The sequence below is a fragment of the Coffea arabica genome, chromosome 9e (genome assembly GCF_036785885.1).
Source record: "Coffea arabica cultivar ET-39 chromosome 9e, Coffea Arabica ET-39 HiFi, whole genome shotgun sequence".
NCBI classification, from domain to species: Eukaryota; Viridiplantae; Streptophyta; class Magnoliopsida; order Gentianales; family Rubiaceae; genus Coffea; species Coffea arabica.
The window spans coordinates 40,626,240-40,738,465 of record NC_092327.1 but is presented as its reverse complement, the minus strand read 5'-3'; the positions used below and the strand labels follow the sequence as shown (position 1 = coordinate 40,738,465).

General features: G+C 37.4%; 11 protein-coding genes across 19 annotated transcripts; 6 read left to right on the top strand and 5 right to left on the bottom strand.

Moving 5' to 3' along the window:
• The first annotated feature begins 4,874 nt into the window (after positions 1 to 4,874).
• LOC113710393 (24-methylenesterol C-methyltransferase 2-like) lies at positions 4,875 to 6,412 on the top strand. The gene has a single exon (XM_027233364.2). It carries the CDS (start codon positions 4,973 to 4,975, stop codon positions 6,056 to 6,058), a length of 1,086 nt encoding a protein of 361 aa, XP_027089165.1. The 5' UTR covers positions 4,875 to 4,972; the 3' UTR covers positions 6,059 to 6,412.
• A 21,011-nt stretch (positions 6,413 to 27,423) lies between these two features.
• Positions 27,424 to 29,601, top strand: LOC113709641 (serine/threonine protein phosphatase 2A 57 kDa regulatory subunit B' beta isoform). Its single transcript, XM_027232449.2, has 2 exons — positions 27,424 to 28,841; positions 29,118 to 29,601. Exons 1-2 carry the CDS (start codon positions 27,780 to 27,782, stop codon positions 29,457 to 29,459), a joined length of 1,404 nt encoding a protein of 467 aa, XP_027088250.1. The 5' UTR covers positions 27,424 to 27,779; the 3' UTR covers positions 29,460 to 29,601.
• Positions 29,602 to 31,166: 1,565 nt separating this feature from the next.
• LOC113710619 (uncharacterized) lies at positions 31,167 to 34,701 on the top strand. Of its 4 annotated transcripts, none has more exons than XM_027233733.2 (6): positions 31,167 to 31,306; positions 31,472 to 31,535; positions 31,634 to 31,746; positions 31,871 to 32,010; positions 32,210 to 32,291; positions 34,341 to 34,701. In XM_027233733.2, exons 2-6 carry the CDS (start codon positions 31,499 to 31,501, stop codon positions 34,452 to 34,454), a joined length of 486 nt encoding a protein of 161 aa, XP_027089534.1. In that variant the 5' UTR covers positions 31,167 to 31,306; positions 31,472 to 31,498; the 3' UTR covers positions 34,455 to 34,701. The 4 variants fall into 4 exon arrangements, with proteins under 4 accessions (XP_027089534.1, XP_071922328.1, XP_071922326.1 ...); XM_072066227.1 differs by having other exon boundaries at positions 31,257 to 31,306; positions 31,672 to 31,746; XM_072066225.1 differs by lacking the exon at positions 31,167 to 31,306 and having other exon boundaries at positions 31,316 to 31,535; positions 31,672 to 31,746.
• Positions 34,702 to 34,983: 282 nt separating this feature from the next.
• On the bottom strand, positions 34,984 to 50,844 carry LOC113710618 (transportin-1). Of its 2 annotated transcripts, XR_003452931.2 has the most exons (30): positions 50,354 to 50,844; positions 49,415 to 49,702; positions 49,137 to 49,226; positions 48,910 to 48,987; positions 48,723 to 48,803; positions 48,240 to 48,290; positions 47,967 to 48,052; positions 46,792 to 46,858; positions 46,639 to 46,695; positions 46,523 to 46,552; positions 46,371 to 46,430; positions 45,781 to 45,894; positions 44,963 to 45,076; positions 43,571 to 43,669; positions 42,813 to 42,938; positions 42,657 to 42,731; positions 42,431 to 42,502; positions 42,189 to 42,299; positions 40,424 to 40,507; positions 39,582 to 39,689; positions 38,710 to 38,811; positions 38,542 to 38,604; positions 38,385 to 38,459; positions 37,446 to 37,517; positions 37,168 to 37,292; positions 36,592 to 36,643; positions 36,435 to 36,503; positions 36,287 to 36,346; positions 35,568 to 35,754; positions 34,984 to 35,442 (listed from the first exon to the last, which is right to left on the bottom strand). XR_003452931.2 is itself a non-coding variant. In XM_027233732.2 (29 exons), the coding sequence occupies exons 1-29, from the start codon at positions 50,543 to 50,545 to the stop codon at positions 35,671 to 35,673; spliced, it is 2,685 nt and encodes an 894-aa protein (XP_027089533.1). In that variant the 5' UTR covers positions 50,546 to 50,844; the 3' UTR covers positions 34,984 to 35,670. The 2 variants fall into 2 exon arrangements, 1 of the variants encoding a protein (XP_027089533.1); XM_027233732.2 differs by having other exon boundaries at positions 34,984 to 35,754.
• Positions 50,845 to 52,004: 1,160 nt separating this feature from the next.
• LOC113709267 (uncharacterized) lies at positions 52,005 to 55,479 on the bottom strand. Its single transcript, XM_027231991.2, has 4 exons — positions 55,262 to 55,479; positions 54,199 to 54,894; positions 53,932 to 54,123; positions 52,005 to 52,652 (listed from the first exon to the last, which is right to left on the bottom strand). The coding sequence occupies exons 2-4, from the start codon at positions 54,868 to 54,870 to the stop codon at positions 52,632 to 52,634; spliced, it is 885 nt and encodes a 294-aa protein (XP_027087792.1). The 5' UTR covers positions 54,871 to 54,894; positions 55,262 to 55,479; the 3' UTR covers positions 52,005 to 52,631.
• Positions 55,480 to 57,005: 1,526 nt separating this feature from the next.
• Positions 57,006 to 60,538, top strand: LOC113709335 (probable hexosyltransferase MUCI70). Of its 2 annotated transcripts, none has more exons than XM_027232083.2 (8): positions 57,006 to 57,142; positions 57,509 to 57,660; positions 57,797 to 57,958; positions 58,461 to 58,529; positions 58,622 to 58,821; positions 58,961 to 59,376; positions 59,759 to 59,943; positions 60,145 to 60,538. In XM_027232083.2, exons 2-8 carry the CDS (start codon positions 57,582 to 57,584, stop codon positions 60,513 to 60,515), a joined length of 1,482 nt encoding a protein of 493 aa, XP_027087884.1. In that variant the 5' UTR covers positions 57,006 to 57,142; positions 57,509 to 57,581; the 3' UTR covers positions 60,516 to 60,538. The 2 variants fall into 2 exon arrangements, with proteins under 2 accessions (XP_027087884.1, XP_071922411.1); XM_072066310.1 differs by having other exon boundaries at positions 57,797 to 57,961.
• A 1,030-nt stretch (positions 60,539 to 61,568) lies between these two features.
• Positions 61,569 to 69,743, bottom strand: LOC113709672 (V-type proton ATPase subunit B2). Of its 2 annotated transcripts, none has more exons than XM_072066311.1 (15): positions 69,602 to 69,743; positions 69,174 to 69,232; positions 68,261 to 68,316; positions 68,050 to 68,148; positions 66,954 to 67,013; positions 65,604 to 65,719; positions 65,320 to 65,524; positions 64,892 to 65,020; positions 63,546 to 63,683; positions 63,279 to 63,429; positions 63,087 to 63,169; positions 62,561 to 62,608; positions 62,403 to 62,456; positions 62,152 to 62,235; positions 61,569 to 62,063 (listed from the first exon to the last, which is right to left on the bottom strand). In XM_072066311.1, exons 2-15 carry the CDS (start codon positions 69,229 to 69,231, stop codon positions 61,878 to 61,880), a joined length of 1,467 nt encoding a protein of 488 aa, XP_071922412.1. In that variant the 5' UTR covers position 69,232; positions 69,602 to 69,743; the 3' UTR covers positions 61,569 to 61,877. The 2 variants fall into 2 exon arrangements, with proteins under 2 accessions (XP_071922412.1, XP_071922413.1); XM_072066312.1 differs by having other exon boundaries at positions 69,531 to 69,609.
• Positions 69,744 to 74,253: 4,510 nt separating this feature from the next.
• Positions 74,254 to 79,270, bottom strand: LOC113709571 (uncharacterized). Of its 3 annotated transcripts, XM_027232370.2 has the most exons (14): positions 78,812 to 79,270; positions 78,649 to 78,733; positions 78,257 to 78,363; positions 77,917 to 77,985; positions 77,789 to 77,843; positions 77,639 to 77,686; positions 77,371 to 77,546; positions 76,641 to 76,879; positions 76,249 to 76,339; positions 75,713 to 75,841; positions 75,409 to 75,562; positions 75,211 to 75,259; positions 74,887 to 74,981; positions 74,699 to 74,789 (listed from the first exon to the last, which is right to left on the bottom strand). In XM_027232370.2, exons 1-14 carry the CDS (start codon positions 79,064 to 79,066, stop codon positions 74,755 to 74,757), a joined length of 1,587 nt encoding a protein of 528 aa, XP_027088171.2. In that variant the 5' UTR covers positions 79,067 to 79,270; the 3' UTR covers positions 74,699 to 74,754. The 3 variants fall into 3 exon arrangements, with proteins under 3 accessions (XP_027088169.2, XP_027088170.2, XP_027088171.2); XM_027232368.2 differs by lacking the exon at positions 75,211 to 75,259 and having other exon boundaries at positions 74,254 to 74,789; positions 78,812 to 79,220; XM_027232369.2 differs by lacking the exon at positions 75,211 to 75,259 and having other exon boundaries at positions 74,254 to 74,789; positions 77,371 to 77,528; positions 78,812 to 79,217.
• A 244-nt stretch (positions 79,271 to 79,514) lies between these two features.
• Positions 79,515 to 83,293, top strand: LOC113709214 (protein CHAPERONE-LIKE PROTEIN OF POR1, chloroplastic). Its single transcript, XM_027231917.2, has 3 exons — positions 79,515 to 80,158; positions 81,807 to 82,149; positions 82,950 to 83,293. The coding sequence occupies exons 1-3, from the start codon at positions 79,820 to 79,822 to the stop codon at positions 83,123 to 83,125; spliced, it is 858 nt and encodes a 285-aa protein (XP_027087718.2). The 5' UTR covers positions 79,515 to 79,819; the 3' UTR covers positions 83,126 to 83,293.
• An 8,131-nt stretch (positions 83,294 to 91,424) lies between these two features.
• LOC140014726 (uncharacterized) lies at positions 91,425 to 92,753 on the top strand. Its single transcript, XM_072065834.1, has 3 exons — positions 91,425 to 91,618; positions 91,717 to 91,882; positions 92,013 to 92,753. Exons 1-3 carry the CDS (start codon positions 91,425 to 91,427, stop codon positions 92,751 to 92,753), a joined length of 1,101 nt encoding a protein of 366 aa, XP_071921935.1.
• Positions 92,754 to 98,907: 6,154 nt separating this feature from the next.
• LOC113709662 (protein ALTERED PHOSPHATE STARVATION RESPONSE 1) lies at positions 98,908 to 103,227 on the bottom strand. The gene is made up of 4 exons (XM_027232484.2): positions 101,618 to 103,227; positions 100,590 to 100,810; positions 100,279 to 100,502; positions 98,908 to 100,183 (listed from the first exon to the last, which is right to left on the bottom strand). Exons 1-4 carry the CDS (start codon positions 102,492 to 102,494, stop codon positions 99,346 to 99,348), a joined length of 2,160 nt encoding a protein of 719 aa, XP_027088285.1. The 5' UTR covers positions 102,495 to 103,227; the 3' UTR covers positions 98,908 to 99,345.
• Between the last annotated feature and the right edge of the window lie 8,999 nt (positions 103,228 to 112,226).

Genomic DNA, 112,226 nt, shown 5'->3' with positions numbered 1-112,226 from the left:
TGTATTAATTATGACAAAAATTACTAGTAGTTTTGATTGACTAAGGGTGCGTTTGATAAAATTAAAATATGAAAATTGAAGTCTGAAATTTAAAATATGAATCGATTAAGTTATTGAATTGTTAAGTATTAAATATAATACATTTGAGTGTATATCACATTCAGTGATAAGTGAATGATAAGTGAATAACTTATCACTTAATTTTGGGAGCAATTTTTACCCAAAAAATTCAATGCTACTTAATTAATTCAGATGTTTGATTTTTGGTTATCAAATGCATTTGAATATGTTAAGATCTGAATTCATTAAATTTAAAGTTCGTTTCAGAAGTTCGTTTCTTAGTTATTTAATCAAAATTATTCACAATATTCTTTTAAGACACAGGAGTCAGCAGTCTGTCTGTAACAACAAAACCAGTAATTGCTCCAATGCTTCTACACTAATCAACTCACAAAACAGCAAGGAAACATTTTGTATTTCTCAAATAAAATAGAGGATCAGAAATCTTTTGTTGCCGTGTTTATATTCATCTTATTCGAGTATCCACGTAAAGTGTTATGGATTATATATCACCTTCGCCAGCAAAACATAATCTAATTATTAATTAATAATTAGTAACATACTTTATCTATAATTGACAGGTTATGGGTTCTAGTCATTCAGGGAATAAGTGATTCCAATTACATGTTTGAAACATTCAAGAGAATAAGTGGAAACCACTTTGATCCTCTTTCATAAATAGGGATAATTTCATAAAGCTCCCCTGAGGTTTTATGAAATATCACCTAGCTCTCTTGAGGTTCTCAAAATCTCACTTAACACTTCTTGAATTGACATTTTGGTAACATTGGAAGCCCTTCTAACCAAAAGTAATATTAAAAAATTCATGTTTGAGGAGAGAGATTATTTTAGTGCCTTTAATACTCTTAGGCTATAAAAAAAAATGAACATTTTATAAACCAAGAAAAAAAAAAGTACTAAATTGGAACCATCTTAAAAGTGAGGAGATGAAAATTGGTAAGATTTTATGTTACAGCCAATAGTCACTTCTACAGTAGGAAGAGATAGTAAAAGCAAATACTATTTTTTAAACTATTTCTATAAATAGAACCCTTCATAGTGTTGAAGGTAATTAGCATGTAAAACCATACATTTGAGCAAAAAAAACTTAGTAATAGATGAAATTCAACTTCAATATCATACAAAAAATTTACTTAAAATAGACAGACTTTTTTTTATGGGTGTGAAATATGAAAATTTTATTATAGAAAAAGTCATAATTTGAAAAACTATTCGGAGTTTCAATTACTTTATTTCTCTTGCGCTCTACATGAATAGGAATAAATAAATAAATAAAGTTGTGAAACACCAAAAAAGGAAAAAAATAAAAAGAACCTGCAGCTATTCTTCTTTAAATGCATTGAATATTTCATTGACATTTGCAATTCAATTATACATACATATATATATATATATATATATATATATATATATATATATATATATATATATATATGAATATTTTCATATGTTTGTATAGACATTATTAAAGAAAAGTAGGAAATTTAGAAAAAGAAAAACAAGTTTAGAAAATTTAAATATGAGAGTATTATTGACAATTCATCACCTTTTATATTAATATATGGCCCTGCTATCATTTCAAGGGTGCTAAGTGAGATTTTAAAAAGTTTAGCGGAGCTAGGTGATATTTCATGAAACCCCAAGGGAGGTTTCTGAAATTATCCCTAATAAATATGGAAGGTACTTAGCTGCACATATTTGCTTTCAAAGAAGGAAAGCTCAAAAGAGTAGGAGACAATTATCAGAAAATCAGCTTCAAATCTTGAAGAGTTTCAAAGAAAGAACACACCTCGAATCCAAACAATATATATAATTGTCTAGAAGAAGAAAAAAAACCTAAATTCCTTCTAGAAGAAGAAAAAAAAAACCTAAATTCATACTCTTATCTTGTAAATGTGGACATTTGATCCCTTGATGAATTTAAAAAGTAAAAAAGGAAGATGTGAAATGTAGAGTCTAGAGGTACGGATTTAGCTTCTTGTCCTTCTCACCCTGACATGAACGTCATGATAAGAAAAATGAAAGTAAAACAGTGGTGTCATCCATCTTAACGGTAGGATAAACCAACAACTACCTCACAAGCTTTGAACAGCGGAACCAAAATTTCTTAGGGATAATTTCAGAAACCTCAAGAGAGTTTTCTAACAATTTCACTGCCCACTTTCAAAGTTTTAAAAAATATCACTTACCTCTCTTGCAAGATATTTGGGATCCAATGCTTACCTCATGGTTGGTCAAATGACTTTACTATCTTTACAACTTAGGAAATATTACGTATCTATATGGAGAGAAACAATTGAGTCACTTGTACTAAATTAACCATGATTTGGAATATATAAAAATTTTGAAAATCTTGAATATTAAATTTTATAACAATGATTGTTAACATTTTAAAATCCTTTTTCTGTATTTTAATAGTTCTTGTAATTTATTTCTCTTAAAAGAAGATTAAAATTCCTGTTGAAATGTTATTATTTCATAAATTTTTCATAAGAATAACAAGATGAATATGAAAATACACAAAAAAGAGAATAAAGTATTAAAATGTGTTTACAATTAGATTTTATTAAGTTATGAATAAAATGTAATTGTACATAATTTATTCTTTTCTTCCTTTTCCAAAATATTTGGTGTTTCTTTTCTTTTCGTTTTATACGTAATCCAAACAAGATGCTTAGAAAAAAAAATTCTACTCTGATTTTTTTTGCTTTTCCATTAAAATCATATCCTTTTGATTAATCTAAATGTTGCTTGAGAGTTGCTTTATTTTTTTTAAAATTGCAAATGATGGAAATTTCTTGTTACTCATGTGAAATAATGGACCCCGTGAGTTGAATAAATAATTCAAAAAAATATTGTATATTTTACATCATTAGCCATATATTGTGATTTTTTTTTTCTTGAAATGGCCATACATTGTCTTGTTCGATTTTTGTTCAACATCTTTCGAATTCTGATACAAAGAGTTTAGAAATTTTACGTGTAAATCTTGATTCCAAATTAACAAGTTTTCCTCTTTAGTACTTTGATTTTGCTATTTTATACAGTTTTATGAAAAACAATCATTGTTACTAAATTCTATTATACTCGTGCTAGAGTTTAGTCTTTATTCTTTATTTTTAATTAATATTTTCTTTTGATTCCAAGTCAACCAACTAGTAATAAGTTTACTTTTGGTATTACATATTTTTCTCACTTTTGAAATCATATTTTTATTATTAATTTTTTAAAATTGACTTAATTTGTTACAAGAACATTAGTTTAAGAGAGGTTACTGATATTTTTAAAACCTCAAGAGAAGACAGTGAATTTGTTGTGAGGTTTCCAAAATTATGCCAATTTCTTATCCTCGTCATCATAATATATTAGTTGCTGTCAACATATATTAATATTATATATACAATAATAAAGCATTCAAGCATACTTTTAACTTTCCTCTTGACGATTGATTCCGCAGATTGTTTGTCTATTTTGATGGGTGGACCTCAATCATTACATATCTTGGAGGAGAATTGGAGTTAACCTAGTATTAACTTTATCCATTAATCATTAATTACCAATATAACTATCAATTCATTAAACAAAATATCAAAAAAATTAATTCCCTGTTTGGATTGTCATTTTCTGCCAGAAAATTACGTCGTTTTTCGTGATCACATTTTTCTATTACCTTTTTCTCTCACATATATCAAATCGCTACAGTAATTTTTTCATGAAAAATCATAAAAAATGCAATTCAAACGGTCCGTGACGATGATATTGCCCTTAGCTCTAGTTATTATTATTATTATTGATGATGATATTGCATTTGATTATCTTCTCTATTTTTCGTTCTACCCTTTTGGTTACGTATATAGTACGGTCCCTGTGACTGGAAAAGTGGGACAATGACTTGATTACTTTTTTTTTTTTTTTTTTTTTGTTTTGTCGAAACGATAGGAAGACTTGATTACTGATACTAGTGGAAAGTTATGACAAGGTGTCATAGTCCATCCTCCCCCTCCATTGGCATTTTTCAAATCTCTCTCGGTTCTGAACAAAATACTAATTTTTTTTTAAAAAAAAGCAAGGAAAAAGGGCAAATAAATAACAAAAAGGAGAAAAAAATCAAAGTCACCCACCCCCGCTATAATTAAACCGCTGACACTTTGACAATGACGTGTCCAAACGCCATTGACCCACATAGACACCACACGCCACAAGGTTAGAAGGGTACTCTCGCAAAAATCCAACCTCTTCCATTCCAAACTCCAAACAAAGTGGTGGCTATTTTTCTTCAAGGTGCTTGACTCCATAACACTGATAAATTCTGCTCAATTTCTCGTATAAATATAACACACCAATATAATTTAATTGCTCTCCATCATATGTATACATTTTTTAAAAAAAAATTAATGTTAATTTTTTAAAAGTATTTTAACGAGTGCATCAAATGACAGTTAAATGCAAATAAATTCTGCTCGATTTCTCGTATAAATATACACACCAACAATAATTGCTCCTCATTATATTGAAAAAATTAATGTTAATTTTTTAAAAAGTATTTTAACGAGTGCATCAATGAGAGTTAAATGCAAATAAATTCTGCTCGATTTCTCGTATAAATATACACTCCAACAACAATTGCTCCTCATTATATTTACTTATTTTTTAAAATTAATGTTGATCTTTTTTTAATGAGTGCGTCAAACCCTATAATAAATAATAATACCCTTTTCTCTCTGTTTTTTTCCCTTAAAAGAACAAAGAAAATTTAAAAACAAAAACCGGAAACAATTAATGCCCCAAGTCTCTCAAACCTAATCATACAAAACCCCCCCTTCCAAACACAGCCCCAACTCTCTCTCCCCTACTGGCTCAACTCCTCACTCTTTCTTCTGCTCTGACACCGATGGATTCTCTCACCCTCTTCTGCACCACTTTCCTCCTCGCCGGCGGCCTCTACTGGTTCGTCTGCGTTCTGGGCTCCGCCGAACAGAAAGGGAAGCACGCCGCCCAACTGTCCGGCGGCTCCATCGACAAAGAGAAAGTCCAAGACAACTACAAACAGTACTGGTCCTTCTTCGGCCGCCCCAAGGAGATCGAGACCGCCGAGAAAGTCCCCGCTTTCGTCGACACCTTCTACAACCTTGTCACTGACATTTACGAGTGGGGTTGGGGTCAATCCTTCCATTTCTCTCCCTCCATCCCCGGCAAGTCCTACCGGGACGCCACCAGAATCCACGAGGAAATGGCCGTCGATCTCTTGGGTGTCAAGAAGGGTGCCCGCATTCTTGATGCCGGCTGTGGTGTCGGCGGCCCGATGCGTGCCATCGCCGCTCATTCCAGTGCCAACGTCGTCGGCATCACCATTAACGAGTACCAGGTAAACCGAGCCCGGATGCACAATGAGAAAGCCGGCCTCGATTCCCTGTGCGAAGTTGTCTGTGGCAACTTCCTGCAAATGCCCTTCCCCGACAGCAGCTTCGACGGGGTTTACTCCATCGAAGCCACCTGCCATGCACCCAATCTGGAGGAAGTCTACAGCGAGATCTACCGAGTTTTGAAGCCCGGATCCCTGTACGTCTCCTACGAATGGGTCACCACCGAATTCTACAACCCGGAAAATCCGGAGCACGTCGAGATAATCCATGGGATTGAGAGGGGCGATGCTCTTCCGGGGTTGAGGAGTTACAGGGACATTGCCCAGATAGCCAAGAAGGTGGGATTCGAGGTGGTCAAGGAGAAAGATTTAGCGAAGCCCCCCGCCAAGCCCTGGTGGACCCGGCTCAAGATGGGCAGGATTGCTTATTGGAGGAACCACATTTTGGTGACGGTTCTTACCTGGCTTGGGATTGCCCCCAAAGGCGTGGTTGACGTCCACGAGATGTTGTTTGTCACCGCCGATTATCTCACCAGAGGTGGTGAGACCGGGATTTTCACTCCTATGCATATGGTTCTCTGCAGAAAGCCTGAACATAGCAATTCTTCTGATTAGAACGACTACCAAGAAGAAGAAGATGCTGCTGCCGTTGCCGGTGCCTGTTCCATGTAATGCTATCAGATTAATCATGGAGGTCAATTCCGGTGCACCTCGTTGTCTTTTGTTTCTTTTTTTTTTCCCCTTCTTTTCCTAATTATCCATGTTTAATTTTGCTGTTTCAGGTTTAATTTAACGTCATTTTTCTTTATTATTAACTTAGTCTTGGATAGCAAAAGATCGGAACCATCTCTCTGTCTCTCGTTGTGTTGTTGTTGTTTTTTTTGGTCCTTTCGTTTATTGGAACCATCTTTTTAGTTGTAGTAGTATAAGAGAAATTTAATCTGGAAATCGATTAATATTTTTCCTTTTTTTTTCTTATTTTAACATATGATACGAGTGGTGATCATCTACTTTGTCTGTCATGATCTATTTTCCTTATTTAGCAGAATCAGTCAAATGTTTTGTGTGTGTTGTTGACCAAGTGCCAAATGGAGGGGAATTTCCTCCTCGATTCATTATTATTATTAGTATTATTAGGCTTTTTTTTTTTTTTTAATTGGCAATGGTAGTTGTTTTGATGGCCGCATAGTCGTGGAAATTTTTGGCTTCAGTTTGAGATGCCAAACAGATGCTGCTGACTACTGCTTGTCTTGTGGTAGCATATTAGTATTATTATTTAGCTGGCTAGTGAAAGGCACGTGATTGCATTAGCTGGATCACATACTCTTTGGCATTGCACGAGTGGATCATTCGTGTTAGCTTTCAATCTCAAATCTAAGACACCCTTGTCAAGATCATCATCCTCATTCATCCTGGACGGATAATATATTTTGTGAAACTGAAAATATGCGCCTCAATTGCACTACTAGTTAATCACCCACCAGAAAGGGATTAAGTCCCTCTTTGGGCTATAGGTCGGGGTTCGAACCTCACCTGTTTCGGAAAAAATTCAAAGGAGGTCTCAGAACAACACTCCTTTGATCTAATTAGGTCTGTATATCTGCAAATCGCTTATACAGCCTCTTTAGACTTCTCTCCCTGTAGAATAGGATAGAAGATTATGTTATAAAAATGTTATCTTTGGGACAAAGAAAAAGAAAGTTGCACTGCTAGTTTTGATCATTTGGCGTTATACATATGCTTAGGTGTTCCGTCAGCCAACCTTTTTTAAGAGCACATTTATTACTGCCATCACTTAAGTTGAATAGGAATAGATTCCCCGTGCCTGCCTGCCTGCTTTTGGACTGAGAATATATTATTACTGAAAATAGTTTGATACGTGCTGGTGAATGAGAATAAGGTTGTTGATTTGAGAACCGAGCGTGTGATTTGAGAGGAAATATACGTCTCAATACATTAATGTTAGTAACATATTATGAGCCATGTAGTAGTAGTTTGAACAGGAAAACATCTGGATGGAATCTGGTTGGCTTTGTGCAACTAATGGAAAATTGAGATTGTTCCACATTTTGTCAGAACGATGCAAAAGTCATGGTGGGCAAAAATTGGATCTTGTCCTTTCTTCTTGAGTTTGAGAAACCATTTAGATTTAAAAGGCTGCCCGGATTGGTCACGCTCAAATGCAGGGCATCTTTAAGGAAAAGGCCATCTTTTCTCTCCGCACTTGTTCCGTTCATATGTCGGCTCAATATCCTACACACACAAAAGAAGGCATAATAAACAACTTTCCAGTGTGGACTTGTATTGGTTGTAGCAGCAGCACGCCTTGCTTTCTTTCTTTCTTTCTTTCTTTCTTTCTTTTAATAAATAAAAAACTGAGTTGCCTATGCCACTTTTATTCTGTGTGTGACCACTACTGCGCTTACTTGGAGAAGACTGAAAAAGAAAAAAAAAAAAGGTGTTCATGTTATCAGTAACACGTGCACTGCTTTTGGGTTTTGGCATAATTTACTTATTTTTTGCAGATCTCTATGTTGTTGTTTATTGGAAGGGTGCGCTGTATCATTCCACTTGGGTTGGCATATCATCTTATCATATTATGTGGTGTGTGTTTAGTAGCAATTTCACTGCTGTACTGTGGTTTCCTCACTCGGGCTGTTGTGCCTATATTGGATCGCTGTTGGCACTTGTATTGAAATGAAACACACTTCCCCCACCACCCCAACCCAAATTTCTTCCCCCTTTTCATCATCATCATCATCATAAATTTAAGCCCAGCCGGATTTGCTTCTGGCACGTAGACATATATTTAATAGGCGTTACTGGGAAGGCAATCTGGATGTGTTTCTCCATGTTTATTGGATTTTAAAGTCATGGAATGAGGCCCAAAGATCAAAGGGGAAAACTCTCTGGGTGCTTACAGTCGTCAGTCTGTGAGTACAAGGTATCTTTACTTCTGTGATGGTGGGGGAATAATGGGGGGTGGCAATTTCTGATGCGAAACTAAAACGAAATTAGTGAGTTTGGGTTGAGACTTTGCAGGTTTGGTTCAGAATTGATAAATTCGAAAAGAAAACAGGTTGAATTTAGGTCGGTACCGTTTATGAATTAAAATAATTTAATAAATATAAAAAAAAATATTTTATCTAACTAAACTAAGTTATTCTTTTCTTCCCAAAGGCATTAACCATTTAATCCTAATTGAACTTGTTTAACTTGTGTGAGGTTGGAGTTGTTATGTTTGGATAGAGGATGTATTACATTATTTTCTACTTCTATAGTGTTTTAATTTATTTCATATTCGGTTTAGGATAAAACACTTACGGTATTTTAATTTATTTCAGATCTGATTTGGGATTATTTTATCGAGATTTTTATTACTTTATTATGTAATTAGTCTTGAGTGGAATTGATTCTACTAGAAACTATTATGGTAAATTAGTAAACTGGAGTTATATTTCAGGTTATATAGGTCATTCGGCTGACTCGCCAATCTGAAAATTTCGTGCTCAGGTCGGGTATCCTGATTTGTCACGGATTGATGGGTTGTGTTCGGGACAGCAGGTTTTTTGTTGTACCTGGGTCTTAACTGGACCTGCCAACCCATTACTGACTTGATTTCCACCCATAGGGAATAATGGCAATGCTTGTTTTAATTGCCAGTATACTCAGGTTGTTGACTTCTTGTGTGTAGCAGCAACAGTGAGAGCTGCTTTGCACATGGGGCAAAAATCTCGGCGCCGCTAAATTATTATTCGCGTCAAAAGTATCAGTACACTCGTGTCCATTTTGTCAAATACAAAATAATCTAAATGTCAAAATGCATGCAAGGGCGTGGTTTTTTTTTTTTTTTTTTTTATCAAAATATGGTTCTGATTATTTTTGTAAATTAAGAGTAATAATTCATGAAATGGGCATGAGTCTGCTAATTACTTGGTTTAGTGATTAATCTGTGACGAAGATTTGTTTGATGATTAAAAGTTGATGGGGGTATACTTTAAGAGTAAATATTTCTTACATTGACGGTGTATATACTATTATCGTTCGATTCATGACATGTGTGTAAAAGTTGAATTTCAAATTTAAATTTTGCATAATTATCATTCATCCAATGCTGATAGTGAATCAGCGTGTATACACTGTAAGTCTAGAAAAAATTAATCTATGGCCACCGAAATTCTTTTGCCCTTGTCGTACTCACAACTTGCGTCGCGTATGCATAGTTGAATACGTTTAGGCGGTTGCTGTAAAGTTACCGTGTAGTAGTACGCTGGTTGGAAGGAGCTTGGAATGCGGATCTCTGTTTTTTTTTTACTTGGTGGTAACAGTAAAGGAAAGTTCATTAATATTAAACTAGTACTAAATTACAAAGCGTGGGGCAGTCATGCCCCTAACGTCTCCATCCAGAATAGACATGATTTCTTTGGTTGGGCTGTGTGTTGTGGTGGCTGGGTGCGTGTGTTGGGTTGGGGGAGGGGGGGTGGGGGCCTTAATCGAATTCGAAACAAAAGAAACATTTTGATCACATTCTAATAACTGTCCTAAGAGCATCAGCCGCTTAGTTTCCTTCTCTGTGTAGACATGATTGAGGTCAATCCCTTCTACGGATGAAATCAGGCACCTGCACTCCACTTTCACACAGGCATCAACTGTGTTGTGTTTGCCTTAATTGCATTATAATCTTCCCTTTGCTTCCACTTTTAATGTTTTTTTTTTTCTGGGATATATTCCTTTTTGGTTTTCAAAAAAAAAAAAAGAAATAAATAAATAAAAAGGAAGATAGAATTATAGGTAGCAAACAAATCCATTTAACTAAATTTATCCATATTCGTCCATGAATAGATTGGTATGGGTATCTTAAATTTTTGCATATGAGTATAAATGGGTTACTCAATAATTAAATGGGTATTATTAAATGGATATTATTGGATAATTCATTCAACCGAATTAACCCATTTAGAATTGTTTTCCCCAGGTCTCCTCTCTTCTCCCACCCTCTTTTTTTTTCAAAATTTTTATTTTGTCATGATGTTAACTACATTTGTTTCATTATTATTATTATTATTATTATTTATTAGTTTTATCTTATCATTTTATTTTCTCTTAGTTTGTTAACTTGCTCAATTTATGACAAGTTTTAGTCTCTTTTCTTACCTTTTCAAAATGAAATTTTAAATTTACACAAAAAAAAAATGCTAGGGGTTAAAAATTTTTGAATTAAGTTTTTATGTTAAATTTTATAGTACTTAGTTCAAATTTTTATATTTTTATTGTTCAATTACTAAATAGTATATAGTTTTGCGACATAAAGTACGGATGGAAAAAAAATCAGTAATTAGACTTATTGAACATTATAAGTAAATATTTAAAACTAATGATGGGTGCAAATGGTGGTATAAATTGATAACTTAGTTTGCAAAAATGAATTTAAATGAGTTTATAAAAAGTTAAAATAAATGGATTATAAATGGGTAATTGGGTTATCCAGTTCATTTTTTGACTTACCCATTTATACTTATATAATTAAATGAATATAAATGGGTTGACTCATTTATACTCATTATTCATTTTAACCAACCCTAATCCGTCCAAGTCACTCATTTTAACAGTTCTAGATTGAATGTAGGAGGAAAGAAAGAAGAGGGACATACCCTAGTGAGTGAGAAAGCCTATGATCTACTATTGTGAGAAATTCTGGTCTCAACGTTCTGCGTCATGTGTTCCCTTTGTCTGCTTTCTAACGTCCCCATCTCTAAACTTCAATAAAGATTTAGCATCAGCACAGCATTTTAATTGATCAACGATTTCCTCAAGCATTAAAAAGGTACCATATCATATCTTCTCCTATACAATGAATTTAGACATCTTATTTTCAATCAACTTGTAAACCACTGTGGGATTGCGATGGGTTATTTGGAAATCCCTGCATTTTTGGGAAAGCGCTACTTAATTACGTTTGTGTTCATTGATATTTGGTTCCACTTTATTACTCCATAAAAGCACTTGTGTCTTTTTTCGACTAGGTACTTAATGAGCGCCGTTTACACCCTAATTTATATCTAACTTATAAATTGACACATATTTATTATACCCGTTGTATATAAATAAATACTTTTTCAAATTAACTAAATCCTTGTTTGGAAAGGGATTTTTTACCAAAAAAAAAATTTCTTTGTTTTTCGTAAACATATTTTTCAATCACTTTCTTATCTCACATATATCAAATCGTTACAGTACATTTTCTATAAAAACTACAAAAAATTACAAATCCAAAAACATGATAATATATGGTGTTTGGATTGCAAATTTCTTTAAGTGTGTCATAGACACTCCGAATATCCATTAGCCAAATTCAACTTTAAAACTAGTGGTATGATACTCAAATATTATGGCCCCGTTTGGCACTTGAGTTTTTTGGAAGTTTATCTAAAACTTTATTGTAGTACACTGTAGAAGTTTTTGAAAAATTTTTTTAAGATGAATTTTTTTTTTTCCTTTTCCTTTTTTTTCTTTCTTTTTCTCTTTCTTTCTCTTTTTCTTTCTTTTGTTTTTCTTTTCTTTCCTCTCTTCTTCCTTCCCCCTCTCACTTCCCTCCCCCGCCACCTCTGCCTCGAACGTTGAAGAACCAGCAGCCATGGTCCAAATTTTTTTTTGCTTTTTCTCTTCCCCTCTTTTCCCTTTCCCTCTCCCTCTCTGCTCCCCTCTCCCCCTCTACTCCCCTTCACCCTCCCCCTCTCCCTTCCGATGCCAGACAACTCGACTAAACCCCATTAATAATGTGGCCCAACTTCAGAGACATGTGCAATGGGATCCGAAACGATTAACGCTCAGTAGGAGCACGAAGCTGATCATAGGCGAATGGGTGGACTTATGAAAGAATGCAAATGAAGCTTCTCCCTTGGATCACCAAGAACTTGCAGCCCTGGTTTTTTGTTTTTTTTTGCTTTTTCTCTCCTCCTCTCCTCCCCTTTCCTACTCTCCTCTCCTTCCCCCTTCCCTTTTGCCTAATCTGGTCGCGCGACCAGATTGCAGCTAGGGGAAGGGGGAGGGTGGCGGGGAAGGGGAGGGAAGGAGAGAGGGAGGGAGAGAAAAAAAAAAGAAAAAAGAAAAGAGAGGGGAGCACCAACATCGGTCAAAGGAGGAGGGGGAGGGTAGGAGAGGGAGAGGGAGAAACAAAAAAATAAAAGGAAAATCGGCGTCAGAAGCAGTGGCGGAGGTGGTGGCCGACGATGAAGGTGTGGTGGATGGGGTGGGGGAGATAAAAGAAGAAAAGAGGAAGTTTTTTGTGTGTAGATCAAAAACTTTGATAAGTTTTTTTGGGTTATTGTAACCAAAGTTATTAAAAAATTAGTAGCAAACAAATTTGACAAAAAATTTAATTTCCAAACTGACCCTATATTACTAGTACGTAATAGGCATGGAACACCAATTCTTGGCTTGCCCTAACAGTGCTCTTGACATATCACTGTAAATTGGAAGAGGGGCAGGAACGGTTGTAGGCAGTTCCTTGCAGTTCATAATCAAGATTTAGCCAAAAAAAAATATAAGATTCAAATTTCATCTTGTATCTCATTTTTCACACTATATGTGAGGCTTACAAAATTTTATTCTATAATTACACGTTATTGAAAGTGAATTACATCGTATGCAGACAGACAAAATTACGCTATGTGTATTTTACACAAAACTGCCTCGAACGATTTTTGTGATAACGGTTCGGCCCCTTGTCCCTGAAAATTTTTCGAGTCCCAAGGTGGGGCTTCACTGGCGGATAAGGGGCAGGGACGGTTATCAGAAGGACCATCCCTGCACAGTTCATGGTCAGGATTTGGCCACAAAAAATTGTATGGTCCAGATTACGTCTTGTATCTCGATTTTCACGACGTGTGTGAGGTCCATAAAATTTTGTTCTAAAATTACACGTTGTGCAAACAAAATTACGTTATGTGCAAACAAAGTTACGTGATGTGCAACATGCACAAAACCGCCAGGAACGGCTGGCGGAACGGTTGCAGCCGTTCCTGCCCGTGGTCCTTCACTGGCTGACCGACTGCTCCAAAAAGCTCGATAGAGTAGGAATCATAGGTAGGGCAGGTGGAGGAGTCTTCTTTCTTTCTTTCTGTCTTTCTCCAACTCTGGTAGTCGTTCTCATCTTTTCTTTTTTATCGCATCCCCAACTTCGAGCTTATCTCTTTGGTATACAAAATATCTCACAATCCTCCTGGCTTCTTTCTTTTACTGAATTTTTTTTTTTTGTTTTTGCAAATAGACATAGTAATCCTTTGTACCATCTTCGATTCGTGTTTGAGTAATGGCTATGGGATATTAGTGTACTAGTTACTGTAGTAGTATGCATCCTAATTAATACGGAAAATTACTCAAAATTGTACATCAAGAAACAATTTCAAAATAATTCTTGTTGAGCTCTCAAACAATATGTTAGCATATTACGAATTGCAAGGATTAAGGTCATTTGTGTCGCAATTAATCTGTAAAGTTACCGTCCAATTTGCCACTTGTGCTGCTGCTGCTTCTGGTTAACGTGTTATAGGTTTGAATATACTATCGTTTACGTCTAGTAGTTTTACGTACGTTGTACTCCTTTTTAAGTGTTTCGTGTTTAAACGCAAAAAGAACAGAAAACGTTTTGTACCTTTATGTACGTGGCCCACTCCTGAAGTATTGACTATCTTCCAATTGGGAATGAAGCAGGTACGGTCATGTTGTATGAAGTTGATATTTATTGGGGCAAAAGATCTGGAGGAGCTAAACTATTTTTTTTTTTTTTTTTTTTTTTTGTTGACGAAGTGGGTGTCCGGGTCAATTCCGTAAAGGCGCCCGACTAATCCCACTCCGGCCCGGCCCGACGCCCCAATCAGACCTAGCACGTTAAATGCACGGCGGAACTGATGTTGCTGCGGAGGTTCGACCCCAGGACCTGACGGTCCCGAGGAGGAGGCGCCAACCACCAGCCCATTCACGTGGGGGCTGGAAGAGCTAAACTATTGCCGTTGTCTATTTTTGGTCTCTCCTCTAAATTTTATTTTTAATTAGCCCTTGAATAATTAGATTTTTCTTAAGCACAAGATTTGTGAAGAAAAATCTAATGATATGGTTAAAAAATTAAAGGATTACCTCTTTTGAGAGTTTTGATACTGGCCTCAAAAGTTCAATTATGAATGGACAAAAATGTCCTTTAAATTCGACCAAATTTATGTCTAAAATCACCCGGAAGTCCTTAAAGTGTGTAGTTTTAATTGTTCAAGAGCCAATCGAAAACAAAATTTAGATGAGGGGCCAAAAGTAGACAACGGCAATAGTTTAAAGGATCTCCCGAATTTTTACTCATATATATTTTTGTTACATATATACATACATACATATACATATATATATATATATATATATATATTGGTATACTCATATAAATTTGTTACACGTATCAACTTTGTTTGTATGCATCAACTTAACGTATGAATGGAATAGCTTATACATGAAAATGTATACCTAATCTTTTGACAGTGCATCAACCGTCACTATTGTTGTCAAGCACTGCATGTGTTTGAGAATATGCTGATGACTAGACCAAGCACCTTTTTTTTTTTTGTTTTTTTTTCAGGAATATGTTAACAAGGGGATGATGAGAAGCCATAGATCTGTACTCCAGAATGGGAATGGTTATGAGCGGTTTTAGACAACTATACTATCCTTTCGTAATGCTAAAACCTATTATACCATCCTTCAATATTAATTCGTAAAAGGGTCTTCAATATTCATCCATCAAAGGGTCTACCGCCCATCTACCCACAAAAGTAAGGTTGAAATATTTTTCTCTGAATCAAGATTTTGTTTCCGCCTGAATCTGTGACATTATTATAACTTAGTAGTATAAGAGAGGTCTCTAACTATTTTGTTGGACTTTGAGGCCTGTAGTGGTTAGCGAACTCCTAAATCCTAATGCGTGGAATCTATGCAAAAACAGCAAGTTGAAGGATCATCCACAGGGAAGAAAAAAGGACAATCGAGAGTTGGTTGTTCTTTTTTGAAAGGTTAATTTGCTAATCTTCAATTGTTCACACTTTATTTTTCTTCTTTAACTGTTTTTTTCTTCTTTGGGTAAAAAATAAAAAAGCCCCATATGATAAACCTAATACACAGAAAATCCCCTCGTGGTTTTAAAATATACGACACGACACCCCGTACTTTGAACTAAATTGTAAAGGTGACGGAATCCGTTAAACTTAACGGAAATGGATGAAATGACAAAAATGCCCTGATATAATTAAGCAAAAGATAATTCAAAAAAATCATTTGTTTTATTCTCTAGATAGAGAGAATTGAGGGTTAAGGGGTAGAACAGGTATATTTATTAAAAATTAGGTATAAAAAATTTTTTTTAGGCTCCAATAAGTCATATTCGTTAAGTTTAACGGATTCTGTCACCTTTACAATTTAGTTTAAAGTACGGGGTGTCGTGTTGTATATTTTGAAACCACGGGGGACTTTTCTGTGTATCAGGTTTACCACAAAGGGCTTTTTTATATTTTACCCTATTTCTTTTTATACTCCCTTTGTCCCATTTTGATAGTTCTAGTTTTTTTTTTCACACAGTTTAAGAAAAAGTAGTTAACTTTGTTAGAAAAATAAATTTAGATTGCTATTTTCCTAAAATACCCTTACATTAAATAAAGTTGCCTTTTCATATATCAATATATTTTGGAAAATCTAAATGCATTAAATGGGTTAGGTTATATTCAATACTAACAATCTATATTAAATAAGATAGTTTATAATAATAACAACTTACATTGAATAAAGATATTTTAGAAAAATTAAAATACAACTACATTTTTCAATTAGAAAGTGGACTACAATTTGGGACAGATGAAAAAGGACTATTAAAGTGAGACGGAGGGAGTATTGAACAGGGGCCTCTCTTTTGTTGATGATTAGTGTAAGGTTTAATGCTAAATTCGTACCTTTATTACCAATCTTGTTTATTGTGGTTTTCCAAGGTGGGTTTTCGATTCTGAGAACCAAATAAATGCAGTGTGTCAAATAGTTTGAGGATAGAAAAGTTTCATGTGCCATAGACACAGGATTGTTTTTGTCTTCGGGATCTTGGAATTATCATTTGTCTGTTTGTGCCCCGTATAAGTTTGGACGTTAATTTACTTCCAAAATAATAAACTTTAGTTTGCGACAAATTTCTATCAAGAATGCACGATAGAAAATGTCAAAAATTATTTAGTTAATATAATGACAATTTTGGCTTAATACATCTTTTCATGTTATGTGGTAGCTCATTACACTTACCCATTCTAATAAGGATTTTACACACATATATTTATCTGCAAGAGTTCTTTTTTATATGCACAAAATTCTAGACTAGGTAAACATGATTGGGATGGATCCAACAAGTCAACTTGTCAAAAAGTAAAATATAGGAGTTTATTGGGATGATTTATTTGAAATAATTATTATAACACTTTTTGTGATGTGATGTATGTGAGATCAAAAGGTGATTGGAAAAATAAAAATTGATTGAAACTTGTGAAACAAATTATTTTATCTGAAATCATCTCAATCCAAACAATCCCACTTGTGTATGTATGCAATAAGAAAACATGATATCCTTAGATTTACTCAAGCACATCAACCTATCTTCTATTCATCTTTGTAGCTAGATTGCATCTTCAAGTTCAAAAATTTTGGCAATCAAGATTTTATACTACATGTACTCTTATTCCTACTTTATTCTACACTAGGAGAAGAGGGGATTCAGGGTGAATGCGGAAGACTGAACTGCCACCAATCCCGACAGATACCTACTAGCGAAATTCCAAAAAATCTTGAATTGATTGTAAGCAGCCAAGAGATTTGATCTCTAAACCTACACCTAAGTAGAACCTTAAGGATCACTAGAGTTGTTGGTTGCATCTTGTTAACTCATATGTCATTGAGGTATCCTAATCAGGCCGAGTACATGTTTGTTTATGCGAGTGGTGGGCTGGCATCCTACCAACCATGTAAGACAGCAATCGTGTATGTGGACAAGCAGTTGCAGTACCAAACAGCCAAACTGGAGCAGATACTAGCAGTTTGACTTTGAACGGCAGGTTAAGTAAAACGGCGAGCACCTGTGAATTAATTCCAAGTAGATTTTGAATCCCTCTGAAGTGGGATGGTTACTGTAATAAAAATCGTCATTGTGGCTCTATTATGCCTTGCGACATTAAACTAGCAGACAGGAATAGTGACAAATCATGTAATTGCCTCGAAGAAGCTATCCATCCAGAAGATACTCACTCCATTTAGCATTCAACGCGAATATGTAGATTTTTTTCTCACGTCAAACGATAAAGACAGTTGCAGATTTGACAAGAATATTGACGTAGCATATTATTATTATCTTCACGCACCTTTAAGAGGGGGAAAAATAAAAAATAAAAAAAAGGCAGCAACTTTTTACAGAAATACGAACCAGACAAAAAATTTTCCACAACATCTACACACAATCAAGGAGAAAATTATATATTAATACTCAATAAATTTTGTCGCAAGCACTACTGTTTTTCGCATGTACATATCACCCACGAAAAAGAAAGCCAAAGGTCTCTGTACAAAATTTCCAAGAGTATTGGTGGGAGCAGCACGTAGCAGAACTAAGAAAAGCAGGAGTGGTCTACTACTAGGGAGTATATCGACCAGTCAGAGCAAAGCTTCAAAAAAGCAGCCTTTTTTTTTTTTTTTTTTTGTAGGGGGACAGGTGTTACGTTTGTAGATGGTAAGTCGTTAATGGACGCCGGCCAGTCGAGTTGTCGCCGTCGTCTTCTTCGATGATGCATCACCACCTGCGGGGGCGGCAGCATTCTCCTGATCCTCTTCTTGCTTCTCTTGGTCATCATCATCAGGGCCTCCTCTTCTTCTTCTTCTTCTTGTTCTGATGCTGTCGTTGGCGGGGAACCAGGAGTTGAGAAGCACGAGGAGGACGTCGTTAAAGCAGCCGAAAACGCCAGAGCAGTGGTGCTTGAGGTTCTGGAGGAAGCTGCAGGCGTGGGCCCGGCGATCGTGCGGCGTCATGGCGGGCTGAAGATAAGCCCAGGCGGCGTGTTGCAGGAGCGGGTCCTTGAGATTGATCGGTATGTCCCTCAAGCTGTCTTTCCTGCAGGCGGTGGCGGGGGACGCGATCGCCGGCGCATTGGGAGAACGAGGGGACGGGGGCATCAAGTCCTTGAGGCTAGTATAAGCAGCAGCCGCTTGCAAAGTAATCATCTCGATGTCGGCAGTGATATTGCTGCAGCACCAGCAGCAGCAGCTGTTGTTGTTGTTGTTGTTGTCAATGCCGCCGTTGGGGACCAAATCTTTGGTATTGGAATTGGGAGAATTTAGCCGAAAACCACCAATTTTATAGGCATGATGATGAGGCTTAATTGACGCTGCCGTTTCCATATTGGATCAGAATCATGCGTCTGCCTAATTCTAGTTTGATAAGAAGTCTTTTCTTTCTCGATTTTGGTTCGTTCGTTCCTCAAGTAACCAGGCGCCTTAATCCCTCCTCATCCTCATCATCACCGTCATGTTACGTGTGGGAATTGGGAATGGAGTGGACTGGACTGAGTAGAGTTAGTTGTCTTGGAGGAGAGGGAAGTCGAATCGGAACAGGAGGACAGAAAGAGAAAGGAAAAGAAAGAACCAGATAGAAAACGGAACGGGAAGAAGAACAAGCGAGTGAGGGAGAGTGAGGTATCAGAGATTCGGGTGGATATAGAGTTTGAGAGGATTTGGGAGAGTGAGGGTCCACGCGCATTGGTATACAGGAGACACGTAAGTGAACCTGGGATAACTCCCTAACTCTTAAAATTTTTTTTTTTTTTTTTACAGAGATAAAATAGAGGATTGTGCCATGTGGAGATTATGGTGTCACCAAACACTATGACCAGACAATTGTTGCTCTTCGTACATTCTTACCAATTTAGTGCAAATATGTACATGTTAGGAGGAGGATTTGCATTTCTTCAACTTTGGGCATCCATGCTTGAGTAATTCAGTCCACACAAACCTCCTACTCCACTTAACACTTTTTATCTTGTACAATCACCAATGGAGAGTGTTACTTTTGTCTAGAGCCATGTATTTCATGTTTTTTGTAAGACAATTATGCATTAACTCATGACTCATATTTGGATAGATCTGATTTTTAAAAGTTTAATAGCCTAAATTGTATTACATCATCTCATAAAGTCGTGCGACACAATTTGGATTATTGAATCTTTAAAAATTGGATCTAATCAAGTTCTGGCCTTCAAACGAAACTTGTTGAATAAATAATATCCGGTGACTATAGTGTGAATTAAATTTTTTTGTAAAAAAAAAAAAAAAAAGACCTCAGCTAAAGTATCTAGCTCTAAATGAAATGAAGTGCTACTTCATTTAATTTTCCACATAGAAAATGGCAAAAAGAGTTATTAAACTATTTAGAATATGGTGATTTGATCGCTAAACTATTTATTTAACTACAATTGCCATTCATTCAAATAACCAATAGTGCAATTTTTTTGTGACTGAACTAATAAAAATTTATACTTTTTTAATCACTCAAATAATAAAATATGCTTTTTTTTAATATCACGAGAAGTATGTTTTAATTAATTGAATGATCATTTTAGCTAAATAAAAGTCTAGTAGCTAAAACAGAAAAATATAAATAGTATAGTAACAATTTGTGTCATTTGCTCTTTTCCATAACATTATATTGACTTAATGCTTGATTGCGCTCCAACAATATACGCACTATCATCGTTAAATTATCTTTTTACTCTCCTTGCTTTGAATGCCTAAGCTCTGCCGACAAAGCTGGATAAGGCTTCTAATTGAGCACCCAACAGATTTACAAACAAGTTTGACTCAAACATTCTGAATTATAATCATCGTGAAGACTGACTAGCATAGTAGTATAGTAGCTTAATTTTATTTATTTTTTCATAATTTAACTGAGCAAGAAAGTGCCTGTAAATTGTCAACTTACATTTGGAATCATCAGGGACGACCACTTACAGCCAGTATTATTGTTAAGCAAAATAGCTTGGATGAGTTTTTAAACAGAAGCATGCCACAGTATTCCAACTCCATCTGATTATTTTCCCCTGTTTTGGCTTTTTGGTTGAGTGAGAGTAAGTAGGAACGCTCGAGCTCGAGCTCGAACTCAATTAGTTTTAATTATATTTTTTTTAATTCAGAGAAAGAAATTTAAAGGGCCTCCAAAATGAAGCGCGGGTACGAGCTGGCGAACCGCGGCGGGCGGGATTTTTGTCTAACGGAGTTGCCAAGCGGTCCAATTCCATTGGGCACCGGGGAGCAAATGATTATTAATGCTGAAACGCAGGGTCTTACCTAAATCGAAGGGACTCGGACTACCAATAAATTGGGGACAGTCAAGCCGACCACAACCTTAAATAGACTTTTCTTAACGATAAAACAATAATAATTACTATAATACTCCTTCCGTCCGACTTTGATAGTCCTGTATTCCTTTTTCGTCTGTCCCAAATTGTAGTCCACTTTCCAATTGAAGAATGTAGTTATATTTTAATTTTTCTAAAATACCCTTATTCAATGTAAGTAATTGTTACTATAAATCTACCCCATTTAATGAGAGTTGATTCCTTTTTTACCATCAATTCAAGTTTCCATAAAGTTGTACCATATTTAATGTGAGGGTATTTTAGAAAAATAGCAATCTAAATTTACTTTTCCAACAAAGTTAACTATTTTTTCTTAAACTGTGTGAAAAAAGAAACAGAACTATCAAAGTGAAACGGAGGGAGTATCCTCTTCCCCCAACCCCCCAAATCACACCAAAACAAAACAAAACAAAACCGCAAAATTAACAGTTTAACCGAAACAAAACCAAAATGGGCAAGTCATCAATTGTTTGATAACAACCCATTTAACGGGGGAAAATGAAGAATTTTTTTCCACACTGACTGGCAGTTTCGTCCTCCTTTCCTTTTTTTTTAAATTTAAATTGGTAAATGTTATCTTCCGCCTACAAGAACCCCAATTTCTAATCAGCTCTGCTTTTTATAAAAACACGCTAGCCACACGGGACAATTTTTTTTCTTTTTATTTTTTCTTTATTTGATTAGCAGATGCTAATGACGCGTGTCATTACCAAGCCATTGCAACACTGTTCCCTCCTCCACGTATTCATTGAACGGTTGGTACCCAGTTGGTACATGGTAGCACTCTGCTTTTCTACTTTCGTCCCTCATTCCACTTTTTCTTCTTCTTCCATCATTTTCTCCCCGTTAGTTATCAATTAAAGGTTGAAATACCCAGCAGAACAATTCCCAAGGCTCTCAATGATTAATTATGTATGCGCTCAATCCTTGTTGTTCTTGGTGTACATTTTTCCTCTACTTCTTATTTTCCAACTTTTTTAGGTTATTTTTTATGCTAGAATAATTTCATTAGTAGCCAATGAAGTCTTGTTCTTAGGGTATTTGTTAGCCAAAAATCATGTTAATTCGTTAATAAATATTTTAACTAAGATTTCCTAAGTGGAGGATTATGTTATCAAGTAGTTTTGTTGAGATTTTTTAAAGAATTGTCAATTGAAATTGTATTAGTTTGTTCTTTTGTAAATACTATAGATACTAGTGGGAATACCCGTGCTATGCACGGTGCTGACATTATTGGAAAAAAAATAAAATGGTGAACAAATAAAGGTGAAAAAATTTTACCAATAAAATTAAAATATAATATTTGTTTAACAATAGTTTGAAATATAATAGAATGTATATATCATTCAAAAACCGTCTTTTTTCGGTTGTATGAGAATTTTTTTTATCATTGTATGAGAATTGTTAACAAAAAAATACAATAGTTAATATAGAATAGCATCAATAGAATTTAATACAATTGTGTTGTAATCAAATGAAAAATACGCACCAATTGAATTGTTATTAGCACCCATAGTTAATGAAGCAATCCTTATATAAAAATATTTTGGTACATGTAGTAATTGGTAATCTATAAAATAAAATAAATTGCTAATCTATAAAATTGCTAAGTTGTCTATAAATAGCATCAATAGAATGTAATACAATTGTATTGTAATCGAACAATTGTAATACAATTGTATTGTATTGTATCTATAGTTGATTTAGCAAGATAGTGCAGCTAAAAAGTGTGTATGTAAGATGAGTATGACGATATAAGAAACTGTATATTTACCATGATCACGCAAAATCATTGGTGATGTGGATGCCTGGCGATCTTGAGGACAGTTAGATTTTTCATTTATTTGATCTAGAAATAGAATATATATTAAATTAAAAATCAATAGTTTATGTATTTATTTTATGTGTAAATAGTGATACATTGTATGAGAACTGTTAACAAAAAAAATACAATAATTAATATAGAAATAACATCAATAGAATTTAATAGAATTGCATTGTAATCAAATGAAAACAATTACAGAGAAGTGGTTACCTGAACTAGGGAATGCAGTTTTAAATGCTCAAAAGTGCCTTGACGATTGCACATATGTCAGGGGCTTGGTGAGTTTTTTGCTCCTCTTGAATCATTTTCTTTTTTCTAATTGTAATATATTACTTGCAAGTGTTAAGTATGACTTGACTCAAACCTTTCGTTTAAGTACTTTAAGCAATGAACTATTTATTCCATGAGTTGAATTGTGTTGTTGCTAGATAGATGAATCACGTAGTTGTAATTGTCATTGTTGATAAAGAAAAGAAAGGCTAGAATGCAATTTTGCCAAAAGGATTTCTGACGAAATTAAAAATTAATCCAATTTTAATAATGGACGTATAGTGCCTTAGTTATTAGTAGTATCTGAATTGTTTTTCTCCAATTATAAACCATTTTTAATTATTTTTTTTAATTATCAAAAAATCTTTTTTTTATTTCATGCACGATCATTTTTGGAATAAAATTATGAAAATAACTATCGTAACACCTATTTTATGTGATAAATGTGCAATAAAAAATAATTAAAAAAATTTCAGTAATACAAACAAATAAATTTTTATAATATACAATTTATATTAGAAATAGTAGAACCCTCAATCATGAACCTATACCATCCGCAATTATATAAGCAAGCAATACCTTTTTATCTTTGTTTTACAGTGTAACAATAAGCAAACAACCGTTCATAAGATTTTGTAAAAAATTTTCAGAAATAATGGATGATCAGAAAATCAATGCAATATCATTCATGACAAAAAACAAAGCAAAAGCAAAACATACTTAAAAGGCAGAGGGGACTGACCTGGAAAATTAAGCCGGCCGCAAGAAGGTTGATTTCTACTGGAGTCTCTGCACATAATATCTTCCACTACTGCTCACAAAAGAAACAAAATCAATACATTTACAAAATCAATAGAGAACTCAAAACAAATAAGAAACTGAGAGAGAGGGTGAGGGAATTAACTCGATAAGTTAATTAAGTCGATCAGTAAAAGAAGAATTTGTAGGAGTAATTGTAGGATGGGTTAAGATAGTGGGATAGTGGGAATGTTGATTGGTGATAAGGTGATAGTGGGATAGTGGGAATATTGATTGGTGATAAGGTGGGTTATAACCCACTACTTTTTTACGTATTAAAATAAATACAAAAATATGAGTTAAGATAGTGGGATGGTGGGAGCGAGATAGTGGGAATATTGATTGGTGATAAGGTGATAGTGGGATAGTGGGAATATTTATTGGTGATAAGGTGGGTTATAACCCATTACTTTTTTATGTATTAAAATAAATACAAAAATCTAGAAAAAAGTATGACAAATTTAGAAGGCATTGAGAGGGTTTCTGCTAAAAATCCCTTCCTGAATACATATAGATATAGATATTGTTAATGAATGAAGAATTTAAGCTCATTTTTTAGCCTTCAATACAATTTGATATCCTTGTTAGTCTAAGGCCTTGTTTGATGACCTAGTTCAACACTTAAATTTAATGGATTTAGATCTTAACATATTTAGACTATTTGATAACCAAAAATTGAACATCTGAATTAATTAAGCAACACTGAATTTTCTAAGCAAAACTTGGATCCAAAATTAAGTGATAAGGATATTCACTTATTACTGAATGTGATATGCAGTCAAATGTATTAGATTTACTATTTAACAATTCAATAATTTAATAAATGCAAACTTTAATTTTATCAAATGTACCCTAAGTCTTAAGGGCCTGTGTCTTCCCTCCCCCCCTCGAGAGTAAGTGAACCTAATGAGGATTCCTTTTCAGTATAAAATTATACACTCAAGCCTTCAACAAGAAAATGCCTAGAAGCAACTTCTTGTCCAACCATCCAAGTTTTACTGGAGCTAATTACCAAATTTGGGCTATCAAAATGAGGTCCTATTTGATGGCTAGCGATCTTTGGGATATGCTCGAGACAGACAGACGCTATTCCTGTAGTGTCTAAAGATCCAATGATTGCAGAGATAAGAGCCCATAGAGATACAATCAAAAGGAGATAAAAAACATGAGGTGCATCTACTCAGCAATTTCCGATGCAGTATTCACAAAAATTATGACTTGTGAAACTGCAAAAGAAGTTTGGGATGCTTTGAAAGTAGGTTCCGAGCTAATGACAGAACAAGATAGATGTAAATTTTGAACCTTAGGAGAGAATTTGAACTCCTTAGGATGAAAAACACATAAAATATTAAAGAGTACTCTGATAAACTCTTAGATATTGTGAATAAAATTAGATTGTTTGGAGAACAACCATCAAGTAACAGAGTCATATAGAAAGTCTTGGTGAGTTTACCTGAAATGTTTGAACCCAAATTTCCTCCCTTGAAGATTCAAGGGATCTCTCTGAAATCACGTTGTCCGACCTGATCAATGCTCCATAAGCACAAGAGCATAGGAGATCCATGATCCATCCAGAAGGAAGAAGTAGTAGAAGATGCTTTTTAGGCGAAAGACAAAAACCAAATTAGCAAGGTGGCAAGGGGAAGAAACAGCAGTGGAACAATAAGAACAAGAAAGAGGGTGAGCCTAGCAGAGATGAAGGAAGAAGAGGAAAATTTCCTCAATGTCCACATTGCAGGAAGACTTCACACTTACAACAATGAATGACGACACGAGGAGCATTTCTGGATATTTATTCAACTTGGATTCTGGATACTTTTTCGTGGAATTCAAAGAAGCAAGATATGGTGACTTAATCTAACATTGAGACAAAATATGTTGCTGCTACTAGTGCTGTTAACCAAGCCTTGTAGTTTAGCCAATTGTTGGTTGATTTGAAGCATATTTAACAAGGAGCTACTAATATCTTTGTTGATAATGAGGGTGCCATAGCAATTTCCAACAATCCAGTGTTTCATGGAAGCACTAAGCACTTCAAGACTAAGTATTATTTCTTTCGAGAAGTTCAAAAGAGTGAAAATATTATTCTAGTTCATTGCAAGATTGCTGACCAACTTATGGACATTTTTACTAAGGTCTCGTTCAAAATAAGGTTTGAATACTTAAGAAAACAGTTGGAAATCTGCAGTAAAAGTGACAAGGAAGAATGTTGGGATATGTCAATTTTTTTCTATAGATTTTTTAGATTATTTTTGATACTAGAATAATTTAATTAGTAGCTCAATAATTTTTGATAATAAAGATAATGTTAGTTTGTTGGTAAATATTTTAGTTTATATTTGCTAAATAGATGATTATGTTGTCAAGTAATTCTGTTAAGATTTTTTTAGAAGATCGTTAGTTGAAATTGTGTTAGTTTGTTCTGATGCATGAAGAATTTAAACTTATTTTCCGGCCCTCAGCACAGCCTTGACTCTTGATATCATTGTTTACAGTAACTCTATTTTTCAATAAGTTGAGAATAAAGTATTCTGCAGCATCTTCTCCTTTATAAGATACCCCTAGTCACTGCTCCGGATCTATTTTGATGTGCATCCCTCCAACCCAATTTATTTTTTGAGATTTAGCTCTATCTTTTCTGAAAGTCATGGTTCTCGGCCTTCTGGTTCTTCTGGTTCTTCTGGTTGGGCTTTTGATACAGCCTTGCCCAATGTATAGCAAGCAAAAGCATTGGTTTCCAAATTTTCGTCCCTGTGTACCACATGATAAATTTGTATGCATAAAATAATGGACTCGGTTTCCATTATTGCGGTGCTAATTACTGCATTTATGGGATGGTTCTCAGTTGGCTAATATCATGGAACAAAGCCTTACATTATTTGAGAAGTTCTTTAAATAATCAAATATGACTTTAGTGGCAGACTTGGTGCACGATTATATGCTTATATATACTCTTCATCCTGAAGCCTTGATTGTTATCTGATATTGTGATGAAACCTGCTTCATATCTTCAGTTGTAAGTTAATGGCGCGCCATTAGATATGTGTTTCTAGTTGAAAGCATGATTCAAAGTCGCGTTCGTGGTTTGAACCGTTTTACATCGATCTCGACATATTGATCGTGGTCTCGACGAGACCCAAAATTTTGAAACATTTAATATTCAAAAAATTGTAAAAAAAAATTGATAAACAAATATAAATAAAATTAGCAGAAATAATAAATATTCGAGTTGAGTCGGGACGACTTGACCGTTTCTATCCGTCTCGGAGACGACTCGGCCAAGTATTCGGTGATCCATTATTTCGAAATCATTTTGTCCCGGTATCAGAACGGAAAATCCTGTTCCGGTGACGACTTGGTCGAATTGTCTTGGTTTCGGCCGAGTCTTTGAACCAGTTGAAAGAGTCCAATGATACCTACTAATGAGTAGATTGCAGGCGGTCAATTTGATTTGTTTGCCATACTAAAAAATTTAAGATTAAGGGTGAAATCAATCCACATGCAGTTTGCACTAAATTGGTTCTCAGGTCCTAATTTCTGTCTGTTTGACAGTTAATATTACACTACGAATATTCCAATCATTGGATTTAGCTACGAGAGTACTTTCTTTCGCATACAGATAGCCAAGTGGCGTTCACCGGACAGGAAACAAGAAAACAAAGAAGCCCTGCAGCTCATATTAGCTGTCTTAGTTCGAAGATTAGCTGCGAAATGCTTGATTTTCTTTGCGGATATTCCAATACGTCCTCCTACCTACGAAGTACCGTTTGTTATCTGGCCGAGTATCGTTTCATCACTTGGGTGAATCGACAAGCGAGTTAAGACAAATAGAATACATCAGACATTGCTGTTCCCTCTGTCAGTATCTTTCTAGTTTTGGCACCTCGTAGGACGGTAGGAGCCTTGAGGGCGTTTTGTACTTTTCTGGACAATTACGGATGGATCCAGTGTAGCCTGAAGGTCGGAAGGAGGGAAGAATATGGGTCTGAGGAGGGACAGCCTGAAAGCTTGTCCGAGGGAGAAGAAGTCTATGACCTTGCAGAAACTTTTTGATCTTGATTCTCCCAGAAATGGTGCAAGTAAGCTTGCCAGGAGCAGGAACGGTTCTCCCAGGAAAGAATGCCAGGATTCTGAAAATGAGGAAATCTTCTCTTTGATCCCACATTGTTCCGTCATTTATACCTTCAATAATCCTCAGGAATCTCCTTCACAGCAAGATCTCAAGAGGCTTAAGCTCATACAGCTGCTTTCCATTATAAAATGCTCGAAAACCGCATTCAGTCGTGAGGTTCTGTCCTCTATTTGCTCGATGTTTTCGGCCAATCTTTTCCGCCCGCTCCCCCCCAGTAAGACTTCTCTCATCTGTATCCTGCCTGATGATGACGAGCTTGTTGCCACCCCTTCAGCTGCCTGGTCACATCTGCAGATTGTTTTCGACATCCTCCACCGTCTGCTCATGAAGACTGACCCCAAAGAGCTTCGTGAATACATAGATCATTCTTTCCTTGTCAATCTGCTTTCCCTGTTCCAGTCTGAAGATCCAAAGGAACGCGAAAGCCTCAAGAACGTGTACCATCAGATATACTCCAAATTCACATTCTACAGATCATTCATGCGAAAAGCAATGAATGATGTTTTCTTGCACTACATCTTCGAGGCGGATCAGCACCACTGCGGAATCGGAGACCTTCTGGAGATATGGGGAAGCATCATCAACGGTTTCACAGTTCCGCTCAAGCAAGAACACAAGCTTTTCTTGACGAGAGTCCTAATTCCCCTGCACAAGCCAAAAGGGATGCAGGCTTACCACAGACAGTTGGCTTATTGCGTCTCTCAGTTCGTGCACAAGGACGCAGCTCTTGGTGGGACTGTCGTTAGAGGAATTCTAAGATATTGGCCGGTGACAAACTGTCAGAAGGAAGTTCTGCTCATCGGGGAGTTAGAGGATGTGGTGGAAAACATAGATCCTGAACACTACCGGACTATTGCACTGCCCTTGTGTACCCAAATTACCAAGTGTTTGAACAGTTGGAACTCACAGGTAAAGTACTTTGTTGTCAGATTTCCTATTTGTTCGTCTCCAACACCAGAAGAAACATCTGATCTTGCGAGGCCCTGCCTGATCCAAGTCAATAGCAGCATTTCCTTCTAATTCAGTAAACAGATTATCCAGATGGAAATTCCTCGGGAACATCCTAAGGACAAACTTCCCTTGCTCTCTTTCACGGGCGTTTTCTCAAATCCGTTGTTTAATTTTCTACTCCTCTTTGATCGTATTCGTATGCACCAAAATTGAAACTGAATGGTTTGGAAACAGGTTGCGGAGCGGGGGCTGTACGTGTGGAACAACGAGCAGTTTGTGAACATGGCGTCGCAGGCAATGGAAGATGTGCTTCCGGTGGTGGTTCGAGGCATGGAAAAGAATCTGAAATATCACTGGAGCAACAGCGTGAAGCAGTTGACGCAGAACGTCAAGGAGATGCTGCAAGGATTGGAACCAAGTTTGTACATCAGGTGCCTCTCGCGGCTTGAACTTGAAGAATCTGCGGCTCAACACAGAGAGATGACAAGAAAAGAGATGTGGGAGAGGGTAGAAATGGCTGCTGCAACTAGGAACCAATGCGTCCACCAATTACGTTGTATATGTGTTTCCAGTTGAACTGGAGACGACAAAAAACAGAAAAGAAAATCATCCCTCCCTGCCGCCTGCTGGCACTTGCTTACTGCCAATCATCATGTGTATAAATTCTTCCATCCCAAGCCATAAATGTAGCCTTTGATGTTCCACGTACATTTCATCATCTTACGCATCAAGCATGAAGTTTCCTAATTACCGTTTCCTAAATACGTGTGCCTAATCACAAGATACTAGTTGGTACTGCTACATTTCATCATCTTAAACATCAAAGCATGAAATTTCCTAATACGTGCACCAGTATGTTGAACCTTGGTTTGACTAGTTGGCGAACCAAATTTGAACGAACTTTTACCAAGTTGAATTCAATTTGAGTATCGCATAAGTTGGTTCATCTTTCAACGCTAAGATGTGCCTAATCACAACATACTAATATGGATGCGTTTGGACATACATTACTTGCAAATAATTAATCGTTTGTATTATAAATATGCTTTTCAATCAACATATTGTTACCTCGCATACTATATCAATATCTACGGTAATTATTTTAAATAATATTTTGAATAATCTCCTATCTAAATAGACTTTTTAATGTACTCGGCATCAAAAGAAGGGGGAAAAGATGAAAATGAGAAACAACTGAAATGACATCAGGACAAAAGCCCAAACACGAGAAACTTCACCCTGCTTGGGCCTTATTACTTTTTTTTTTTTTTTGGGAGAAAACCCTAGGGTCTTGGTTAATAGACTAATGTCTCCTTTTGGTGAAAATTTTGTTGTCACTTTGAATACACTAATTTTCACTTCATAACAAAAATCTAATACTAAAAAATACATAAAAATAAAATACAGGATCACTTTAAATAACAATTAAAATGGTTGGGGGAAACATAAAAGGGACAAAATACGAAAAGAAATCGAGGGATATAGTTTTGAATTAGAATAATAAATAGGATCTTTTAATGCCTTTTCATTGATAGCAATTTTTTCTGACTTGGGCTAACTTGAAATATGTAATGGAGTGTGGTTGTTAAGATTCTCGAACTCCATTTGTTCCCTTTTTCTTCTTTAATTTTTCTTTTTTTATTCTACTTCTTTTGTTTCAATTATATTTTATTGTTATATATTTTTAATTAGACTTTCATTATGCAGTGAAAATTAGTCTATTTAAAGTAGCAAATTTTTTCCACCAAAAGCATTAATTACCACTTAAACTTTTCTGAATTAATTTTTTATACACTGATAATGTAGTGATTTTTTTTTACACTAACAGCTATGAATATATGCCAAATGTACATTATTTGAATTTTAACGTTGAATTCATGTTATGTAGCAATGATTTAAACCTGTTAGTGTGAAAATAAAAAGTATACATTGATAGTTTGTGAAAAGGTTATCCGACTTTTAATGGAGGATAGGTTGGTCGTTTCGTCAATTACTTAGATAAAATTAATTTTTTAAATTTTTTTTAATTGATCAAGGATACAAAGTGCCTTTTAAAATATTTTAAGAGGATAAAGTGCAATTACTATAATAGTGGGTGGAGGTTTTCTGCATTGAACCCTACTTGATGTACTAGATTGTTTTTAAACCCTCAACAATAAAAATAAAAGCAAAAAAAAAAGAAAAGAAAGAATCTGTGTTCGTCGAGGAGAAATGCTAAACAGCTTGATGACAGACCCGTGATGTGTAGACCAAATGCTGTAAATGTGTCAAACCACCTTTATTCTGCATACATAGTTTTGAGTTTTTGACCCACCAAATGTTCGACTGTATGTCACTGCCAAGATGCTATCCTAAAAGAAGCCACCTCTGCTTATTCACTCTTAGTTTTCTTTTGATGGCCTTCCTCTTCTTATTTTCCCAGTGTGAGTCTCCTTACTGATTACGTCCTGTCCGTGGTTTTTAACTACTGTTAAGCCTTTCTCCTATGTTCTTATCTGCACCCGACAGCTGTTTCTTTTCTTTCTTTCTTTCTTTTTTTTTTTCTCCCTTTTCTAGTTTTTGTTCTTGATGTGGATACTCTGTGACAGAATTGGGTCTAGTTTTTTTTGCATTAGATGGCGCTCTGTTCCAGATGGATGCCAAACTATCAAGGTTCCTCCCTTAATTTTACGTATGTTTGGTTTGTATATATATATACATATATATATATTGATATGCCTGATTTGAGTTGTTTTTTCTTCTCACTGGAGGCGTCATTTGCCCAACGCTTGGTGTAATTCGTCCTCAGCTACCTTCCCGTATTCATTGTCGCAGTTGGAGCACGTTCAGAAATCATCAAAGCATGCCAGTGCCATCCGGCAAGGTAACTATCCTTGGCCCTCATATTGGTTGTATATCTCCAACAATTCTAGTCGTCCATAATTGGCGTCTATCTTTTTGGGTGAATGATACAAGTTAGCTGAAATTATTTATTACGTTATTTGTAGATGGGCAATGGAAGGACTCCGTGTTTCGTGCGGAATAAATATGCTTTATCTGTAGTAGGTAGAAATCATCAGCTGCCAAGCATTGATGATGATTTTGATCAGGAGCCCTTCTGGTCAAATGTGTTAAAGAAATCTTTCTGGTAATGCAGTTACAAATCGTATTCCCAAAATGTATATCTTTTCTCACCAAGAAAAAGAAAATTGTCTTCTTTTATGTCCATGGGAATTTAGTCCAAGCCTTTTCCTATTGCGATTGGATTCTATTCTTGAATTTTCCAACAGTTACATTAATGGGAAATTCATTGCTCTGGTGGTGAAATTTTTTTTTTTTTTCTCCAGGGCTCTGAAGTCTCTAAGTATATTTCTTGTTGAGCAGCCAAGTCAGTTAAAGTACATAGAATGGCCAAGCTTTCAGAGCACGGTAAGTCTAAATCAATGCCTTACCTTCAGTAACGACTTAAGCTGACTGGTTGCCCTGATTGATAAGGATAACAATGGTTATTGACCTTTTTTGTATGCCACTTTGTGGACTAGACTTTTGCTTAATCTATTTAATCATAAAATCACTAAAGAATTATGAACTAAAATTTAACAAGTTCTCCATATTCCTGATACTACAATAAGAAAAAACATTTTCTTGCCTGCTGCATCAGTGAAGATGATCCTTGATATGTTCACTCACTTTTCTTTCTTGTTTGGAAATATATAATCATCGTGCCTGCCTGATGTGAACGAAAAACTGGATTTGTAAATTCTTGAATTAGGTGCCCCTTTAAATCTAAGCATAAGAACCTTAGGATGGCAATGGGGAGAAGAAAGGGCGTAGTCTGAAGCAATGTCCTCAACTCAATTTCATCACCGTGACTTGTACTTATCCATCTTATAGTTGGAAGTTGCTCTGTTGCAAATATCACGTCACGAGAATGCCCTAGATCCTCAGATTTTTAAATTGTCCAATACACAAAGTTGAAGAAAACTTCTGAGTTTTTGCAGCAATTAGATATGTTTATAATGTTATATTCTAGACCTATGTTTGCTTGCTATGAAATTCTGATTTATGAACGTCTCTAGACTTCCATGTTTTCATAGTTTCACTCTGTTCAATTCATGCACGTAGTTTATTTGTAATAACTCTCATTTAAGCATTGATGAATCCGGAAACTTCTCTGATTTTTCAGCCCTAGAAACTTTTTCAGCCTTAAAAATTTTTATGTGGAGCTGGATGTAGGAGACTTTTCCTCCACCTTCTTCATAATTATACCCAATCATCAATGATCCATATTAGTAAATTGTGGCCACTCTCAATCATGAAAGTTGGGTGTCTTGGTGGTGCCATATGGGCTTTCCTAAGTATACTAATGAGCTTTCCTAAATTCTGTTTTCTCAAGATATCCTTTTTAAACATTTTTATCATTATTTCTTTGTTCTTTTTTTTTTTTTTGGCAAAACAACAATATTATTAGCCAAAATGGGAAAATTTTGTCTACAGCCAATTAGAAAGGTGGTTTTGCTAGAGAGTCCTAAACCAATCATTGTCAACCATCTTTTATACTCTAGGTGATTGTACTTTTCCTGTGGTTAATTACAAAAGTTCCCCCTAGGTTATAGTAGTTCATCAATACGTTTAAAATGCCCCTGTTTTAAGCCCGTTGAAATTTGAGAAAAGTATACCTCTCAGCATAGCATTTTGAGAAACAACCCTAGGAGTTTTTTAGGGGAAAAAAAGAGCACCCATATGCACATCATTGATGATTTAAAATCCTGAAAGAGAGACTGTCTGTCTCTAGTCGTTTTTAGACTTTAGTAATATTTTAGACTAGTTTCATTTACTTTTTGCCTTCTCACATGAAATGAGTGGGACATCTCCCTCTATCTCGAACGTGTAATTTTGGGATAAATTTAACTAGACCCAGTTATATGGCTATATTGGTTTTTTAATTATTACAATGGTATCAATGTTTTTTACACATTATTTGTTTGTCTTGGCCATTATAGAAGAATATAGTTGACTAACAGTCTTAGGATTGAGAAAAAAATGACGTTTGGGGATATAGTGCAAAACAAACTATACCAGGGGCTAAATATGATAGCTAACCTTCAGGGGTTTGAATGTCTTTTAGACATAATCACCATTATAAAATTTTAGAGTTAGACTAAGGGTTTTGGGGGTGAAATGAGGAAAAAAAAAATTAATCTTAGGGGGGCAAAGTGAAAAACTCTCTATACTTTAGAGGAATTATTGTAGTTAATCTTTTTTTTTGGTCGAAAATTTATTGATTACAAAATATTGATCTTTGGGAGTTGGCTGCATATGCAAGTCTTACAACCCTCAGAAATTGCGGTACCTTGGATCTGACGAAGTCCTAACATCAAATGAAAGAGCAATCTTGCTATTCAAGCGATGGCTACTGCACTTTTTCAAGTACAATAGTGAAATGATTAGATGATTGAATTCTCTCTTTTTCTGCAGCTAAAGACTGCGACTCTCACTCTTCTTCTTGTTGGGCTGCTCATAATTGCGTTGTCCTCCGTAGATTCTGCTCTCTATTATATACTTGCTTTGCTGTCAAGGAGGCGTGCTTGATTCAGGTCTCTCTGGTAAGAAGAGAGAGTCGCCGGCATCCTGTTATAATTTAACAGAACGTCTCAGGGTCTCACGGGCATAAAAAATCAGATTGGCTGCGAAGCTTGCTCTTTGTAAAAGCATGGCAATTACACCGTGATGGGTAGGTGATAAGAGGCATACATAAACCAGAAGATTGTTTTATGGCTGAAACGATTCCGTGTACAATTTATGCTTTGAGAAAGGATTTGATGACCATTTTCCTTCATTTTGATCCCATGTATGGTCTTTAAGACATCAATGGGTTCCTTTATCTCCAATCCAATTAGCAATGGGTTCCTTTTGCCTTGGGGAAGGCACAAATTCTGAAACCTTTTGGCAACAAATGTATTACGCAATCTTAGTAGTAAAACCTTTTTGTGAAACTAAATCAACAGGTCAATTTTAAGTTGATTGTGCGTCGCCGCATCTTCCAAGCATTAAAATACTCTCCTTCCCTGAAACATATAACTCGAGAATTCTACCTTTTTTATTTTTTTTGGATACAACAGACTGCTAACAGGAGGAATACATTCAATTTGACCACCAAAAGCATCCAACTCGAAACTTTGGAATCCAGAGAGAGACATCAATGCTTATTTTTCCACTCTCCTAATCCAGGAAGCAGCAACAGCATAAGCTTCAGCTTCAAAATGAACAAATATTACAGTTCTACAATTCCAAGTATGACAAATGAATATGATACCGCTCCTAACAAAATCTTGTGGAACTCGGCACACTGACCCTATTGACCAGAACATTTAGTCAACCATCACTCTTCAATCCAACAAGGAAAAATAAAATGTTTTTGACTTCTAAAAATAACTTATCCCCTGCTCTGTTCACAATGATCAAGTGAATCTAAAACCTTGAAAAGCACATCCCTGTACACCAACCCTACCTCTCCAACCTCTGCTTCTCCCTTTTACCTCCGATCGCAAATTGCTTGACAAAGAAAATCCTTCAGAAGCTGTGAAGAGTATAAAATATCTTCATGCTTCAATAGTATGCGTGAAAACAAGACCCAGACTCGGGTCTTTAGACAGAAACGCATGTATGACAATCCTCCACAATCAGATAATACTCAGAACTCACAATATTGCAACTGCAGGTTGATGTCCAACCCTGAAGCATCATCATGCAATGGAGATGAGCCCAAACAAACAAGATATACCCTGTTAGATTTTTCGGAAGATTATTATACTCCATACTTTGCTAACTTCTCCTTCACGTGGGGCTCTAAATTAGACATGCATTGCTCCCATGCACCATTGTTGAGCATCTGGGGGACAAAAATTGCAGATTTAAGAACAGAAAATATCAGAAATTTCAAATTGAACAACAATTCAAAGGCAAGAATATACAAGACCAGTCTCGTGATAATTCAAGCTTAGACATGTAATCCCCTTTTTGTATAGTTCTATATTTTCTCAAACAAGTGAAAAGGGGAGTAGCAGCCTAGAAGAGAGGGAAGGATAGGCAATTCCTATAGATGATCAAGAAGGCAAAGCATAAGCTGCCAACCACAGAAAAAGGGAAAGACAAGTGAATGACTTAAACCACTTTATTGAATTCCAATAAGGTCATCATCCCATAATGTAGAGAGAATCATGCACAAATAATGCAAAACCATGTTCACCAAAAAATGGGATAGAGAGAGAGAGAGAGTCAATCAGCCAGAGTTTCTGCAATCCAGATCTCATTACTAAGTTTATTGCGTGTCAGCTGTAAAATAAATGAAAATCAAGAAAAGATTTCTTTTTCCATTTTCACTTAATTTTTTTAGGGACTAAATACTACAATTAGTGACTTACTTGTTTATATCCCTGCAAAACCTGGCACACTTCGTTGTGCAAGTCCTCACTCCTAATTTCCTGCACATAGAACTTAGGTAAGACAGAGAAACTTTTTTGCTCCTAATATAACTTATAGATGAAATTGAGCGAGCAAGATATAACTTACATGCCAACTTGCAATGGCTTGGCAAATATAAACAAGTGAACTTAAAGCCCCTGATGGATTTGTCTTAACCTGTTAGCAAAGGAAAACAAGTTAAATATTATGTATATCATCTCCAACTATCTCCCTGGGAAAAAGAAAAGAAAAAGGAAATGCATACCATTGCGCATAAACCATGGAAGGCATCCTCCTTCTCCACGTCATCTCGTATCCTGTCAAGTGTTTTTAGCAGTTAAAAGGGTATTTTGCTTGCATAGCGAACACTGGAATCACTATGTAACATTCCTTGATTGATAAACAACTTGGATAGTAGACAACAATCTCAAGGAAAGGATACAAGGTTGTACAAAGGCAACTGGTTATCTCTTCAACATATGAAGATCTAATTCTACGTGTTAATTCTGACTCTATTAAGTCAACTAGTTCTTGCAAAAAATCAAGTGAGCTAAAACTTCGATGCATTACTGACAGATTAATCTTATGTAAATCAAACACTCATCTCTACATAATGAAATAATAAAGAATATACAATGTATCTGAAGCTATTAAAACTTCCCAAGGAACCAGCAACCTTAAGATCAAAGAGTAAATAAATTACTGCTTTATTTGCTAATAATTTGGTTCCTTTTTCAGTGTTTCGCCTTTTATGCAAACATGTATCATATTCACACGTCTGATGTTCTGAAAAACTGATACAGAAGAGCATCAATCTTTGTGGTAAAGCCAAGTAACTTACACAGACAAAGCAATGCACCAATGCTGCATGAAATGCCCCATATGTGGTGAAACAAGCTCCGGACAGACCCAAGCTAGACGACCAAGGGTGATTGCACTGTTTTCGATGAGTGATTTGTTCAGGCCCTTTGAAGCATCAAAAGTTTCAATCAAAATGTTCCATAATAAATGTGCATCAGCTTTATAAAACCGAAGTACCCAAAGAAGAAAAGGACAAGACAAATAGAATCAAAAGGCACAGAATTAACATTATGCAACAAACACAGGAAACATAATCACCTCTACATGCTGAAGTATTGGGACTAGGCATGTTATAACTGTCATCACTATGGAGGCCATATCCTTTTGAACCTGAAACACAATTTTCAACATATAACAAACACAGCTGCCCACCAAATTAAATCAGTACCTTATTTTCCATTTTACTTGTACATTTAGAGAAAACATGCAACGAGAGAGTCCAAAATGAATAAAAGTTCTCCACATAATGCAGAGTCAAGATGACCACCTAAATGATACCACCAAAAGTTGCATAACTGAGAAAAACTTCAAACTTGAATTAAGAAAAATGGTGTGCCTACACACACACGTGTGTGCGCGAGTCAAATGTCCCATTCAACAAAATATACCGAGAGCAAAGCACCATGAGACTTGACTAAGAAGATAATGCATATAGTGAATTCACATTTCCCCAATTGAAATTCCTCCTATCATTGGATTGTCCAAAGACACACACGTGTGTGTATCGCATTTTCCTATTCAACAAAATATACAGAGAGCAAAAGCTCCATAAGACTTAGTCTAAGAAGATAATACACACAGTGAATTCACATTTCCTCTACCATTGGATCGTCCAAAGATATTGTTGCCTTTCTTACCGTGAAATACTCTAAACAAGAAGAGCATAGCTCTTACCTTAATTCCTTAAATTCAAATAAATGCCATCCTAAAGATAAATACAGACCCATCAGCCCCTTCAGTGTTAGTAACTAAATGCTATCGTCAGCAATACATTGGGTAGACTTAAAGCGCAGCAAACTTTTAGAATTACTTAGACGGCGCAATCCCAGAATTTGAGAGAAAAAAAGGCCCCCAACTAAAGGCTACAGATTTACAAATTCAAGCAACAAATAATGCATTTGCCTTCCTTCGAAAATCTAACTCATAGAATTTAAGCCATAAACCCGTTTCTAAGGCTTTAAAAGGACATCAATCTACCTTGATGGCTAATTCTCCAATTGCCCAACATGCATTGTTGGCTACTGACACATTTTCCTTCAGATTAGGGGTGCTCTGCATATCAAAACTTGCAAGTGAGAAGAGATTGAAATAATCGAAAATGATGACAAGGATAGGCAGATGATTACCCACTTACCAGTTGCTTAGCTGCAATATCAAGATATTCGGACAGCCGGGAATGCAAATGAATAGGACAAACCTAGTAGAAATGACATAAATGTATCAGACTGTATATGAACTCAGGAACTAAAAGTAAGTTTGATCATAATAGGTTTAAGCTACAAAGTCATAATTCTCAACCCACCCGTGCTAGATCACCAAGCAATGCAAAAGCACTCTGTCGAACATCAGCAGCATCATCCATGCAGCATTGCAGAAGTAAGTCCCTCAAATTACTTTGTGAGACCTACAAGTAAAAGTTCCAATGCAGGGTACAAACTGAGAAATTATACAACATTTTGTCCCGAGATTTCCCTTATCATGCTAAACAGTGGATTGGCAAAGAATTTTATCATTAAATGCATGTAGAAAAGAGACACACACAAACAGCCTGGCGGCTGGAAGGGAAACGCTAGACCAATATATTTATGTGTGTATAAAACCAATTATCAGTGAGGACAACAAAATGCTGGGAGGTTTAGTCCAATGTACCATAGAAGTTAGCAACTTGAAATGCTTCCTTAGCCCATAAAAATGCAAAATAGTCTATTGAAACCATACATCAACTCACACCTTATTAAATAATTGAGCTTCGATAGAATCCATAAATATCTATAACCAAGAGAAAAACCTGGACTACAAAAGTCAATGTTCCTGAAGATGAGTGTAGTAATTTTGATGATTGGTGAGTATCCCATGCACAAATTCAACATTCTAAAAGCTGCCATCATATCTGAGGCCTCTCTATTTCATTGATCTTTCTTTTTCCCAACAAACAAGATCCATATCAAGAAGAAGAAGATTAAAAAATTTTTTGGACAATTTCAGATTTAAACATAAAAAATGGCTTTGTATTATACAAATATTTTCATTCATTGACCCAACACCACAGGAGGTCAGCAAAAATTTCAGAAAAGTACAAACATAATATTTTGTCAACCAGGATAACATCCTAACAGAATGCATTTGAAGTAGGTGAATTAACAGACGCATATAATGCCTGGAGAATTGACGCACCAAACTTTCTATTCCACTGCCAAGACCTTCTGCAAGTCCAGAGAGAAGATCCAAAGAACAGACGATAAACTCTTTATCATACTGGACCCCAGCTGAAACAGGATCAACCTGCAATTCAATGTCTCAGATATAAGTGTGCCAAAGAAGTGTGGCTGGATAATTAAGAATTCAACTTTCAATGGTACAAATTGCTCTATATGCAACAAGCTAATGCAACATAAAAGCACAAAATTGTGGTTTAAAGTAGATAGAGATCAACAGTGTGACATACCACATGATAATAATATGATACATTCAAGAATTTCTTTTTAATTTGCAAACCCAGTCATCTTTTTCGATAAACGGAATTACAGAAAGCATGAATACAGTAAGCAGGGGAGAAAAAAAAAACCAAGTAAACACACAGACTAGGAAACCATTTGAATTAATTGGAAAAGTTATCCCACAGAAGAGTGAAAAGCCCAAAAGACAAAACCATATAGAAAAGAACCTAAAGAATGAATTAAGATGGAACATTAGTTTATTATTCCAAATCACATAATGGTAAAAAATCGTGAGAAAGCTACAAAGATAGCATAGCACAAAATGTGTGTCACTTTTTAAAATTGCAAATCTTCTCACACGTGTTAGAATCCCTCTCGTTACAAATAAAACAAAAAGTAATCTGACAAAATGTAAAAGTAACATGATAAAGACCATATAAAACGTAAAAGTGACAAAACGTAAAAGGTAGAAAAAACACATGATAAAGACCAGAAAATGCAACATGTAGAAGCATCATAAACCACTTGATTCTGAATACAGTTATGTCAAGAAAACAAGGACATCATATTTAGTAAAACCTTTGCCAACTGTTGAGTCTGGATGATGTTTATGCACCTCTGAAATACAGGATGAGCAAATTGCGAAAATCCAGAGCCCAGTGCCTGAAAACAGAGAAAGCAGTTGTTTCAAAACAAAGGAGGAACTCAATGCTTCTTTACATCTTCATTACTTAAATATGTAGCTCTGATGTGCATATTGCATTATTTATTCAGCTCAAAATGGGTTTCACTGCAACCCGTAAAGTAGGCTGGGGAAAGAGAATTCTTAAAAGGTTGCATTCAGCCTTCCACATATGAAGTCTACAAGGACCAGAGTTAGTCATACAGCGGCTTTGCTAAAGTCACATTCATTGTATTCGGAGACTCTCCAACATTATACTGCAAACAACATTCCTGAAACAATAACTCCTGTACAGATAGTAGAAGGATTAATCATGAAAAGAACCTTCCAAGTAACAACTATGCCTCATTTGCACCTCACCCAAGCATTCTTTCAATAACCCCTCCATCTTCAAATTTCTCAATTTAATGCATTATTGCCAAGAAATCAATATATTTCATTCAGAAAAAGCATCTTTGCCATTTGACAACCAGTAAAAAATACTATAATCCCTTGTGACACTCAGGACTCGTCCAAAAGGTACATTTGCCCCAAAAAAAGTCTCTTACTTTCCAATTTTTCTCAATCCTTCTATTCTCCTTTCATTTTCTACTACTTCCAAAGAAGAACAAAAGGAAGCAACAGCAGTTGCAGCCATGGCCAAAAAGCAATGCAGCAGCAGCAGACGGTGCCACTTATTGTAATTCCCCACTCCTTCCCAAATGTGGTGGATTTTACCAAGAAAAACGCCTATACACCCAAACTTTTACTCAAATATTTCAGCCTCAACATTGTGCTTAAAAACACTACCACCAATGAGCAAAACCCTACCTTCAACAACCGCAAATCATCACAAATCAATGAAAATTCACTCCAAACTAAATGCTTTAAAATGTCAATACGAACCATCAAGTGATCCATTCCAAAATTTATCTCAAGGAAACGAAATTGCAATCAACAAACTAAAATATTGCAAATATTTTCCCCACCGGCAAAGTTTGACCATATCATCAACCTCCATCTCTGGACTGTAGCCTGGTATGGTGGAGGTGAATTATGGCAGAGACAACAAAAAACTTGGAGAGAGCAGGGCTTACTCAGAATTGATGGTGACAAGGAGAACAGGTGATCTTGGGGCAAATCAAGAGTCGCTTTCACTTTCACTTTTGACAGCAAGTCATAGCAGCAAAATTAAAATTCAGTTTACTCAAATAGGTAATGGGTTAAGTGCACATTTGTTAGAGGATTATGCATCTTGACTCTTGACCCTAACCCACAAAGGGGTTTAGGGGATTTTACCATTTAAAAATAAAGGTAAAGCAATTTTCCTAGAATGCCACTATTAAAAAGTAAAACTATCTGCCATGTTTCTCCTCCTCACTTTAGACACAAAACACACCAACTTCAAAACACACTTCACACTGAACACTAGAGCAAATACAGTTGATGTGCAAATGGGCCATAAGAGCAAGAGATAATCTTGTAATCAACAGCAGACAAAATTAACATTCGAAAGCATGCATAAGTTACCTTAACATGGTTCTTGCACCTCAAGATATTTAGCATGTATAGATATATAGGATCCAACTTCTCAAAGGTTTTCAGTTTCATGACCCATAAAATATCCTCTCAGATATGGATATGAAAAAGCACTCAGGTAGTGAAAAAGTAACTATTGAATACCTGTGCAATTGATGTGAAGCACTCAAGCAGGGGGAAAATATCTTTGTCTGAATTTGAAAGTTGCTGCCACTTAGCAATTAATGGAGGCATCAAAATTTCAAGATACTTGGGCTGCAGAAGTCACAATAAAGTGCAATTAGATGCGGATTACTTCAATAAATGCTGTTCAATTACAAACATGCGAAGTCTGCCAAGGTAAGAATTCAGACATGCTAATAACCATCATGCTCCATCCAACCTACCTGATTTAATTCCCGTCCAACAGCATCTGCCAATGTTCCAATTGCGTCGTATACTATTCTAAGATTTCGCCTCTGAATAAAAGACAAGGCACACATTAGACAGAGGTCAGAGAAGCATAAACAGATCCAACTCCAATATTGACTTGTAAAACACCAAAAATACGAAAATGTAACATAACAAATTAAAGAAAATTAGTATGTATGCCATTATAACATAACATAAAACCTGATATTTTGCAAAAGCACACATCAAATGCTGCAAAATGATATCCAAAAGTGGTGGTAACTCTTCTGCAGCCTCCTGAAAAAAACGAAAGCTCTCAGCTAGATCAATCTTAAGGACAATGACAATCAAAGAAAAGACATTTTTCATCAAGGAAACCTCTTCCAATGTGGCAAAGGCTGAACAAGCAGCTTCCTGCACCCGCTTGTTGTCGTCCAGTATTCTTCGTAAAAGACCCATAAGAACTTTGCTGAATTTCTCACGGCCTTCTTGCTGACTAGTACCCTGAAATTTTAGAAGATCTCCTTCAAGATCAAACCATTCCATCAAATTGAGTATGGTTGTATGTGCAACAGCATTCAGGAGATTAACAGATAGTTTCCCTAGTGTGTCAAGAAAGCTTTTGGAGCACAGATAGTTTCCCAAGTGCCACAAAGAAGGGTTACCCAAAATCCAATACGGAGTAACTACAGATGATAGAAACAGTTACACCAATTACTAGGACTTTTCAAATGGCTAATCATAAGCAGCCTTACATATCGATGGCATGAGAGACCTTCATGGTAAGGCAACTCCTTGTATGCCCATGATTTATATAAATTAAAAGCCCCAAATACTGTCCCAATTGGGTTTAAATTGCATGGAAGTTGAACCCTATACTAGTGATCCTTAATCTGCTTTTCCTAGGGCCCAATCTCTGCTTCTGCCAGTCCCTTCTATCTCCTTGTATGCATTACTGTGTTGCTTAGAGACATTGAACGTTTTGAGAACAAGATTAGAAGTCAACCTTAAAATATCACCACCTCTTAAAAAATGCTCAATCACGATCCTCTAGCACCTCTTACTACAACATGAGGACAAAATGTAAAAAAAAATACAAGTCAAACCAGCATATGCCAATGCTAAAGATCACTTACATGCACAATATATTTGCTGAAACGGGAAAGTGTCCAGCAGGAAATACTTCGTATCAAAGGGAACTTGTCATCTAAAAGAGGAATAAGAAATGCAACAATCTGCAAAGGGGGGCCAAAAAAAATTACATGTTATTTTCAGGGAAAAATACTTTTTCCCCACAAGAATTAAAAAACAAAGAATTTGGTTCATATTCCTTCCTTTAGTGAGGGAAACTACAAGATGGTAAAATAACATATTGCATTGTTTATACAAAGCACTGAAACAAAGGTAACCAATACTGCAGTTTTACTGCACAGTATAATAAAGCTTAAGCTCAATGAGCCACTTGATAGCAGGTCAGCCATTATTAAGACAACTATCGGCTGCAGTAAACATCCAACTCACTTGTATTCATCTCAACAGAATAGCAAAAAGTGGATCCAATACTAAGTTGCACAGGAGGGTAATGTGTCTAATGCACCCAGAAACTATGAGAAATTTTAGAACAATTCAATAGCAGACTAAGGCTCAGAACTTCATGGCTCTTAACATTTTTATAGATTTTTTAAATGGGTTAATCAAATCGAAACAGCTTCCATTTTCTTCAGAATTTCAGTTTAAGTTTTTTAATAAACGAAATGGAACCTCAGTTTCTCATGCTTTCTACCTCAAGGATTGGATGGGAAGAAAAAAATGATGGTACTCCATTCTAGGAGATAATCATTAAAAGGTCCCTCTGTTTTTGATAACCAGCACAAAAATGTAGTCCAAATGTTTTTCGGAGAGGGGATAGATGAAAAGAGAGAGAAGACAGCAAGGAGACAAGTGAAAAAGGTAAGGAGAGGAAAGAAGAAAGATGGGGTGAGACAGAAGGAGATGGGAGGCTGACTAACTAAGGAGAAGTAAGATAAGAGGGAAGAACGGTTTAAAATTATGTGTTGGTTCATGCATGTCAGGATTGAACCGTCAGTGGTTTCAAAATACTATTCATCCATGACTTTGAAGTGCCTGGGAAATGCATTTTTCTAATCAATAACTATGTCCTTATTTCATAAACGATTTTATCAGAAAAGCAAAGTAAACAGTTTGGTCAACCTACGCTTCTTTACATTATAAACAGAAGAAGACGTGACATCAAACCAGACCTTAATTACTTCAACTGAAATTGGACAACCATCAATTAAGGTTTTTAAAGTTTCAACTTCACGCAGACTAAATTGAGTTCTTCCAGAAGGTTCTAGATGATTAATACAATGTAAAGCAACAACCAAGGACAACTCCTGGGAATACCCATGCATTAAGAAGGGCGCACGAAAGCAACACATACAGGAAAGTGATGTAGAAAATTTATAACTAGCTTTTTGCACAAGACTTTAAGCCATAGATGGCAAGTAAATGAAGGCACTGTACACCTCTGACAGATGAGGGTAGAGCCCAGTAATGCAACCCTCAGCTATGGCACCAATAGCCAAAACCGCAGCTTCCCTTTCTTTCCATGCTCCATCATCTGTATTGCCCAAATTTGACTGCAAAGAATCAACAAAAAAAAAATTCATCTGAAGCACAATCAAGAGTATCATGTCTCTAGCACACAGAGAGAGAGAGAGAGAGAGAGCATGTGCGAGGACTCGTGCTTCTGTCTTTGTTAAGGCTCAAAGTGTCAATCCACCAAAGTACAACATCAAATAGTATGAATGAAGGATCTCCATCAGATCCCATTTTTAGGCAAAGCCATAAGAAATAAATGCTGCCTCCATCCCAATAATAGTGTCATAATTTCCTTTATGGTCTGTAGCAAAATGTTTGTCACTAACTAAATTTGTAAAGGAATCTTTTTTTTTTCCATAATCTTCTTCTTTGCTACTTGTTTAGTGCATGTAAGGGCCCCGCTGTACATATCTACAGCAGCTGCCTGCATGAAATGCATGAGCAGTCCTTTTAATAAGCAGTGTTAACATGCACACATGGAACTTCATAAAACAAAGTTGTCCCGCATGTCAAACCCATCATTTAGTTCAACCTTAAATATTATGAATGAAGGATAAAACACGAATTAGCACCCAATTCCTTTTCTAACCAACCATGTTTACTAATAATATGGAAAGCCAATGAGTGACAACTAATAGAGGACAAAGGGAGTAACAAGCTGCAAAATGGAAGTATAAAACTACACTACAACCCAGAGAGATGCAAAAAACACAGGCAGGCTGGGTATGTATGGGCAAGTTACCTGAATAATAGGCATCAAAGTGGGGAGAATCTCATCGCCAAAAACATTAGAGAGAATATCCAGAGCAGCTGCACTGCATTTTCGCAAATTCCAACTGTTCACAGTGTCATCATCCTGAGATGAGAAAAACCACAAGTATCATGCTTTGACAGTTTAGTCAAATCTATTTGAAACCCTTCGATGGAGTCCATTACCACCCCAAAAACATTACTCTCAAATACAGGACTACAAGGCAAAAACAAAAGGCGCATGATGGTAGAGGCAACGCAACAGTACAAGAAATACAAAATCATATCTCATTCAAGCCTTTTCCCCGATAGCCCTTCTCCACCAGGAAAATGCCACCCAAAAGATCAAAAGCATGCAAGTCAGACTGCCAGAAAATTCACATGCAAAGGTTTCCCAGCGTCAGCCCAAAATTTGATCTTCAAACACCAAAAGAAATAGTTGGCAAGACCAAGAGATGGCCTGGTAATGTTTTGTCCTTCATGCATAAATGGTACTATTCTAAATTCATTTATGCTCATTTTTATCCTAGAGAAACCCCTTCAAAGAATGTGAAAAAGACAGAAAATCAACAAGATGCTTACATCATCTTCTCCATCCTCCGATCCATGAAAGCGTGATGCATGAAAACGAGGCTTCAGATCCTGCAGGTCACATTTTTCTAATAAGAAACATTCTGTAAAGGTGTTGTAGCAGCATGTCTTTGCATTGGTTGTGAAATGAAATGACAGAGTACCTGCTCTCGATCTGGAAGAGATCCATCTTCCTGCATATATCTTATGAAATTAGGAAAAGAGCATGACAACAAAATGGACAAAAATATCAGTGACAAGATAAATACAACAATATAACCTCAGCATCCACTAGCGATTCATCATCATCAGCATAGGCCATATTCGATAGCAAAACCTACAAACACAATATCGGTGTGCCACAAACATGATTGCCTCTCCATACAACACAATGAGTTAGATTCAACTCAGAAACAAATAAAGAGGACCATACAGGAAGAAGCCGAGGCAAGAAATCCCTCAAGTTGTCAGGCGGCAACTGGGTATCACAATATGCTGACCTGTCAATCACCAGCAAAGCTATTATATTTTGCAAATAAACACAAGACCTAAGAAAGTTGCATGTGATTGAATCATATCAGCATGTCTGTCCCCTGGTATGCATGATGAACGTAGGAGTTAAGGAAAAATGTAAACCAATAATCAATCTTCTTTTGTTAAACCCAGCACAAGACAGCAACTTAAACTCTTGTTATAACCTACAACTAAGTAATTATTAGAACATTGCAATGAATAGAAATATGAGCCAGGCCCTAGTTTAGGACCTTTTAAATTTATGCATAGCATTGTACATGAATGCGACAATTATATGTTAAGTCAAAAGCTCCATGAGATTTTCGCATGAATGAGACAATTATATGTAAATTTAAAAGTTCCGTGGGCATGCACTACACAGCAAAGATGAAGTTATAATCTTAAATTCGAAAAGGATGCAGTTTAATCCCCAAGAGAACAAAAATTTTGTTTGAAGCATTTAACTTTTCAGGTAATTACTGTGAAAAAAATATCTGCATAATTCTTCTCAGTGGAAAAAGCTACTATTTTCATACTTTCTATTACCCAACAAAAGGGTCAGCACGGTACTTAGCCTAAAGAAGCATATTTATGTGAGTACAAGCAACATAGGAACTCAAAGCTAAACATGGAATAAGACTCATGGTCCCTGAAACCTTTATTCAATAAAAAATCCTCCAAATCCCAGATCAAGAACAGTTAGATTGATGTCATGTCAGGGAACCAAAACAAGTGCACATCCTTAATCCCATTATCAATGTAGCTACATTCAGCAAGAAAGCCTGCCAGAGTTTCACTCTCTAAATTATATGATCTAAAGCATACTCTCTTTTCCACTAATCCACCATGTAGTTAGCTTAATAGTGATATCCAATCACTAAATAGTCATGGCAACACCGCTCAACCAAATTTGAAATTGGCCAAAAGGGCTTGTATACCACTCATATAGTCAAACGCAAAAATGCACACATTTGAACTGTTAGGAGCTCAATGACACAGAAAAATCCAGCATAGTCTTCCAGCAACCTCAGCTATAATAAACAAACAACATAAACTTGTCAACATTTGAAGGGGAGGACGAGAGCTCAAACTTACCAAAATTCACAAGCTTCAAGAGCCACTTCATCATCACGGTCCTTGTTGACTTGTAACATATACTCAATTACATTCCTCAAATGTGGCTGCAGCACATCATTAATTAATATCGATGCAGCATGATAGAAATGGCAGAAATTCATTAAGGGATTAACAAAATAGATCCAACAATAGAACATTTAAAATAAGCAAAAATTAACATGACTTCAAATGAAACAGTAAAAACATGGACATCAACTAAAGATTACGATATTGAGTAGAAAGAAATATAACCTCCAAAAAATCTGGACGAACATCAATCAGCTGAACAAATGCAGAACAAACCTGTCCAATCCAACAGCAGAAAGCAAACAGAACAAAGGAAAAGTAAGTACTTGAAGTGAAAAAAAAAAATGATGTTACAAGGTCCCTAAGTGGTCAGGTCAATCAGTAAAACAGTAAATTGTCATTTAATCAAGAGTTCAAGGATAAAAATGCTCATGTCCAACTGAAACTTGTTCACAATTGTTCATAATCTCCATTAACACAAAAAATGACACAATAGCAAAATCAGAAAAATGATAACTACTAAAAATCAACACAGGAGGGTTTGAGGAAACAAGATAACATAGTACATGTACATGAACGGTTTCTTAGCCAATGGAAAAGAAAAATAAAAAAGTGAGGCCAGTGAAGTCATCATAATTGCATAAAAGCCCAGCATATATTATATTTCAACAGCATCAAACACAGAACCAATTCACCAAAAGTGCTTACCAACTTCCGAACCTCCGGAGCAGGATCATTAGCAAGAACAAACAAACCTTGCAAGTATTTATCCATGGATACATACAAAACCTGCAAAGTTGAGGCGAGTAACAATTGAAAATCAACTAAGATGTAGATGGCTGAGGAATGAAGAATGAGAAGATTAAAAATTCAAAGCTGTTTGCCTTGTACTCACAGTTGGCATTAGCATGATGTATTGATTTACAGAGTTTAATGAAAGCTTTCTTAGAGAAGCACTGGAAGACTGGAAAAGCTGACAAAGCACAAGAAGAAACATCTTGTGAGTTCAGTGTGCAAAGACAAAGGCAAAGAAAGCACATAATTTGTTGCTAGCCAACCCTTCTAAAGAGCTGGGGGAAGGATGGTGGGAGAAAAGAGTAAAGGGCGAAAACAGAAGGCTACCTGGAGAAACCTTGGAAGGAAAACATTAATGGGCCGTTCAGATAATCCAGCAATATCAGAATCCAGTACTTGGGGTATATCCTCACAAATCTGAGTAAAGCCCATATGTTACACCATAATTTATAGAAAAGACAACTTATGTTTTCAAGGCACACATATCACCATAACCATCAGAAAAAGAAATCCAGAACTAGATGCATAAGACTCAATAGAAAAAGAATGCATACTCCTGTGTTTAACAGCTTTGTAAACAGGGTGCACGAGAAGGGTAGAGTTACCTTGGACAAAGCATCCATGGCACCATCCATGTGATTCAGATCATTACTATCCAAACACTTTACCAGGGCATGAAGCAACTCAGGCCAGCCAGCAACTCCACCAATCTGAACTAGTACACTAATGATTGTTCCGGCTGTAGACCTGATGTGCCTATCAGCAGCCCCTAAACAAGGTAGCAATTCTGTTTTGATGTACTGCTGATTTGCTGATGGCATGGTATTAAATGTAGTCCTGAGGTTATTCTTTAGAAGCAACCCAGCAGCTTGCCTGACATCCACTGATTTTCCCTGTGACAAACACCCATCTAGCTTTTTATAGTGATGGACTAACCAAGATTTACAATTCCAAGCAGTAATTGAAGACTTCAAAATGCATCCGAAGGACTACTCTTCCGACTCTTTGCTGTAATGTTAGCCTCTTTAGATAACAAATCTAAAGTAGCAAAAGCATTTATCACTGCCAGTCTACACAAACAAACATGACACTAACTTTCAAATGAAACGTTAACTATAAATGTCGAACTCTTGGCTAATATCGAATTAATCCTGCATTTCACTGACTAGGACTCGCAATAAATTCAGTCAGACAGTACCGGTTAGAAAATCTGTGAACTTTCCTCAAATACTACTTGCTACTAACAGAAACGAATTGGAAACAACTGACTCAAATAAATCCCACATACAAGGATCAGCAGGCCGTAAGCCATCTTCCAAATCAAACACAGGTAGCCAACAAGTGACGTAATAACAGACTGATCGAAAGCTCAAGGAATTAATTTAAAACTCTTAAAAGTAACTACTACCAGTAGTCCAGGACCCAACAGAAAAAGGGCTATGGAGCCACCACAAGAAGGATAAGGAGTGTTGCTTGAGTGCTCAAAATAAATAGATACTATAAGGAAAGCAAGAGAGGCAGAAAGAGGAGAGAAAAAAGAAGACCTGAGCACGAGCGAAAATGAAAGCGAGGTAATTATTGAAATCAGGAAACTGAGAATAGTGCTGGAGTTGCTGCCAAATCTTAGACTTATCGGAAGTCGGAGAAATTTGCTGCTCCAGCAATCCGCAGATCTCCGTGAAACCTTCCTCCTGCGCCTGCCAACTTCCATTCGCATTGCTATTAATATTCGCCATCTTCTTTTCTTCTACCTCTGCTTTTCCAGAAGAGGAATAAATAAATTCTCTTCCTTTCTTGTTTATCTATGTATCAGTTCAGATATGTTAAACTAACGAAGAAAAATCTTAAATGGGGAGAAAAGAAGGAAAGGGAAGGGGGCGGGGGAGCGATGCAGAGCCGACGACGACGAAGACGGCGAGGAGGCTCTGTTTGGGAGAGAGAGAGAGAGAGAGAGAGGGAATTGGGTTTTGTAGGCCTTTTTCTGCTTTATCAGAGGGTTAGAATCAGACAGGTACGGGCGAAGAGAAACTGGTTTATCAGCCGAATTGGAACTGACTTTTAGCTCTCATGGTTTTCAAGGACAGTCCTCTAAAAATTTTAGGCTTAGTTTGGGAGTTTATAGGATAGAAAAAGAGCAGAAGGGAATACTTAATTAAGCTACGAGAGAAGAAAAGATATATTGTTATATTGTTTGGAAGTTATAAATTAGTAGAATGATTTTGAATATGAAAATCGCTAAATATTTATTCAAGACCCTTCTAAGTAGGCTTTTAAAAAAAAAAAATTGACAAGCTTCCTCAAACTTCCTTCCCATTTCCTTTTAATTTGGAAGGTAAAGTTTTGGTTACTATTTATCCTCTTAAAATCCCTCCATTTTCTTTCTTTTCTTTCTTACTAAAAACTAACAAATGAAGGAAAACTAAAAAATGAAGGAAAACTTAACTTTCTCTTCTTTTCCTTTCTTTTCTGTCCAAATCCTCCACTCCCAAACGAAGCCTAGGGTGCCTTTGATAAAATATAAATCTGAAAAATTGAAGTTTGAAATCTGAAATCTGAATCCATTAATATTGAATTGTTAAATATTAAACCTAATGCATTTGAATGCATATCATATTCAATGATAAATAAATAGCTTATTATTTAATTTTACGAGCAAATTTTGTCTAGAAAATTCAGTACCATTTAATTAATTCAAATGTTCAATTTCTGATTATATATGCTAAGATCTAAATTTATTAAATTAAAATGCTGAACTGAATTATCGAACAAAACCTTAACCACTTCTTAAACTTTGTCCCCTGATTATAAGCGTCATAGAGCAACAGCTCTATCTTTCGTTTGAAGATAAATAAACCAAAAAGAAGAAGAAGAAGAAGAAGAAAAAGAAAAAACTTCTTAATTCACCAACTGTGGCAAAAATTAGGAGGGCTAGTAATCATCGGTTTCCTCACAACAAACAAAAAGGCAATGATTGGTTTGTCGTGGCAACAGTGTGAAACAAAGATGACTAAAGGGCATTTATCAAAAGACAGAAAGCTTTTAGATTATTTCATAAAAATGCGACTCAAATTTACATTACAATCAGAAAATGTCAGTTTTCCATTTCTTTTTCAGAACTTCGACGCGACTGAGATCATTCTAAGCAATCGGAGGAGGGCAAAATTCATATTCATTTTTCTGATAGTGTATCTAAAATTTAATGACAACGAGAATTAGATTGACAGATTGATTTACATTCGAACAATATCAATCATTTATACACATCTACTCTATAACTGTGAAAGTTACATGTCTCTAATCTGGACAATCTTGATATTTTCCATGACAAATTGCTCAAGAAGCTTTCATAGAATGCCTGTTCTGTAGAAAAGGAAGAAAGAGTTCCCACCCATTCTTTCTTTTTCCACAGGTCCGTCCGGTCCCAAAAATGTGTCAATTAGGCTCATTCATCGCCGGCGCACAAACTTGTGAGCTTATAGCCCTGAAAACATAGCGAGCGCAACCGAAACTTGAGAAGAATACAAACTCCAAAGCTGTGATTGGTATGTGAAATGCCTACCCATCCGTATGAACAATGCAAACAGAATATATGTCCAAGTACTAAAAATTACATGGATCTTATAGTCATGTCCTATGAACGTGTATCTACCACGGCCGAACATAATTTTGCTCCTTTCTTTCTGTTACAGAGTCCGCAAGCTGGTTAGGGAGTGAAATTAGAGCTCACGATCTCAACAATTATGAGAAGCAGTCACTGGATGTTGACCACTCGAAGAACATAAACCATGATGGCTTTGAAACTCCAATTCTTCTTCTTACCAGTTACTTCTGCTTCTGAGCAGCCTGTCCTCCGTGGAACATCATCAGAAATCATCCAAACATCAAAAACACCAATTATCAAGTCATCCAACTATCTTTCTTATCCCAATTTGATAAGGAAATTCAGCATTCTAACGTTCAAAGAACAAATTGATGAAAATGACCAGTACAGACGCAAGAACCTTTTCCTATTGCTATTCTACTCTTGTTCATTTTTATTATACTTTCTTGAATTTGTTTAACAGCGGTCGCTTGCAGAACACAAAACAGATATAAGCATACATGACACAACACCATAAAACGGTACATCAAGAAAGAAGAAGATAAAGCAATTCACACTAATGAAAAATAAAGGAAAATAATAATTGCATTTTTATGTCATTCATTCCTGTGAAAGCCTATGAAGTTAATTACCCAAATATCAGCCAACTTCACATCCCTGACAGCCAAGAATTTCCTTAAGGTCATAAGTTTCCCTAACATATAAGTACTCTAAACCATAAAAGCACCCAACTTTTCGATCTAATTCTTAAGAAACCTTCCCCTTTTTAAGAAAAAGTTTGGGTGGGTTCGGTTTCGGTCAACACCACGGGTCAGGACGTACTTCTGAGACCATAGATCGCTTACAGAGGTTCTTACAGATCTCTCATCAACACAAGCCTCACATTAGCAGTGGGATTCGAACGCACAACCTTTTGAAAGGAAGTGGCCCGTCCTTGTTAACTGAGCCAACTTGTTGGCTCTTAAGAAACCTTCTTAGAAGTAGCTTGTCAACATCAAAAGTTAGAATCCTATGTTCCTACAGTGTTATCTACTGAAGATGAAGTCATTTCCTCAATTAATCGATAAAATTAAACACGACAACACTAGCAAACAAAAAATTAGATGAGCTCCCATTCCTAGTTGCACGACTTCACATAGACAACATACTAACCGGTAACAAACATACACAATTAATTAGCAGCTAGAGAATTTTTACTGTTATGGAACTGCCAAGAACAATTACTCCTTTCAAAGACTATTCGAAGGTGAACAAAGAAGCATCATGCTCAGGACCAAAATCCATGACACTAACACCCAAAAGCTATTTAAATAAGTGATAGCCATCTCCCTTCACTAGGCAAGTTTCATGTTATAGCCTTTCATAGCAAAATTCTGTGAGGTTACAAATTTCCTAAATTCAAATTATAGGGCTAACAAGTAGAAAAGAAAGGGGAAGAAAAACAGTATCAAAAGAAATATAAGATCATAACAATTTATTTATACCAAATATGATCAATAATATTATAAAAAATTATCAAACCTTTCTCAATTTGTCTAGCACTGAATCTTCAAAGGCCTGATATCCAGCACCCACTAAATTATTGAGTTTCGGTTCATCAGGTTCCACACCATCCTGGGCACAAGAGAATATAGGAGTAGTTTGAGCTGGTTTAAGCGGCAAAACTAGTAACGGATTGGATAAACTGCCTAAGACATTTCCTACAGCAGCAACCTGCAAAATGGAAATTGGTTAGAACAAAAGAACGACTATCCTTAACTTTCATTTAAAAAGCTTTTAAATACTCACAGCTGCATCGTTGGAAGCCATCACAACAAGGGCTGAACCTTTCTTCTTAGAACTCTTAATGACCACATCTTCAACCTCACCAAACCCTTGAAAAATTTCCCTCAATCTATGAGCACTATAATCTTCACCGACCTTTTCCCATGACACCTTAAGCACCTTCCCTTTATCTACAGTTTTCCCTCCATCACCAGTATTTCTCTGTGGCGATTTAGATGTATCCTTTTGAGGGGTAGGGGTAGCAGAAGATGCCTTGTTAGTGAACATTGAACGAATTCTGGCAATCTCATCTTTCAACTTCCTAGCAATTCTATCCTCCTCTTCTCGAGCTCTCAACTCAGGGTCAACAGCAAAGGCAGCTCGTTCCCTTTCTTCGAGATCGGACATCATTTTCCGTCGCTTAGTATCCTGTTGGGATTGGCGTTGAATCTTCTCTTTCCTTATACGAACCAAATCATCGAATAATTTCCTTGCTTTTTCATCCTTGAGAATCTCATATGACGTCTTCAGCTTTTGGAAATTAGCATGGGCATTTGGATCATCGGGTCTCTTATCAGGATGTAACTCCAACGCCTTCAATCGATATGCCTTTGAAATTTCTTTCTCACTGAGTCTTGCCCCTTCTTCCTCCGATGGCAGGCCCAATACGACATAGTGATCTATTTCAATATCCATTTCTTTTCTTTTAATAGTGATATGCTGCGCATCAAGAAGACAGACAATTCAGTATTTTGTAAGATAAAAAGAAGTAATTACTGTCCTGTTATGAAAGAAATTATCATCAATACCCCAATCTTTAAACCCTCGCACTCTTTAGAAATCCAATCCTAGTTCCTATACTACAAAACGAAATAATAAAAATCTTCATTCAATTTTTACCAGCTGCAGAATTCGACGAAGTAATTGGCTTAAACACGACAAAGTAATTCGCATAATAGACAACAGCGGATTATAACATAACCTACCTCACGACAAAGTAATTCGCATAATAGACAACAGCGGATTATAACAGTGAAAAACCAAAAATTATAAATTAGGTTGAACATAACGTAATAGCATAACCTACCTCCTCTTCTTGTCAAACCGCCGTGAAACAAGTCGATGGAAGCTACCGGTATAGACCAATAATGCCAGAAGAGACCAGCACAGATTTTGCCAAATGTCAAGACAGATAGCTGAAGAGGAAACTGAAGCACTTATTCGATTATTCGCAGACGCGATGTCGGTTATTACTGGCAGGAGAAAACAGAGGTTGGGTGTGGAAACGTCTCCTGTTGGGATTTGGGGGTTTAGACTGCAAAACTTATTTATTTTTTTTTCCTCCTTTTATGCTTCGAGTATAATTTTTTGTTTTAGAGATACAAAGGCCTCGAACTTTTAGGTTTGCATACGTTTATTATTATTATTTTTACTCTCTCAGGTTTTAAAATTGTACATGTATATCCTCTCATTCATTTGAGTTTATTGATTTTTGCACAAGTCTTTTTTTTAAAGAAAAAAGTATAAATAGAAAGTTTTGAATTTAAAACCCCTTACTTATACTCTTTTCTCTTCTTCTAGTACCACTTAATCCAACCACTAGCTCTTGGGCTTGGTGGGGAACCTTACCTCCCACCAAAATGCCACTCTTGTGGCTCTTCTTCAAATCCAGACGGGTGCGCAACGCACCCGTCTGGTCCAGTGATGGTTCTGTCCTCATCGATCCCCCGTAGGCATTGTGTACCATTTGGTCCGGTGGTGGTTCTGTCCCCATCTGTCCCTCGTAGGCTCAGTTGAGCCTCCCCCTAATTAGAGTAGGAGTAGAAGTAGAGATGACAATTGACAAAAAAAAAAGTACCACTTAATCCATCCCATTCTCCGAAGGGTAGTCGGATAAAAATGTAAAATGTACACAATCACATTAAGAGTTTTTTATTCAATACAAATTAGGTATCCATGACGTGAGAATTTTATTGGTATAAAACTATGGGAGAATTTGATGTGAATTGTGCATTGAAGTAGTTGGAAACTATAGTAAAAAAGTGAATAATTGTGTTACAGTAGCATATTAGAGAATTTCGTGCCAAAACTTTCATTAACATAATAGAGTATTTTTTTTTTCTAAAATAATATAGTACAATATTTGTCAATCTTTGATTCTTAATATGATCGTATTTTGCGAGATTCATAGAAAATCAAGTCCAAAGTTTGATACTTACATTAAAAGCAAAGTCCACATGTATAACTTCGTTAAAATTTGACTCCAATCAAATATTAATCAATCTTTAATCAACAGCAATTAATAGTTATTGATTAGGCACGAATAGTCATCAACAATAGTTGGTGGAAAAATATGTCAAAAGTATGCTGCTTGAGATAGGTTTCATTAGAATGTTCTTCTTTTGTTAGATTTTGTTTAAGTTTTTTCTCCAATTAAAATTTATGGAAGGGTCAAACTTTTTAAAATGTTAGAAACTAAAAAATACAATTAATAATTGAAGGGTTAAAAGTACACAAAATTAAATGTTAGATGGTCATCATGTTAAGAAAAGTTGAAAAAACAGAAAAGTACTATAAAAAATTCTTTATTTACTTCACTTTCCAAAATAGTTATCGTATTTTTCCCCTTCCAAATAGGATCATATAAGAAGCAAAAAGATTTTTTATTTTTTTTTGGTTTTTATGGAATGTTTTCAGTCTAAACTCGAAAGTTATTTTTTTTTCTTAAAAAAAAAAAAGGGAACGTTTTCCCGTCCAAAGTCCCACCGTTTAACATCTTCCCCAGTTAGTGGAAGGTTTCAAGCCTTGTCGGTGTCGGGGTTAGGCTGTTTGCGACGTTCATAAAACGGCGCCGTACCGTCAAACTGAAAAGCGGAAGAGACGTATAAATAGGCTACTGTAGGGAGAAACGACGATCCGGAGGCGCCCTCTTTGGGATTCAAGGTTCACTTTCTTCTTCAATACAAAGGTATTACTGCCGGGAAATTTCTGCATCCTCCCCACAACTCTCCCGGGCTACCATTCAAACCAAGCAATTCATTGCCAAGAATTGAACTTTGGCACAATATATCAATCTCTAATTCATTTTTTAGTTTTCATTTTTTTGTTATTTTTTTTTGGTGAATATCACAGAATCTCTCTCCTTTCCTTTTTTATGTTTTTTGGGTTGTAATTGTTAGCTTTCTAGTACGTATATCACTACAAATTGTCCAAAGTAGATCCAAGGGGTACATTGAGCTTTGTATCTTCAGTTGAGCTTTCTTCCTGTCAATTCTTGCTGAAACTTTCCGCTAGTTGAATAAAAATCACAGCTCCTTTGGATCCCTCCTCTCAGGAAACTTCATTCTGCTATTTGTCTAATCAGTATTTGGGATACCCCGAATTCCCTGAATCCTTTATGCATTGAAATGGACAATGATTTTCAACGTTCCGTTTCATTACGGGCCAGTCGTAGGCCGGACCGAATTAATTTATCCTACCAGAAAGGTAACAACTTTTTTTTTTCTTAAACATAATCCGTTGTACTACTATTTTGTTGTATTTCTCTGACAATTTGAGTATTATTATCATGATTGTTATTTTTTAACTTTGTGGATTTGTATACTTTGTGTATGTTTCTTAGGTGGTGGTGGGAACTCAGCGCCAGATTTCTCAATGAAGATTATATGGAAGAAGGGTTTCATTAGATTGGTGTTGGTGGCTGGGATTATTTGGATGCTACTTATCCTTTCTGCTGTGCTGTTTCATATTTGGTCTTGTCAATCTTCTCTTGCTTTCTTTTCAGGTAGTCGTATTTTTTAAACTCATTACTTACTTTTTGGTTTTATATTTCTCGATTCTTTCTTGTTATGCACACTGCACGCTATTATACGGGAAGCATTAGGTTTTCTTTGTTATTTTTTCCCCTAAAAATCCAAAGAGGGAAGAGAGGAGAGATGCTTTATTGTAGCTGATACCGTCAATGCTCTGAAAGTCGAGAAAATCGTTGAAGTGCATAATGTCAACTTTATTTACCATAATAGGGGAGTAGCAGTGTTTCGCCATGAGTTTAAATGAATTTTGAAGTTCGTGTAACAAGTAGCTAACTTTTCACCATAAGGTAAATAATGAAAATCCCTCATTAGGCAAGGATAATAATGCCTTTAGGGTAGACATAAAAGAAATATCTTAAAATGCCGTCAGGAAATTGTCAGCACATTTGCCCACACTCCAGTTTAGTGTGGAATAGAGTGGTGGATAATGTATAGAAACTAGTGTGCTTTCTGATGTTATTTTTTGGTCTGCAGCTTTTTGTAACAAAGATAGCAAGGTATTCGGCAAGCTACACACAATGGGTCTTGTTAGACCACCACACCGTAAGATCGCTGCTGCTTATCATTGCTGCTACACACGAATCTCTGTTTCCTGATGTCCATAACTAGTATTTTTGTTCTTAATGTTTCACTAGGCTGTCCAATTCCTGTCGCTGATGACCCTAATACTGTAGTAATTCCAAAAAGAGGATCCCCTGAGAGATTTGTTCAAAGTTTATCCTATATAATGGAAGATGACATGGCTAGTAATAGATCTGAATCGCCTCCTCTCTTTGGAGGACATCAGACCTGGAAACAAAGAGATAAAAGCTTCAAAGTAAAGCCTACGATGAAGGTAAATAACACTGGTCCTTGCACATTTTCCCATTTAAATCTGACATATTTTGCTTGAATCATGTTTAGTAGGTCAAAGGACTATTACAGTTTGGCATGTAGCTCCTGTGATTGCTTTGAGACATGTATTCTTTCTTCAGGTGCATTGTGGTTTTATGAAAAATGGTGGTGCAGAAATGGACCCAAAGGATATCGAATATTCCAAGAAGTGTCGATTTGTTGTTGCATCTGGTATATTTGATGGATATGACCTACCTTATCAACCATCCAATATAAGCCAGCGCTCGAGGAAGCTATTTTGTTTTCTGATGGTGGTGGATGAAGAATCTTATAACTTTATCAAGGGAAATGTTACAGTTAGAGAGGATGAGGCTGGTGGGCAGTGGGTGGGTATCTGGCGTCTAGTTCTGCTGAAGCATCCGCCTTATGATGAGCCCAGGAGGAATGGAAAGGTTCCAAAGATATTAACCCACCGACTATTTCCTCAAGCACAATACAGCATATGGATTGATGGTAAAATGGAGCTTATAGTTGATCCGTTGCTAATTTTAGAAAGGTATGGTCCTTTTAATAATTTATGGTAGCCTAAACTATACTGGTTATTCTGTGTAAAATGCGGTAGGATTCATCTGTTGTTTGGAATTGGTTTTTGTCTTGGCTATTTATAACATGGTAAAGTGTTGGGTAGGACAGAGTTAATACCAAAGTCGGGGAGAGGAAGGATTGCTTTTCGTTTGGTTTTAATTTTCTGGGCATTGTTCATTTAGTATTTGAATAATGGTAGAATCTGCGCACGATTTTTAGGTCAGGTATAATGCCTCATTCTGTCATGATCAACTCACCTCTGGCAGTAGTAGTTTGGAGAGTTAGATTTTAAATCTGTATGCGACATCATATATATCATAGTTCTTTAACCTCAAGAATTTCTGTTGCTTCAGATATCTATGGCGGGGGAAGCACACATTTGCAATTGCACAGCACAAGCATCATAGAAGTATATATGAGGAGGCTGATGCTAATAAACGTAGAAAGCGATATGCTCGTCCTCTTATAGATCTCCACATGAGAATTTACCGCTATGAGGGGATGGAGCCATGGAATCCAAAGAAAGGCACTTTGAGTGGTATGAGAACTTCTCATTTTGCTTCATAATTATTGCTTGCTTTTATCTATGGAGAGAATTACTAAAGTCCTGCTTGTAGTACCACTGTTTGTTTTACTGATAAAAAAAAAAAAAAAAAGGCTAGCAGCACTTGCATTTCTCTTCATCATTCAGCGTTTTAATGGTGTATTATGCTCCTGACAAAATTCCTATTCCTTGCAGATGTGCCTGAAGGAGCTGTTATCATTCGCGAACATACTGCTATGAATAATTTGTTTAGTTGCTTGTGGTTTAATGAGGTTAACCTCCTTACGCCAAGAGATCAGCTGAGCTTTGGCTATGTTGTTTACAGGTTGGGAGGTCTCTTCAAATTTTTTATGTTCCCAAACTGTGAATACAGCTCAATTTTTATTCTGCACCCACACATTCGGGAACATTCGTCCCCAATAGAGTGGGTGAAAACATTAGAGGAGTTTGAGAAAGACCCTAGCTTGAAAGAGACTAGGGGAGGATTAGGCTTGTGGAACCCTTATCCTGGGAATCTTGATTTTGTTGTGCTACCACCTGTAGCTAGAACATCAAAAGCAGGATAACACGTATCTTCCTTTTTTTTTTCCTTTGGGTGATTGCTGAAGTTTTTCACATTATTGGTCGTTTACCATTTTTCCCCATTTTTCAGGAGAGCATGAGTAAAAAAAATAGTACGAGATAATTACAATTTCTGACTTACCTTGGTTAATTGGTATAGACGATGGTTTTCACCAAGGAAAAAAAATTCATGGCAACTTTAACGGGGAACCTCTGTATGTATCATGTATGTTCAAATTTGGTTGTGGCCTTGCCATGGTCCTTGGTGATGTGCAACAGCTTTTCATAGAATATAGGATGCGACTTGATTAGTTAAATCAGAAAATCATCAGTTAGTACCACCAGCTTAAATATCTGAAGCTTCAAGCTACGGGGGTTCAGGTCGATTATTAGTCAATTTCTCATGTAAAGCATCTTTATTTTTACTGTGACTTTTTATCTTTGGTAAATTCCTTGGGCAGAAAATTTCAGGAGGCTGAAAGTGTATTCATCCTAGACATAAATTTGTATTGCATCAGAATTTGTACAGCTGCATTAAGCTAAGCTAAGCTGAACTTGAACTTTTGTAATCCCGCACTCCCGCGCACTTGTCCTATGGCTATGGGACACAACTATGATCGAACCAAGTAAATTTGGCCTTAAATGTGATTGCTTTTCTTCGTTGGGAAGGATCAAGCAAGTTTTCTCACCTTTGTTTCTGATGGAGGCCCCTTGCTGCAATTAGCTATCAGAAATTGAATGATCGCTGGAGCATTGATATATCTCTAATATTTTCAATACAGAGATATATATATATATATGACATATCTACTTTGTCATTTCAATAATGCTAAAAGCAAAACCAGCCGTACACAGCATAAATCACTAACCCAGAATGTATTTGGTCACAATGACTCTTTCGTGGCCAACCCTTATCTCACGCTTTGCCAATTAATTGTGACTGTCACTAAAATGTAGCTCTTCATCAGTTAGGCCCCTCTTTCTCTCCCCCTAAATTAGGCTAAAATAGATTATACTAATACTATCGTTGCGACAAAAAAAAAACACAAGAATACATGTTTCGAGATGCAAAACAGACTAAACAATATCTTATGGGCGTTGAGTGTCCTAGAAGCCCTGAATATCCCTTCAACTTAACAGGCAAAGCCCGTGATATATTTGGGCAACGACAATAATGATAATAATTACACACTAATTGCGCTCAACAAAAGAATATGTGTCTTTCAGCTTTTCCGGAGAGTATTGCTCTAGGGGATCCTAGAAGATGTAAATTTTATTCTCGAACTCGACAGATAAAAATACAAAAGCTCATGCCAAGGCAAAGAAATCGAGGAGATCAAGTAAGTGCAGACATCTGTGTTTTGGCATCAATTAGCTGACTCTCTACTGTAATATTGGTCAAGCGTCTTCGCCGGAATGCGGTGGAGAAGCTCGCGTGGAAAGATGCGGAGCAAGGTCCATGCTATATCAAGTGACTGGAAAATGTTCCTGGTATCATATGCTCCTTGAGCAACAAACTTCCTCTCAAATTTGTCAAGGAACTCCAGGTACAGCTGTTGTTTTCAACAACATTGTTACTCTTCATTGTAAATATCAATTACTTTAATTGAATGAAAAAGAAACAAATTTTCCTAAACTGACCAGATCCTCAGAAGAAAGAGCTTCTTCTCCAACCACAGCTTTCATTGCCTGCACATCCTTCCCAATTGCATAATTTGCGTACAGCTGAAGTTTTCATAGGAAGACAAATCAATCAAGCAAAATTAATGAATCGATACCATGAAAGAAAAATTTATAGCTTGAACTCCTCTCTCTTAAAAGTTTGCAAACAAATGAAGGAACAAAAATGAAGGTACAGCAAAGAAAGGCTTGGAATGCTAAAACAACAATACCTGGTTGGACACATCCGCATGATCCCGGCGAGTCATCCCTTCACCGATGGCACTCTGCAGCATTTTAAGCAATGACAAGTTCAACCATTGATGATATGTACAGTCAAAAAATTGTCAAATCATCAAGCTGGCATACAGCCATTAGAGTCTTCACTTACCTTCATTAAACGAGACAACGAAGGAAGTACATTGATTGGAGGATATATCTGTTTGCAGGGAAAATATACTGTTTTAGGCAATACTATACAAAATTCAACGGAAAAATATGTTAAAATTAAATAAGAAAAATGCATCAGACAGTGAGAAAACAATTACACTCAATATCATGGTCAGTAGCCCAAAAAGCCAGCACAAGGTAAAAGACCGATATCCAGCAAACCTCATGCACTAATTCATTTAGCAATAGGTGAATCAATTGCTTATTTCCTACAAATATATGCTTTTGGCCTTAAATTTGACAAATCCACAACATGCATGTAACCAATGCAATGGCTTACTTTGGCTAAAAATTCGCTATGATTGTAGGACTGGGTTACTCACCATGAGACAACTTCTGGTACCTACCTCATTTAATAAAAATTCAGGACAACGCAATTCTAACAATGCCCAAACAAGCAACTTGATGCATTCCTATACAATCCTAATATACCAAAACAGATGCAAATAATTACTGGCAGCATGTACCTGCCTATTGTGAAGCTGCCTGTCAATATATATCTGCCCCTCAGTGATGTAACCTGTAAGATCTGGAGTTGGATGTGTAATATCTGACAAATAAGCACAATAAAAAAGTCAGGAGGACCCCGTAAGTGCATACAATCCAGTGAAATTGAAAAAAAAATCATAAAATTGATTTTCATTTTTAAAATATATTACCATCATTGGGCATAGTCAAGATAGGAATTTGAGTAATAGATCCTTTTCGCCCTTCAATACGTCCGGCACGCTCATAAATGGTTGCCAGATCAGTATACATATAACCAGGATAGCCACGTCTTCCAGGTACTTCTTCTCGGGCAGCAGAAACCTGCAATACAAGTACTTAAACTGTCTCAGACATGTGCTGGCAAATCTACTCAGTAAAGGTTTTCAAATAGCAGCAGTTTTATTCATCATACAGTAAATGTTAAATCAGGCCCATACCTCACGAAGAGCATCAGCATAAGAACTCATATCAGTCAAGATGACAAGGACATGCTTCCCACATTCATATGCCAGATATTCAGCAGTGGTCAGAGCAATCCGAGGAGTAATGATACGTTCTATTGTAGGATCATTTGCCTGGAAGACATACAAGGAAACAGATCAGCATTGGCAGTTTTCAACCCAATTTCACCTAGGGTGCATTTGGTTCAATGACCGGATGAGAGGGGATTACTTATCCTCGGATTACTCATCCTGGGTTGAGTCATCCTCAGCTGAGTAATCGTATTATCTAGTGTTTGGTTGGTTTCATATTAGATGGGATGTGATAGGAAATAACATCATCCTATGCTTGTTTAGAGATAGGATGAGGTGGGATTATGTAATTATAGACCAAAATACCCCTTTGTCAAACCAACAATTAGGAGTATTAATTGGGTTTGATAAACCCAAACTCAGCTTGTAAAAAGTAGAAATTTTTTATTTTGGGTTTCGGACCAACACTATGAGACCATACTCAAATCACAAATATATTGGAGTTTTGAGCTTAGTTCAGATTAGGCCAAACTCACAAGTCTCAAATGACATATCTAACCTTTCATGAACTGAAATTGACCAAGAAAATAGGGTTTTGTTTTTAGTAGGGATAAATCAGTCTAAAATTTTTAGTAAGCGCAAATTAGTCAAAATATTAATTTTATTAATAGTAGGGGCAAATTAGTCCAAAACTTAGTTATTTCATTAGCATGCGCAAATTAGTCGAAAACATAAATTTTTTATTATTAGGGACACATCTGTCCAAAATTTTAATTATTTCATTACTATGGACAAATGAATAAAAAAATTAGTTTTGTTAATAGTATGGGCAAATTAGTCCAACAATAAGTTATTTCATTAATATGAGCAAATTAGTCGAACATTTAATTTTTTATAAGTAGGGGCAAATTTATCCAAAAATTTTTATGTCATTAACAAGGCCAAATTAGTCCAAAATTTAGATTATATTATAGCAAGAGAGTAGAGTTACATAACTTTTAGAATAAAGTATTATTCTATTAGCAAAGATAAATAAGTCCAAATTGGTATTATCCTACCTCTTACTCATCCCATGATAAGTTATACCACCTCCCCCATGGGATTATTTTATCCTCCATATGGGGGATTAATTCTGTTAAGTGGGATGTATCATTTCATGTAAAAAAATCAACCAAACATGGGATGACACGCGATTAGTAATCCAATCCTGTGTCATCCCATGAACCAAACGAACCCCTATATGACGAAAGTAATCTCCCCAACAAAAGACACCACTATACTCACTCAAATTTTAATTTAAAATTAATTACCAGGTTTAGGAAGAGAGTCACTCTCTCCATAGATCCATTTTCCTCAAAATCACGTTTAAAAAACTGTGCTGTCTCCATGTTCACTCCCATAGCTGCAAAGACAATTGCAAAATTGTCCTCTTCTACATCCTGTAAGATTTAATTAGATTCAGAAAGTAATCTGAATACGCAGAAAACAGCGGTAGTAAGACAGAAGGAAACCAAGAACCCATCAATAATCACACTCATAAATTACAAAGGCAAAGGGGACTAGAAATTGTCACAATAAGCTGTCAAATTTTCAAAGTAATAAAACCAGCTAATTTAGCAAATGCTACTGACTCAAAGCAGGCAACTCATATTTCTACTAAATAGAAAACAAAAACATCAATTGCACCAAAAGATTTCTATATCATCGCTCTCAACTGCAAAGTACTCCAATTATATACCTCAAGAAGATTGTCAGATTTCTCCAATCGCTTCACCAAACCAGCCTGACGACAGATCTGGGCTGCAATTTCATTATGCGGGAGACCAGCAGCTGAGAAAAGCGGAATTTTTTGTCCCCTAGCAATTGAGTTCATGACATCAATTGTAGAAATCCCAGTCTGTATCATTTCCTCAGGATATGTTCTCTCACTAGGATTGATGGAACTCCCTGAAATAGCAGAAGTCAACATGATTTAAATGTATAACAGAAAATCACAAATCTAAACTTCTCCTCTAGCAATACTTGCCAGAAATATCCAAGTAAGCTTCAGGCAAAATAGGAGGGCCATTGTCAATAGGCTTCCCAGAACCATTAAATATGCGCCCAAGCATATCCAGTGAGACAGGAGTTTTTAAAACCTGCAAAGAATTTGTCAAAAAGGAAAATTAATGTTATAATGAGGTATAGTAAAACAGGAGAAAATCAACTAGAAGCAATCGGTCAGAAGAGAACAATGCTCCACGATAATGTGACACAAAATCACACTATAAAGGCAGAAAAGATCTCCCTCTTTCTCAATTCTATCATCTTAATATCCACCTGAACTTATGAAATGGGTCCAAATCCAGAAGTTAAAATGAAAGACCAAGCAGAATTCCAATATTTACCTCATTAAAAGACACTACTTCTTTGTGCAATACTTAATGCGATTAGCTATGGGAAAAAGCCATTTAAAATGCATAGATTTAGTTGAAGTACATCTTATAAAAAGTTGAATTTTAATAAAGGATAACAATATTGGGACAGATAGTGTAGTGAAATTCAAGGCAAGATATGCTTACAGCAGAAACCAATGCAGAATTTCCTTTAAGTGAAGTGCTCTACATGTAAACGTTGTCCCAGAATCAGTGGCGGAGCCAGAAATTCTTCTCAGTGGGGGCAAAACTTATTAAGCTATATGCTTTAACGATGATTTCTGTATCTTGTATATTTTTTTTTCAAGTCCAATTTCGTATACCATTTCAAGTTCATTTTCAAGTTGTCAACCAAATATTTTCTCATTTTAGAATCATCCACATATGTTTGTCTTATTAGGATACCTTTGATATGAAACGTATGGTAAAGTGTAAGAAAATTAGACCGATGTACAAGTTGCAAGATGATAAATAGTTTACATTAACTTTCAGTTTGAAAGAATCCCATCGGTATTTGACACTATATATTTATCATGAATGTTTCTATCATCTTTTGTAGGTTTTTTACAATATATATATATATAGCTGCCAAAACAAAACTTCATTCTAAGTAATTTTTCAATCAAAAAATAAAAGTTTAACAAAATGCTTGACAAAAGTAAAAATCAAGAAAATAATGTATGTTAGTCATCAATACTTTTTTGTAGTTTAGATGATCTAAATGATACTCACTGCAAATGGGATAGACCTTAAAATTACATATATTTAAACATTATTTATACCTTAGTGGGGGCAAACAGTTGAATTTATTACTATGTTTGTAATTCTTTCAAGTTTATAACCTATTACGCAAAGGAGCATAATGGAGGCAGTGGAGGCAAGTACCCCCATTGTGGCTCCGCCACTGCTCGGCATTCTATTAGCACAGGGGTAAGAGGGCAAGAAATAAATACTTCACCTCGCCTGTAAACTGTACAGTTGTGAACTTATTATCGATTCCAGAAGTTCCTTCAAAAACCTAAACACAGACACATGGAACAAATATCAAATAATTTATAAAATTAATTAATAACTTAATTTAACAAAAAGAAGAGATAATAACAGTGGGAGGTTAACGTACACATGTTTCAAGACAAGCATGCAGCTAGGTCAATAAAAAGAAGAATGCGAAGCAGAATCTTCAAAAAACTTAAATTAAAGGAAAAGAAAAAAGAAGCAGAATCTTCGCAACAGATACACAAGCATAAAACAATATGAATTCAATAAATCATGTAATAATATAATCTAACAAATACTACTCTCCAAAGAAATTAAATGTCACACCACATGAAAAAATTCCAGGGAGAAGAACACGCAAGCAAAGAAAATATCCCCAATTATTGATCCGAAGAATTAAAACCTGAGTTGAAACCAAATTTATAGCATCCTAGAAAAGACATGCAAAACCCAACTAGCAAGATCTGGTCAAATTGTATCCAAGAACAGTTCCATGTTAGTTTATTTCTTGAGCTATTGGAAAAAGAGATATCTCGTCACAATTCTGGGAGATCACCAGCAATGACCAATATAATTTGGCAAGCAGTGCAAAATTTTTGGCACTCATTTGTTTCTTAGACCCAATTACCAGACACAACAGAAAAGCATCTCAGAGGTTACTTAAAGAAGGAGAAAATAGTCGTCAGAAATTTTCATTTATTCATTTTTCATATTTTTCTATCTTGTAACTTTTCTTTATTTTTTCCTCCAATAATTTAGTGGTTTGCATGGGGGTATCAGAGTGCAGCAAAAAAAAGAGGCTAGTGTTATCAATTAAGAAAGGTGTTCAACTCAGAAGCCCTGTTAAATCCTCATTGCTCAAAGGGATCAGAAGACAAAGAAGAGATGCACTGAAACCCCAGGGATCCCTATCAGATGCCCAGAAAATAAAAATAGTTAATTATATGACAAAATATTGCTTATTAAAGAAAAAAAGCTCAAAAATTGTATTAAAGTTTATCACGAGAAAACCCCTTGATAAATTGACTGGAGTCTTTAACTGGACAAAGGGTAAACACCTGAACAACTGCTTTCTCCCCATCTACTTCCAAGACTTGTCCACGCCGAGTAGTTCCATTTCCTAAACGAATATTAACAATCTCCTGGTATTTAGGTCCCTGAAATGCAAGGACGGATACAATTCACTATATGTCATACTCAAAGTTTTTCATTACTTATCTATTATTGCATTTGTATGTAAAAATCCAGTTCAAAGCAAAGGATATCTACCTTGACTTTCTCAAGAATAACCAACGGCCCAGCAACTCCAGAGACTGTTCGGTATTCTGCCACACCAAAAAAAGAAAAGAAAAAAATTCAGTGAATAAATTTCAGAATCAACACTCCGTAAATCATTTACTTGGTTGGAAAAATACAAAGAAAAGAAAGAACCAAATTCCAACTACAGAAATCAAATTCTTTAAAGAACCATATCTAAAACATGCAGAGTAAACTCTATTTTGAGAACTAGTTTATAGAAGAGATCAATCTGTGATAGGACAGTTAAGAATATACTCAGCTAAAAATATATATATAATAGGATAAGGCAAATAAAAGCACGCTTCATTATTATGAACACCTGAAAAGAAAACTTCACAGATCTCCAAAAAAAAGAATTTTTGTCTTAAGGTAATCAAAGTTATTTAAGGAAATAGAAAAAAAAAAGTTGCTGCACAGGCTATGTCAACTACTAAACACAACAACTGATAGAAGAGAAGATAGAATGCTAAAGGGCTTCAATCTTCAGTTCCTAGATTTAATGCCTGTTACTCATTTTCAGGCTTAGTAGCATTAGGAAACCTTAAGAAAACCTAACACAACTCGAGCGCTAAGCACATATTTAATACTATCAATACATTAGCAAGTGCCAACAGCTTCATCCACGAAGTAAGCATGATAAGCTCATTTCGCAAATCGAAGTGTCCAGTAAAGTCCTGATCACAGAGGTTCCTAATGAGTACTTGCAATCAAAAAGAGTACGTCAGAGCAATTAAAAATCACATGCTGGCAGCATCATATCATCTGTTTGCTCAAGCATTAATCAAACAACAGCATAGAGTGAGCAAAAAACAAACAGGTATCTCAAAAAACACAAACGCACAAAACTGTAGACTAAGCATTAGTTAGAAAGCATAGAAGTTACCCATGCCAATCTCCAGAGTTCCCTCCTCCATATCGATATTGTTTTGTGCCACGCCCATGCTATATATTAAAACCGAAAAGTCAGCCACAAAATTTAAAAAAAAAAAAAAAAAAACCTGAAAACGAAACGAAAGAATCAAGGACGAAGTACAGTGAACTGAAACTCATTTGTTCTGACTTATCAGATCAATTAGCAAGTTTTACAGAACAACATATGACGATTAGAAACAAAACAAACAAGCAAGTTCGTCCAGATTGGCTACAAAACGGTACAAATTCTTAATTGAAATCGCAAAATTCCAGCGCAAACAAAATAAACTCAGAAGATTGTATTCAAGTTCGGAGAAAAAAGCCTAACTGTGAAAGGGACGATCATATAGGCGTAAGAAGATTGAAGATATGGATCTGAACGGAAATAAAAATGCGCACCTCTTTGGATTTCAATCTCAGACGCACCAGCCAAGAGGACAGATAAGAGTCAGACACAGAGAGAGATGGACCGAGAGAGAACGAAAACCGTGAGATCTGATGGTTGAGATAAATAACAAAAATAATTACTACAGCTATAATTTTATTATATAATATATAATTTTCGGGGACTGCTTAATTTAAGTACTGGGCATATTGTAATGTAATGAAAATTTTTTAAAACAAAATTATATGTTTTTGGGGATGACGTGGTCGAATTGCTAGTCGTCCCTGACTTGGGGGGCGGGGGGGTGGGGGAATTTATGGCGATCGCGACTCCAATTTCACTTTTCATCCACCCCAGGAATGGACGATATATTGCCCGTAATTAGTGGTTTCATGACTTGGCTCAATTTAATTTAAAAAAAAAAAACAAAGAAGAGTACTACTATTAAACTATCTAAATATTATCTAAAATATGTGTCCAAGTGTTAATGAAGCTTTGAAATAATAATGATTAATAGTAGGGTTATTATCACTTTACCCCTTAACGTTCGGTGCCACTATCAATTTTTCCCTTAACGTTATCTTTTAGTCACTTTACCTTCAAGACTAACGGTCAAACTTAACGGAGTTTGTTAATTAGAGTAAAAAAATAAGTTTAGCCCTTAAAGTTATTATCATTTTACCCTCATAAACTATACTCTCATTATTAATTTATCCCATAGACTTATTTTTTAGACAATTTATCCCACCATTAAACCAATTTAACAAGTTAAAAAATTTTAGAAGAAAGTACCCTCCTCTTTGTATAACAAACAATAAAAAATTTAGAGTGACTCTTCTCCTCTTTAATATCAAGAAAAAAAGTCAAAATATTAATTTCTTTCTTCTTGGCAATTTTATTAATATTAAAAAAATAGAAAGATCAGGATGAGGGAAGGGAGAGGGGGGGAGAGAGATAGAGATAGAGAGAGAGAGGGAGCTCAATTCTTTTTTTCGAAAATACAAATAAGAAAGAATTAAATACTTTTATTATTTTAAAATTATTTCACTTTACTGTTTACCACCAGATTTCAATCTTAATCCCAACAGTCTTAAATTAATACGATAATGTTAGACTTTTTTTTTCTTTGCAAAATCTAATTTTCCGTCTCCTTCTTTCCTATCTCTTTTTCTTTTCATAGTATTAATAAGTGTGAAAAAAGAAATTTGAGAAAACCCTGTTATTTTTATATTTTTTGATCTCTTAAAGTGAAAAAAAAGAAAAATAATCATTCTAAATTTTTTATTTTTAATTATATATAAGGGTAAATATATTAAAATTTTTTTACCATAGTAGTTAGATTAACGATGAAGTAAAATGCCAATAAAATAATGTTAAGAATTAAATCGATTATATCACTATAATTTAAAGGAATAACGTAATAATAACAGTGTACTAATGTTATAGAATAAAAAGGTATTTTTGTCCAAAATTTCTTAACATGTTCAGTTGAATTACTTATGGGGGTGAAATGATTAAAAGATAACATTATTTGGTAAACTGATAGTAGTGGTATAATTTAAGGAGGTAAAGTGATAATAACCCTTAATAGTATATCTTTTTGAATTAATTTTATATACACTGTTAGTGTATATACTATTACCATTAGATATATGACATATGTGCAAAATTTGAATTTAAAATTCAAAATTTCCTCATGTGTCATCCATCCAACCCTGATAGTGTATACACTGACAATATATATAAAATTTACTCTATCTTCTTTGGCATTTCCTGATACAATATTCTGTTTATTAACGTTTTTGGTTTGTTTGTCCTTCAAAAAATTAAATGTGCATGCACGCACGCGCACATAGGGGTGGCAATGGGGCGGGGGACACCTCCCCCAACCCCCGTCTCGTTGCATTTTAATTCCCTCCGCCCCCGCCCCGTCTCGCCTCGCTTCCCCTGCGGGAGCACCCGTGGGGTTAAAAAAATTTTATTATATAATTTCATTATAATTAAATTTGAGCAAATAATCAAATACTAAAATATCAACACATCACTAAATTATTATTCATTGTAACTTTACAATTGAAACTCATAAAAATAATTAAACAAAGGTTATTTGAATACAATCTAATATGATAAAACAAATATAACTAAAATAATCAAGTTTTCACTTTTGATACAAATACAATCATTAAATTATTATTGTATTTTTTTTAGAAAAAAAGTGTTATTGTATTAAGTGTAGTTAGGAATTTAACATACATGTATTAATAAATTTAGTATAAATAATTAATAATTTTTATTAATAGACATGTATAATTAATAGTATAATTGATAATATCATTTTATATATATATAATTATGTACATATATATGTATATTTTCAAACGGGTGGCGGCCCCGCCCCCTTTCTAAATGGGGGAAAAAATTCCCCCCGCCCCCGTTGCCATCCCTACGCGCACACATAGCTATCTATAAGACACTCATCAACATTTGTTTCTTATACTAGAATCTAAATTGGAACAATCTCTAGGGCAATAGCAAATGTCAATCATATGATATTAGGGTTTCGAGGAATAAAAATAAATATGAATCAAATAATTGGCAAATTGAATCACTACAATATTAGGTAAGCTTAATTTTATATATACAGACCGTGTATATACTAACTGATATGGATGCATGTTACGTGATCCCGTTTTGAATTTGAACTTCAATTCTTATATATGTGACACATATTCATAACTGTTAATGTATACAAGATTAATCTTATTAGGTACTCCACAAATTCAAAATTAGAAAGGTTTATATTTTGAAAATTTGATTAATGAATAATAATTTTGTTCTAAAATAGGTTTTGATATTAAACATTTTTTTCAAGGTCAAATTTAAGGTTCAAATCATGGGATTAGGGGTGAAAAAGGGTGTAGGAGCTGGGGAGAGATTAAAAAAAATATCACGTATATAAGAGAAAATTGTGGCTCTGTACCAGTGGTCAACTACTAGCAGTAGGAGTAATAGACTAATTGGTCCCAAACGTGGTGGAAGAATCGTGAACGCGTTGTATTGATTGCTACGAGAACCCGAACGGCGGACCCATGGGGTAGGCTATAGCTCCCGTCCAATTGCCGGTTGCCACTCGCTGTAGCTAGGGGGCCATTACTTACCCAAATAATTGAGAAGGTTTTGAAGTTCAAAACATTTCATATCCTGCCACGAATGAATACAGGAAAAAAACAAAAGAAATAAATGAATCCCATCCGCTATGTAGGACCGGATTCGTCAAATTATTCCGGGTACGAGTAGGAATTTAATTCCGTTATTCGAATCCGGACCCGGATCCGTTTTGCCAAACAAAAACTGGGTCAGATACGAAATATAGACAGTTTTGTTTGGACAGAGAGAATTTGGAAAAAAAAATTTTGCCTCACAAATCCCAATCACCTTTTTATTTTTCCAATCACCTTTTTATCTCACACACATCACATCACAAAAAGTGCTACAGTAAATATCTCAAATAAATCATCCAAATAAACTCTTATCCAAACAACTCAGTATTCTGACCCGTATCCGATCGGGATCGGGATATAAATGGATTAATAATTTAAAATATACATATTTATCAATATAATTTGATTAGGGTGATGTATTTGAGTAAGATCAATTTGATTTCTTTTCTTATTTGGTTTTTTTTTGTATTAGTTAGAAATTAGTTTACAAATTTTTTTTCATTTTTGTTAGAAATTGTAAGTTTTGATAGATTTTTTTCGGGTAAACCCGACCCAGATCCGAGACTCGTCGGGTAAACGGGTCGAATCCGGAATAATGAATTTCGGCCCGGACCCGGCCCGTTGACAGGCATACCGCTATGTAGGACTGAAGGTAATCAAACCGATCTTCTCGTGAAATCGAGTGCGAGTCGAGTGCAGGTAATTCGATAATTATTCAAGTCGAGTTCGAGCATGAGTATTGTTTTTTCAAGGTTGGTGGCTCGTTGAATCTTATCGAATACAAAGTAATTAATTAAAAATTATATATTTAGTTATTACAATTTTATTCTTTTAGACTTAAAGAGTTGTATAAATTACCAGAATTACTCTTGTAGTCGAATCTAGTACTAGGGATTGATCATATTCGTAAAAAAATTAAGCACAATCGAATCGATCTTGAGTTTTCGAATTATTTTTTGAGTTCAAGTTCGAACTCATTTCTGCTGCTCGATCGAATTTGAGCAATACCTCTTTACTGTCGTCGAGTCGAGCTCGAGTATAGCGATATTTACACTCGACTCAATTCAATTATATCCTGATAGGGAGCACAAATGGTAAGCCCATGCCCACCACCTTCTTATTTCTCTTTTGTGGGAGTAAGCCCACAAAATGGTGGAAAAGAAAAAGCAATAACTTCTACTTTTTGAAAAATATTCGATATGTGAGAGCTACCGCCTTGTGGACGAAGGGCTAAAAGAATTCTTTTTTGTCAAGGTTACAGTGATGGAGAATCAGCTGGAAAATGATTGCTAAAATGATTAGAACTACCCATTTTTGTCACTTTCCATTCTTATCGTTCAGAATTCATGCAGACCAGCTTACAAATTTACGAGATTTATGTGTGTCGTAAAAAGATGGTTAGGCGTAATATTTGCCCTAGTCACTGTGTGAATGACAACAATAGATGGATCAAAATGCAGTAATTGAATCAAGCTGATGAAGTCAATTTTTACAGTCCTCCATCAAAAGATTGCTAATCTCGTGAAGCTCATGATACAGCTAGCAACTGGTAGAACATTTTCCAGTCTTGATCCGCATTTTTGACAGATCAAAGGGTAAAGCGGAAACATATGAGACTGTTGTATTGCTTCCTGTTTCTATGGAATTCCACCTCTCCTAACACCACACCACACCACACCACACCACACCACACCACAATTGTTGGGATCTGAGAGCATCTATTTAATACTGTTCAGCAAGGAATATTCGAAACCGCGCAACAAATGCTGAACATCAATCAGAAGACAGAACTGCATCATTGTAGAAAATAGTCTGACCATGGAAGCTGCCCCCTCAATTCATCAAGGTTCCTGTTTAGACTCCGAAAAGCTTGAATGTGAGGCTCATCCTCTTCCACAGGTATTATTTTAGCAAAAGTTCCCACCTCAAGATAGTCCACCACCCTGTTAGCTGCCTCGAGTCCCGTAACAAAAGATTTCTCCTGTCAAAGTTCACAAAAGAGAATGAACTGCCTAACATCACACAAGCATACCAGCAAGTTGTCAATCAGTGAATGACATCAGTTCATGAGCTTAAACCTGTGACCATGAACCATGACGGCTTATGATCCAGTCTCCTGCCATGAACAGATTTGGGAACGATGTAGAACCACGCATCATGTACTTGTAAGAACCTAATCAAGAAGAACAAGGGGAAAGAGAGAGGGAGGAGGGGGGGTGAGAATGAGAGGGCAATATCCTGTGGTATTGGCAAAGAAAACACTACCAAATCATTACAAGATCAGTTATTGAGAAGTCAAAATACTGTGCTAAATTCCATGTTGTGAATAAAGAATTTTCATGGGGTATTTGATTTGGGGCAATAGATAATGCGTGGAGACAGTTAATCATATAAAACCTCACATGTAGTTCCCCCTGCTGACAAGAAGAAGTTTCCCAGATGCAAGCTTGTCTGAGTGAAAAAGATAGTAACCAAAAGGCAGGTTGAATTTATTGGCTTTGAAATGCTACCATAAGACAAGAACAATAAATGTAACCCATGGCAGAAAATTAAAACCATGTCACTCTTTGGGAACAAAAAGAAAGTGGTAAGAGGACAACCTGGAAAGAAGTGTGGCAAGTACTTGGGAAATCTTTCAATATCTTTATCAACCACCACAGCCTTCTCAAAATCGCCAATGCACTTTGAAAGGCAAGACATTACTCTCTTGACTATTATTTCATCCTTGAGAGGCAACAGATCATTGGCGTGATACTGCACCAGTTGTGCATCATTACATAAACAGAGATCAGACGATCATATCGTATCATATACCAATTTAAGAAACTTGTTGTCTCTAAAGGAGCAAGAAGCTAGCCGACACAGGGAGAGACGGAGGAGGGAAAAAGGGTTATGCGTGCTTACAAAATCAGCTTGAACAACTGTTCCTAAATCGTCATTATGCTCATCGTAAATCATGTTCAGGTTGAAAAAGGTCCACCCAGTTGAATCATCAAATCTGGAGGACACATTGCTTGCATTTGGTATGCTAACCTGGTCATTTACAACTTACTCAATTTTCTAAGAAACAAATGTATAGCTGTCTGCTAATTAATGAACAAGAATAAACTGAGACAGGTCTATTTTGCATGTGCAATGGATTTGAATGATTTATATGGTCAGAAATTCAATTAGATAGAATGAGCAAAAGAAGAAGAAAGAAAAGATGATGTGCCTCTGTAAATGATTGCGAGGCAATAAGCAACAAAATAAAGGGAAATGATCCAGAAGTTGGGATTTCCAGTGTTAATTGTTTTTCTTGACTGCTACAACCAACAGCAAATTCATGTGAAATTGAAGTCGTAAGGACACAATTGCATGTCCTAAGGACAAGCAAGAGATGGCAGGAATATATGACACTAATCATATGAACAGTTTTAAGAAAAATTCATTGCATATACCTTTCTGTCCAATTGCAGCTTCACAGTGAGGATATCAATGCTGTCCAAGTTTAAAACTTTCAGAAACTCTTCCCTTGTACATAATGCTGCACTAGTATTGGAAAAGAGAAGCCAACTGAAGTAAGAAGAATTCTTCTCTTTCAAGATATCTTGCAGTTGTACGTTGCTTTATTTAACATAAAGAACCTCTGAGGAATATTTCATTTCTAAACCATAGAACAATATCCAAAACTTTTTATTCTTTGTCTTATGGACTATTAAGCTTAAAACTCAAGATTTAACAGCAGCCAAAATGATCGCAGTCGATGGAACAGTAATAGAGTAGCACTTTTAGGGTTGTTAACCCTTCTATTTTTAGAATGTCAATAATGAACTTATATCATGATACGTGCCTGTTTTCAATTATTTCCTGCATAGTGGAGATTCCAATAGCAAAAATTACAGCATCAGCTTTCAAACTTTCTTTCCCACAAACGACCTCAGATATGCAACCTGTCTCTTCATCAATAGTTATATCCGTAACCTTTCTTCCCGTCAGGAATTTACAGCCTTGGGATTTAAGTGAATCCATCCATGGACCAAAAATCTTATCCTTGACTGTCCCTCGACACAATACCAAGTCAAAATGTCTCTGCAGCAACAAAGCAAAAGTAAAATGCTAAGATCACTCCAGGAAGAAGTAAATAAGAAAACAAGAAGACAAAAAGATTGCAGAAGTAAAATGCATGTTATATATTTTAGCTCCAGAATGTTGTTGATTCCCTTTTGATTGGTGAATTTCCAACAGAATTTTGTACTCACTGACAGTTTCATTAAGCAAAGATTGCAGCAGATCATTCTATGAAACAAATAAACTTGTCAAGCATCTTTTTGCAGTCCAAATTCACAAGATGTGATTTCCAGATATCTACAAGTACTCTCTTACTGTTTTTTGAGACATACTATATCAAGTTCGGAAGCATGATATATGAAGAAATAGTTATTGAGAAATCGATAATACAGCATCTACAGTTAGGAGCATCTAAAATACGATAATAGCATCTAGAACTGTAGGCATGACACAGCATAATCCAGTAATGTATGGAATTCAATGATAAAAAATAATTAAAAAAGCCGCAAAACCTGCTGAGCAAGGACAAAATAGTAAAGTATTGCCAGAGTCGCTGCAGCACTACATCGCTCTGCAGGAGCAAACAATCCCACTTGTAGCAGTGGATCAAGCACATAGCGATACAGCCTCTCTGAGCAGCCAAATTGTCGAAAGAGCTCCCTTGCAGTAACTAAAAGTTCCAATCTATCTATGAGGAAGTGTAACAATGTTCTAAATCTTACCCAAAAACTCCATCTTTTTGTGGCATAAAGTCCGTGAGGTACAGAGTGTACTACTTACTTGGGTCGTAGTTTTCCCAGGCAGCGTCAGTGTTGTCGAAATCAATCACTGCAAATACAAGATAAATGTTTTTCTCATCTGTAGAGAAGGTAGTCGTGGCTCATTAAGATGCTTTTTCAAATTAAGACAAGACACCTGAAGAGAACATACCAGCAGCCATTAGAGGAAGAGATGTCAACATGTCCACCCTTGACAGTCGAGCAAGCTACAAAAGTGAATTACCTTTGGAATCGATTTTATTCTTGAAATAAAGATGTCCATAATAATTGAAGACAAACCTGAGTATATAACAATGTCCCAAATGGCGTTGGCAGTTGAGGTACCTCTTGAAATAGAGGAAATTTGACCTGAAGAATGGCAGCAAAAAGCATTCAAAGCAGCTTAAGTTTGGAGCAATATGAGACATGCAAGGAATGCTCATTGAAGAACTCATCCTCTATCTCATTGAAATAATAGCTCATATAGTGCAGAGAAATGGCTTAAAAATCGTTGAGACAATGACCAAAGATGATAAAACAAGGGTAAAGCAATACATTCTGTGACATATTCTATGTTTTAGAGCAAGTTTCTGCTGTATTGCAAGCTGAAAACAAAGAAAACACTGGCAATAATAGTTACCTCCAATCCGTCTCCAGAATATACTGCGGAGGTCGTCCACTTTGTGAAAGGCTTAATGTCCAGCTCATCAACTAGATTAAAAATATTTTTGTAGGGATACCAGAAGCCTGGAAGCAATGAAGAAATTGCACGATACATAAACATGCAGGAGAGACCTATTTGGTAAAGGGTAGTAGAAACTTTGCTGTCTTAATAACTTAATTCTCCCATTGATTAGACCACAATCATTGACATAGGTAAAAAGCCTAAAACTGCCATGTTTGATATGAATAAAGAATCTTTCCTCTTTAGTGGGCTACCAATATCTCACAAGAAAGTAAACTGAAGAAAACGATCTCTCTGGCGCAGTAAAATTTTAAAGGAGTGGAGAAGTTAGAGGATAATAATCTCACCTCGAATGCCAACATCATCTGGAGCAAGAGTTCTATTTTTGGGCCCAAATTCGTAGCCACCTTCAAGAACCGTCACATCCAACGCCTGAAATCGAATCATGAAGCATCATGAACTTCAGACATAGATGGTTAGTTTGGCAGTAATGATAGTTGTGCCGGGAACCTGTTTGCAGAGGTGGTGAGCAGCGGCCAGACCAGCCCAGCCAGAACCCACGATCACTACTTTTTTCTTGTTCTGACTTCCACTGAGGGTAGTAGAAGTGAGCTGAGTCTGCTGTTGATCCTCCAGGGCTCTGCAGTAAAATCCATATCCACTAGTGGTGGTGGTAGTAGCAGCAGCACTATATTTACGTTTATTTGAGAAACAAGGTGGTGCGATTGTGATTGTGAAGGAGAACCTCCAGCTACCCCCCAACATCTTTTCTTTCTTCTAATTCCTCTAATCTGCAAAAGACTAACGGTATTCAACTGCCTCTTCTTCTTCTGCACCTCTGTCCTGGCCACAAATCAATCGCTTGATAGAGCATTTTATTTTCTTACAAGAACACCCCCCCCCCTCCCAAAAAAAATCTCCTTTTTTTTTTCTCTTTTTCATTAACCGAATTTCTGAAATTAACCACTTTTCTCTATATAGCATTTGATTGACGTTCTGATTTCATTCTAGTTGTAATATAAAAAAAATGAAGGAGTTCTACAATCCGCTTAATATGTATATATATACTTTTATTACAAAAAAAATGTGACATTTCTTTTAAAAATTACTTTCTTTTATTTTTCCATTTTTTGTGGTAGATGTTACTTTACAAAATGAATGTTCCCATGTAAAATGGAGACAAAAACATCACAAAGCAATTCTTGAATTGAATTATGGACTCGAAGAAGCAAACATCTAATGGTCCACAAAAATTGGCTAAACACAGGCGAATCCAAATTCCAAACGCATCCCACCTCAGACTCATCCCCCTTCCTTCTACACTACTCCAACAACAGAGGATGCACCAATTCAACACACAACAACACCCACAAAATTCTCTTTGATTTGCACAAATCCGCCTCCCCTTCCCTCGGGGGGAAAAGATAAACACTCAAGACTGAGTTCTACTACTGAAATCCACTTACTAATTTCTCTGCACGAGCAAGAATATTACAAGCGAGTACTATAGACCTCTACATGGTGGCCTCAACTCTCTCGGTCCGGCCAGACCGTACGATCATTGGTCATAATCCGGCTGGCCCAGCCCGGCCTAGACCCCACCTGAGCTCAGCCCATGTTGCCCCCAGGAACCATGATCGTCCAAGATGGTCTGCACTCTTCTCCCTTAATCGCCGCTTGCTAGCTGCAGCTCCGCAAGCTGGCTCCAGAGCCGACGACTCAGCTCCTTTCGAGATGTCCCTGGAGAGTGCCTTGAAAGTTTTGGGCATCTCAGAAGGAGCTTCTTTTGAGGATATTGTCCGAGCCAAGAATTCGATTCTTGCCTCTTCCAATGATGACAAAGAAACTATTGCCAAGGTTCTTCATTTTAGTCTTTAATCGACTATTTTTGTTGAATTATTACGTACTGGTTGCATTGGATTTCCTAGATATGCTTTAGTGGGATGAATATGAGTATTTCATTTTCTGGAAGGCGAGGAAAAAAAAAAGGTTCTCTTTTTGCCTTGAAAGTTAGGATCTTTTTCTCTTCGTGTTGTTGCTTTTAGTAGCTTGTAATGCTTCACTTCTTGATTGCTGGTTCATAGCCTGCTGATTTTCTACGTGGATTGTGGTGTTGTATTTTTGAGTTCTGATGGGGCTTGGCTCTGTCTCTGATGATTTTAAGTGGACTGGTTATGTAGCTTGAAGGAGTAGTATAGAAAATCCGGCACTCTTTTTGCCGGTAATAGAAGTAATTCTCAGGGAATAAAATATTTATTTCTGTAGTTGTTTGGGACGCAATTCGGATAGCAACCAGTGACTTTTCCCAGCTAAAAGTTTATCAATATAAATATCAGGAAGCTTAAAAAAAAATTCCTAATGATGAAGTCTGCAATTTTAGTTTCTATATATATGTAGAACATGTCTAGTTGTATGCCAGTGCCAGAATCTGCTGAAGACGTTGTTGCTTTGGAGGATGTATCAATTTCACTTCATTTATACTCTTTTAGCAATCGGATGGTGTGCATCCCTTGCAATCCTGGCAAGAGTTTTGTTGTGAAGTCATATATTTTTTGTTGAATGCTCAAAGGCCTAGAAAAAATGACAATAAGGATGTTGGACTTTGATCTTCTTACAAGTTTGCTTTGGCTGTCTCTTCTTCTTCCACCTCCCTCCTCACCAGTAAGGTGTTAGCCTTTGGTTCTAGGAAGGAAACATGGGTGGGTAAGATGGTAGAGTGGATGAGCTACCAGAAGGTTTCTTTTGCTTGATCCTTTCTGGTATGCGTGCCCATCTCGCGTGGTGATAACAGCAGTTTATTCCTGGTCTATTACTACCATGAAAACTTACAGCATAAAATAGGAATATGAAGGTGATAAAACGAACTTAGTTACCAATATTACTGTTCACAGACTGAAACACTTTATTGCAGTCTGAACTGAAAGCAATTTTTAAGCTTATACCTGAGTTTCTGCTCCCTGAGATCTGACTACTTGTAGCCTGCATGAGTGCCTGTATTCTTACTTGGTTTCACACAGGGCAAGTGGTGAAGGATTGGTGATGTTATTTGATTCTCCTATTCCACAAGGCTGGATATTTTTTGGAACAACTAGAAGCTAATGGGTTAGGGTTCGGCCTTTTTACATTGAGTTAACCTATTGGACCCATTAACAATAGTATCACGAGCTGTTTCGTCAATTACAATGAAATATCAATGAGTGCATTTTTTTCCTGTAGTTGAATTGTTAGAAAGGAGTAGTTCTCTCTCTCTATCTTTCTCTCTCTGCGTGTCTCTCTCCTGCTTTGAATAATAAGCATAAGTTAATGATGGACCAAAAACAATCTTAATGCTGGTCTTGCATTTTCGGTAAAATACTAGGTTGGTGTCTATACATTGTTACCTGTCCTTTAGTTAATTATCACCGTATACAGAGGATTTGCTTGGTTTCATAATATAATGTGTTCATCTTTTTTTTTTTGTGTGGGTTAATAGCCTTTTTGGAGTAATAAGGTCATTGTTTCCCAGGTAGAGGCTGCATATGATATGCTGCTAATGCAGAGTTTATCACAGCGAAGAGCGGGAAAAGTTGTAAGCAGCAGCATCCGCTATGCTGATGTTAAGCCTGTAAGTGCTCCTAAGCTGGGACCAATGCCCCAGTGGCTGAAAAATTCAGTCTCTGTTGAAGCGCCTTCAACTGGAGATTTAGGCATACAAGCAGGAGTGTATGGAGCTTTAATGGTCTTAACCTATGTAAATGGAGCCTCATCATCTGCAGCACCATATGCTGGAGCTGATGTCCCTGGACTTATTCTAGCATCGAGTTTTGGGGCATCCTTATACTTCATAACAAAGAAAAATGTCAAAATAGGTGAGTATATGTTCATATTGAGAATTTTTATGGATGCTTTTATTTTGATTTTTCCATTTAGTATTACCATTACACACATTTTGGTATGTGGATAGTCACAAAATACATCAATCCTGGCACTGGTTTCAAAGGCAGCACCTTTGACCATCTCTATTGCAAACTTCAGTCCCAGAACATGCTTCTATTTGGCTCTCTTCTTTTTGGCATGTATTGCCAAAACTGTATCATGTGTGATTTGAGCTCATACAATGATAATTTACTTTATAGAAAAGAAAATCTAGTGCTATGCATTGGGCACAAACTGTTTAATGTTCATTATATGTAACTAGAGGTATACAAGGAACAATATGATTTTCAATGTGAAAATGTTGATGTAACCTGCAGTAAGAAACTGCAGTTGTGTGTCTGAGGCTGTATATGGACAATGGAATAAAAGGAGAGGAGATTTCAATAGCCTCCAATTAAATGCAAACTGGCCATTTGCATTCAAATGTTGCTGTATATGTTTAGCAAATATTGAGTATGTGTGTTTGCTGTGGCCAGTTTGTTTTGCAACATAAGCGGCAAGCTATCTATATTGGGTCTTTGGCCATCGTTTTTAAAATCACCTTTTGTTGGTTGGCATACTATAAGCGTGCATTTCAACCAAGCACTAATCATCAATTCAGATGATTTTATTTCAATTACTTATCAGGATGCTGTAGATAATGCTTTAAACCTTAAGATTTGGCTTGTTTTGAATGTTTTGTGGAAGTGATGCACCCAAACATAAAATTGGAGGTAATTGGTTTTGCCTGCAGGGAAGGCTACTCTATTTACAATTGGAGGGCTGGTGGCCGGTGCCGTGGTTGGCTCAACAGTTGAGAACTGGTTGCAAGTCGACATTGTCCCCTTCCTGGGCATAAATTCTCCTGCCACTGTTGTGAGCGAATTTGTGCTTCTCTCTCAGTTTTTGGTGTCCTTGTACTTAAGATAGGACAAGTCTTGGGCTGCATAATAACTGGAAGTGCCAAGCTTAATCTCTTCTTGGTCTCTCTTACTGTATGCATGTCTAGAATACGTATCATCCACACGGTGTACAAATTGAACATTTATTTTTCAATAGATTGTTGGGGACGTATAGCATTTGTGCCTCTGGTGCAAACTTACTGCCATCTCTGCCATAGTTGTGCTGCTGCAGTAGATATGGATTATGGGAAGTGTCAAAAGAGTTTCCCATCCTGTTCGGTACCTTACATAAGATGTCGCAGAAAAGCCAAATGGCTTGGTTGGTTATTAACGAAGTGAATTAGCTTGGTTTTCAGGATCTGCAGATCTTTATTGAGCTTTGACTGTTGGCTTTGCATGGATACAGCTATCACTTATAATTCCCATCTTTCCTATATGCGCACAGGAAGCAATGGAGCACAGAATGCGGTCGAGTTTCATTATTTGGAGAATATATTAAGAATCGTGGCTTTCTTTTTTTTTTTTTGGATTGATCATTTAGGAATTAGGATGAATAATGAGCAAATAAGGAGATGGAATCACCAAACAAGCCATGCCATAAATGCAATCAAGGATTGGCCAACTTAATTAGATGGATCATGGATGGTTAAGTTGGTTAACCTGTTCATTGCTTGATATGAAAACGGTGCCAGGCCAAGGATCATGCCTGTAACTACCTATCTTTTTTCCAAGCCAAGGACTTTTGATTAAAGCTGTTAATCGAACCGGGCAGCTCGCGAGCCGAGCTCGACCCGGCTCGATAAGGGCTCGACTCGGCTCGTTTACAGAGAGAAACGAGCCGAGCTCGAGTTCTAATCAATACTCGTTTAAAACACGAGCCGAGCAAGGCTCGGCTTGTAGAAGCTCGTTAGGCTCGAAAGATAGGGACATTTTCGTCATTTCAATGTGTATGTGGTATTCTAACTACGTCATCTCCCGTGTAGCCCTAATTCTTCCTTTCCTCTTTTGGTCCTTCATTTTCCCGTCCCATAGCCGTCACCCCGCAGCCGCACCCCAATCCCCGCACCTCCATTCTCACGCCGCACCCCGCAGCCGCCATTCTCACTGCCAGGCGCCATCCGCAGCCGGAGCCGCAGCCGCAGCAGCAACGGCCAGGCGCCTTCTCTGATTTCTGTCAACTCTTTTTCCGTTCCACAGCCGCAGCCGCAGCCGCAGCTGCACCCACCGTCACTGACTCACCATACGGAGCACCCTCCATTCTCGCCACCGTCACTGCTCATGAACCACCCTTTACAGAAATCCCACTCTCTCCCTGTTTGCCTCATTCTTTCAGCTTTTGAGCCGATAATTTTCAAGAAAGACGCACTACTGAAGAAGCATTTGAGAGCTTTAACCCAGAAAATCTTTCAGGTTTAATTGTAAGATACAACCTCAACTTTCTTCAGGTTGCAAAGCGCCCCTTAAACTTTCATTTTTCTGTCTATCTTTTTTTTTTTTTTTTAACACGATGTATTCCGAGTGCAGTTTTTGCTACTACGTTCTAATGCTTACAAAATTAACGGAATTGTGTTTTCATCTAGTTGTTAACAACAGTTTAAATTTGAAGCAATGGTTTTCCTAGAGTGAAGAGGAATATGAAAGCTGGAATTTTCAGCATATACTCACTCGATAATTCCCTCTTTTTTTTTATATATATCTTACTAAAAAATATATGAAATTGTGGTGATAAAGGGCGCTCAAGTTCCATCCTCGAGATAAAGAAAAAGAACCAATGATTGGACTTGTAGCAGCAGAACACGGGAAACTTAGGATCACTGACTTTTTTTTTTTAGTAAGCTATCACTGACATTTTTCGCAAGCTCGAGCTCAAGCTTCGAGCTCAACGAGCTCGGCTCGATTTCAAACTCGAGTTCGAGCCCGAGCTCGAGTTTTTTACCACCACATCGAGTCGAGCTCGAGCACCTTGTGAAACTCGAATTAGTAATCGAGCGAGCTTGAGCTAGCTCGATTAGGGGTTCGAGTCGAGCTCGATTGTCTTATACTCGAGCTCGACTCGGCTCGTTTAACAGCTCTACTTTTGATATTTGGACAAACTTAAATCCCGTGAGAACCCATAAAAGCCGGCAACTTTTGAGGGTCTCACAGGAGACTTATCTACTCTACCCCAAACCCTCCAAATCCCGATGTGGGATATCAACCTCCACAAGGGAGCTTGCTGCTAAGACCTAACGAGATCCCAACCCCCCGAAATAAGGCTGATGTCTTTTTTCCAAGCCCAAAGGACTTTTGATATTTGGATAAACCTAAATCCCGTGAGAACCCACAAAAGCCGGCAACTTTTGAGGATCTCACAAGAGACTTATCTACTCTACCCCAAACCCCCCAAACCCCGATGTGGGATATCAACCTCCACAAGGGAGCCTGCTGCTAAGCCTGTAACTACCTATCTGCTGCTAAAAATTCTTACCTGTGAAAATTAGCACCGAAAAGAAACAAGAAAAGCAAAAAAAAACATAAAAACACCAGAAATAAGGATTCAGTCTACAAAACTATGAAGTGGTACTAGAGTATCAATTGAACAGAAAGGAAACCTCAATTAAGCTACTCTACCCTGTTTTCTTTTTCTTTCCTCGCAGGTTGGAATCCAATCTCTCTCATTATTAAAGTGATAAAAGGGGTTCCATTGCAAAACAACGGGAACAAAGGGACATTAGAAAAGCTAAGTTTTCAAATTCGGACTAGACTGGCCGATTCAACCGATTGAATCGAAAATCGGTTAGACATCCGATCCAAGCTTAGTTAGAAAATTGGCTGGCAAAAGGCTCGGTCAAACCCGGTCAACAACCGGGTTGAACCAAGAAAAACCGGGATTTTGAAGACCCGATTCTTGGTTTCCTAAAGTTTTGCAACTCTTTTTCCCGAAAGGAAAGAAGATGAAGAAGAAGAAGAAAAGAATCAGCCTTTCTTTCCTTGTTTTTCAAGCAAATCTATAACAGTGGACTTGTTGCCATTTATAGATCTAAACAAGTAATACAAATCTAAGATCAAGAAGGAAATTTTGCAGATCTAAGATCAAGAAGCAAAATAAGAGAAGAAAAAGAGAAATGCAAATGGATAGAAGAGAACGAAATTAATAAGTTTTCATGTTTTTGTTTGATTAATATAGAAAAGAGAATCAAAGATGAAGACCCAGAACTACAAGACAAAATTGATAAGAGAAAAGATTAAAAGACACAAGGAAAGCTAGAAAACGAAAGTGTGAAAGAAAGGGAATAGGAACAAAAGTTCCAGAAACGTGAATGCAACTATATTGATAGCATATGTAGAGCATAGAGTGAGAAACTAGAGATGGCTACCTTATGTTTTTGAACATTTCATTTTTCCCCTACTTACATTTCAAATTAGTATCAAAGTTCCTAAAACTTTTTCTAATGTCATTTGCATCATGAATTTTGATGTCTATTTTCAAACAAGTCTCATACATTTAGTTATTGACTTAGAATTTGAAAATATCAAATTGGAGTCGAACTTTAGTGCTTTTGAATTTTATTAAGCTATGTGTTAATCCTAATTTGTGAGGTTATTGGTTGGGTTGTATGTGCTTGAGTTTTCAAAGTTGGTTTTGTTTTGTGTGTATGATATGTAGGAAATGTGTAAGAAAAAAGGAAATACCAAAGTATATGTACTTTTTATAACATTTAACGTTACATATATTTAATACATATTTATGACATCATGATGATGTCATCTGATTTTTAAACAGGTTCGACCAACCCCTGACCCTTAAATTTGACCGAATTATTGCCGGGTCCGAGTTTTAAAACATAATAGAAAAGACGTTTTAAGTTATAAGAAGCTACATTACATCTATATGAAATGAAATATTAATGAAAATAGTGAGGAAATATATTACTCAAAATAATAAACAACAGAAATGTATTACTCAGAATAATAAACTAAGTGTAAAAACGGTAGAGAATGAAGCAGTTATAAACAAACACTACTATCTGTCTGCTGCTGTTTTTGCCTTTTTGTGACCTCTTCCAAACAGTTTAACACTATGGCCCCTCAACTCTCAAGGAAAAGACGCAGTTGGTACTTATAGAAACCCGAGGCCAGACTCCCAAGGAGGACCGCAGTCGGCAAATTTGAGTTGAGGTTCCCTATTTAAAATCAAAGGTAAAGGCGAGCCTAACCCCCCAGTTTACTTCCGATGCTTAAATTAGCGACAAGAAGGATATCGATAAAAGATAACCAAATAAGAGTTCTTCGAGTGTGTTACCTTTGGAAGTTCAAGGAGGGTATTTATAGTAGAGTCTCAGAGAAGATCATCGGGTTTTGAGTTACTTTAATGAGGTAGGATGCTACGGTATGTCGGCTATAGACTTGGTCGCACAGCAGAGTAGGCCTGCAAAAGCCTGTATAGATGTCATGTCAATCATTCCTTGTCGATCGGATACTCGACTCACTGGATATCCAGAGTTAAATCGTGACAATGATACATGGTGACATCGTCCCTGGCAAATTGACTTCTTATCACTCAGGTATTCAGCTCACTGGGCATCCCGAGTTAAACCATGGCAATAATACATGGTGAGATCGTCCCTGACGACCTCATCTCGAGATGAAGCTCTCGGGAGGATCTCGGGTACCTCAGTACTCAAGTCCAGTGAGTTCTCATGCAAGCCAGAAGGGGGATGCCGTTAAGTGAGGAGGGTATTTCCAACTCCGATAGTGCTGGGGTTTCGCCCTGTGGCACTCCTGGAACCCCCGCCTCGGCAGTCCCCTCGGGCCGTGACTTCGGCCCAACTATCACCTAGGTCAAGATCTTCTATCATAAGGCCGAAGTAAAGTATAGAGACCTGACCACCGGAGTTGTGGGACCTGACCTCTGACACCTCTGACACTTCTGATAAAGCTGCCCTGACATGCGCTGCCTGACTCTGACAACTGTTCCGGCGCGCCTTTTTGCAGAAGCCCATCACATCAACTTGATGCTCTGCCCATGGCAGATCTCTAGGGACCAGTGCCAGCAGTCCCTCTTTCCTCTCCATCCTCTATAAATACTCAAGGCTTCTACTGAGAAAGGGGATGACCAATTTCCTGGTAAAACCATACACTGATTTTCTCTTCTATTAAACTATTTTTCCAATCCCGAACTGACTTAAGTTTCGGAGTTCTACCGGGGGATTCAGCCCCTCTCGTAACCTAAGCAGGTGACCAGGACCGCCGTGACCTTTCCAGCTGTAGCACTACTAGCTCACGGTTCACTCCAACCGGTCAGAATTCACCTCTTCAATTGGCGCCGTCTGTGGGAACGCGAAAACATCAAAGGATGAAGCCTACGCGTTCTAGGAACAGGAAAGCTCTCACTATTGGGGCTGAGCAGAGTAATGCGGCTCAGCAAGAAGATATTTCCGAAGGGCAGGAGTCCCCGAGGACTCAGCCCCAAACGAAGAAATCATAACCCGTATGGCCGAGTTTGTGACCGAGAACCCTAACATCTTTGAGGAGTTACGGAGGTATCTTAAGAGACATGGCAAGCAGAAAGCCGAGTCCTCTAAAAGGAAGTCAGATGGATCTTCTGAAGGCTCGTCTGAAGAAGAATCTGACGGGAGGCGCTTGAGCCGAAGTGCCTCAAAGAGACCATTCTCTAAGGCCACTTCTAAGGTAGCCTCCCTGACTAGGTCATTGTCAAGAGGGCTCTTGGGCCGACGACCTGAGGAACCTCGACCCATGGAGAGAGTTGGGGTGGATTACCAGAGGGCTCCACCCTTCACGGATGACATTAACGAGGAGAGGCTTCCTCCCAACTTCAAGCTCCCCTCGATACCATCTTACGACGGCCGAGGTGATCCCGAAGACCACATTCATGCCTTCATTTCGGCCTTCCGCCTGTATTGCATCCCTGACCCCGTCATATGCCGGACTTCCCAGTATTCCTCCAGGGGACAGCTCGAAAATGGTTTTGGGGTTTAGAACCTAGGAGCATTTCAACCCTGGGGGAATTAGTAGAGAAATTTCTTCACCGTTTTGTCTCCTCCCGACCTACGACCAGGACCTCGGCTTATCTGTTGAACATGCAACAGAACCCGGGAGAATCACTTCGGTCGTACGTCCACAGGTTCCACGAAAAAAACGTGCAGATACCTAATCCTAATGAGCATGTCACCATTGCTGCTTTTACCCATGAGCTCGTTGCCGGGGTATTCAATACGGGGATCCACAAGAAGTATCCCCGCACACTCCATGAACTGTGGTTGAAGGTCGAGAAGGGCATACAGGCCGAAGACCTCAACCGCATGAAGAAAGAGGTCCAGACCACCTGCTCAAGGACCGATCCCCGAAGGGGAAAAGAGGCTGGCCGAAGTGAAGTGGGGGCAGGAAGTGGCTTCCAAAGCCCTAATCGAGACCGCCGCAGCGTGTTCGACCGAATCTCCAAGTGGAAAGCATCCATCCCTAAGTCCGAGTTGACTCCTTTGAACACTACTCGGTCCCGGGTGTTGTCCGTGATGGAACAGAACAATCTCGGGAAGGCCCCTCCCAAGATGTTCGGCAGCCGGGATAAGAGGAACTCGAACCTCTACTGTCTGTATCACCGGGATATCGGGCATGAAATCGAGGACTGCAACGATCTCAAGAGAGAGATCGAGAACCTCATCAGGCAGGGGCACCTGAAGCAGTTCATCCACCGAGGTGGTGGTCACCAACGTAATGAACCCCGACGCGAAAGCCGGAGTGACCAACGCTGAGAGGAGAGGCGGGTATCAAGAAGCAGCTGTAGGCCCCCTGAGGATCCTAGGGAGACGAGAAGGCCTCCCGGAGACGGATCTTCAGGTCAGGGGTTGGGATATAGGTCAAATATAGTTGGGGTCATCAACACCATCGCCGGAGGTCCGATGGGAGGCGACAGTCAGAACTCCCGGAAGAGGACCTACAGGCAAGCCAATTCGGATCAGGCCGAGTCAAGCTCTCGCCTATTCGGGGTGATCTCCTACAGACCCAGTGATCATGTCCCAACTGCCTCTAGCAGCCATGAGCCTTTGGTGATTGAAGTGCTCACCAACAACTACATTGTGAAGAAGGTCTACATTGACCCGGGAAGTTCGGTGGACGTCATGTATCTCCGCACGTTTGAGAGCCTCAAGTTGGCCAGGGAGCGCATGATCCCGGTAAGAACTTCTCTCGTAGGATTCGGGGGACACGTTGTGCATCCCGAAGGGATGGTGACCCTGACGGTAACCGTGGGTCGTCACCCCCGTTGCCAAACTATCCTTGTCAATTTTGTTATGGTGAAGGCTGACTCCCCGTACAACATGCTCCTATGACGACCCACGCTCAACGCTTTGCGAGCGGTATACTCAACATACCACTTGAGATTTAAGTTTCCCACCCCCGTAGGGGTCGCCGAGGTAAGCAGCGACGTCTGCGCTGTTCGGGAGTGCTAACTCGCCACTTTACAAGCGGCCTCCCCATCGACTTCTAATAGAAGGTCCGAAAAGAGGTCGGACATTCTTTCAATTGATTGCATCGATCCTCAGCAAACGGCGAAGCTCCAGAGGCTGGAAATCGGAGATGAGGTGGAGGAGATTCTCCTGGACCCCACGAATCCGGATTAAACGATCCGCGTCGGCATCTGTTTGCCTGACTCAGTTAAGAAAGGAATGGTGGATCTTCTCAGAGAATACCGGGACGTCTTCGCTTGGGCCGCAGATGAGGTCCAAGGAGTCCCGCATCACATCATGCTACACGAGTTTAACGTTGACCCCCAGGCACGCCCGGTCAAACAAAAAAGGAGGCACCTCGGCCCTGAGCGTAGCCGAGCTGTTGGTGAAGAAGTGGACAAGCTCCTGCCCGCAAAGATAATCCGGGAGGTCCAGTATCCGACCTGGTTATCCAACCCAGTCATGGTCAAGAAGGACACAGGAGCTTGGAGGATGTGCGTCGACTTCACCAACCTCAATAAGGCCTGCCCCAAAGACTGTTACCAATTGCCCAAGGTCGACACTTTGGTGGACTCGGCAAAGGGTTTTGAGGTCCTCTGTTTTCTTGATGCCTTTAAAGGGTATCACCAGATCGGAATGAGTCCAGAGGACCAGGAGAAGACGACCTTCTACACTGACCAAGGCACCTACTGCTACACCACCATGCCCTTCGGGCTGAAAAATACCGGGGCCACATATCAATGCTTGGTCAACTAAGCTTTCAAGTCCCAGATCGGGCGAAATAGCGAAGCCTATGTGGATGACATTCTCCTTAAAAGTCAGACGACCTCCATTTTCCTTTCTGACCTGAAAAAGGTCCTTGAGGTCCTCCGGAAGACCCGAATGATATTAAACCCCAAGAAATGTGTCTTTGGGGTCACCTCGGGAAAATTTTTGGGTTACCTCGTCTCAAGGCGAGGCATTGAGGCTAATCCAGATAAAGTAAGAGCGATCCAGGAAATGTCTCCACCTCGGTCCATCCTTGAGGTGCAGAGGCTCACAGGGCGGTTGGCAGCCCTGAACCGGTTCCTGTCGCAGTCAGTCTCCAAGGCGTTACCTTTTTTCAAGGTTCTCAAGAAGGCTGACAGTTTCTCCTAGACTGAAGAATGTTAACAGGCCTTTGAACAACTAAAAGAGTACATTCACCACATCCCAACGCTCACCTCGCCTCGGCCAGGGGACAAGTTGTTTTTGTTCCTGTCTGTCGCGGCCGAAGCAGTAAGCGCAGTGCTGATAAGGGAGGAGGTTGTACAAATGCCAGTCTATTATGTCAGCCGAGTCCTCCGGGGTCCAGAAACCAGGTATACCCAGGCAGAGAAGCTCGTGTTGGCCTTAATCCACGCTGCTCGCAGGCTCAAGCCCTATTTCTTGGCTCACCACATCTGTCTGAGAACTGACCAGCCCCTCAGACAAGTCTTATCACGGCCATAGGCTTCCGGACGACTGACTAAATGGGCCATCGAGCTGGGGGAGTACGACTTGTCTTACGAACCTCGTACAACAATCAAGGCTCAGGCACTTGCGAACTTCCTAGCCGAGCTCACTTTTGATGAGGTGAATGAGAGTACCCCGGCTACTGTCGAACCTCAGCGGTGGATCCTGCATGTGGATGGCTCGTCTAACAGTGAGGGTAGTGGAGCGGGCTTGCTCCTCGAAGACCCCCAGGGAGACGTGTGTTCATATGCCTTAAGATTCGACTTCGCTGCTTCCAACAATGAGGCCGAATATGAGGCTGTCATCACCGGCCTGCAGCTAGCCCGTAAGCTCGGAGCCGTGCACATCTTGGTCTACAGCGACTCCCAACTCGTCGTGTGCCAGATACTGGGTGAATATGAGGCCAGAGAAGAGGTCATGCATCACTACCTCTCCAAGGTCCACCAGTTGATCGCACACTTCGAGTCTTTTGAAATCCAAAGGATACCACGGTCGCAGAACAAACGAGCTGATGCCCTCTCTCGGCTCGCTTCCACCTCGTTCTCTGATTTGAACAAGTCAGTTCTCGTGGAAGTCTTAGCTGAGCAGGGATACTTAGAAGAAGTCGTGTGCCCCGTTTACCCCGGTGACACCTGGATGGGCCCCTTGATCCGATTTTTCAGTCTGGAGGAACTCCCCGATGATCGAGCTGAATCAAGAAAGCTTCAGCGTAAAGCAGCTCGGTATGCCCTTCGATAAAATCTCTTGTACAAGAGGTCCTACCTCGGCCCGTGGCTGCGGTGTATTACACCAGAAGAGGGCCAAAGGGTCCTCTAGGATATACACGAGGGACTCTGTGGTGCTCACGTCGGCTACAGGATGTTCGTAAAAAAAGCTCTGTTGTTAGGGTATTTCTGGCCCACCATGAGGGTAGATGCCCAGATCATGGTCCTTAGCTGTCCTGCTTGCCAGCACCATGCCCCTGAGCACCACCAGCCAACCAACCTCATGATCCCCATCACCTCGCCATGGCCGTTTGAACAATGGGGGACTGATATAATCGGCCCATTCCCCAAAGCCCCAGGCAATTTTGCATACGCGGTGGTGGCGGTAGATTACTTCACCAAATGGGTTGAGACCGAACTTTTGAGAAGTATCACCGGATCAGCAGTTCAAAAATTCTTCTGGAAGAGCGTGGTTTGTCGCTTCGGCCTACCCCGGGTTGTCATTTCGGACAATGGGAGGCAGTTCGCTGATAACCCCTTCAAAGCATGGTGTAAAAATCTTGGGATCAAACAGCATTTCACCTCGGTTGGACACCCCCAGGCCAATGGGCAGGCCGAAAACTTCAACCGCACTCTCCTCCATGGCCTCAAAACTAGATTGCATCGAGCCAGAGCATTCTGGATGGAGGAGCTCCCCAGCGTGCTGTGGTCTTACCGGACTACCCCGAGGTCAGCAACACAGGAGACCCCGTTCTCTCTAACTTATTGGTCTGGAGCAGTCGTCCCAGCCGAGTTCATTACTCCCAACTCGCGAATGGCCGCGTATGCTGCCGAAGTTAATGAAGAAGAGCGGCGAGTTGACCTCGACCTCGCCGAAGAGAAGCGTGATATGGCAGCGGCCAAAGTTGCCCTTTACAAAAATATCCTAATTGGCTACTATAATGCCCGGGTCAAACACCTACGGTTCAGTCCGGGAGACCTTGTGCTCCGAAAGAATTCGGTCAGTCGAGCTAAACCTCAGGGGAAACTCAGCCCCAAGTGGGAGGGACCCTACCGTGTTGTCGAGTCCAGCCAAAACGGATATTGTAAATTAGCTTACCGGGATGGTTCTCGGGTGCCTCGAACTTGGCACGCTGAGAACCTCAGATTGTATCACCCCTAAAGGGTATGTACTCTATTATTTATTCGACTCATCTGTTATTTCTTCCTTAGTATTATTTCATGATATTCTAAGTGAAAAAATAAGGGGACAGAACGGGTACATATTAGCCGAGATCGAATAAATAGCCGAGATCGAATAAAAAAGAAGAAAAAAATTGAAAGTCATTGTATTAATGATAAAAACAAGTTACATAGTACCGAGGTCGGGTATGATTCTAAGAACCCGTCACCTGGACGACTCGATAAGTTCAACACCTACACACCCCCTACCCCGGTTTCCTGGTTGTCCCCGGTCGCCTCGGCTCCTCCACCTCCGCCCTCAGTGCCGTCGTCTTCGTCATGGAGTTCAACCCCATCCAGATCAAATTCAGACAGCCATTTGTTGAACTCCTCCTTCACATCGGCCAAGTCCCTCCCGGTCCGGATGCCCTCGGCCATGCGGTCGAATAGTTCCTTGGCATCATCGTTAAAATTATCCTCGTTGTGAAGGGACTCCAGCTGTTCCGGAGTGAGAAAGGGAGCCGCATCATGAACTGCGGAGGTGTATCCGAACATAAAACTCGGCAGTGTGAGCTCGCCGAGGTCCTTGAGAAAACCCTCCGATTTCCTGAAAGCCTCCAGTATAGAGGTCCCCGCTTTCTCAATAGCCGCCTGGGTTGACTGTTCCTCTTGGGCCCTCCTATCTTTTTCTTCTTCAAGGGCCGTCGTCAAGGAATTTTTGGTAGCCTCGGCCTTATCACGTTCCTGCTCGGTCGCCTTCAATTTTTCTTCCAGCTCGGCGACCTTCTTCTCCAGCTCGGATGAGGGCTGATAGTTTTCGACCAGTCTAGTATAACGCTGAGTCAGTTCGGCGAGGAAAGCCGTGGTGGAAACCCAGGAGACGGAGGCGCTCTGCATCAGTTCGCCCGGAGTGAGCATCCTGGCGTAAGTGTTATCCCTGGACAGAACTGAATGGACCAGGAGCTCCTGAGCGACCAAGGGATTCTTGCAGCGATCGTTCACGTTGATCTCCCACTCCGGACATCATTGCGCGCCGGAGTGCCTTTTATCTTCCCCGACTTCTTGTGAAGGCACGTTGTGAAGGTTAAAAAGGGATGACCCAGTCACGGGGACTACGGGAAACGCCGTTGTTCCCCTGCACCGAGGTAGAGAAGCTATAGTTATCCTTTTGATGGGCACCCCGACAGGAATGGCCGAAGTGCGGAACCTTCCCCGGTGATTATCACGGGAGATCTCCTGCTCGCAGTGGCCGTAGTAGTTGTTACCGGGGTCGTCTTCTTCTTCGGTCGAGTGGACGGTTCGGCCGTGTCCTTGCGCTTGGGTGGCCTCTTATTTACCCCAGACGCCCCCGCGGTGATCAGGTCGGAAACTTTCGTCACTGCGAAGCACAAAGGTAGAGTTAGTTAGAATCAAAAGAGGAAAAACAGAGTAAGGAGCGAAGAAGTACAATGTTTTTCAAGCCTATTAGAAAAAAATGACGGACGATCTGGGCTGATGAGAGCTCGGCTGATTCCGCCGTCAACAAGAACTACCTCGGAAAAATCCCAGCAGTTGATCCTGAGTCCCGACTCCGTCAGCTTTTTGAAGTTATCCTCCTCCAGTTTGCCCGAAGAGGTCTCTTTGACCGAGGTGGGAGGCCTCCACCAGAACCCTCTTGGGAAGTCATCAGCCGGGACAAAAATGAAGTTCCTTTTCCATTCCTTGATGGAAGGGGGTGCATCTACCACTAACTTCGGGACCTTGTTCCAGAAGTAGTACCATCCCTTTTCACTCCCACTGTTCTTCAGTGAGTAGCAGCGGCGGAAGAGGTTGACTGTGGCAGTTATCTCCTGATGTCGGCACAACATTTGGAAGCCGAGCAGGACCCGAATCGCATTAGGGGTGAGCTGAGTGATTCTCACTCCCCAATATCTCAGGCAGTCCCGGAGAAACCTCGTGGTCGGCACTCTGAGTCCGGCCTCCAACTGGTCGAGGTATATGGCCACTCTACCCCGAGGAGGGAGCTCGGCTGACTGGTCCGGTCGAGGAGGATAGATGCTGTAATCCCTCCTCCAGGGGTACTGACGGATCAGCTCGGCAATCAGGACTCGATTCATCACGCTGCTGAACATAGGGACTAGGCCGTAGTCAATCGCCGCCAAGTTCGGAGGGGTAGCTGGTTCTTGCACTCGCTCATCCCTAGGAACTTCGTTGCCGAGGTCATCGTTGTAGAGGACCTCCGCTTCGACCTCGGTTTCCTCGCTTTGTCCCTGGGGTGTCTAGACTTGATGAGACGCTTCGGCTCCCCCTTTCCCGGCCTCAGAAGCGGTTCTCTCCGCGGAAGGATCGGGCCTCTCTGCCTCGGTGAAATCGGGCCTCACGGTCTCTTTATGGGTACGAGCTGTCCTAGCCATTACTAAAGAGGGAGAAGTAAACTTACTCAGAAGATGTGGTTTAAGAGATTGTCGAAGTGAAAAGACAGAGAAACAAAACTCTGAGGTGATTTTTGATTTCTGGTAAAGAGTGAAACGGTAAAAAGGGACTCCTATTTATAGGCTAACAGGGAGAAGATGAAAAGGCGGTACCTTTGGCATTCTCGAGGGCACGACCTCTCTCCTCATTAATGAGAGAACTGTTCATCTGACCGTTGATTTCACGTCCATCCATGGATCTGACATTAAAGCTGACAGCCATCATTTCACTTCCTTCCCAGTCCCATCCGTGCAGTCATGACGTGTCCTTACTGTATTCCATGTCCTACACTCTTGTCAGCCTCGGGAAGTAGCTATCTCGGAAAGCAACGACCTCGCCCTTCCCAAGGCTTGGGGGGCTTAGTGAGGAGGGTATTTCCAGCTCCGATAGTGCTGGGGTTTCGCCCTGTGGCACTCCTGGAACCCCCGCCTCAGCAGTCCCCTCGGGTCGTGACTTCGGCCCAGCTATCACCTCGGCCAAGATCTTCTATCATAAGGCCGAAGTAAAGTATAGAGACCTGACCACCGGAGTTGTGGGACCTGACTTCTGACACCTCTGATAAAGCTGCCCTGACATGCGCCGCCTGACTCTGACAACTGTTCCGGCGCGCCTTTTTGCAGAAGCCCATCACATCAACTTGATGCTCTGCCCATGGCAGCTCTCTAGGGACCCGTGCCAGCAGTCCCTCTTTCCTCTCCATCCTCTATAAATACTCAAGGCTTCTACTGAGAAAGGGGATGATCAATTTCCTGGTAAAACCATACACTGATTTTCTTTTCTATTAAACTATTTTCCCAATCCCGAACTGACTTAAGTTTCGGAGTTCTACCGGGGGATTCAGCCTCTCTCGTAACCTAAGCAGGTGACCAGGACAGCCGTGACCTTTCTAGCTGTAGCACTACCAGCTCACGGTTCACTCCAACCGGTCAGAATTCACCTCTTCATTAAGTAAGACTTTGTGCCAGGATATGTAACCACAAGAACAAAAGATAAAAAACTTAAAACAAAAAACTAACAATCAACTAAAAATTAACATAGCCCAAATGCTACAGAGCTGACCTACTGTATCATGTGTTTGACGGATCCTACAGAACACAACATAGTCGGGAAGGGTCCCGAGTGGACATTGGGGGATATTTACAGGGGAAGCTGTAACTCCTCGTCCAATCTGTTCATTTGGTACAAAATGACACGTGGCATGATGTAATTGACCCGGTTCACCATCTAGCCACAAATTGCCTCTACAGAGTTTACTTTTCAGTTTAGTTGCTACTATTTTGAAATAATTTGTAGAAAAATATACTGCAATGTAATGTGTCAGTTTTTTCTTTTTTGAAATATATTAGTAAATGATATAATAGGATGCATGTGAGATAAAAAAAAATGATTGAAAAGTATATCGTGAGAATATTTCAGGAAATTTTTTTGCGAAAACCATCTAAGATTCTCTTGCCTTGTGCCAACAAGTTCCTGTTCATGGAGCGGGCAATTGTGGCTGCTATTTTGATTTGGACTCTATTTGAGGCGTTGTTGCTGGTTGGGATCCTCAGACCACAGACTTGTGGCTATTATCTTGGACTCTATCTAAGCTGTGGTTGCTGGGCTGGGGTCTTCAGACCAACGGCAGATTGAGACTCAATTTTGTGACTCCGTTTACCCTTTTCTTTGTTTGGTACTGCTTGAGTTTTGTTTGTGATCACTTTCTTGACAATTGAAATTAGTGGTGTGTTTCTCAATAGGTTTTCTTGACTTTTGGTATAATCTTATTGCTTCATCAATAAAATTTTATAGTTTGCATTAAAAGGGAAAAAAATATGGAGTGTAACATTCGTGCCTCCTCGTGCTTTTAAGATCTAGGGCCGAAAATCTAGCCAAATAACGAGATGCAATCATCAATAACACCTTTCTTTAGCACATGAAATTCTCTATGTCACTTTTCAGTACCAACTCAATGTCATTTCTATATTTATATCAAGTTTCCTATTTTTTTTAATTGTCATGTGCTCTTTAATTTTTTTTTTTAATAACTCAAACTGGTTCTATTTGACTCAAATTTCCTTTACCTCACGTGATAATTGAGAATACTTCTATATTTATACCAAATTTTTTGTTTATATAAATTATCACGTGCTCTTTAATTTTTTTAATAACTCTAATTGGTTTGATTTAATTCAAATTTCCTTTATCCTCGTATGGAGATTGACACTGATAATGGCACTGAATATCCCAACGCTTTCTCTAGATTTCATCAGGGCCTCACATGAAATAAACGTCTCTAAACCATGACCCATACATGTTATTACAATCGTCAAATAATAGTGCTCCTATAGTCAATACTGGTGACCAAACCACTGAACCAAAACTCAGTAACTATAAAAAATGGACTAAATCTCTCTTTAAACTGTAAGTCGAAGATTCGAATCCCACCTGCAATGAAAAAGTTCTAAAAGAGATGTCAGAGCACCCCTTTAGTTTAGTCTAAGTCTATATACTTGCTATACTGCACCTCCTATTCTTGCATCGTACGTAGGTACCATTCCCAGGACACAGCTCGGAATACCTATGAATATCAAAAGTAAACTATAACTAATATGGGGATATATTCAATTCTTAACCATCTTCTTACCCTTTGTAAAATGAGACTATTTTACAAATTCGACCACATACTCCAGTCCTCCAAAGTTGCGGGAACATGTAGACACATGGGCTGCCCACCCAATCTCCCAGCTTACATGGATTTTTCGCCCATAGAGATGTGAGAATGAGGAAATAGGCTACAAACTTTGGCAACAGAACATCTACAAGGCAGGAGGGAAACTCCCAGTGCCCCCTACTTCCAAGTACAAACACAACTAAGAGCATCTCAGCGAGCTGCTTAGACGCATTCCCAGTGTACAATACCCTTCAATCGGGCGTTCAGCCTAAAAGAATTCAAAATGAAAGGAACGGGGAAAAAGAATAAGAAGAAAGCCCGAGCCATATCAGTCACAGCATCTCCACTTCATTTTGCGAGGTCACCTTTTGCCATCTTCAAGTTGGGAGCCTTCGGAATACGACGCGCTGCTGAATTTCTCAGCATCGTGACTGCTGCTTGATAGATCATTAAACATTTTCAATGTAAACTTGGAAAACTCGGTCATAGACTCGAACACTCTGCCAAAACCTGTCTGAAATCCATTCAACGTTATCCTTTGAGTTTCTTGCATGCAGTTCTGGTGGTTTTCCTTTTCCATGTCAACTTTTTCCCTGAAGTTGTCCAATAAATCCTTCCTCTCTTTAAAGTACTCAGCTCCACGATCACTCTCCAGATCCAATTTATGATCTGTTAACTTTAATTCATGAAATTTATTCTCAGCCTTCTGAAACACAAGAATCTTTCTATCTAGTTCTTTAGACAGGCTATCAACTTTCCTTTTCTGTTGCTGTTCCTCTCCCTGCTGAACCCACAGAGCTCTAATATCCTTTTCACAGCTTCTTAAGGCAGAGCCAACATCCTTGTCAGGCAATTTGTCCAGGGAAGCTAACCAATCACGGCAAATGGTGAGAAGAGGTGGTCCATTTTCTCGACATGGTGGAGCAGAAATTCTGCTTCTCGAATAGAATTCAACTTCAGGGACAACAAACTTTGAAATCCAGTCATGCAGTGCTTCAACGTATGCCTTCTGGGATGCAACATATTCGGTAAAGCATGTCCGCCAATTCCGAAGCTCAGCACCAAGCTGCAGAGTTGAAAGCCGGTGAGAATCATTGCAGAACTTTCCAAATGTAGGACATTTGAAAGTTTTCACTTCAAACATGATCTTATTCTGGATTTCATGGGATTCCAACATGGTTTTCCAGCACCTCATCATGCTGCAGCAAAGTAAAACACTTTCAGCAAACCAGGTGACAATATTAGTAAGCGTATCAGGTAATCTTCCTTCTTTCACTCCAGAATACCTCCTTACCCTTGAAGCAGTTCCATAATTTGGGGCTGGAGCTCCTCGTCCCTGAGTTTCTCAATTCTTTGGGATATGGTTTCAGCACTTCGAATTGCAACAAGGATCCTGCTATAAAAATCTTTCACTGCTGCTCTTGTTTTATCTACAGTGGCCCCTTCAACTCCTCTGGCATCTTGGTTTCTTAGTTGATTGCATTTCCTCTCATATAGTTTCCTAGTGTTGTCCCCAGCCTGAGGGCAAACAAATTTCAGGTCAAATGCTAACCTAAATGGGAAGAGAATAAGGACGAAAGTTATGGCAAGAACTAGATCATCTACCTTAACTTCTTCATAGAGCTTCTTCTCCCAAGCATATATCCTTCCCAATGTCAGTGAATGGCTTCCAGAATCCATTCCTCCATAATCATCAAAAAGATCATTCTTGAATTCAGTCCATGTCAAACAGTTTTTGGAACTCGACGCTACAAGACTCTTACATGATGAAGAACGAGAAGTAGTGGATCGCCAAGTTATAGCCTGGATCATTTTTGTTGAGTTCTCTGATCCACACAAGAAATGAATCAATTGCATCATTGGCAACTGGAAGTAAAACTTGCAATCTTTAAATATGCAAATCAGAAATGAATGAAAAAAATGCCAAAAAAAAAACCGAAAAAGAAAACTCATCATGCCATACATGAACTCAGCCTTATCAGAAAAGAATTCAGTACTCCAACATCTGAAATTAATTGCCATTTCCATGGCAAGTAAAGGCCATTTCTGTAACAATCTCCCTGGGTTATTTATCTTTCATTGTTATTTATCTTTTAAAGTACATTTCCGTAACAAGGATGAAACTTGCAAAAGACATGCAATCTATACTGGGTTGCGATAGAAGAGAGTGAATGTGCCCCATAACAATCTCACTATGAACTATTACAAGTTCTTTTGCTGTCAAAATAAAAAGGCGCAAAGGTGATGCAGGTATTTGTAAATGTTAACAGAAGCATGCTACACATTCTTACTTAAAGGGGGACAATGTAGAGCCCCACCAGACATACAGAAAGAACAATACGTAGTGATAAACACGACTAAAGCACTCTGAAGCCAAAAGTAACTTTCCAAGGTAAGCGAGAAAAAATTTACAGCAGCACATTAGGACTTGGAGGTCATACCACCTCATCATCTCCAAGTCTCTGAAGCAAAAATTAATGATTCAAGAAAAATGTAATGATATACTTGTAGTATGTTAACCAAGTAAACGAAAGTTGACGGCTAACACATCATTACAATCGAAAAGAGCACACAGGACACATGCGTCTATAATTTAGTTGGTTGAAAAGAAGGACGGAAGAAAAAGTTTATACCTTTTATCTCCTCCAAGTTAGATTGCAGCTGGACCCTATTGACCTCTAACATTCTAGACAATTCCTTGCCAGAATCGTAAGCTCTGATAAAATGGTCTTCAATATCCTGAAGAGCTTCCAACAACTCTCTCCCTCTCACAGGCGTGTCAATGACAGTTAAGCCCTTTTGCTCCACCTGGCTCACAGTACTATCATTCACTGCCTTGGTAACCTCAACCCTGCTGCTTTCCTCATGATGCCGCCCACCCAATTTCTCTTCTACCACTACTGCATTACTTTCTTCCTCAAATCTTTCCCCTTCTTCTTCCAATTCGGGAATTCCTTCTCGCTCCCTAACAACCCTCAAATCCTCCTCAGATATCCGATTATACCCATTTATTATCTCTGGCCTAACGCTAGTAAAAGGGTTAAAAAAATCCCAACCAAAATCTCTATGTGGAGAGGGCATTGATTGAGGCATTTCCATGTAAAAATACCCACAAGAGGGCGGTTCTTCTTTCACCACTCTTTCTTCTCTTTCCTCCTCTGAAGAGTCTGATGCAGTTGAAGACTCACAGGACTCACAGGTAAGAGCTTCCTTGGTTGGTTCCGATGGTGTTTGCTGAAGGAACAGGGGGTTGGAGACCACATTTTCTGGGGGAGGAGAAGGTGGAGTGGGAGGTGGAAAAGTGATCATAAATGGAGAAGCAGGAGAAGAATGGCGAGCAACAAAGAGCCTAATAGCTGCTGAGACACCATAGAGTGCTTGACAGTATCTATAATGTGCATCTGCCAGAGCATATCTTCTCTCTACAGCCAACTTCAGCTGGTGCTTTCTATCTCTGCATATGGACACTACTTCCTCTTCCTCTTCTAACCTGGAAGCCACACACCCCATTTCTCTCCTGTTTACGAGAAAATATTGGGGAAATGCGTATATCTAAAAGACGGTAAAGAAAAGGTGGAGTCTTGGAGCAATGTGGGTCGAAAAACTTTGGATTTTCAGCGAAATAAAGGGAAAAAAGGTTGCCTTTTAGGGAAGGTTTAGACCAGCCCACTTTCCATCTGGAAGTCGAAAGATGGTTCCGGCCAAAAAAATAGGTTCTTGAACATGGTCGCAGATCAGCCCACATTGAGCCATTTCAGACCTGGGAGACGAAGGGGAAAAAAGTTGGGTTTTTTCTTCTGTAAACAAGGAAGGCGGTCACTGGTCACTAGTCACACACACACACATGCATTACATATCACACACAGACACGCACAAAAACAGAGATTCTGCAAAAAAAAAAAAAGGAGGTGGTCGCACAGTCAGAGAAAGAGAGGGACCTGTCGCTAGTCACAACAAACAGGAAGGGATGGAGGGGATATTTTCTTTTACTACCAATTTCATCTTCTCTTTTCAACTTTTGTTCTGCAGGTAAAAAATTATGATAAACAAAGGGATACTGTTGAAGAAGTTCCTAGTACTATTATAGATGAAGGCTTAGACACTGGGAATTTTCTGGTAATAAAAAGTAATCTAATTGGTTACAAACACTTGAGAAAGAGAAAAAAATAGAGAGAGAATCAAGGGAGAAGGTAGGAAGGTTGAGGGGGGCTTGGGGCTCGAGGAAGTAGAGATGATGGTGATTCTTGTGTCTAGCAAAATGTTTGTTATTGGTGGTGTTGTACTTCTCCTGGTTGTTGTTGTAGTCGTAGGCCCGTTTGTGAGTGAATTTTTTGGTTGTTTGTCTAAAATTTAATTATAAATTATTATAAAAATTATAACAAAATTTAAAATTTATAAATTTTTTAATATTTTAAAAAAATATTAAAATTATTATAATTAAAGTTATTAAAAAATTTATAACAGATAATTATAAATTATTATAAAAATTATAACAAAATTTAAAATTTATAAATTTTTTAATATTTTAAAAAATTATTATAATTATTATAATTAAAGTTATTAAAAATTTTATAACAGATAAATTTAACCAAAAATTTGCTTACCAAACAATGCCTAGTTTATTTGACAAAAAAAAAACAACAATGCCGTAGTTTGTAGCTGTACAACCCGAGCGATTGGTGCTAATTTTATTTTATTTTTTTGATTGACGAGAGAAAAATATAAAAGGTAACTGCCAAAATTTAGCAGAGATTTTTAGAGGGAGACAGATAGGCTGATGAGTGCGAGTGTGAGAGAAAAGAGGAGTCAAACATGGTTTAATGCTGGTAAAAGGGTGGTAATGTCTTTTCACTCACTAAAGACTTGAGAGTTGAGAAAGATGGTGTGGTGGGGCTTTAGTTTAGGAATTACTAGTACGACAACTTAATCTTTTTTTTTTCCTTTTGGGGGCACTTTAAGTGTCTGGAAACTTGTAATCTAGTGGCTAATCTTGCAATTATGGGGGTGTAATGGTTGTTTGTTTGTTCCTGATTGTCAGTTTGTCCTTTGTTGGTGGGGCTAATTGTAGAATGAACTGACCAGATTCAGAGTGAGTTATATAAAGGGAGAGAACAATAATCTTTTCAATTTTTATGAATTGAAATCCGCATTAGCTGCCCTTTTTTTTATCTATTCTTTTTTTGAGATCATTAGCTGCTTATTACTGACAACTTGGAAACTCAATTGTTGCCAAGTAGCAAGACATTTAGATGCGTGCTTAGGAACGAACAATGGGTCCAGCATTTTAACCTTGCGCGTTTGTTTGGATTGCTTCATATTTCCCCAATTTTATTTGCTTACATCATCTTTACAATTTCCAATACACCTTTTTATCTTCCCAATATCTTTTTATCTCACATACATCACATCACAAAAAGTGCTACAGTAAAAATATCTCAAATAATCCCAAATAACTTACAATCCAAACAGATGTTTCGTATTAATTCGAGAGATAGAGAAAGAACGGTTGATATATATATAAGGATCCGAAACCTAATAATTTAACTTTTTATATCAAAGTTGAGTTCCTGACTTACATATTAAATTTTTCAATGAGTTCTCTCGAACTGTTGCTCCCTAACAGAGAATTTGATTTCTATCTCAAAATTAACTATTTCTCCCTAACAAAGAGTTCTATTTCTATATCAATATTATAAATTTTATCGCAACTTGATAGGTCAGCAGACAGTTCTGCAACAAAAAATAGAATCCAAACTAATCTCATTAATATTAGTTGCCTTTGAAATAGGCTAATTCCTTAAAATATACGCATAAAAAAAAATTATCCGTCAAATGCACGTCTGACTGAAGGGCTTTCTTATTCTATACTCAGCACGGCCGAATCACAAAAAAATCTACCCGGTCAACATCCAATTTGGGCTGAGCATTTGTGTCAGCGGACGTGCTGACTGGGCACGTCCGCACCTGACACAAACAGGTTTAGGATTGTGTCAGGTGTGCTGACACAAAGGTCTCTCGCACAACATTTAAAAAAAAAAAAGTTTTAGGCTTTAGGATTTTTAGAGTTAGGGTACTTTAATTTGGTACTTTAAAATTTGGTACTTTAATTTTCAAATTAACCTGATTAAACTAAATTTTAATCATAATCCTAAATATACTTCATTTCATTAATATTTAAAATAAATACATTAACCTAACCTCATGATTCATGTCCCTAGATGCCTTTTCCACATGTATTATTATTAAATTATTATTAAATGCATAATAGTTGTTAATTAACGAACGATTCATGTATTCTAATAAACAGGAATTAATTATTATAATCGCTTTGTGATTGTGATTGGCATACATAATAATACAACCAATTCAGATAATTATTTTTTCGAGACAACATTTTTGCATCTATATTTTTACTATATTTTAACTACATTTTTAACTATATTTTGGATAATTATTTTAACTATATTTTTACCTTGCACGCAGCATATATGATATCTTACAAAAGTCCTATTACGTACATGAATTATTCATCTACATCAATATCAATCCAAAATTTTTTTTATTAATATTTGCAGATTACTTCATTTTTTTATGCAATCCAAAAATTTCTTATGTTTAGTTAATTAATATATTTTATGCATGTAAAAAGCAATAATTTTAATTAGATATTTCTAGTATTCCTATATGAATTATATTACATAGTAATTCGCCAAAAATTATACGATTAAACAATAAGTCGTAGTCGACAACATTGTATCACTATATACACTAGTTAACTCTTTTTTAACACTTCAATATTGTAAAATTATAAATAAATTATCACACCTTACATTAACTATTAATTAATAAACTATAACAACAACACACAATGCAGAAAACAAGTTTAATTAATGTCATTTTATGACAGTATAATATAACATGTAAATACATAAATAATTAACATAATATAAATAATTACCATAATTATTTAACATGTTTAATTAACATAATATAAATATTTAACATAATTATTTAACATGTTTAATTAACATAATATAAATAATTAACATAATTACTTAACATGTTTAATTAACATAATATAAATAATGAACATAATTACTTAACATGTTTAATTAACATAATACAAATTAATATTATTATCCACCATTCAATCTCAATTTTTTAAAAATTAACTAATCAAGGTGACGAAGCACAGATGAACCTGATGGAGCTGCCTGAGTATACTTTCTGCAACCTATCAAAATTAACGAACAGAAGTTGTACTACTACCACCCTATTAAATAAAGTTTCGGCCAACAAATTTTTTCAAGCCTTCATCGTCTCTGTCTCCAGCAAAACTGACTAACCACGGGCTGCTTTCAACGACTCCGCACCTGACAGAAGGAACGAAGCCAAGCAGTGGCTGCTTTCACCGAATCCGAAGCCAAACTGAAGGAACGAATGCAAGCAGGAGGAGGAGCTGCTATGCTATACATGAGACAGAGAAAGCGAGAACAGCGAGACGTGCCCAGTCAGCACGTCCGCTGACACAAATGCTCAGCCCACATTGGATGTTGATCGGGTAGATTTTTTTGTGATTCGGCCGTGCTGAGTCAGCACGGCCCGTATAGAATAAGAAAGCACCTCAGTCAGACATGCATTTGACGGATAATTTTTTTTTATACGTATATTTTAAGGAATTAGCCTTTGAAATAGAATCAGATTCCCCTTTCTTCCCCTCTTATAATAGAACAGGACTTAAAAAAAAAAAAAGGTACGTACTCGTGTTGTACCTGCACGTCTAGAATCATTAAAATCTCCGAGGTGTCAATGGGGGCATCCTACCTTTCATCTTTAGACTCCTCGTGTGAAAACTAGGATAAAGTGACCATTTTAATGTGAGAAACGAATGAATGGATATTGGTACGGCATATTTTTAAACGGTTATTTACTTAAATGGCGTATCATGTAAATAAGAGTAATCCCGGATTATGATGATGTAAAAATATTAAGGAATTAATGTTGAAACTTTCTTGTTTTTTAATGGTTTTCTTGATTATTTCACCATGTGTACTGTGAAGTACACAAAAATTTTTCCTACCTTTCATTGCATTAATAGTCGCTATTTTTTTTTTTATTAGGCAATGAGCACTCCCTGTTTGCAAAGTTATAATTAAAATAAAAGGTCGGTCTACTTGGATCGAAAATATTTAAATATTTTTTCTATTGATCATTGTATCACTTTTGGTGTGATGTAATGGAAATAATAGAGGTTTCATTCTACTTTGTACCCTTCAATTATATTTCCAACAGTAGTATTGAGTATAATTTATACCACTTCAGTTCCTAAAGTATAAAATGTGTCTTGCTTCGGTCAATGATTTTATTTAATTGGGACAATATTTTTTTGGGACTAAACTATCTTATTTTAAGGTGTAGTTGAAGAGTGTAAAGTAAAATTAATTCGAAATAATATAAAACTAATTGAAAAACATGCTTAGTGAAAAAAAAACCTTTTTAGAAAATCACATATCCAACACACGACATTTTATCTTTGCGCATGAGTTGAACATTAATAGGATCTCATTAATCAGCGACAATTCCTATTCGCAAATGCCAATTTTATTTGATTTGATTGCCCCCCGTGGTTAGCTCGACTGGGACTAATCGCCTGTAGTTACAGCAAGATCTCAGGTTCGACCCTCACGTGCTACCGTTGTTGGGTATCTTTGGGGCAAAGCTCTGCCCAACCTGGGGGGATTAGCCTCCAGACATGAAAAAAAAATGCCAATTTGATTATTTTATATTCTATTGATTTTTCTTAAAATAAATAATCAAATCCTAGCAGGACTAATCAGCTGTACAAGACCTACTATTCTTCTCCAAACATTTGGCTTCTATTTTTTTTAGTTTTATTTGTGTTTTAATCGGATGAGGCCTCATTTGATCATGAAAGTCCCCCATTCAACACTCATTAGAATATAAATTAGGTATTAAATTTTTAAAAAGATAAAGTTAATTAAAGAATGTATATAAATATAAAAAATAGTAATAATTTTTAGTTCACGCATTCATATGATGAGTTGTGTGTGATTTAGGTATACAACCGTGTAGCCATTAAACACTCATAATACCTTTATAGGGGAGTAGTTAACTGTACGCTAGGTCTATAAATCGAATCAACTAGTTTGGTACTTGATTTGAACTCGACTTGAACCAAACTCATTTATATTTGTTTGTTTAGGTATCAATTCAAACTTGAAAATGATTTTAAATTTGAAAATATTAACAAACCAATCACGATCTTCACATTGTCCAACTCGATTTGTTCAAAACATATAAAGTAAGTAAATTTTATAAAAATATACCTATAGTTTTCTTTTTGTATATTGCTTATCTTATAAAATAGCAAGCATATAATACTCGTCTCTTGAATAAGTATAATTAATTTTAATCACATCTTTAATTCATTGTAATAGATTTTTTGAATAGTCATAATTGACTTTAATCACATCTCTAATTTATTGTAATAGATTTCTTAAATGTCATAGAGCAAAATTAAGGGAAAAAAAGCAATAAATTAAGGTGAAAATCTCTATATAATACAACATGAAATTTCAAGCCAAACCAAATTTTGATTATATGTGCTTGAACTCGATATTTTGATAACCAAACCAAGTTTTTTGTGAACATGCATTTGAAATTTCGAACTAATCTCAATCAATTTCTTTAAAAAAACAAGTCAAATTCAAACATTTCTTTTAATTTTCAAACCAATCCTGAAACACACTTCTATCCAGTTAGTTGAAACTTGTTTTCAACCCTACTGTAAATTGTGTATGATTTAGGTGTATTAATGGGTAACCAATAAACACTCGTGATACATAGAATCTGAACTTGATTAGGTATCCATTGTCGAAAAGGAGCCAAGTAGGTCAAGGGATCATATCCGCACCTTATGCATTCCCCAACTCACTTAAGATGAGTAAGTTGGAAAGGACTTTATTGACTCCTAATAATTTTACCTGTTGTGGCCATAAAGGTATGTATGAAACAGCTATAACCAACAACACAAGGATTTTATTTTATTATTATTATTTTTTAAGATCACAAGGAATTGAAACTCAAAGTACTAAAAATGTTTACTTAGTGGATGATGCATGAAATGAATTTACTGAATTCTCTTCTCCTCGTGAGAACTTATTATAAGATGGAGGGACAATTTCAGAAACCTCTCCTGAGCTTTTTGACAGTCTCACTGCCATCCCCTAAGGTTTTTAAAATATTAGAAACTTCCCTTGTCAGGTCATTGGGGTCTAATTGTTACATCAATCACAGAAAAATTACTTAATTATCACATAACTGAGGAGATATTTTGCAATTATGTTTACATGATTAGTTAAATTGTTATTAACTATGTTTAACAAAAATAATGACATATAGGCACATTTTTGTGATTGATAATTTATGTGCGTGAATAAAAACAATAATTAAGAGTTTAGTGATTTTTGTGGAATAAGAGAAATAGAGATTCTTTAAGCATATCTAAGGATTTAGGAAATTTGAAGAGGAAATTTGCTCTCAAAATTTTGGTGATTGTGACAATCTCAAGATCAGTCTATAAGATTTTTTTGCTCTTAAATTTTGGAAATTTTTATTATTTGATTGCAGATGTTAAGGTAATTATTAATAGCCATGCTTAATAGTGACCATACAAATGAAAACGAATAGCTTAGATCAAACAAAAAATGAAAAATATGACATTTATATAGCTTGTATTATGTTCTACTATATAATGTGCTCCATTTGATGATTGGTATACAATTATAGTGTTTTTTTCTTTTTTATCCTAATTGTTACTTTTTATTGTCATGGAAAACAGGTGTTATATGAAATATAGATAAAAATTGTTAGTTGTATGCTACTAAATTGAAAAACCTTTTAATGATAACAAATTTTTTTCTTGTTTGTGATTATTCAATGAATGGTCTTTTTTAAATCGAAATGTTGGCTGTAACAGAATTTACATGTTTTGTTTTTCTTGTAGCAAATTATGCAACTGATTTGTTATAATAGATATAAAGTATAATATTACACCTGAAATATGTAGATGAAACTTTGAGTTGTTAAACTTATTATAGAGTTAGAAAGTTAATCTTTTGTTTATGCTCTATGAATGTAGTAATAGTTACAAAATCTTGAAATTGAAACCTTACTTTTGCAAAGCAATTTCACTTACACCCCATCGCATTTGATAAAATTTAAAATATATATATTGTTCATAATAAATTAACTAGCTAATACAAAATTTGAGGGTAGTTATAGAATCAAATTATTTTATCTCTTCTAATACCAAATAGATATTTATTTTTGTATTTGAATTGGACTGATTTGTTACTAGCTAATTAGTTATAGGGGAGATTTCCACAATTTTGAAAACCTCAGAGGATGGCAGTGAAACTGTTAGAAACATCAAGGAAGGTTTCTGAAATTATCCCTAAGATGGACACGGGATCTTTTGACGCAAAACGGGAAACTCATGATCTTACATTTAGTCAATCAGGGACTAACGCGTGTCCATATACGGGTGCACAAATCACAAGAATTGATGATATTACCACCAAAAGAGTAAAGACTAAAGAGTTGTGCTTTTGGGGGGGGGGGGGGTTGGAAGGGGCTTCCCGTCCCACATCGAAAGATCGTGGGACATTAATCTCTGAATTTAAGGTTCGTAGGTGCTCAGTTCTATCACCAATTGATTGAATCGAGTTACTTTGTGATTTCTCCTTAAATTGTTCTTTGGACCGTTCTTTGATGTCTGCCTGATTGTTGACTGTACCTGTGTGCGTGCGTTCTTAACTCTTGTGAGAAAAAAGAGAGTAAAGACTAAAGAGACACTACTAATTGTTTTTTAAAAATAATAATAATAAATAAAGAGACACTAATAAGGCACGGGCTGGGTTTTATTAACTAGGCGATTGGGCCATACACTAATAATGCCTCATAGATTGACAGACACCCATTAGCTTTTATGAATCCCCACAGTAATAATCATGGGTAAGCGGGCCTAGTCTATGGTCAGAACAATCTAATTGACTTCAATTTTGTCAGAAAAACCTCGTTGATTAGTCAGAAAACTACAACATAATACCGCACTAATTACTCTTGCCTTGATTACTGAGTGATTAGTCTTGTCTGGGGAGTATGCCTGACAATCAAAATAAACTAGTTGTATTGCGGTGTGACTGAAGCCCCCGCGTAATAGATGTCTAAAAACTCCTTCTACTGAAAAAAAAAAAGAAGTCTAAAACTCCGACAAGAAATTTGCAATATTGAAATCTCCTTCCAACCTGATTATTTTTCTTTTTGGGGGGCTCACAAAAGGAAAAACACCTTTGAGCTCTAATCTTCATCTCTTAGATAATATTTACCATCTTTTAGATAATATTTACGACCCTACGAAAATGTGCATGCCTTAAACAGCTAGATCTAACTCATAAAATAAGAGAACAAATATAAACCTAAAGATGTAATCGAATCGAGTCAAGTTCGAGTATTCGATAGTAGAGAGGTATTGCTTGAGCTTAAATTCGAACGAGTAGCAGAAATAAAATTAGAACTCAAACTAGAAGAATGGTTTGAAAACTCAAGATCGACTCGATTATGCTCGATTTTCTTACGAGTATGATCAAGCTCGAGTACTTGACTCGACTAAAAGAATAATTCTGATAATTTATACAATTTTCAAATCTAAAAGAGTAAAATAGTAATAACTAAATATATAATTTTTAATTAATTACTTTGTACTGGATAAGTCTCGACAAGCCATCGGATTTGAAAAATCAATGCTCGAATTCAACTTGAATAATTATCGAAGTACTCGTGCTTGACAAAATTGAGTGTGAGTCATGATTTTGACACAAGTAACTCGATTCAATTACATTTCTATATAGACCTATATAAATTGTCTTTTGTCATGACTAACGATCGCACTTACAATCATTCTCACCTTATCATCCCACCCAACTCTTTCCCCTATAACAAGATTCAACACACCCGCGGTGGGGTGAAGAGGATTCATTGCTTTCTTCACGAAACATATACCTTACATATGTGAGTACCAAGTCTATACGAGTTATTATTAAAACCCAAAAGGAGAGGGGGGGTACTTCTGCCGAGAAAATCGGCAAAAGTAACCTACTTGTTACATCAAGAACCTTAGATGAGGTGAAAGAGTACGACACATCCTGCACGGATCCAAGC

Coding starts and splice junctions, on each gene's coding strand:
- LOC113710618 (XM_027233732.2), bottom strand. CDS start 50,545: ATGGCGAATATTAATAGCAATGCGAATGGAAGTTGGCAGGCGCAGGAG. Junction 40,508..42,188: donor GCTTCACATCAATTGCACAG/GTATTCAATAGT, acceptor CTCTGTTTTCAG/GCACTGGGCTCTGGATTTTC. Junction 36,644..37,167: donor TGGTGCATTGCTTTGTCTGT/GTAAGTTACTTG, acceptor AACACTTGACAG/GATACGAGATGACGTGGAGA.
- LOC113709672 (XM_072066311.1), bottom strand. CDS start 69,231: ATGGGCGTGGCACAAAACAATATCGATATGGAGGAGGGAACTCTGGAG. Junction 63,430..63,545: donor ATGCTGATGCTCTTCGTGAG/GTATGGGCCTGA, acceptor CTTGTATTGCAG/GTTTCTGCTGCCCGAGAAGA. Junction 62,609..63,086: donor GGCAGCTTCACAATAGGCAG/GTACATGCTGCC, acceptor CCCTGCAAACAG/ATATATCCTCCAATCAATGT.
- LOC113710619 (XM_072066225.1), top strand. CDS start 31,452: ATGTGGATACTCTGTGACAGAATTGGGTCTAGTTTTTTTTGCATTAGA. Junction 32,011..32,209: donor GTGTTAAAGAAATCTTTCTG/GTAATGCAGTTA, acceptor TTTTTTCTCCAG/GGCTCTGAAGTCTCTAAGTA. Junction 32,292..34,340: donor GGCCAAGCTTTCAGAGCACG/GTAAGTCTAAAT, acceptor CTTTTTCTGCAG/CTAAAGACTGCGACTCTCAC.
- LOC140014726 (XM_072065834.1), top strand. CDS start 91,425: ATGATATTAAACCCCAAGAAATGTGTCTTTGGGGTCACCTCGGGAAAA. Junction 91,619..91,716: donor CTGAACCGGTTCCTGTCGCA/GTCAGTCTCCAA, acceptor AACAACTAAAAG/AGTACATTCACCACATCCCA. Junction 91,883..92,012: donor CTCCGGGGTCCAGAAACCAG/GTATACCCAGGC, acceptor TCACGGCCATAG/GCTTCCGGACGACTGACTAA.
- LOC113709662 (XM_027232484.2), bottom strand. CDS start 102,494: ATGGGGTGTGTGGCTTCCAGGTTAGAAGAGGAAGAGGAAGTAGTGTCC. Junction 100,811..101,617: donor TAACTTGGAGGAGATAAAAG/GTATAAACTTTT, acceptor TGTGTGGATCAG/AGAACTCAACAAAAATGATC. Junction 100,184..100,278: donor ATTATGGAACTGCTTCAAGG/GTAAGGAGGTAT, acceptor ACTTTGCTGCAG/CATGATGAGGTGCTGGAAAA.
- LOC113709335 (XM_072066310.1), top strand. CDS start 57,582: ATGGACAATGATTTTCAACGTTCCGTTTCATTACGGGCCAGTCGTAGG. Junction 58,530..58,621: donor TCTTGTTAGACCACCACACC/GTAAGATCGCTG, acceptor ATGTTTCACTAG/GCTGTCCAATTCCTGTCGCT. Junction 59,944..60,144: donor AAAGAAAGGCACTTTGAGTG/GTATGAGAACTT, acceptor TATTCCTTGCAG/ATGTGCCTGAAGGAGCTGTT.
- LOC113709641 (XM_027232449.2), top strand. CDS start 27,780: ATGGGTCTGAGGAGGGACAGCCTGAAAGCTTGTCCGAGGGAGAAGAAG. Junction 28,842..29,117: donor TGAACAGTTGGAACTCACAG/GTAAAGTACTTT, acceptor GTTTGGAAACAG/GTTGCGGAGCGGGGGCTGTA.
- LOC113709214 (XM_027231917.2), top strand. CDS start 79,820: ATGGTGGCCTCAACTCTCTCGGTCCGGCCAGACCGTACGATCATTGGT. Junction 80,159..81,806: donor ACAAAGAAACTATTGCCAAG/GTTCTTCATTTT, acceptor ATTGTTTCCCAG/GTAGAGGCTGCATATGATAT. Junction 82,150..82,949: donor AAAGAAAAATGTCAAAATAG/GTGAGTATATGT, acceptor TTTTGCCTGCAG/GGAAGGCTACTCTATTTACA.
- LOC113709571 (XM_027232368.2), bottom strand. CDS start 79,066: ATGTTGGGGGGTAGCTGGAGGTTCTCCTTCACAATCACAATCGCACCA. Junction 76,880..77,370: donor ATTTTGTCCTTGCTCAGCAG/GTTTTGCGGCTT, acceptor TTGTTGCTGCAG/AGACATTTTGACTTGGTATT. Junction 76,340..76,640: donor CAGGAAATAATTGAAAACAG/GCACGTATCATG, acceptor TTCCAATACTAG/TGCAGCATTATGTACAAGGG.
- LOC113710393 (XM_027233364.2), top strand. CDS start 4,973: ATGGATTCTCTCACCCTCTTCTGCACCACTTTCCTCCTCGCCGGCGGC.
- LOC113709267 (XM_027231991.2), bottom strand. CDS start 54,870: ATGGATATTGAAATAGATCACTATGTCGTATTGGGCCTGCCATCGGAG. Junction 54,124..54,198: donor TGGCTTCCAACGATGCAGCT/GTGAGTATTTAA, acceptor TCCATTTTGCAG/GTTGCTGCTGTAGGAAATGT. Junction 52,653..53,931: donor TGCTAGACAAATTGAGAAAG/GTTTGATAATTT, acceptor CACGGAGGACAG/GCTGCTCAGAAGCAGAAGTA.